General features: G+C 39.1%; 1 protein-coding gene across 1 annotated transcript; it reads right to left on the bottom strand.

Annotated features, from left to right (window-relative positions):
* Positions 1-25,347: 25,347 nt before the first annotated feature.
* On the bottom strand, positions 25,348-77,992 carry RGS5 (regulator of G protein signaling 5). Its single transcript, XM_052637648.1, has 5 exons — positions 77,921-77,992; positions 46,548-46,658; positions 39,865-39,926; positions 30,107-30,273; positions 25,348-25,802 (listed from the first exon to the last, which is right to left on the bottom strand). The coding sequence occupies exons 1-5, from the start codon at positions 77,962-77,964 to the stop codon at positions 25,641-25,643; spliced, it is 546 nt and encodes a 181-aa protein (XP_052493608.1). The 5' UTR covers positions 77,965-77,992; the 3' UTR covers positions 25,348-25,640.
* Between the last annotated feature and the right edge of the window lie 66,187 nt (positions 77,993-144,179).

The following is a 144,179-nucleotide window of genomic DNA, read 5'->3' as shown; positions in this document are numbered from 1 at the left end:
TAGATCTAACTGGTCCATTGTATCATTTAAAGTTTGTGTTTCCTTGCTAATTTTCTGTTTAGCTGGTCTATCCATAGGTGTGAGTGGGGTATTAAGGTCTCCCACTATTATTGTGTTACTGTTAATTTCCCCTTTCATATTTGTTAGCATTTGCCTTAAATATTGTGGTGCTCCTATGTTGGGTGCGTATATACTTATAATTGTTATATCTTCTTCTTGGATTGATCCTTTGATCATTATGTAGTGTCCTTCTTTGTCTCTTTTTACAGCCTATATTTCAAAATTTGTTTTATCTGATATGAGTATTGCCACTCCTGCTTTTCTTTTGGTCTCTATTTGCATGAAATATCTTTTTCTAGCCCTTCACTTTCAGTCTGTATGTGTCCCTTGTTTTGAGGTGGGTCTCTTGTAGACAGCATATATAGGGGTCTTGTTTTTGTATCCATTCAGCCCGTCTTTGTCTTTTGTTTGGGGCTTCAACCCATTTATATTTAAAGTAATTATTGATAAGTATGATCCTGTTGCCATCTACTTTGTTGTTTTGGTTTCGAGTCTAGAGAAGATCCTTTAGCGTTTGTTGGAGAGCTGGTTTGGTGTTGCTGAATTCTCTCAGCTTTTGCTTGCCTGTGAAGCTTTTGATTTCTCCTTCATATTTGAATGAGATCCTTGCTGGGTGCAGTAATCTGGGTTGTAGATTTTTCTCTTTCATCACTTTAAGTGTGTCCTGCCATTCCCTTCTGGCTTGAAGAGTTTCTATTGAAAGATCAGCTGTTATCCTTATGTGAATCCCCTTGTGTGTGATTTGTTGTTTTCCCCTTGCTGCTTTTAACATTTGTTCTTTGTGTTTGATCTTCATTAATTTGATTAATATGTGTCTTAGGGTGTTTTGCCTTGTGTTTATCCTGTTTGGGACTCTCTGGGTTTCTTGGACTGGGGTGATTATTTCCTTCCCCATTTTAGGGAAGTTTTCAACTATTATCTCCTCAAGTATTCTCTCATGGTCTTTCTTTTTGTCTTCTTCTTCTGGAACTCCTATGATTCGAATGTTGGGGCATTCGACATTGTCCCAGAGGTCTCTGAGATTGTCCTCACTTCTTTTAATTCTTTTTTTCTTTTTCCCTTTCTGCTTCATTTATTTCCACCATTCTGTCTTCCGCCTCACTTATCGTATCTTCTGCTTCAGTTATTCTACAGTTGGTTCCCTCTAGAGTGCTTTTGATCTCAGTTATTGCATTATGCATTAATTGACTCTTCTTTTATTTCTTCTAGGTCCTTGTTAAACTTTTCTTGCATCTTCTCAACCCTTGTCTCCAGACTATTTATCTGTAACTCCATTTTGTTTTCAAAATTTTAGATAATTTTTACTATCGTTATTCTGAATTCTTTTTCAGGTAGACTCTATCTCTTCCTCTTTGGTTTGGTTTGGTGGGCTTTTATGTTCCTTTACCTGCTGAATATTTCTCTGCCTTTTCATCTTGTTTAGGTTTCTGTTTTTTCTGTATGCTGTAAGTTTGTGGTTCCTCTTTATTGTGGAGGTTCCTCCCTGTGGGTGGGGTTGGATGAGTGGCTTGTCAAGGTTTCCTGCTTAGGGAAGCTTACATTGGTGTTCTGTGGGTGGAGCTGGATCTGTTCTCTCTGGAGTGCAACGAAATGTCCAGTAGTGAGTTTTGAGGTGTCTGTGGGTTTGGTGTGACTTTTGGCCACCTGTATTTTAATGCTCAGGGTTATGTTCCTAAGTTGTTGCAGAATTAACTTGGTATGTCTTGCTCTGAAACTTGTTGGCTCTTGGGTGGAGCTTGGTTTCAGTGCAGGTATGGAGGTTTTTGGATGAGCTTTTGCCAATTAATGTTCCTTGGAGTCAGGGTTTTTCTGGTGTTCTCAAGTTTTGGAGTTAAGCCTCCTGCTTCTGGCTTTCAGTCTTGTTCTTACAGTAGCCTCAAGACTTCTCCATCCATAAAACACTGATGATAAAACATCTAGGTTAATAGTGTAAAGATTCTCCACAGTGAGGGACACCCAGAGAGGTTCTGAGTTACATGGAGAAGAGAAGAGGGAGGTGGGAGATATAGGTGACCAGGAGGAGAAAGGGGGAATCAAAAGGAGAGAGAGCAATCTAGCCAGTAATCAATCCCCTATTTGCTCTCTACACTCTGGAACACTCAGAGAGGTTTACAGAATTACACAGAGAAGAGAAGAGGGAGGAAGGAGATGGAGGAGACCAGGAGGAGAGGCAGGGGAGTAAAAAAGAGAGAGAGAGATCCAGTAATCAGTTCCCTAAGTGTTCTCCACATCCTGAAACACCCAAAGAGACTCACAGAGTTAAATAGAGAAGAGAAGGAGAAGGGAGGAGATAGAGGTGACCTGGGGAGAAAAGGGGGAGTCAGAAGGGGAGAGAGCAATCAAGCCAGTAATCACACTCCTAAGTAAAAATAGGTACTGAAGATTGGATTCTTAAAGGTACAAAATTGATAACAAATACCAAACAGCAAAGATTAAAAATCTCAAGTAGAGGAAGGCTTTCTTATCTCTCCTTGCTATTCTTTGGAACTCTGCATTCAAATAGGTATATCTTTTCTTTTCTCCTTTGCCTTTCCCATCTTGTCTTTTCATAGCCATTTGTAAGGCCTCCTCAGACAGCCATTTTACTTTTTTGCATTTCTTTTTCTTGGGGATGGTCTTGATCCCTGTCTCCTGTACAATGTCATGAACCTCCATCCATAGTTCATCAGGTACTTTGTCTATCAGATCTAGTCCCTTAAATCACTTCCATTGTATAGTCATTAGGAATTTGACTTAGGTCATACCTGAATGGTCTGAATGGTCTACTTTCTTCAATTTAAGTCTGAATTTGGCAATAAAGAGTTCATGATCTGAGCCACAGTCAGCTCCTGGTCTTGTTTTTGCTGACTGTATAGAGTTTCTCCATCTTTGGCTGCAAAGGATATAATCAATCTGATTTTGGTTTTGGCCATCTGATGATGTCCATGTGTAGAGACTTCTCTGAGGCATGTAATTTCAAGTACTGTGTATCTTCCATTTCCTCTTCTTACAACACCCAATTTTTGTTGATATTCCACACCTCTGTAGAATCTCACTGAATTCTACTCACCTCCAGTTTTATCAACTACAGACTATCACCTATGGGTCCCTGAGTAGTTTACATATTCTCTTTTAAAACATTTTTTTTAAAATTGGAGTGTAATTTCTTTACTGTGTTGTGTTAGTTTCTGCTGTAGAGCAATGTGAATCAGCTATAAATATACATATAACTCCTTCCTCTTGAATGTCCCTCATACCCCCGTCATCCCAAGCTGAGCCGCCTAGTTTCATAAACACAAAGTAGTAATAGGCTATGCGTATTAGGCAACCAGAGGTTACAGAGATTTTCCAAGACAGTTGCCATTTCAAGTATCCTATTCTATTTCCCAAAAGTACACTTGTCAGACTATGTGTTTTGGTTAAGGGGTTAGAAAGTATATTTAGTCCAGCTAAGATGTCCAGCCCAGACAGACCAGGTTTGTATAACCTTGGTAATGTTAACAAATCAGCAGCTGTAGAAATTTTCATTCCTAAGTTTCAGAGGACAAACTGCTGATCCTGAGACATCATGGATCAAGTCACATACTGCCTAAGAAAACTTCTCTGAAAATGATGGCCTAGTAGGATAACCACAAAAATCCTGGTCTGATCCTTATGGACATTTCAGCTTATGAAGCCTTTGACAGAACTCCCAGAAGAGTCTGTGGCTCCCTGCTTCTCTGCACGTTAACATTGTTCTGTATGAGATTATAGCACTTACTGCAGTTGTTTCAGTTCAGTTCTGTTGTGTCCAACTCTTTGCGGCCCCATGGACTGTAACACACCAGGCTTCCCTGTCCATCACCAACTCTCAGAGCTGCATTTTTTTTAATCTACACTTATTTACTCTATGTGCCAGGTCCTATGCTAGTTGCTAAGTCACTTCAGTCGTGTCCGACTCTGTGCAACCCTGTGCGACCCCATAGACGGCAGCCCACCAGGCTCCCCCGTCCCTGGGATTCTCCAGGCAAGAACACTGGAGTGGGTTGCCATTTCCTTCTACAGTGCATGAAAGTGAAAAGTGAAAGGGAAGTCACTCAGTCATGTCCGACTCTTAGCGACCCCATGGACTGCAGCCTACCAGGCTCCTCTCTCCATGGGATTTTCCAGGCAAGAGTACTGGAGTGGGGTGCCATTGCCTTCTCTGCCTATGCTAGTTAGGAATACAAATATGGGTTAAACCTAGCCTCTGCTCTCCTAAGGACCTGGGATCTAGATGGGGGGTATATGCATTGATAGAGTTCCCAAAGGTAGCATGTGACATGATAGTGATCATGAATGTAGAATCCTAGAAGACAGAGCTCCCAGCTTGGTATGGTAGAGCATGGTGGGTGAATTTGATCATATATTCATACCACATGGTCACTATCTTTTATCTTCTACATGAATGAACTCATCAAAGAGGTCTACACTGCACACAACCACATCCATCCTCTTCATTCCTAATGGCTTCTCCCCATCTTTACCCAACTGAGCCATTTTTAAAAGACTCAGCTAGAGGGCCACTTAAGAGTGGTATTCTGACCACACCTTCTACAAAGTAAGATTAACACCCTTTGCTTAATATTTTCTCTCTAAAACATTGATATTGATAATAAAATAATTTTTGATAGGCATTTTGCCCAGCTGTTTCTGTCCATTATCATAATAGTCTCAAGAAATAAACAGGAGATATCTGTTAGCATTCCTGTTTTGCAAATGAGAGAAGAGACTTTGTAACTTGCCCAAGACTTCAGTGTTTCTTATATTCATGTAAACTATGAACTCTATGACTTATTTAATTGTGTAACCCAAGGAATGTAGAATAGGACGATGCCTATGATAAATTATAATCTTAAGAGATGTTTGTGGAAAGAAATTAATGATTGAGTGCTAGACAAAAGTGAAGCTCAATTCACTTTCATAGTAACTTTGTGAGGTGGGTGTGGGGAAATTGACAGGATGGTGCCAGTCATGCTCTCTCACCCCATGTTCTCATGTCCTCTTGCTCCATGTTCTGTAAACAGTGACTTTGCACAATGATGTAACGACTGAGATCATTTGTAGCCCTGTGTATGTGCATGCATCACAAGGTACTCACTTGGCTGCAGACTGCTGTGTGCAGTTCACCTGCATGAGCATCACCGTGAAATCCCTGGCTGCTGCTGCTTTGGGCTATATTGGAGTGACACCATGTTTGTCTTATATGAGGTTATGTTGTGGCTCCATTGTGATTATGTTGTGACTGCTGCTATGGTTGCTGAGTCAGACAGGAGAGATGCTGTGTTATGGCTGCCATGCCAGCCAGGAGAGAATAAATGTGTCTGCAGTTCCTATGGCTCCTTGAGTCTCCTTCCAGTCTCTTAGCTCATGCCTTGCCTACCCTGGGTTCAGGGAACAGTGCAGACAGTGTGAACAGGGAGACAATTGGTCCTGTGAGCAGGATCAGCAATACAGTAGGAAAAGCACATGCCATTATCCCCACTTTACGGTTTAGGGAGATTAAGTAATCTGTTCAAGTCTCACAAGCATAAAAGACCAGACATCCATGTCAGGACTCCTAGCCCAAGACCTGTATCCCACCATTCCTTCATCCTCTTAAAGCAAGCAGATGCCTTTTCATCATGTCTTCACATGTCCAAAAGCAGAGTAAAGTTATACCAACACTAAAAAATCAAGCTGAGTTCCAAGATTCCATTATTTGTGGTCTCCTACCCCCAGAACATTGAACGTTATATTACTTAATCACAAATATTCATCAGTCACTCACTGCTCTCAGTTCTGGGCTGTTAAGAAATAGTCCTGGCTGAAAAGGATTTGCCTGGTGTAGAGCAAATGGCATCTGATCAAAACTCCTTTTGGTCCCTATATCTGTGAGTCTGCTTCTTTTTTGTTATATTTGCTAGTTGTATTTTTTAGATTCTACATATAAATGTGGTAGAGAACCCACTGACCAATGCAGGAGACATGGGCTCAATCCTCAGTCTGGAAGATCCCCTGGAGAAAGAAATGGCAACCCACACCAGTATTGTTGCCTGGAGAAATCCATGGATGGAGGAATCTTGTAGACCACAGTCCATGGGGGTCACAAAAAGCTGGACAGGACTGAGCAACTGAGAATGCAAAGAGCAGGTCCTTCTTGGGACCTGCTATTAATATATTCAGTATTTTACAATGAACCATAATGGAAAAGAAAAAATAAAAACAAAAATTACTCAATTCTCACATGAGACCTATGAATGAAAAAGCAAAGAAATGAAAAGAAATAAAGAGTGATGAAAACCCTTAAAATAACATATAAATGATATCAAACAGTATTTGTCTTTGTTTGACTTATTTCACTTAATGCAAGGTCCTTCAAGTCTGTTCGTTTTGCTGAAAACAGCAAAGTTTCATTGATTTTTATGGCTGAACAGTATTCCATTGTCTATAACAATCTCTATTCCTTCACCTGTTAATAAACACTAAAAATATTGTAAACTGGTGAGTATAACAAAAAAGAAGCAGAGTCACAGATATAGAAAAAAACTAGTTGTCACCAGGGGGGAGAGAGGTAGAGGTAGGGGAAGAGAGGTAGGGGGAGGGGCAATATAAGAATAGAGGATTTAAAAGGTACAAGATATTTGGTGTAAATTAAGCTACAAGGATATATTGTACACCATAGGGAATGTAACAAATATTTTATAATAACTATAATTGGAGTATTTCCTTTAAAAATTGTGAATCACTGTATTGTACACCTGTAATATAATTTTATACATCAACTCCATTTCAGTGTTAAAAAAACTCCTTTTGGGTTCTTCAGTTATTGATAGGTCATTACTAAAGGATGGAAAATAAATTTTTAGAAAATAAAAATAAATTTAGAAAATATATTTTTACCACTTTTAATAGACTTTTAATAAGTAATAATTGATTACTGTTTCCTTAAGTTAGAGAGATCAAACTCTTCAAGCAGGGGTGGAAGAAAATTTTTTACTAGTGAGAAGGCTCAAGCAAATTTTGATGTTCAAGGTCTGTGACTTCATCATTCATGATGATGGGGAAACAGTGGAAACAGTGACAGACTTTATTTTGGGGGGCTCCAAAATCACTGGAGATGGTGACTGCAGCTATGAAATTAAAAGATGCTTACTCCATGGAAGAAAAGTTATGACCAACATAGACAGCATATTAAAAAGCAGAGACATTATTTTGCCAACAAAGGTCCATCTAGTCAAGTTTATGATTTTTCCAGTAGTCATGTACGGATGTGAGAGTTGGACTATAAAGAAAGCTGAGCGCCGAAGAATTCATGCTTTTGAACTGTGGTGTTGGAGAAGACTTGAGAGTCCCTTGGACTCCAAGGAGATCCAACCAGCCCATCCTAAAGGAAATCAGTCCTGACTGTTCATTGGAAGGACTGATGTCGAAGATGAAACTCTAATACTTTGGCCACCTGATGCAAAGAGCTGACTCATTTGAAAATACCCTTGTGCTGGGAAAGATTGAAGGTGCTAGGAGAAGGGGACAACAGAGGGTGAGGTGGTTGGATGGCATCACCAACTCAATGGACATGAGTTTGAGTAAACTCTGGGAGTTGGTGATGGACAGGGAGGCCTGACATGCTGTAGTTCATGGGGTTGCAAAAAGTCAGACACGACGGAGTGACTGAACTGAAGAAGTCAAAGAGAAAATCTAGGCATTCTTCAGGATAAATCAACCTGATTTGAAGTTAAAAGGAGGGAGAAGAAAACTAAAGACGAAAGGAAAAGGGAAACACCAAGCTCGGTATTGACAGCTATCATCTATACCATTGTAGTCCCTTTCTAGCTGTGTGACCACAAACTTATTACTGACTCTCCTTGAGTATTATTAGTTCCTCATAGAAAAGAGTGGAGTAAAAGTTCTGATATCATAAAATCATATCTATATTCACCAACAATATAAGCAAATTAAATTTGAAGTAAGATGAAAGTTGTATTATATTGTATTTTCCAAACTTTTTATTGAAATATAGTTTATTTACAAAGGTATATTAGTTTTAGGTGTATAGCAAAGTGATTTAGTTATATTCTTTTCCCTTATGAGATATTACAAAATATTGAGTATAGTTCTTTGTGCTATACAATAATTCCTGTTGGTGATCTACCTTATACATAGTAGTGTGCAACCTTCTAATTTCTCCTTGCCCACCCCTTTCCCCTTTGGTAACCATAAGTTTGGTTTCTATGTCTATGGGTCTATTTCTGCTTTGTAAGTAAGTTCAATTGTATCATTTTTTAAAAAACTACACATATAAGTTATATCCTGTGATATTTGTCTTTCTCTGTCTGGCTTACTTCACATAGTATGATAATCTCTAGGTCAATTCATGTAGCTGCAAATGTCATTATTTCATTCGTTTCATGGCTGAGTAATATTCCATTGTGTGTGTATATATATATATATATGTACACACACACACACAATGAAATGTGTGTATTAACATATATATCATATTTTCTGTATCCATTCATCTGTTGATGGACATTTAATTTGGAAAAGTGCATGATAGAAATTAAAAAGAAGTAGTAGATTCCTTTGTTGTGCAGAAGCTTTTAATTTTAATTAGATCCCATTTGTTTATTTTTGCTTTTATTTCCAGTATTCTGGGAGGTGGATCATAGAGGATCCTGCTGAGATTTATGTCAGAGAGTGTTTTGCCTATGTTCTCCTCTAGGAGTTTTATAGTTTCTGGTCTTATGTTTAGATCTTTAATTCATTTTGAGTTTATTTTTGTGTGTGGTGTTAGAAAGTGATCTAGTTTCATTCTTTTACAAGTGGTTGACCAGTTTTCCCAGCTCCACTTGTTAAAGAGATTGTCTTTAATCCATTGTATATTCTTGCCTCCTTTGTCGAAGATAAGGTGTCCATAGGTGTGTGGATTTATGTCTAGGCTTTCTATTTTGTTCCATTGATCTATATTTCTGTCTTTGTGCCAGTACCATACTGTCTTGATGACTATGGCTTTGTAGTAGAGCCTGAAGTCAGGCAGGTTGATTCCTCCAGTTCCATTCTTCTTCCTCAAGATTGCTTTGGCTATTTGAGGGTTTTTGTGTTTCCATACAAATCTTGAAATTATTTGTTCTAGCTCTGTGAAAAATACCGCTGGTAGCCTGATAGGGATTGCATTGAATCTGTAGATTGCTTTGGGTAGTATACTCATTTTCACTATATTGATTCTTCTGATCTTTGAATATGGTATATTTCTCCATCTATTAGTGTCCTCTTTGATTTTTTTCATCAGTGTTTTATAATTTTTCTATATATAGGTCTTTAGTTTCTTTAGGTAGGTATATTCCTAAGTATTTTATTTTTTTCGCTGCAATGATGAATGAAATTGTTTCCTTAATTCCTTTTTCTATTTTCTCATTATTAGTGTATAGGAATGCAAGGGATTTCTGTGTGTTGATTTTATATCCTGCAAATTTACTATATTCATTGATTAGCTCTAGTAATTTTCTGGTGGAGTCTTTAGGGTTCTCTATGTAGAGGATCATGTCATCTGCAAACAGTAAGCAAGGTGAAAAGACAGCCTTCAGAATGGGAGAAAATAATAGCAAATGAAGCAACTGACAAGCAACTAATCTCAAAAATATACAAGCAACTTATGCAGCTCAATTCCAGAAAAATAAACGACCCAATCAAAAATGGGCCAAAGAACTAAACAGACATTTCTCCAAAGAAGACATACAGATGGCTAACAAACACGTGAAAAGATGCTCAACATCACTCATTATCAGAGAAATGCAAATCAAGACCACAATGAGGTGCCATTTCACACCAGTCAGAATGGCAGTGATCCAAAAGTCTACAAGCAATAAATGCTGGAGAGGGTGTGGAGAAAAGGGAACCCTCTTACACTGTTGGTAAGAATGCAAAGTAGTACAGCCACTATGGAGAACAGTGTGGAAATTCCTTTAAAAACTGCAAATAGAACTGCCTTATGACCCAGCAATCCCACTGCTGGGCATACACAATGAGGAAACCAAAATTGAAAGAGACACGTGTACCCCAATGTTCATCGCAGCACTGTTTATAATATCCAGGACATGGAAGCAACCTAGATGTCCATCAGCAGATGAATGGATAAGAAAGCTGTGGTACATATACACAATAGAGTATTACTCAGCCATTAAAAAGAATACATTTGAATCAGTTCTAATGATGTGGATGAAACTGAAGCCTATTATACAGAGTGAAGTAAGCCAGAAAGAAAAATACCAATACAGTATACTAACACATATATATGGAATTTAGAAAGATGGTAATGATAACCCTGTATGCGAGACAGCAAAAGAGACACAGATATATAGAACGGACTTTTAGACTCTGTGGGAGAGGGAGAGGGTGGGATGATTTGGGAGAATGGCAGTGAAACATGTATACTATCAGGTAAGAAATGAATCACCAGTCTATATTCGATACAGGATACAGGATGATTTGGGCTGGTGCATGGGGATGATCCAGAGAGATGATATGGGGTGGGGGGTGGGAAGTGGGAGGGGGGTTCAGGATTGGGAACTCATGTACACCCGTGGCTGATTCATGTCAAGGTATGGCAAAATGAATACAGTATTGTAAAGCAAAATAAAGTAAAAATAAAAATTAAAAAAAATAAAGATCCCATATGTCTTGTGGGCAAAAATCTAAAAAACAAACAAACAAACAAACAAAAAACCAAAAGCAATATTGTAACAAATTCAATAAAAACTTTAAAAATTGTCCATATGGAAAAATAATATTAAGGAAAATAAACTGAAAACTCTTCACATCCTAATTAAACAAAATAAAAAGAAGTAGTAGAAAGGAGTCAAAGAAGAGGAAAAAAAGAGCAAGGTTAAAAAAGATAAGAAGAAATTAATCCCAAGAATGAATGATATAATTTGACCTCAAAACAGAATTGCTCACAGCAGAGATAGAGTAGCTACAAAGACTCTAAGGAAAGAGAAATTGGAAGTAGGAAGCTAAGCAATCTCATATGTAGAAATGATTTGAAAAGTTAAAGAATAGATCCAGATGTGAGCAGTGACTAAACACTAAGCAATATAACCCATCACTCAATATCAGCTTTACACAAGCGGTGATAAAAGTATAACATCAGGTATCAGTCTAGAGGTCCAGATTCGGGGAAATTTGACAGATGGCCCAGCTGGCTGAAATCTAAGAACACCTTTTTAAACAAAGGAACCAGGCCGAGGCATTATAAATAAGCCTGACCACAGACTACAGAAAAATATTCACTCCTGTATCCTTCTCTTTTTCTTATCCACTTACATAAACTATGACTTTATTCATGTTAACCTCCAAAGAGGAAGATTGAAAAAGAAAACTTGTATTTTTCGTATGTGTACACATTCACCCATGAATCTTCAATAAAGATCACAAACACATTATTCAAGATTTTCATTCTATTACCAAACCCCAAAATATGCTTTAATGCTGAGTTTGTTAACTGCACCCTATAGAGTGTGGCATAAAAAATGAGCTCCAAAACTAGAACCAGAAGATTCCTACTCTAGGCTCAGCTATGCTGATGCTAACTGTGTGATCTTGCTAAGCCCTTTAGATTTTATGAGCCTCAGATATCTCATATGTAATGTGACCATTTAAATTCTACCTACTTTAACCACTTCACAGAGTTATAATGACAATCAAGTGAAATAAGGTTGAGAAAATCTGTGCAAACTGCCTTTATTACTAGGTCATTGAGTAGAATATTGTACTGAATAGGCTAAAGTATCTCATGTAGATATTTGGTGGACCTGATTAAATTATATTCTAGACTTTCAAGACACAAAGATGCTAAGGAATAAGATATGGCCTCAGCCTTTATTCAGCTCATAGGAATTGGCTGGAAGAAGGGAGCAATGCAGCAGAGATAAGGACATATTATTGTTTTTTCCTCTGGCTATCCTACAGAACTGCTTGCTTTCTCTGCTCATGCCTCTGATGATTGACATTGGTGAGACACAACAAGGAGCCAACTAACCTGAATGAGAACAGGAGAAAAGAGCCTTAGTTTATAGATTTCAAAATCTTTTCATCCATAATATTTTACTTACTCCTCATCACCTCTTTGTGTAAAAGCAGTAGCCCTGCTTTTGCACACAAGAGCCTTAGGGAGTTACTTCTGCTGCCCAAGATGGAATAAATGAAGATCCTAGCCAACAGCTCCACTTTTGTGATTCTAAACCATATATATTGAGCCAACAAGAAAGAAATGATGGTTGTAACTAGAAAAGCCATTTTTTCATTTCTAAAACCTAATATTATCTACACATGATTTTCTGAAATTTGAACTCATAGTTCAAAAAGACATTGATTTAGTTTTTACCCAAATATGCCATCTGTATCTTTAAAACCTCCTGGAGTCTATTGACTATCTTGAGGAGCTAAGATCAGAATAAACACTTTCATCTGGATTTCAGATGCCTTTATCTTCACGATGCAGACACTTGGGAGGTAACCAATGAATAAAACAGAAGGTCCCTCACACAAGGTAAAAATATACACTCTTTTGCTTCTTCTACCTATTTTTGTTCATTCTCAAAAGACTTGGTTGAGAATATTTGTCAAGATAAGAAACATGCAACCCTCAAGTGCCACTAAATGTTTTCAGAGGAATGAAGTGCAGTTTTAAAAGGGTGAGATTAGCCTGCTATTTCAGCATCTCTCTTAAAGTGAAACAGAAATGTAATTAGAGGGAAAAGTCACAACAGCTATCCACCATTAAAAAATCAATAATTACCCATTTCTTTTCTGTTTTTTTTTTTTTTTAACAGTTATCAAATTGTCTGGGATTGTGCAGGAATAAAGAACCTGAGAGATGTCTGACCTGCTTATACTGAAAATGAGCAAAGCCAGAGAGCCAATGCACAGCTGCCTTGAAAGAGATGAGTAGTCGGCCACCTATCTGGACGGGTCTAAGGCGGCAGGTCCCACAGACTTCCTGTCTGTCTTGGTGCCAGCCTCCCCTCCTCTTAGACTTGGTATTTATCACATTGGACACCAAAAGTGATGAGTTGTGGGAGGAATACTGTTTCTGGAGGGCATAATTAAAAGCCAAATCATTTCCTTTCATGGATTGTCTGAAGAATTTGGGGAGAAAGAGATATCAGGAAGTTTTCATGTCCATACTTTTTCAGAAGTTAAAATACCAGACCTTTGCTTTTCCAACACTTGTCAAAGAAGAGAATCTCCTAACTAACTGTTCCACATAATTATCCTATCCAGTGGTTAGGGACATGTCTTTGAAGGGTGTAAAGGAAGTTTCCCAGGGAAGATGGTATCTCTACTCTAATTCTTTAAAAACATGTAGGTGCTAACTAGGTTATACAGAGAGAATCTGAGAAAAGTACTGTCGCATAAGCCTACAGTACATGGGAGTATGGTGAACTGGAGTTCTGCAAGATGTCACCTAAGACTGACTAGTCTAGAGAATTTTGTGTATTAGGCTAAGGATTCAGGATACTCTTCTCTAGGGCAGTGGCAAGCCAAATTTTAGAGTTACAACACATTTTTAAGAGTAAAAGCAATGTGTAAGGCATCCATATGAGAGAGGATGTAATACCATATGGATGTAATACCATTACCTATTAATTTAAAATATTTGAAATGACAAGCTAGGAAACTCAGGTGTGTTTCTAAGTGAACATGTATTTGCTTTTAAAACTTGAGTATTTGAAACAGCTCAGCAGATAAAGAATCCGACTATAATACAAGAGACAGGAAACATGGGTTCAATCCTTGGGTCAGGAAGATTCTCCTAGAAGAGGAAATGACAATCTACTCCAGTATTCTTGCCTGAAAAATCTATAGACAGAGGAGTCTGGTGGACTGCCTTAAGGGTACTGTCATCTGCATTTCTGAGGCTACTGGTATTTCTCTCCCAGCAATCTTGTCTCCAGCTTGTGCTTCATCCAGCCTGGCATTTCACATGATGTGCTCTGCATATAAGTTAAATACGCAGGGTTGTCGGGGTCCAGCCCCCGCAGGATCCAGGGGAACCCAAAGGAAAAACGGTGTTGGCGTCGGCGAATGATTTAGAGAGAGAGAGATAAAGAAAGAATGTTGCAGATAAGAAAATAGAGGAGAGAAAGAGGCTGATGTTCCTTGGTTTATACAGAAAATCAGTAAAGTCTAGAGACAAGAGACTTGCACCATCTACATAAGGCCACAGGTGCCCTCCCAGTCTCCCAAGGGAGTGAAGACGCAGGGCACCTTCCCGTTCAGGTCTTAGAAACCCAGGCAAATAAGTAGACACGGCGGACCCCTGGGAACTAGCCTGAAAGAGAGAGTAAGAGAGAGAAAGGAAAAAAGAGAGACACAGGGTGACCAAGCTTCTTCGGTGAGCGAGGCCCATTACTTTTATTTTCAAAAAGGACTTTTATACCTTAAATTTTACATAGAGGGAAATGAAAGATGCAAGGTCATACAGAGTCAACCCAAACATTCCAGCAGTTTTGCCCTTATCAAAACCAGGATTTTTTCTGCAAACCTTTCCCACAAATGATGTTGTGTACATTATCTTCTGGCCTTGGAGGCCTGTGAACATTTTATGACTCTCTTTTGATAAAGGCTGCTCAACCAGAAAACTTATTTTCCCTCAAAGTGTTTTTCTTTATATTTCTAATCTATGTCAGCCTCAGAAAATGCCAAACAGAGTTAATTTCTCACACAGTAAAGGTGCAGTGAGTTACAAGAAAGAACCAATTAGCTCAAAGATCTGATGTGGTTAATTTCAAGGCCACACTTGTTTTGCTTACATTCCAACTATGTTAACTAATGCACTCCCAGGTGCACAGTGGATAAAGGATATGGGAACTTGGCAGCAAGAATTGGCTCAACAGTGAAATCTTACACCAGCACTATTCTAATAGCTTTTAACTCTTTCAAAGGCTCTATGTTTCAGGCTTCCTGTGCCTCTCACAGTTGGGGGGCTGTAAACAATCACATGCGTAGTTGTAAAAGTCCAAGGAAACCTATCAAGCAAGTCAGAAAGTTATCAGAGGGGTTTGAGCTGAGACACTCCTTTTATATGCAGGAGACTATTAACTGGAGCTCTAAGTTAACCTTTTTCAGAGAAAGTTGGTCAGGGATAGCCCCCTATTAATGTCAGAGGAGTTGGTTAAAGTCATGAAATGATAAGACAGACAGATTCTGGGTTTGGGGTAGATGCTTGAGAAGTTCCAGGGGGCGCCCCATGAGGCCTGATCCCACCTTTGCATGTCAGGCCCCTTCCTCATGACCTTTGCCACGGGTGGGGGGGGTTCCCCATGCTGGCTCCCGGCACAAGGTGACAACATATAGCCTTGATGCACTCCTTTCCCAATTTGGAACCAGTCTGTTGTTCCATGTCCAGTTCTAACTGTTGCTTCTATACTTGCATGCAGATTTCTCAGGAGGCAGGTAAGGTGGTCTGGTATTCCCATCTCTTGAAACAATTTCCACAGTTTGTGGTCCACATAGTCAAAGTCTTTAGCGTAGTCAATGAAGCAGAAGTAGATGTTTTTCTGGGATTCTCTTGCATTTTCTATAATCCAACAGATGTTGGCAATTTGATCTCTGGTTCTTCCCTCTTTTCTAAATTGAACTTAAACATCTGGAAGTTTTCAGTTCACATACTGTAGAAGCCTAATGTGGAGAATTTCGAGCATTACTTTGTTAGTGTGTGAAATGAGTGCAATCATGTGGTAGCTTGAACATTCTTTGGCATTGCTTTTCTTTGGGATTGGAATGAAAACTGACCTTTTCCAGTCCTGTGACCACTGCTGAGTTTTCCAGATTTGCTGGCATATTGAGTACAGCAGTTTTATAGCATCATCTTTTAGGATTTGGAGTACCTCAGCTGTAATTCCATAACCTCCACTAGCTTTGTTCATAGTGATGCTTCCTAAGGCCCACTTGACATCACACTATAGGATGTCTGGCTCTAGGTGAGTGATCACACGATCATGATTATCAGGGTCATGAAGATCTTTTTTGTATAGTTCTTCTGTGTATTCTTGCCATCTTTTGTTAATATCTTCTGCTTCTGTTAGGTTCATACCATTTCTGTCCTTTATTGTGCCCATCTTTGCATGAAATGTTCCCTTGATATCTGTAATTTTCTTGAAGAGTTCTCTAGTCTTTCCCATTCTGTTGTTTCCCTCTATTTCTTTGCATTGATCACTTAGGAAGGCTTTTTTATCTCTCCTTGCTATTCTTTGGAACTCTGCATTCTGATGTTAAAGGAGTAGTTGTTAAGCATGAAGGATATCTTTTTGGGAAAATTACTATAAGGATAATGGAAAGGAGTATAGTGGCTCATATGGTAAAGAATCCACCTGCAATGCAGGAGACCCAGGTTCAGTCCCGGGATTGGGAAGATCCCCTGGAGAAGGGAATGGCTACCACTCCAGTATTCTTGTCTGGAGAATCCCATGGACAGAGGAGCCTGACAGTCTACAGGCCCATAGGGTCACAAGAGTCAGACATGACAGAGCAACTAACATTTTCATTCTTTATACTTTTGAGAAATAGTTTTTCTGGACTAAGCCTACTCTACCATTTCTCTAGTATCTTGCAGTTCTTTGATAGTAACTTTAAGAACACCTATTGTTATAGACATGTGAATAAGGCATAACATGCATATTGTTCCAAAGGAAAAATACCACAGGATGTGAACCAGAGCCTCTGTAAGTAGTATGTTATTATCCAGACACATAACTTTGGACAAGTCTTTTCAGCTTAATGGGCTTCAGTTTTCTCATCTTTAACACGAAGATGGAGAAGAATAATTTCTGAGGACAACAGAGTGGCTTTTAGTGTGTATGACATATGTTACTGGACTGGTTATCCCAGGCAGTTCATCAATCTGACTGACCAGGCAGGTGGATGCCCCCTCTGCTCCCAGACCTTCAAGTGCTTCTGTTCCCAGCCCCCTAGCTGCTGGTATCTCTGCTGAAAAGAAGCTTTGTGGAGAGAGGAGGACTGGACCTTTTTAAATTAATTTATCTTAATTGGAGGATAATTGCCTTACAATATTATGGTGGTTTTTGCCATACATCAACATGAGTTGGCCATAGGTCTACAGGTGTCTTCTCCATCCTGAACGCCCCTCCCATCTTCCTCCAGGTTGTCACAGAGCACCAGCTGTGTGTGTGCTGCATCATACATCAAACTCACACTGGCTATCTACTTTAGATATGGTAATGTATATGTTTCAATGTTACTCTCTCAAATCATTCCATCCTCACCTTCTCCCACTGAGTCTGAAATCTGTTCTTTACATCTGTGTCTCCTTTGCTGCCCTGCACATAGGACTGTTGCCACTATCTTTCTAGATTCCATATCTATACATTAATATATGGTATTTGTCTTCTTCTTTCTGACTTACTTCACTCTGTATAATAGGCACTAGGTTCATCCACCTCATTAGAACTGGCTCAAATGTATTCTTTTTTATGGGAACTGGACTTTCATCCTGAGCATAAGAGAGGATTTGTAATGTCTGTTCCAGTTCTGACACTTTCTGAACCTGGATTTTTCTTGTAACCCTGAAACCATGCCTCATAGACATGACAGAAGCTGATGGATAACGCATTCTTGAGCTTGTCTTGCAGACCAACAGATGCTTGTTAAAATTCCTCTGTGTGAGGTGGGTGAATCTAGAGCCTGTTATACAGAGTGAAGTTAGAAAGAAAAAGACAAATATTGTATACTAATGTTTATATACCAGCTTGCCAAATGGCTCAGCAGGTAAAGAACCTGCCTGACAGTGCAGGAGATACAAAAGAGGCAGATTTGCCCCCTAGGTCAGGAGATCCCTAGAGTAGGAAATGGCATCCCACTCCAGTTTTCTTACCTGGGAAATTCCAAGGACAGAGAAGCCTGGTGGGCTATAGTCCATGGGGTCGAAAAGAGTCCAAAACTCATATATAGAAATCTAGAAAAATAGTACTGATGAATCTACTTGCAGGGAAGGAAAGAAAATGCAGAACAAACTTGTGGACCCTGTGGGGTAAGGAGAGGGTGTGATAAATGGAGAAAGTAGCGTTGACGTATATACACTATCCAGCGTAAAACAGGTAACTGGTGGGAAGTTGCTTTATAACACAGGGAGCCCAGCCTAGTGCTCTGTGATGACCTAGAGGGACGAGATTGGGAGAGGGAAGGGAGACCCAGGAGGGAGAGGATGTATGTATAATGATGACTGATTCACATTGTTGTATGGCAGAAACCAACACAATATTGTAAACCAATCTTCCTCCAATTAAAAAATAAATTTTAAAAAACCTTCAGTTTGTAAACTGCCTTTAAGCTCACCTTAGGTTATTTTTTCCTTCTTTTGCTTCCCATGCACTGTGTCTTTTTTTTTTTTTTTTAAGTTTATTTTTAGCCACACCAAGAAGTATGAGGGAACTTAGTTCCACAACCAGGGATGGAACTCACGCCCAAGCAGAAGGGCCAAGTCTTAACCATTGGACTACCAGGGAGCAGAAGTTCCACCATCCCACCCCAATCACCACGGCCTTTAAATTGTATGCCTTCACAGCTTCATATAGCCTTGGGAATTTGGAGTCAGCTCTTGTCCAGTGCAATTCAGTTAAGGCTGGTTGGGACCACGGACCCTAAAACTGGGCCTGCACAGTTGTCTGATGAATGTCATTTTGACATCAGAGGGCTGGAAAACTCCAGCCTCAGATCATGAGAAGCGCCTCCATCTTGAATATACAGAAGTACATAAATAAGATACGCTGTGCAGAACACTGATTACCTCATCTTTTCCCTAGGTCCAGCCACCTTTCCCCATGCCTAAGATCCCATGCCTGCTTATCCCATAAATATCCCACCTCCCTCCCTTTCAAGGAGATAGAGCTGCAACCTCTTTTCTCATTTCATTGCTTAGTTGCCTTGAGAATAAACTCCTTGGCCACAAACTTTGAAATCCAATGTTTGGCTTGCAGAGTGTTGGATAAAGAGAACTGGTTCTGTAACAATCCCTGTTCTTGTGGTCAGTAGAACTGTGAATGAAGCTCAAGTAGATATTATGGCTTTCACTGCTAACTTAAAAAGTAATAAAAATATATTCAGTTAAAAGAAATAAGTGAATATCAACCTCTGTTCATCTTTATTCATTGAAGCCCCTAGGCTTTAATTCCTCTTTAAGTGTTCATGACGTTTTCAGTGGTACAATCTAAGGTAGGCATCTATTTCTCATAGGTCACAGACAGGTCCTTCCTGTGGCAGACAAGGCACCACTTCTTCAAAATATACTGAAGTCTTCCAAAATCACCTGCAGAAGGTGACTGCCTGTCTCATCCCTGCCTGTCTCACATCTAGGATTCTCTCATGGTGAGAGTACTTTGAAAATGTGACCTCATTAAATATGAGACCTGGCAGCCTGGCCATGAGGGGCTGGCTGCCAAGGATTGAGCTAAGACTGCCTCCTCATAAGCTTGATGTTCTAATACAATTTCAATCTGTGTTTTTAATTGTTTCAATACATTTAAACACTTGAGAAAGTATAAATTGACTGAAAAGTGGAAAAGCTTGGAATTTGAACCAGGAATTTGCTGAATAAGAACTAATTTAAGTGTAGAATGCACTGAGGCATTGGGAAGCCATCTGAAGAGGTAAAGGTGTTTGGAAAGTGGTTTGTGAGCAAAATAATTTTCAAGATACTACTGATTCAGAAAATGTAAAATTAGCAAAAGATTTTGGAGATCACATAGCTTGGAGAATATGGCTCACATCACTAATAGGTGATAGAATGGACTCCCACTAGGGCAGGGGTGAATTTAGCCAATTTTATTCAAATTAGAATCAGCAATCTTAATGTTTTGAGGGGTCACATGTGGTTCCTTTGGTCTAGTGAAATGACAGGTATCTGAGAGGCAATCTGACCTCTAAACTTTATTCTGCCACTGATTCACATACTGACCTGAGACATCACTTATTCTCTATGGGGGAGATTAAAGTATTAGTGATCTTTGCCCTAATAATGCTTCTTGGTGGAAACACTCAGAAAATCATCCAAGATAATGACAATAAAAAAAAGAGAATAGATGGTACTGAAATGATTCAGAATAATAACACCTACATTGAAGCATCTATATTAAATATACCTAGGCTTTATTGGGATTGTTAATGAGAACTTACCAAGCAGGCATTCTCTAACCTCTCATCTCCTCTCTCCCACTCTCCCTTCACATGAATTCTCATCAGTTTCTCTCTATAAACTAATTTTATTTATGCCCCCCTTCTGCATACAAATTTCCCCTTTCACCCAGTTCCAGTCCCACTAGATGTATAATCTGAGCCCATTACCTAAACTCTCTGAGCGCCAAATCTAAGGTCATAGAACTGAGCTGTTTGTAGTGGCTCATGGATTTCAGAACTTTCACAAGTTCAGGAAGAGAAAAGAATAAATATACTTACTATTTCAGGATCCAAATGATATAATGAGCTGAGTCAATGCTAACAGAGAATACTTACATCAATAAGTTGTTGCCATCTGAATCCAGGGGGATGTAATGAACAGTGTATGACTATCAGACATTTCGTTATCTCCCTTTCTGAGTTCTACATGTCAAGCTGTATTACAGTTGATGTTCATTAGGAGAGGGATCTTCCCACCTGTTGTTGTAAGGAGCATAGTGAATAAACAAGCCTATCTTAAGGGAGAGTTTCATATCAAGAATGTTCAGGAGTCAAGAAGGAATCAGAGATTGTTATATAGATACATATTTAATATAGTAAATGTGATTGTGGTTACAGATACATATTTGGTGCTTTATCAAGTAGCGTGAGTTACAGAATACACAACACATTGGATACAAAATTTGAAGATAAACACAGTTGTTCCTAAATGAAAAACATGGGATACATGCTGATGAATGGATTTCCAAACTTTCATTTCTACTCTTTTCTCCAGGCTGGTCTCCTGAAGATGAGTTGCAAGTTGTAACAGTCTTAAAAAAAAAAAAACTCAGTCCCCCAAATTCTAATAACATATGATATGAAAAGAACTTTTGGCAAAAACTATCCAGATTACTTCTCTCCATGGAAAAATTTTCAACATTTCCCATTGTTTTGTTCATGCCTTAGTTATATATGTTTCTAGATAGGGAGTTAAATGCTTTCATTGTATTCATTACTAGATAAATGTGGTTAGACTGAACTATTTTAAATGTATCCTCATGCTGGAGGAGAAGAGAAATGGAGACATAGGTGTGAAAGAGAAAGGAAAATTTTCTCAGGTGAGAAAACAAGAGACTTATCAAACTAGATATAAATGTTGAGTTGAATTTGTAGCTTCTCTACTAGCAGATAAAATTATTGTTAAACTGTGAGGTGAGAATAATATTCCAAAGTTTGGTTATCTGTCCTTTTCCCTTTACTTTCTGCTGTGAGTTTCCATTCAAAGCTATTAATGTCTTAGTTGGCAGACTTGATCTTTTCAGTTACAAGGTGTTGGGAGAAGCCTTTCTTTTAATATCTATTGCTCTGATCTGCCTCATGACCTGTTTGGGTGAAGATATGTTTAACACAAGGAGTAGTTGCTAAATTGCTAAGGAGCCTTGTCCAAAGCAACTATTAAACATACACGTATCTAATAGAATGGAGAGACTGGAAAACCCATAAACCAAGATATAATAAGACCTCATGTCCAGAACCTATAGAGAGTTGTCTGACCCTTGGGTTTGGACATTCAGATATTAGAAACAGTTCTCCATGCTCTGCTTTCTTGCACATGCAAACCCACTGGGGAAAGGATGGCCTCCATGTTTCTTCTTTTATCTAATCAAGACTCCCTAGGATTTTAAAATGGAGTTTCACATCTAGCTTTATTGTTAGTCAAGAAATGCCTTCCTGCAGATCTTGGTGGTGACACCAAAAATTTATTTGATTTTCAATCAAGTGGAGTTGCTCTTAAATGTTTCCTAGTGAATGGACTCACTTTGTAGGTAAGTCTGGGCACTTACTTCTTCACCACTTCTCACTCCTCCTTTCCCCTCTTTCTTTTCTCATGACCCTATTTGTACCAAACTTGCTAAATTACCAGGAAACAAGGAAAATGGCTACTAGAAAGAATGATTTCAGGGGTAAAAATCATTTCCCTGAAATATAAATAGCCTTTGAAATGATTCTCCAATTTTCAAATTTGTGATGGGACAGATAGCTGGAAAAATCCCTGACAAAGAATGTTTATTAGTTTACCAATTGATTTATTATACTTTGTGAAATAATAATAACTCCGCCCTATTGAAAGGGGGTGTAATCAGAGAACAGCAACCAAGCAAAATCGATGGCTCTGTAGAAGGCAAAAATAAAAACAATTTCTTTAACAAATTTTTCTCTTTATGCACTAAAAACTGAAATCTGCTTAAAGCGTAATTTGTACAGTACAGAATGAGTACATGGGTGGTTTTGGGAGTGGGGCACAAAATGTGTTTATAAATTTGCTTCTACTGATTTGAAAGCAAAATTACTGAAACACATCAGTTTTACATTTCAGAAGGGGTGTGTGTGTGTGTGTGTGTGTGTGTGTGTGTGTGTGTGTTGGTGGTGGTTGCTCATATGAACAAGCACTGCTTTAGCAGCTAAACATGGAACACAGCCTCCTAACTTACTCTAGAATAGGTAGTCTTCCTCTTTGTTCTGGTCAAATTTGGATACTCATCTGAGGCTAAGCTCGAACTATATCAAACACAAGCAGAGAGACAGGGCATGGTGATTTCCTGGCCTCCCTAATCTTGGGTTTCTCTCAAGGATGAGAACCATGTACTCCTGTTCCCATTGACCACCTCTCTACATCCCAGATCTACACAGGAATGTGTTACATTTTCTCAAGGGAGGAACACATCAGCGCCAAGGGCTCCTCCACTGAGCTTCATACTTCACTGGGCAATTTACTCAAGGGAGATTGCGGAGGAAGGGGAGGAGGGAAAGGGAGTGATAAACAGACATTACACATTCTTTTCCTGAAAAGATCTCCCTAGTTTTCCCAACTTTCCAAAATTTAAAAGAACGCTATTTTGTTTGTTTTACCATGGAAATTTTTGGTAGCTCAGGTTTTTCTCTTCTGAGTTTAAAAACACTCAAAATATGTCAAAGAACTTTCTAGGGCAATGTTTATATGTTTGCTTTTTCATTTGGGGCTGTGATATTTATACTCCTTTTAATTTTTTACTTAGAAGAGTGTCTAATGTGTGTGTTCATACTGCTTTAAGTTTAAAATCCTGTTTACACATATATTCCATGTCACCAGTTGACTGCAAGGCATTTGTGCCTCTTGTAGCCTTCACAGCTCTGCCCTCCTGGTGCTTATCCTGCTTTTTCTGCCTCCTGTGTTTTCAGCTTATGAAAAGGCGAAGGCCCTTTTTATCCTCCACTGACAAGTCTACCCACTTACATAGGATGTGCAGTCAATTTGTGAATATGGTAAGCTTGAGTGTTTGTAACATCAACCATCTTGGTGAACTTTCTAGTCTCGGTCAATTCTTTGGGTATTTGTAAACATTTGGTTATTTCAAATAATATGAATAAAATATTTGAAATTTTAATGACATGAAAATTTTTCTTAAAAATGTTTTAGCATTCAGAAAAAACAACTCACCTAGATTCTTTGGTTCTTAAATTTTCTAGCTGCTTGAGCAAGTATAGGATTGGTGATTTTATACCCATTTGGGGCAGCATAGACAGATGCTGAGAAAGGTTGTGCTGGGAATTCTTGTTATGAGTTGCTTGTCACTCCTACACAAATAGACATAGTGAGAACTTATCTTTCATGCTCACAATGTTGACCTGGCCTGTCAACCTCTTGACAATGGAGTTTCTTTGGAGTGAGCAATATTGACAAATATGAATGAACTCATACCAGACTAGCAACTGTTGGCACTAGACCCAGTCACTCCAACCCATTTTCAGAGTTTGAAATGGCAAGTATTCAGAAAGGGCACATTAGTCTTTGAAATAACAAAAATAAGAAAAACCCAACAAATGTAGTCAGTGTTTACTCAAAGAATACAGTCATATTGTTGCTTCACTTTCAATATTCTTAGGGAATAACTGAATTAATAGGTTACAGACATGTGAAACTAGGAGTTTGTAAATGAAAGAAAGAAACAAAAGGAGGAAATAGAAGACTAAACAATGTAATCTCCTACTTAAACATTTAAGATGTTTACTAATCCCTTAAAAATCATTTTTTTAGTTAACTCAGTATCCTCACTTGGTTACCCTCGCACACAGTTGGTCTCCTTATTACTAGACTATGTATTGCCTAATCAAATCTACTAAAGATAATAAAAAATGCTAGTAAGACTTATCATAATCAAATACAGCATGCAAAGTTTAAACCTACTAAAAATTGGCTTTGTGTAAGGCATGTTAGGGGTATAAATGTGTGTTTTGACTATAATACAATTCATTACTATGGTGAGCAAAATAAGGAGGGGAATGAGCAGTTGCTAAAAGATCAGATCATTTTGCAAAATGCAGGGTACTGTAAAACTCTATCTCACTCAGAAAGTCTCTGCATTTAGTCAAATTAAGTTTTCTGAAGATAATTTGCTATTTTGAAGATAATCATTATGTGCTTAACAAACTGATGGCACCATAGGACAACTACCCCTTTTAGGTTTGACAAGATTTCTCCATTGTAGTATACAGCCCTCTTGATATTGAGAAGGAAGACCACGGCAATGAACAGCATGTTTATGTTTTTGTTTTACATGATTGGAGTTGGAAATTTTGGAATTTTGCACTCACACAAATTTTAACTAATTTGAAAATGGAAACCTTGGGCCTACTTTTAGAGGCATAGATACATTTATAAAGTAATCCATGTCAATCTCAGGTTACTGATTTAGTACAGAATTTGGTAACTTTATGTGTGGGAAGGTCTGAGGGAATTATAAGAAGCCCCATGGATTGTGTTCAGATTGATTTTATATAAACACAATACATTCTTGGCTGTATCTCTTGTTTATAATCTCTAGTTAACACAAAGATGGTCTCAGAGGAAGACCAATGTTTTGAACAATGTATTTGCTTAAAAACTCAAATAGTGGTTGCCTCATAAAATGCCTACCACATTTTACTAACCAAATTCAGAAAATAATGAGTGGCCTCCCTGGATCAGAATTAAAACAACAAATGAGATCAATTAATCTCACTTGAAATTGGTTTTTCCACATCCATATTCTTTTTTCATCCAAATTTAGATGGCAATCCATTACCAAGTGGAGTCACATTCAATGATATCATATTTCTGCTTTATATTTCCCTAAGTAGAGTTTTTCTGTTGTTCTTACTGAGTTTCATAACAACCTACAAGTGTAGAGCTTAGTTGGGAATGCGAGCAGGAAGGGGACACTGGAAAAGGAAGACATTGGGGCAATAGATAATCTTCCAAAACAATGTGGGCAAAAGAGTAAGCAACCCTCCCTGGGGTTTTCCATCTCAGAATCTTTGAGCAAGCTGCTACAGGAAGATATGTGGGTTGCTGCAAAGTGCAGGGTGATTATGGATGAAATAACTCTCAGGATGATTCTCACAGCCTGATTGCATTGCTACTTGATGAACTGCTGATAAAATTCAGAGCGCACAAAGCGAGGCAGCGAATCCTTCTCCATCAGAGCATGGATTCTTTTCTGGGCCACATCAAAGCTACTTGGGGAAGGCTCCACCAAATTCTTCACTGTGATTTCCTTCGTGAAGTGATCAATATTCACCTGTGAGCCAGAAAACAGGATCACTGAGTCAGCCCAGGTTATGGGATTTGAGGAGGGGTAGGGAGAAAAGTGCTTCTCACATAACACATGAGGGGAAGCGAGGCATAGGAAATTAGAACAGCTTATCACTTCTATTTTATATACAGTAGGGTAAGGCAACTGGTGCTTCAACAAATGCATGACTCAGATTACAATCTAACCAGTATTAGGCACCCAGTGTTAGAAATAAACAACTGATTCAGGCAGACCTCATATAAGCTTCTCAATAACTCTAAAAAATGAGTCTTTCCTTTTCTAAGCAAAAGGCAGATAGATAGGGACTTCAAGATCACAGAGCTAATGAATGTATTTGAAGGCAGAGACTCAGAATTTGAATCTAGGTATCCTGATGCCTAATCCCATAGTCTTCCTACCACAGCATTTGGTTTCACCCCTAATGGGGAGAAAGAAGAGAGAGAAATTCTGATCAGGGATCCAAGACTTTGTGCATGTCTCTAGAAGAATAAGAAAACTTGTTTTTTTTTTCCTGAAACAAACAAAGACACAGTGGTTTTAACACAACATGCATAACAGTAGCAACTGACATTTATTGAGAGCTGAGAACTTTACTTTCACCAGCACTGTGCTGTGAACTCCTTGAAGCTTACAACTCTGAGAGGCAATACTGACATCCACATTTTACAACTGAGGAGCAGAAGAGTTAAAGTGATTTGCCCAAAATCATAAGGGGTAGATAGAAGATTCAAAAGCCCAGCAATGTTCCTTTTACCCGGGAGACTGGAGTGTTGGGAGGCATCATGGCTTATTTGGCCTGAATGCAGGGCCATTCTACACTGTGTCACTCCCAGAGACATCATTCATGTGAGGGTCCATGTGAATGGTCCCCTGGGCTTGTGCAATGTACAGCTTGCCTGGGCTTGCCTGAGTATGATTTGAGAGAAATCATTGTTTATCACGTTGTTATTCCAATGACTCTTGTACCTCAGTGTAAAGAAGAAAGAAACAAAACCCAAATCAACCAATGGTTCTGAACTGAAACATTAGGAAGTGTTTGGGTCTCTCCTGGGCTGCTAAAGTTTCTTGATACTGAGAAAAGCTATTTGTGCTCAAATAATTATGGAGTGTCTTTAGGTCAGAGTCAGGGACAAAGGCATGACTGGGGACAGCCAGGCCAGAACAGACAGAAGTGACTGTGATTGAAGGTCCAGGACGAAGTGAGTTGAGGCTATGACGTGCTTTCCACAGGTGAGAGCAACCTGTGTGTTTTATGCAGGAATGGTGGAAGACTTCACAGACTGCGCTAGAAATGGCCTCAAAGGTGAGGTAGTCAGATGTCTGTCTTCATAGGTGAAGACTCCAAGATCCAAAGAGGTCAATTTACATGCCTACAAACAGCTAGTGAGGAACAGTCTGTTATTCTTCCTGCCACACTAAAGCAGTGCTTCTTCCTTCTCTTAAATATATACTGAACTAGATGAGCAGCCAGACTTACTCAAAACAGTTGAAAAATTTTAAAACTAAAAATTATAAAATTTTGAACAATTATAAAGCTATCTATTAATCCTACTTTTTAAAGAATTGATATGTTTTTTAAAGAAGTGATACATATTTTAACCTCTCTAACACATAAATAGCAAATAACAGCTATTTTTTCTTACTATTTTTAAGTGCATGAGCTCCTCTAATGAATCATTTTGATATATACTCATCTGTACAATACTGAGCAAAGAAAAAAATTTTTATTAAGATATGGACATGACAATTTTTAGTATATAAATTATCTGTTTATCGAACTACACAGGGTAATTTCTCATTTTTAAATCTTACTTCCAATTTTTTATCACTGTATCTCTCCTTCAGTTCCTGATATTAGAGAACTGAAGTGAATATTCAGATAAAGAAAATTTAGATTACTATTTGCCTGGGTAAACTTGTTATACAGGTCATTCTGATACTCATCAAAATGAAATACTAGGCCTTCCCTGGTGGTACAGTGGATAAGAATCCGCCTGCTAATGCAGGAGACACAGGTTCAGTCCCTGGTATGGGAAGATTCTATATGCAGCGGAGCAGCTAAGACCACGCACCACAACAATGGAGCCTGTACTCTAGAGCCTGCAAAGCGCAACTACTGGGCCTGTGCGCTTCAGCTACTGAAGTCTGCGCCAAGAGTGAGTGCTCTACAAGAGAAGCTATCGCAATGCACTGCAAGGAAGAGTAGCCCCTGCTTGTCACAACTAGGGAAAGCCCACACACAGCAACGAAGACCCAGTGCAACCAAAAATAAATGGTAACAAATAAGTAAATAAATAAAAACATGTTTTTAAAAGTGAAATCATCAATTTTTGTCAAAATGCAAGCTAACTTTTAAAACAATAGCTACAATTTATTAAACATCCTCTAGGTATATACACACACACCACACACATACATGAAATTATTACAATAAAAGAGAATTGAGAATTAGAAAGCTTTAGTTAGAAACTTGCCCAAAGTCATACATCAAGAAAGGTCTGGAGTTGGTATACCTGCATCCATTCATCTCACAAACATTCACAGAGTGTTTATTATGTAACAGGAGTGGGATTTACATCCCTCTGATGCTCAAGTCAGAGACTGGAGGCCAAAGCTGTTTTAATTAGAGCCCAAAGGTCCTTATAATGAAGGCTATCATTTGTGTGTTCTAGTAACTCAGCAAGGGTTTTATTTATTTTGAAACTCCATTCTTACTTTCTCATATTTTCATGATACCCATGAGTGTTCTAGTAAGGAACTTTGAGAACAATGTTTTCCTAGAGCTCAGAGCAGCTAGCAATAGCCTGGATGGGTCTCCATTATTTGCATATGTTCAAATCCTAGACTTCTGTGAAGAGGAATGAAGGTGGTAAGAAGACAGGTTGGAAACGGGAAATCAGTCAGTCAGGAAATTGTGTCAAATTTAATACTAACAGTACATTAATGTCCTTGGTAACATCACACATAGAGATTCCATGCTGACAGAACAGGCCAGCTCAAATGGCATCAGAAGTAGGGGAAAGCCAATACATATGCATGGGGTGGGAGACTGAGGAGTAGAAGAGGGGATCTAGGGAGGATTCCAAAATAATTCCCACAGCAAGACTAAACCCAGGTGCATGCTAGGATTCTCACTTTTCCACCTTTACCTGTCGTACTCTATACTCTTTGCTCCTCACCTCCACCTCCTATGTGATGGAGGCGGCTCATGTGTTGGCATTAAGTATATAATCCAATTTGATTATTAGATTATAATAATCCATTCAGATAAAGTTGCCTTTTAAAAAGGATCAGTGATGAGTAATGCATTACCAAAAGAATAAATATCAAATGATAGAACCTCAAGAATCTAGTACACTTGTGAGAGAAAAAAGATATTAGGGTTTCCCTCTCTCAAATCATCTTAAGTTAATTACTGCCTGCCTAGAGGGTTTGCTCAGATCACCTCGGTACCTGACCCCAAATTTTGATGAAATGTTTGATGTCCAGATTGGATTTCAGTGTGCAATGTGAAATCAGGGACCTGACCAAAACATGATGAATGGGTCTTGCTGAGGCCATCCTGAATTCTACAAAAAATCTTTTCAATTCAGTTTCATAAACTGCCCTAAAGCCTCTTCAAAATCAACACACATCTTTAACAGTTACTTAATATTATATTGTCCTCCAACATCTGTAGCATGGTTACCATGTGATCATTTGGTTTTCATGAGTAGAAACCTTGTCCAGATCAGAGAGTAAATGAAAAAGCCCTAGGGGGAGACCAGGGGGTGGCGGAGCGTGGGATGGAAAAGAGAGAATTTTCACCAAAAAAAGAAAAGGAAGGAGGAAAGGGGGAAGGGGAAAAGGTGAAGTGATAGAAACATTCATCAGACATTAATTTGTTCAAATGCTGAGATATGTATTCTCACATCCACTGTTTAATTTCATCCTCACACCAATCCTGCAAAATAGTCATTATCCTCAGTTTCCCAAAGAAAGAAACTAAGTTCAGAGAGACTGAGTACTTCACCCAAGATCATACAACCTGTATTATCCTCATTTGTGATTACATGCTACTGAAGAGAGACCCATACTGCTTAAAAAGTGGTCTAAACAGACTTCAAGTTCACATCTGCTTGATTGTATTGCTTTCCCTTTGCATTCAGTAGGTGTTTAAGAAAGGTGGCCCACTTTCAAATAGGAATAACCTTTAGCTGCAAACTGTATTGCAGATGGAAATCCTTCCTGGGAAGTGGTTAAGCTGACCCCCATTGACCACTCTCACCCACCTTCCAATCAGGACCAACCTCTTTAGGAGCCTCTGCTTGGATGAATTCTTCATAAATTTTCTTTGCCGTCTCAGCCATCTTGACAGGGGACTTGATCTTCTTGTAATCTTCACAGGCCATCCAGAACTCAAGATTCTCCTCACTGAATTCAGACTTCAGGAAACTTTTGAAGCTGGCAAGTCCATCTGGCAAGGAAAAAGGTTCTTTGAGGAAATGTATTCTATCTGTCTATCATCTGTCTATCACTATATCCCATGTTGTAGCCTAGGTTTATTTATAACACATTTCTGTTATTTGTGTGATAACCTGACTAAAGTTAACTCATTTGTTAATCATTACAAACCTAAGAGGCAGAGGCTGCTATATCCTATTTTACAAATGAGGTCAGAGAGATCAAGTAACTTTCTATTAGTTAACCAGCTGGAAAGTGGCAGAGCTGGGATTCAAATACAGACAGTCTACATTTGGGTGATAAAGTTTTAACCATACATAGCATTGAGGGACACTATGAGCACTAATGCCATTCTGGATACTTATCAGTTACCAAAAAGAAAAAAATACACTTAAAACTTGATTTGGTAGTGTAAGTAATATTAATGTTTATTCTCATGTATCAACTACTTAGTTTTTTTCTTTCTAAAGTTGATTTTTGGAGCAAATATGATGTTCCAGGAATTATGGTAAGTAAAATAGACATGCTACCTGCCCCAGTGAAGATTCTGGGGAGGCAGAAAAAAAAATGATGAAACATACACAAAAAATGTATACACAATGAAAGACAGCAATATGAAAGACAGCAAGAGTAACAAAAAGGGTTCTAACCTGATTTTACATTTAAAGAAGGCCTATATGAGAAAGTGAGACAGGAGATCTGAAGGAGGAGTTATAGGGGCCTGACGAACGGGGCCCACAGGTAGAGCAGTTACTACACCCATCAGTGAAACATCAGTCTTTAACACATATTAAATTAAGTGTAAGTATGACTGTTGTGGTTCTGTTTTCAGAGTACTGTTGCTCATGTAGAATATGTTTCAGTTTGTAAATTCAGGTCTCCTGCATTGAGGGCAGATTCTTTACTGTCTGAGCCACCAGGGAAGCCCATATATACATATATACATATATACATATATATATATATATATATATATATGTATATATGTATATATGGGCTTCCCTGGTGGCTCAGACAGTATATATATATATATATATATATATATATAATGCAAGTATGTATATTAGAGATTCTTGGGTCTGATCGTTTTGTTTTCTTTTTCTTTCTTCTAACCTTGTTCTGCAGCTCTAAGCTCCAAAGTGGTAGATAAGTTGAAGGCAAGGTCAGGAATTAGGAAAGCAATGAAGAGGAACAAAGGAAAAATCATTTTATATCTTCAATGTTTTCCTCCTTTTAAAGCTGACATATAGATAGACAGTTAGATATATATATCTAGCTAGATAGAGAGATATAGATAGATAATTGATAGATAGATAGATAGACACTTTTTTAACCCCAATTCTAACAAATCTGTACGTACTGAGAGAATCCATGCATATTTATTATGTAAGATAAGTGGACTTCCAAAGGAAGGAGAGAAAATTTTAGTTCCCCACAGACTATATCAGATTTACAGGCATGCCTGGCCTGACGTTTGCCTCCCAGGCTGAAGGCTGGACTGACTGGAACCTCAAGGTCTACATTTTCTCTAACTTGTTCCTCATCAGAAGGCACCTCTACAATTCATTATTTTACTTGGAGAACATAGTCATGTACTGAATTCATTTCCTTTGACCTAATTTCTATTTCCATTCTTCTTGAATATTTCTCCCTACTTCTTTTTATAGATTCTAATTTTCATTCATTAGTCATTGCCCAGTACATCGATTTCAAACAATATGTACAAAATATCATGATTAAGCCAGAAATATAGCATTGTCATTTTTCAATTTTTCTTCTATACATTTTGTCTTTATATCCCTCACAGTTCCCAGCAATTGAACTCAATTTTAAAGAAACAGGATTGCTAAATTATAATTAACTTGGATTAGGGTAACTGACAATTCTGGATCCAAACAAGAAACTTTGCATTTTAATCCCTTCTCCCTGTACTTAATATAAAAACATTTTTTTAATGGAGCAACACCTAAAAATACATTGGGGAGTGATGGTAGGTATCAAGAACAGTTTTCTCTAATAACCGACCTAGAAGAATTGCTTTAAAACCACTTGATAATGTTCACCAGAATAAGAGCACATGCATTTTCCCTCACTCCTGCCCATATTTCCAGCACTATGTGATTTCATAAGCCTTTCAGGTATGACCTAAATCAAATCCCTTATAATTATACAGTGGAAGTGACAAATAGATTCAAGAGACCAGATCTGATACACAGAGTGCCTGAAAAACTATGGACGAAGGTTCATAACATTGTACAGGAGGCAGTGATCAAGATCATCTCTAAGAAAAAGAAATGCAAAAAGGCAAAATGGTTGTCCAAGGAGGCCTTACAAATAGCTGAGAAAAGACAAGATGGGAAAGGCAAAGAGAAAAGGAAAGATATACCCATCTGAATGCAGAGTTCCAAAGAATAGCAAGGAGAGATAAGAAAGCCTTTCTCAGTGATCTATGTAAAGAAAAGAGGAAAACAATAGAATGGGAAAGACGAGAGATATCCTCAAGAAAATTAGAGATACCAAGGGAACATTTCATGCAAAGATGGGAAAATAAAGGACAGAAAAGGTATGGACCTAACAGAATCAGAAGATATTGAGAAAAGGTGGCAAGAATACACAGAAAACCTCTACAAAAAAGATCTTCATGACCCAAATAACCATGATGGTGTGATAACTCACCTAGGGACAGACATCCTGGAATGTGAAGTCAAGTGGGCCTTAGGAAGCATCACTGTGAACAAAGCTAGCGGAGGTGCTGGATTCTAGTTGAGCTATTTCAAATCCTAAAAGATGATGCTGTGAAAGTGCTTCACTCAATATGCCAGCAAATTTGGAAAACTCAGCAGTGGCCACAGGACTGGAAAAGGTCAGTTTTCATTCCAATACCAAAGAAAGGCAGTGCCAAAGAATGCTCAAACTACCACACAATTGCACTCATCTCACACCCTAGCAAAGTAATGCTCAAAATTCTCCAAGCCAGGCTTCAACAGTACATGAACCATGAACTTCCAGATGTTCAGATTTAGAAAAAGGCAGAGGAACCAGTGATCCAATTGCCAACATCCATTGGATCATCAAAAATGCAAGAGTTTCAGAAATATATCTACTTCTGCTTCATTGACTACACTAAAGCCTTTCACCGCATGGATCACAACACACTGTGGAAAATTCTGAAAGCGATGGGAATATCAGACCACCTGACCTGCCTCTTGAGAAATCTGTATGCAGGTCAAGAAGCAACAGTTAGAACTGGACATGGAACAACAGACTGGTTCCAAATCAGAAAAGGAGTATGTCAAGGCTGTATATTGTCACTTTGCTTATTTAAATTATATGCAGAGCACATCATGAGAAATGTTGGGCTGGATGAAGCCCAAGCTGGAATCAAGATTGCCAAGAGAAATATCAATAACCTCAGATATGCAGATGACACCAACACTATGGCAGAAAGTGAAGAACTAAAGAGCCTCTTGATGAAAGAGAAAGAGGAGAGTGAAAAAGTGGGCTTAAAACTCAACATTCAAAAGCCTGTTCTATACATCTGTGTCTCTTTTGCTGTCTCGCATACAGAGTTATCGTTACCATCTTTCTAAATTCCATATATATGCATTAGTATACTGTATTGGTGTTTTTCTTTCGGGGTTCAGGATGGGGAACTCTTGTATGCCTGTGGCAGATTCATGTTGATGTATTGCAAAACCAATATAATATTGTAAAGTAATTAACCTCCAATTAAAATAAAAAGGAAAAGAAAAGAAAAGAAAAAAACCCTCAACGTTCAGAAAACTAGATCATGGCATCCGGTCACATCACTTCATGGCAAATAGATGGGGAAACAATGGAAATAGTGACAGACTTTATTTTGGGGGCTCCAAAATCACTGCAGATGGTGACTGCAGCCATGAAATTAAAAGACGCTTGCTCCTTGGAAGAAAAGTTATGACCAACATAGACACCATGTTAAAAAGCAGCGAGATTACTTTGCCAGCAAAGGTCCGTCTAGTCAAAGCTATGGTTTTTCCGGTAGTTGTGTATGGATGTGAGAGTTGGACTATAAAGAAAGCTGAGTGCCCAAGAATTGATGGTTTTGAACTGTGGTGTTGGAGAAGACTCTTGAAAGTCCCTTGGACTGCAAAGATATCCAGCCAGTCCATCCTAAAGGAAATCAGTCCTATTCACTGGAAAAACTGATGCTGAAGCTGAAACTCCAATACTTTGCCCACCTGATGCAAAGAACTAACTCATTGGAAAAGACCCTGATGCTGGGAAAGATTAAAGGCAGGACGAGGAGGGGACAACAGAGCAGGAGATGGTTGGATGGCATCACCAACTCGATGGACATGAGTTTGAGTTAGTGATGAACAGGGAAGCCTATTGTGCTGCAGTCTATGGGGTGGCAAAGAGTCACACACAACTGAGCGACTGAACTGAATGAACTGAACTGATATGTTATCATTTAGTGACACAGGAATCAATAGTACATGCTGAAAGAAAAAATAAAGACTGAGTTCTCTGTCATCCTTCAAGTTTTTATTGTTTCTTAAACAAAAGGTGTCAGTTAGTCTCTCAGAGAAGGCAATGGCACCCCACTCCAGTACTCTTGCCTGGAAAATCCCATGGATGGAGGAGCCTGGTGGGCTGCAGTCCATGGGGTCGCTGAGAGTTGGGCATGACTCAGTGACTTCACTTTCACTTTTCACTTTCATGTATTGGAGAAGGAAATGGCAACCCACTCCAGTCTTCTTGCCTGGAGAATCCCAGGGACAGCAGAGCCTGGTGGGCTGCCATCTATGGGGTCGCACAGAGTTGGACACGACTGAAGTGACTTAGCAGCAGCAGCAGCAGCAGCAAGTTAGTCTCTGCTGAAACGAAAAAATTCCCAGGCACTTTCTAGCTGCTAGGAAATAATGATAGGAAAGAAGTCTTATGAGCTCCCATACTGTCAGGTCTAAGACTGCAGAGGAAGCAATAACTTCACAGCACAAGTGTAGGGTAAGTTAGCTCTCATTAGACTTATGTCCCCACAACATAGTGATTCAGGCATTCTGAATCACCCTTTCCACATCTTTGAAAAAGGTAGAGCTAAAACTCTAGTCCTCCAAAACATTGTTATTTATGACCTGAGGATACATTCCAGGATGCTACAGCAATAACATTTACCACATTACCAAAACATCCTAGACAAGGAATGAGCTCAGAAAATAACTTTCCAGTGTATTGAATCCATTTCCTGGATTCACATAAGAGAAGTGATCACTTCCCCCACCCCGCCCCCGCAATGGGATTATTTGCTACTATAACTCTTTCTCCCAGGATTCTGTTGATTATCTGAGTTCAAGGTTGGAATTTCATTTATCTTTGCCCCTCTTTCAAAAGCATCCCACCTCTTAGTGTAAATCTGTGGATCTAATATTTAATAAAGGTTCAAATTGAATAAAATAAGACTCCCTGAGATAAAAATTTCCTCCTATGTCTCAAAACTGAAGAGCACAAACATTAAGGAAAAATAAATTTGCTGATTTTGCTATTACTGCAGTATTTTATTTCATGGGCAAGTTACCTAAACTCTCTCTGTCTCAGTTGCTTTTTCTGAAAAATACAAATTGTTTGCATATCTAAGTGCTAAAATTATTGAAATCATTAGATAACCTAGTATATGCAAAATGTATAGAACAGTGACTGGCACATGATGAATAATAAATGTAAGCTGTTGCTTTTTTATAACTATTGGTTTAAAGAAAGTTGTGACTACCAGTGAGTAAGATGATGATAAAGAACAGCCAGGCAAAAGAAGGGAGAAAATTGGAAATCAAAGAAGAGAAGTAGAGGAGAATGCAAAGACGGAAACAAAAAGAGGAGCCCAGATCCAGGCTATTCCATTCCCCATGCAAGAGTCCAAATCTCAAAGATGTTTCAAGAAAATGTTCTGACCTTTTGGAATTCCTGGGGCAAAGAGTTTCACATAAAAACTGGTGCACTGGGACAACCCAGAGGGATGATACGGGGAGGGAGGGGGAGGGGGATTCAGGATGGGGAACACGTGTATACCTGTGGTGGACTCATGATGATGTATGGCAAAACCAATACAATATTGTAAACTAATTAACCTCCAATTAAATTAAATTTTAAAAAATGAAAATGCTCAGTGGAAAAAAAAATTGTGTGGCTACTGGGTTATGTTTCATTCTTCCTCTGCTCTTAAAAATAGTCACATGGAAGAGTTTAATGTCACTGTCTCATTTTAAACTCCCACATGCAATCTGTTTTTGTATTTAAAAAGCAGTGTATCAGTTATGTGCCCCATGGACCTTCAAAAAGAAAACAGATGGTTCTGTATATAAAACTGAAGACAAAAACATAAGAAATTGGTGTTTTTTCAGAACAGAGTCAAATATACTGGGCAATTAAAAAAGATTTTGAATAGGTTATTAGGTATGACCTATTAGGTTTTAATAGGCTTAATATAATCGGTAAAAAAATAAATAATTATTCTGTATACAACACAGTATTGTAAATCAATTATATATCAATAAAGAATATTTTCTTAAAGAAAAAAGAAATAATCTTATGGAAAAGATTGAGTAGCAGCTTAACGGTCTTATTTTTTTAAAGGTTTGGTACCAATTGATTTCATTTTCACTCAAAAAAATTTTAGTAAAACATGGATTTAAGGAAGGCTTGAGGGACTGTATCAATGATGAGAATCAATATCCTATATTTGCACAAGTGAATGTCAAATGTTCCTCATAAGTCAACAAACGTGACACTCTCTGAGGTTAAATGACTTAATTTATCAAACAAACATGCAAGAAGGAATCATGATGTTTCTAGTGCATGTTTTTCAAATGTATCTTTCTTTATTACCTATTCTGAACCAATCATAGCTAATGTCAGAACCATAATAGTTCTGGTTATAGACCATTAGTTTTTGCAGATTCAAAGAATATCTCATAAGAACTGAGTTGCCAAAATTTGGCTTAGTTATTCACAATGCATGAAAGTTAGTGTGTGGGGAAATATGTCAAAAATTGTTTCTTTTAGGTTGATGTTGTTGGGGTAGAATTACTTGGGCACGCCTATCATTTCACTGGTCCTTCTTTAGAAATAGAGAGAAGCAGAGACAAAGGGGCAAGAGAGATAGTGTCATAGAAGCAGAGATCGACGGGAAAATGGAAAGACAGAAAGGAAGATGGAGACAGAAACACGAGAGAGAGAAATGGAGGCGGGGAGAGAGAAATGGAGGTGGGGAGGGAGAGAGAAATGGAGGCGGGGATGGGGAGGCTGTCCTGCGCGCCCGGGGCACCAGCCCCTGTAGGCTCAGGCTCTTTTCCATTTCTGTGATATCTCTGTATCCATACCAGAAACACCTTTTATTATTTGTGCTGGTTTGAATGGATAAATACCCTTTCAAGGAAAGACTTTTGCCTGGAACAGTTATCAAATGTTTTCCTAATTATTACTTGGGGAAATTGTCCAAATCTTAAAAATATTAATTACTTAAGAAGATAATGATGTGGAACTTAAGATTATACACACACACATATATACTCAAGACACATATATAGTACATATAATTTTAAAATATTATATCTAATTAAATAAAATGTGAATATTACATATATATTTGCACACACATATATATGCATATACATATTTCTCCTTTAAGAAGCAGAAAATATTACTGCAAGAATATTGGATCTCAAGCTCACACCATAGAAATCAACTATTTGCAAGCTGAAAAACTTCAGTCCCAAAATGCTAGGTATTAACACTAAGTGCCTCTGGCTTAATTCATTCTAATAGCTCTCTATCTCCTAAAAGCCTGAAACATAAAAACATGTAGCCCTAAGGATTAGTGTGATTGAAAAGGATTGTGAATGGGCATATAAATTTATATCTTTCTCCTTAATAGCTTTAAAAACATGACTCCAGTTCTTCTAATTTTGTTTATTGATAGTAGCAATAAATACCTGTACCCAGGGTATGCATAATTCATTTGTCAGGTATTGGCCCTAAAACCACAGGTAACACATAAATATTTATGATAAACATAAATATTTTTCTCCTAGTTGACTTTATGAAATTTCTGTGTCCAAGAAGGATAATGAAGTCATTCATTAACCCAGTTATTCAATAAACATTTGTTGAACACTATATGCATCAGGGCTGAGTATTCTGTTTAGCATAAGAAATAAAAAGAAAATCAAGTAACTGAATCACTTTGTAGTACAGCAATAACACAAAATTATAAATCAACTATACTTCAATAAACTTTTTTTAAAAGAAAATCAAAAGTTGATAATATTGAGAAAGTTTCAAATTAATGACTTTGGTGTTCTGCCTCCAGATATTAAATACTGATTCTATCACAGGTAAACAGAAGATGACCTCACCAAAAACAAGACAAAAAATGTTGTTTGTATACATTTCATCATACATTCTTTGCCACCTATTCTATGTCTATGAATCTCGATGGTCCTGTGGGAAATATTTTTTAAATCCTTATTTTCGCAAAGCATGGAACAAAGTTTTTATAGTGAAAATGGAAAAATGTGAGTTAGATAATTTACATAAATACTATTTTTAGGGAGAATGATTCAACATTTTTGCATTACCGTGCACTTCCTGTTGTGAAATTATCCAGATGAAAAAGACTAACTCCTGGCTGTCAATGAGTTTATAATCTGTTATAGGAGGAAGATGCTGTGATCAGAGCATGATGCAGTGAATAACAAGTGGCTGAAAAATGTGCAAACAAACTGCTCTGGAAACTCAGAGGGAGCATCAGTCATTCTGGATGGTCAAGGAAAACTAGGCATTTAGTATTCAGATTGGCTCTAGTGGGAGAGGAGAATTTCAACTAATAGAGATATGAATACAAAATATTCTAGTCAAAGGGATGACACATAGAAATGGAGGGGAGAACAGTTCAGTTTGCCTGCAGACAAGCAATAATAGTTACTATGGAGAATTTTAAGAACTAGAAATTTAAGCTTGATACTGCAGACCTTTGGAGTCAGTAGGGATTTTTGATTGGGAAAAGGCAAATAGTGCTCAGGTGTATTGGTATTAGCTTGGAGAGGAGTTCTTGCTTTCACTTTTGTCATGTCTTGAATGAAGATATAAAAGGCATGCTGCCAGAAGAGGAAAGTAAGGTTTGAGAGGTTAACAGCCTGTGGCTGGTTACAAAAGCAATTAATAGCAATTTGAAATACCACCCAACCCATGCCTCAGAGTTTAGTGATATGTACACTGATACACCCAATCCATATCAAGCCATTATGAGGCCAAGCTGGAAGATGCAGTGTCTATTTTACTAATAAAAAATTTAAGACAAACAGAGGTCAAACTACTAGCTCTGCTCATTCAAGTAAGCAGGACAGATGGGAATACAACTTGTACTCAGGAGCCAGCCAGACAACTCATTTTCACATTGTCCCAAAGTGAGCTAGATAATCATACTCCCTTGACATCCTTCCAAAGTTGAAGAAATATCAAAATTTGAGAAGGCACTGGCAACCTAAAGCTGCCCTATTTTGGGGCTCTTTCCCCTGACCTTTAATAAAATAATTCAAATTTATGGTGGTTCTTTTTTCCCCAAACTTACAATTGTTCTGCAGGAGCTTGTCCAGGGAATCACGCCACTGCAGGGCCTCGTCCAGCGAGGGTCTAAATTAAGCATTAGGAAAGAAAAAGGAGACAGAAAAAGTTGCATTAGAAGAAAGTTAACCACATACGCCAACAATGACTTGGACCTGCTTTTCTTTGAAATATTATAGTTGATGACATGCTCAGAAAAAGAGAGTTACAGTTGTTTTATTCTGATCAAGTGAGTTTGATGAGCTGGGTTTGATTTCCTATATCTATCTTGCACATTTTCATCTTTGTTGAACAATTTGGTGAGGGTTGTCGCTTTTCAAAATCAGAGTGTATTTGTCATGAAGCTGTGTCTTGATATTCTTGGGTGTCCCATGACAGTGTCTCCAATTGTGGTCTTTTCTTTCCAAATGTAACTGAATAAAATCCAGTTTTCCTACTGTGGGTCTTGAACTCATGTTCCCTGCTTCATCAAGGCTAAACTTTAAACACCAATTTTATCCACAGAGAGCACTTTTTTCTGATCATTGCAGGATTTATTCATTTCACACATGCCTTTTCTCCCTGGCTTACAAGGAAATCTGCTTATTAAAGCTAAAGAACTCCCAGTGGGAGATTATATGCTGACAACCAAGATTTTAGAATCCAATAAAAAACAGATAAAACCGAATCTCAAATAATACAAACAAATCATCGGTACAAACTAAAGCATGCATTTAGGAAGAAGTTTGTACTGCATATGTATAACCAGGGACCCATGAGGCTCAGCCTTAGCCTGAGGTCACTCAAAGAGCATTTCTTTCACATTGACAGCCGATTGCCATCTCATTGGGGCTGATGGAAGATGCAAGGTGTGAAGCTGCCTCCTGGTGGGAATAGTACCATACCAGGTCTACACTGAAAAAAATCTGGAATTAAAAAAAAATGTGGGGGGTACTTCTCTGGTGGTCCAGTGGTTAAGACTCTGGGCTTCCAGTGCAGGGAATGCAGTTTGATCCCTAGCCAGGGGATGTGGTTCGATCCCTACTAAGGTCCCATATGCCGCATATCATGGGTAAAATTTTTCTTAAAACCCAGGTGCATTTTCCTGCCCAAACAGAACAGAATCATGTTTTTTTTTTCTTTTTTTTTTAAGATTTACTCTTTCTGGGAAGAAAAGTGGTGAGACTGTGAATCATTTCAGTTCAGTCGTTCAGTCGTGTCTGACTCTTTGCAACCCCATGAACCGCAGCACACCAGGCTTCCCTGTCCATCACCAACTCCCAGAGTCCACCCAAACTCATGTCCATTGAGTTGGTGATGCCATCCAATCATCTCATCCTCTGCTGTCCCTTTCTCCTCCTGCCCACAATCCCTCCCAGCATCAGGGTCCCTTCCAATGAGTCAACTCGTCGCATGAGGTGGCCAAAGTATTGGAGTTTCAGCTTTAGCATCAGTCCTTCCAATGAACACCCAGGTTTGATTTCCTTTAGGATGGACCAGTTGGACCTCCTTGCAATTCAAGGGACTCTCAAGAGTCTTCTCCAACACCACAGTTGAAAAGCATCAATTCTTTGGTGCTCAGCTTTCTTCACAGTCCAACTCTCACATCCATACATGACCACTGGAAAAACCATAGCCTTGACTAGATAGACCTTTGTTGGCAAAGTAATATCTCTGCTTTTGAATATGCTATCTAGGTTGGTCATAAATTTCCTTCCAAGGAGTAAGCGTCTTTTAATTTCCTGACTGAAATCATCATCTGCAGTGATTTTGGAGCCCCCCAAAGAAGTCTGACACTGTTTCCACTGTTTCCTCATCCATTTCCCATGAAGTGATGGGACCAGATGCCATGATCTTCATTTTCTGGATGTTGAGCTTTAAGTCAACTTTTTCACTCTCCACTTTCACTTTCATCAAGAGGCTTTTTAGTTCCTCTTCACTTTCTGCCATAAGGGTGGTGTCATCTGCATATCTGAGGTTATTGATATTTCTCCCGGCAATCTTGATTCCAGCTTATCCTTCATCCAGCCTGGCATTTTGCATGATGTACTCTGCATATAAGTTAAATAAGCCGGGTAACAATATACAGCCTTGACATACTCCTTTTACTATTTGGAACCAATCTGTCGTAAATAAGCCAAAAATGGGAGTAACAAACTTGATTAAGTAATCTTTAGTGGTTTCATTTGCCTGACTAGAAACACAGATGTAATGAATCAAAAACTCAACAAGAATTCCTTGGAAATTTATTTTTAACAAGAAACTACCTTCTCCCTCCCTTTTCCTTTCGGTTAAAGGAAATCAGGGAGGAGAGATGAGAAATGACATGAGGAAGGAATTACAAGCATGCCCCTATATTTTTCTGCCTCATTTTATTTCTAACCAGAAAAGGAGCTATTTTCTACAGGTCAATAACTCCTCTGGACTCTTCTATATTACCTCATACTGAGAATTTCTCCTTTGCATATACTATTTTGTACCTACACTTTTTTTCACATATAGCCTTATCCATCTTAATGTTTTCACTACAGTCAGTTTAGTATTATGCATATGACACCCACCAAGTCTTTATTGATTGCTGACAGAAACAAGAAGACATTAAATAATTGAATAAAAGAAACAGAGCAAAGGGAAGACTGAATTGCCTTCTGATTTTATAAATACCGTTGTAAAATGAAGTCACCTTCCTGTCCTCCATCTCCTCAGGCTAGTGTGGAGGGGCACAGGGAGAAGAAATGGCAAGAGCAGGCGCACCAAACTCAGGCACGTTACCACATCCAATTTGTCTCAAATGGTTTGCTAGAATGAGACTAATGGTCACTATCAGCAGCACATCACAGCCAAGATTAAATTCCTGAAAACGATGTGTGCAGAACTTGCTTGGGGGTAATATCAGTCCAAATTGATTCAAGGACACAGTCAAGCAGAACACATCCCCCACAGCATGAAGCCTAATACTCTGATTACCAGCCTAGGAGGTGCCACAGGTTCATCCTGTCCTGATTCTCAGAATTTTCCATTAAATCTGACTTCTTTGAAACAAGATAGGTGCAGATATAAATGACCAGTAAGTATCCTGGTTTACAAGGTCATTGCTGACCACAGAGAGTGGACATGGAGTTTCTGTCTGTGGATGTGGAGGAGAGGAGGAAACCAGTCCAAATGAAAGGCAAGATAAACATTTATAGAGATGCTTAACTGTTTTATAATAGCCAGTGTAAATGCCACTTGGTCCAGGAAGTGATGATCTCAACTGGAAGAGCTCTCTCTCTACTGAACTCTTATCACGTTTACTTTTTGAATCTCCTACAAGGCAATGATACTCACTGCCTAGATGAGCATACTCCTGCCTAGATGCCATAGCTTGTTAGTCACAGAGAGATTTTTCCATTCTACTTGTCTGATGGTGCATTCCCTGAAGCATTAATCTACCTTGCAATATGCATGTCAGATTAATGTGTAAATTAATAATGATTCAGTTTGCCCAACTTTAGTCTAATTTATGAAAGCTACAAATTACCCAAAAACTTAGACTACAAGTATTTTAGCCCTATGAACCGTGACTATAGCTATAAGCAACTCTGGCACTTCCTTAACCAGAACCATGGGAGAATATTTTATTCTCTCTAAGCACTGATGGTTTTCTGTTTTATTTTCTTCATTAAAAAAAAATCTACATAGTCTCTGGCACATATTTAAACTTGCTTGATAATATTCTCGCTCTTGACAAGAAAAATGAAATCCAGGTATTTATTGGCATTTAAGTGCCTGTTCAGCTCTTCCTTCTTTCCTGCAATATGTCTGCTCACGTCCAGCCTTAAGTTAATAGACATTTATTGAGGTTTCACCCCAGGACCAGCAGTGACCTGAGCACTGTGTATGGGGATACAAATAAACACACCTGCCACTTTTTGATGTCTATTCACAGGTCAGACATTGTGCATCCATCTTTAATCCTCACAACAAAGCTCACTTTGCAGTTTACCAGGCTGGATGGAGTATGTGTAGGACAACCCTTTCTAATTGTTCTTCCCTATGCACAGTCTAGGGACTTTTACATGTACAGGTCATTCTAGAGTTATAAAGTGGTAAAACAATAACAAAAAAGTAGGTAAAAATTAGTGACCTTGACAGAGAGAAAAGGAACATCTAGAATATGAAATAAACTATAAAAATATCTACATCATCTCCTAAGCATTTTGCAATTGATTATTTCATGAGCCATGATATATAAACTATATTTTCATGGTTTCATGACATGTTTATTGTTTATTATGAGGACATATAGTGGAGTCTTAGGGAATGCTCACATATAGAGGGAGGGCAAAAGTGGGACCCCTTAGAGAGTGAAGAGGGCAGGGGGAGAATTTAAAGTTAGAAGTTAAGGAGGAGAGATTTAAGATGGCCAACTGGTGAGCAGAGTCATATCCAGCCCACAAGTCAGGAGTTAGCCCTTAATGATAACAGTTTCAGTGAAGTAGTAAGGTTTAGACCTGATCAAGGGAGTTAAAGAAGAAATGGAAAGCAGTGATTTTCAAAAGGAAGGGATAGGAATAGAAGAGGTGAAGTGCTTGTGGCTGGGGGTGGCAGGGTGCACATTTTTCAGAGTGGAGCATGGGACTTGTTTGTTCTAGTGGAAAACAGTCCAGAGGGGGAAAAAAGCAGTCAAGAGTACTAAAATGGTAACAGAAGCTGGCCTTGGGCAGGAGGGATATAAGCAACTTTTTTTGTATTTTTTCCAATGGTTCAATTTTTTATTTTTCTAATGAGAGGAATGAAATTATGTTTAAAAAAGAGAAAATGCCTTTTTTTTTTTTAAGGGACTGCTTTTTATAAAAGATGAGAGGAGTTAAAAATACCTTCCATCCGGAGAAAGTCTATTTTCTCCTCTGAGATTTATTTTCTTCTCCTTGAGAAGAACGTGGGTAAAAAGAAAAAAATACAGAGAATCTTGAAAGTGAGGAGAACAGAGATCAGTTGAGCTCATGCAGAACACAGTCTTCTCCTGCTAGTTAAAAGACATGGAAATGTGCCAAATATAAGGTAGTGAAAGGGGTTTAGGAGTTTGGCAGAAGATGAGAAAGCGTTGTACTGCTCACTGTTAAAAATGCAATAAGAGACACACAAATATTCTCTAGGGATAAGGATTTTTCCGAAACAATTCAAACTTCTGGAAGAAAAAGGGGGCTGGAAGACAAGAGAAGAAAATAATCCAGTAAACGTCAGCCTCAGGTTTTCTTCCAAAACTGCTTCTCCCTGAATCCCTGTTCAGCCAAATAATTCAAGTATCTATGTAGTATATTAAAGCCGAGAATCAAAGCAGAAAATGTAGCACTATATTTATTTTTTAAAAGTTAATTCCAACAGATCAATAACCTCCACATTGTTTATTTCAAATCAGACTTTTTGATCTTCTGCTATAATGAAATATGGTTCTTATTCTCTCCCAGTGCCTGGTTCCTGCTCTCCACATTAAATTAACTTCCCTTTTTCTAAATGCAGAAAATTCAATTATGCCTCACTTCCGGTTAGGGATCACTTTGAAGTAATAAAAGGAGGAGAGTGGAAATATCCACTTAGATTGATGAAAAAAAATTTAAAAGGAATAACCCATCTCTCTAGCTCTCAACCAATCCAACTACATTAGTGTAAAGGTCATTTGGAGAAAAGATTGGCCAATTTATACAAATGCTAAATTTTAAAAGAAATGGAGGTTCAAAGGCATTCCTCCATTTTTACCACACTTCTGTGATCTCTGCAAAGCTTTTAGGTAGTAGAGTGCAGGGTCTTGAATACATTTAGTTCTTCTTCTCACTTTCCTTTCTTGATTTTAGGGGTATCATTGTTTTAAAGAAAAGATGGAGTGTATTTGTCTAGTCAGTCATCGGCTGTGTAGTTCATGGACCAACAGTAAACATCGTGAATACTGTCAGTAGTGATATTACATTACAGTAATGTCAATGAAATTGTGGATTAGGTTCACTGCCATAACATCTTGAATCTTTGGAATTATAGTTTCCCTCCATGCCTAAATATGTGGGGGTGGTAGGGGAGGACTGCAGAAGTCCTATAGAAATATTAATTTACGGACTAGGGAAGAGCTGTTTGATGTGCTTTAAATAGAAGCATCTGGTCAAGTATTCATTCCTGCACCAAGGAACAGTCTTTATTTCCTCTGTGAGACCTTGAAGGGACAATGAGTTGGAGAAGAAACGATTAGACTTAATTGTCTGTCTTGATGCCAGCCTCTTCTTGAGGGAACTGTTCCCACTTATATCTCCTTGCTGAGGAAGCAGTCTTGGATATTTCCAGAGCAGGTGAGCATCTGGTCATCGTAATTAATTGGATCAAGAATGCTCACCTCATCCAAGGACAGCAAGTGAACAGATATTTTTAACCATACTTTTGTGTCAGAAGTAACTGATGAGGTGACTGGTGTCATTTTATAAGATACGGCCCATCTCTCCAACGATGTCCCAAAACGGGGTCTTATCTTTTTTGTTTAAGCATCCTGCCAGTAAGCAATATTATGCTCCATATACAGGAGAGTGTAAAAAAATTCCTGTTTATCAATACAAACGAACTCTCTGAGGTCTCTTATGTCCCTTGGTGAGTCACGGAAGGGAGTAGTTCTACAGAGGGATGGTTCTCTCCACTTGAAGAATAGCCATTCTCCAGAGGTAGAGAGTGGAATCCATAATCATGACTCACTTCTGGGTCTTGGCTGGCTTCTCCGGCTTCTCATTGTATGGAATGACAAGGTCAATGGCAGATTCCGGCTTCTGGAGGAGAATTCCCAACTTGATCTTAATCTCCTTGGCCCTGAAAAAAGAGATATATGAGGGGAAAAGAACACTGCATGAGCATAGAGATCTACAAAAGAGATTTCTTTCCATGTCAGAGAAACAAAAATAAAGAAAAAACCATTTCACTGTGGTGGTGGAAAGAATACTAAAATAGAAATTGGGATACATAAGTTCTAATAACACTTATCAAGCTCTTAATACATCCCTGGATAATACGTGTTATCTCATTGTAATCTCAATTTTTTCATATGTATTTTTTCACATTATATATAGCAGATACTATAGTAGTCCCACTTTACAGATGAAGAAACTAATGACAGAGAATTCGAATAACTTAAGATAACCCAGCCAGTATGTGATAGAAATGGACCTGACCCCAAGCTGTCTGATTTTAAATTCACAAGTGCAACTAACTGTATTGCCTACCAGTCTTCTGAGGGCTCTGGTTCTAGCTCCGCCACTAATTAGACATGTAACATTTGGAAAAAGGTAATTGTGTTTTTTTTTTTTTTAATTGCCAGACCTCAGTTCCCTCATCTGTAAAATGACAGTTAACCTAGATGTTTCCTTTAATCATTTCCAGCTATAAAGTTAAACTATTCTGCTTTATGATTAATTCTCTATAAAATGTTTTTTTATATGTATTTGATTTTTTGCACCCCTTTGCCCATTGTTCCACAATGGTTCTTGCAGCAGTATCCTCTATGCAGTAAGCTTCAGTAGATGAGTATTAACTATCAATGGACTGACTGTAACAGCATTATACTACTCCCTTCTGTCTTCAATATTTTAGTGAATATATGTGATCAGAAGTCTGGGCACGTCTCCATCCTAGGATACAACTATTTTTATGCCCAGTTTCAGAACTAACTTCCTATTTTCTCAGAAGTCTGAATTCATAAAACACCAAGCGGACCTTAAAAATTAATCCATATGACAAGCCATTGTATATTGAGAGACCCCAAAAGCCTTTCACTGCCACCTTAGCACTTCACTTTTGCTTTTAAGATATGGTTTATCATATTGCAGGACTTCCTGGTGGCTCACTGGTGAAGAATCTGCCTGCTGGTATAGGAAATGCAGACTTGATCCCTGTCTGGGAAGATCCTCTGGAGAAGGAAATGGCAAGCCACTCCAGTATTCTTGTCTGGGAAAATCCTATGGACAAGAGGAGCATGGCAGGCTACAGTACACAAGATTGCAAAAAGATACGCATGACTTAGCGACTGAACAATTATTACATTGCATTGTGGTTACTGACTTATGTGTCTATTTCCCAAGCTGGATATAAGACCTCTTTGCAGGAGGGAATTGAGTCTTAAATGCCTTTTAACTCCTGTGTATAGCATGAAGCTTGGCAGCATAGTCAACTTTCAGAAATATTTGCTAAAGTGAAATAAACATATCTTGATTTTTGTTCCTTACAAATTTGCTAACATTTATCTCCCAGTCAATGCTGATCATAATCAAAGTTCTCAGAGAGCTGTAATGGGATTGTGATGTCATGTTGAGGTCTGATAGAATTGTGTTACTATAAACACACTTTCTTCATTCATTCACATGAAAATGATGCTGAGACAATTAAAAAATATAAAATACATGAGATTAGCAATTATGGACACTAGGGAGAAAAGGAAAAATATTGTGTAACTTTATAAAATCATAGATATTCAATCATATCATAGGTTCCTTTAGCATAGAAAATGTGATTTTGGAATTATTGGTCACTTCCACAATGTCTTTACAAATAGGAAAAAGAGTATGTCATGGCTGTATATTGTCACCCTGCTTATTTAACTTATATGCAGAGTACATCATGAGAAATGTTGGGCTGGAAGAAGCACAAGCTGGAATCAAGATTGCCGGGAGAAATATCAATAACCTCAGATATGCAGATGACACCACCCTTATGGCAGAAAGTGAAGAGGAACTAAAAAGCCTCTTGATGAAAGTGAAATTAGAGAGTGAAAAAGTTGGCTTAAAGCTCAACATTCAGAAAACGAAGATCGTGGCATCTGGTCCCATCACTTCATGAGAAACAGAAGGGGAAACAGTGGAAACAGTGTCAGACTTTATTTGAGGGGGGCTGCAAAATCACTGCAGATGGTGACTGCAGCCATGAAGTTAAAAGACACTTACTCCTTGGAAGGAAAGTTAGGACCAACCTAGATAGCATATTAAAAAGCAGAGACATTACTTTGCCAATAAAGGTCCATCTAGTCAAGCCTATGGTTTTTCCAGTGTCATATATGGATGTGAGAGTTGGACTGTGAAGAAGGCTGAGCGCTGAAGAATTGATGCTTTTGAACTGTGGTGTTGGAGAAGACTCTTGAGAGTCCCTTGGACTGAAAGGAGATCCAGCCCTGGGATTTCTTTGGAAGGAATGATGCTGAAGCTGAAACTCCAGTACCTTGGCCACCTCATGCGAAGAGCTGACTCATTGGAAAAGACTCTGATGCTGGGAGGGATTAGGGGGCAGGAGAAGAGGGGATGACAGAGGATGAGACGGCTGGATGGCATCACGTACTCGATGGACGTGAGTCTGAGTGAACTCCGGGAGTTGGTGATGGACAGGGAGTCCTGGTGTGCTGCGATTCATGGGGTCGCAAAGAGTCGGACATGACTGAGAGACTGAACTGAACTGAACAGGACCCACTGTCTGGCATAAACCAACTCAGATACCACACTATAGCAGATTGAACTCAGCTGTGCACAACACTGTGGCTGAACTGAGAATGTTCTGCTAAGCATCTTATATAAAACATGAGAAGAATAAACATCAGTTTGGTTCCAGACTTTACAAGTTGCCTAAATTATCTAATGTTTAGTTTTTTGCCTAGAAATTGGGAATAATAAAATAGTACATACTCACAGAATTTTGTGATGATTTAATACACTAATGAATGTGAATCACTTAGAGCAGCATTTGGCATGTACTACTGCTTCTTCAAAGTTAGTTCTAACTACACAATCATTCTTTTCCAGCCAAATTCAAGCCATGTTCTCTAGCTTTGAGTACCAAAGTAAAACATTCAAAAATTTCCCACATGTTACTAAGAATTAATACATCCACTTCCTCTCATATTCTACCTCTAGAGACAAGAACTGCCAATTTTATATTTATCTGAAGGAAGAGAACAGTATTTGGCTGTGAAAATGTGGGCTGTGTGTGTGGCTACCCTCTGCTGGCCAGTGTTTAGAACTACAACCAGAAACACTAGGCTCACCTTTTCCACCAAGGCAGGGTAACCTACCTAGACCTTGAAGAGTTCCATCCAGGATACCTCTCCTCCTGGTCCCATATGTCCCTCACTTCCTGATCACAGGAGAAGGCATGAAGCAATTGTTTCACTCGACCCAATAGTTCACTCACCAATATTTAGATAAATATTATCTGTGCTGTGCTTTTTGTGTCTGACTCTCTGCGACCTCGTGGACTATAGCCCAACCAGGCTTCTCTGTCCATGGGGATTCTCCAGGCAAGAATACTGGAGTGGGTTGCCATGTCCTCCTCCAGGGGATCTTCCCAGTCGAACCGAGGTCTCCTGCATTGCAGGCCACTTCGTTACCATCTGAACCACCAGGGAACATTTGTCGTGTTTTGCTTTTTCCTCCCTCTCAACTTCTATTTCTTTTTTCTTTTTTGCACCACTTGCCTTTGTAAAAGGCAAAGAGATATTTCTGTTTGATTGCCTAGTGAAAGAGTAAGTTGGACACGAAGAGGTTATTAGAATAAAGGTGTTGAACATTTTAAAATTTTGTTTATTCATTACTACTTTGCTCCTTGATGGTGTTTACTGTGTCATCAGTATGCAGAAAACAAACACTCAGAGTTTTGCCTTTACCTGCAAGGTGTTAACAGTCCTTCGATGTCTCAAGCTTGTGAACAAGCACAGCAGCTGTTCAAGAAGAGGGCAGGAGAGCACTGCTGGAGAAGCCCAGTGCTCACAAGGAGAAGCCAGGAGGGCTTCTCAGAAAAGGCAAGGGTGGAATAGCAGTCAGCAAGGTGGACAAGAAAAGGCTAGGACTTCCGGGGTAGGAAGAGATTGTTCATATCATTTGAAAGCGTTAGTCGCTCAGTCGTGTTCGACTCTATGTGACCCCATGAACTGTAGCCCTCCAGGCTCCTCTGTCCATGGGATTCTCCAGGCAAGAATACTGGAGTTGGTTGCCATTCCCTTCTCCACGGGATCTTCCTGACCCAGGGGCTGAGCCTGAGTCTCCCACATTGCAGGCTGATTCTTTACCGAGCCACTGGGGAAGTCCATTTTAAGGGATGCGAAAGTGCTTCTGCATTGCCTGAGTGTAAATTAATTGGAGAGAGCAGAAAGCAATATTGATGAAGTCTGTTCACTCTGTCTCCTCTTCCTGATAGAAGGATGGATGAGAGAGGAACCTCTGTATAGTATGCAGCCTTCAGCAAATTTGGTATGAAAGACCGAAAAGAGATAAAATTATTGAAATTTGCCTTCAAAGAGGTAGCATCCTATCTTATAAACCTGTTTCAAATTTTTCTTTGCTAACTCTTTCAGATGCATTTACTCACTTAAAAATACTGTCTATAAATGGTGGTTAAATTCTCCAAGACATCCTACAAAAGCCTTTTAAAACCAGAGTGAATCAGAACTCTTGTATAATTTTATCTATATCATTATTTAAACTTGTCTTTTTGAAAGATAATCTAAAAACCAACTGCCATTTGTAATATTGCCTATAGAAAATCACATTTCACTTCCTCCAAGTAGAGAAACACATGAGAACATAAGATTACTCTTTTCCTCATACTTGCCCTGGGGATGTAAGGGAGAAAGGAAGTGAAGTGCTTCAGAAAATACTTCTTTCCATGGTTCAGTGTAGGTTCAAATGTATGACATTAAAATGTCAGTGTACTTGAGAAGTCCATTTGATTGAATTAGGATTTTGAGAGAATACAGAGAGTGAATAATATTACTGTTTCTCTTATAAAACAATAAAAGTTTAAAAGCTGAACAGTTTGACTGATGCTGAGGTAGAAACCACTTGAAATACCTTACTGCTTTTGGAAGAATAAACAGCGTTACTACATTTGTTTTTCTCCTTAAGATTCCTGGATTACTTTCACTCCACTTTTACCCCTTCCTCCCCACCATAGTGACACGTACAGATATGGGAATGAAACAACAACAACTGGAAAATCAAGCAAAAAATAAAGCTCAAACCTTTCTATTTATTTCTCCCCCTTAAAAACACAAGGCTTCCCTGTGGCTCAGCTGGTCTAGAATCCGCCTGCAGTGCGGGAGACCTGGGTTTGATCCCTGGGTTGGGAAGATCCCCTGGAGAAGGGAAAGGCTACCCACTCCAGTATTTGGCCTGGAGAATTCCATGGACTGGATAGTTCATGGGTTTGCAAAGAGTCAGACATGACTGAGCAACTTTCACTTCACTTTAAAAACAAGCTTGAATGTATCTGACATTCGTTTAATGTTAAAACAACTCCATCCAGAGAAGGAAACTTTCTAATGTGACTTCAACTCAGTCTTTGGCTCTATTTGACTGCCCATCAGGCAGTTTTCCTAGCTCCACTACATTAAGGCTTGTTAACAGGAACCGAGTCATATCTCCTCTCGTCTCACCCCCAACCTTGCTATCCTTTGGTTTTACAAAGAAAAGCTTGTTTTGAAATAAAATCATTGGAAATGCCTGGGTGAAAATTTTAATTAAGTGTTCAGAGGAAGATAATCTTTCCCCTAGATGACTCACATTAGTGATTTCAAACTGAAAAGAGTTTGAATAATTGTATGGTTGTGAAATTTTAAATCCGTCCCTCGTGTGGGTGGGTATGTTTTCAAAAGGCCCTGGGCCACCTCAGTCCTTCAGACTAATTGGTGAATTGAGGGAAAACTGTTACCTTTTAAGGTGAATAAGTGTGGGAAACAGTACAAGCAATCACTAAAACAAAAATATAGCAGAATGTTTAAAAATGCAATTATGTTCAAATAAACTTTGTCAATAACCAACTATATATAAAGCCCTGTGCTGGGTGTTTCGAGGGTTACAAAGACATCTCTTGCCTAAGAGACACGTGGGACAGGTGAGTGTAGGACACGTACGTGTAAACTATTTGCTAGATACTTTTGTAATCATGGATAAAAGTGGAGGGGATATATTAAAAAAAAAAAAAAAGTAGGCCCTAGCCTCAAGGAGCTCCAGTGTGATAACATGAAAACCATAGGCACGTGCTCCAACAGCAGCTCCTACTATACTCTCTAAAGCCCTCTGTATCGTGCATTTGTGGCCTTTGTCAATTTACCTTATATCTCTGCATATTTATTTGAGTACTGTCTGTCCCTCTCCCACTAGAATGTCAGGTCCCAAGAAGAGGGTTAATATCTGTTTTGTTCACAACTTCAGGTTCAGTACTTAGCCCAGAGCCAGGGACTTAACAGGCATGTAATAAGGATTTACTATGCAAACTGATGAATCAGCAAATGAATGAATGAATTGCTAGGTTATAGTAAAACTGCATTTTGGAGTGGGTGGGTGAAATACTGGGATGAAGCACAGAATATATCATCAAGGACTAGGCTGTCTCTGCTTTGGTTAACTGGGGAGAGGTTAGGGTCATTAAATGACTTAAAGGACTCTCACTGAATTCAATTTCTGTCTGAGAAGTTGGAAACAAACAAATGAGAGCTCAAACTGAGTCTGGTCTTCTGTCCCTCACACCGGGTAGAAAAGGCAGGCAGGGTAATTACAGTCATTAACAGTCTGAGTAGAATCCATTATGAGGCCAAAATTTATCAGGTTTTACTTAAACAGAAGTAGCCCCGAGGCACGGACTAGTTCTGGGGTGGGACGTATGTTTTGAAGAGCCAGGGAAGAAGACAGGATGGAAGAAAATCGGGAAGTATAGGACAAGATTTTACAACACATTTCCAAAAGAAGTGTTCTAACTTGTCCCCTGCCAAGGACAATCCATTTTAAAGCCAATCCAACTTAGATCTGTGTTGTTGGCCACAGGAAGGTATACACATCAGAGAAGCACATCTGTTCCTGGCTGCTGCCTGGTAAAGAAACACTACAAACCTTGTTTCTACAGGGGCAAAAAGGACATGACCTTTCTTGGCTCCAAAAAAGAAATGTAATAAATACCCATGAAAGATAAATAAAAGTTCCTAAAGCACTTGTTTTCAATAAGACCACAGCTGGAGAGTACTGGCAACTGGATCGGAAAAGCAGAGGAATAAAGGCGCTCTCTGAGTTCTTGCTGCCGAGATCCAAGTCATGTAGACAGAACCCCAGCAGAGGCTGATGGAGAGAAGGGGGCCCAGGGCACGTGTGTTCACTGTGCTGGACCCACCTAGAGAGATTCATTTGGTTCAAGACTGGACAAGCCTTCTTGTTGGCTGTTCATTGAAAACTTGATATCAGTAGAGTTTGTCTCTCATGAGAGACAAGGGTGATCTTGAAAAACCTCAGAAGAACATAAGGAAACATCACTGGAAAGTCAGGTCAATTCTCAAACTCCACAGGATCCCCCTTAAAATCAAGATTGATTCTCACATACCGGGAAAAGGCCCTCCAGGGTCATTTTGATGGCGAGAGAATGTGTAAATTTGGCATCTACCATTTTCCTGAAATAACCTTCTTCTGCTACTGCTGCTGCTAAGTCACTTCAGTCATGTCCGACTCTGTGCGACCCCATAGACGGCAGCCCACCAGGCTCCCCAGTCCCTGGGATTCTCCAGGCAAGAATGCTGGAGTGGGTTGCCATTTCCTTCTCCAGTTCGTGAAAGTGAAAGTCGCTCAGTTGTGTCCAACTCTTAGTGACCCCATGGACTGCAGCCTTCCAGGCTCCTCTGTCCATGAGATTTTCCAGGCAAAAGTACTGGAGTTGGATGCCATTGGCTTCTCCGAACCTTCTTCTTCTATCTGAACTAAAGAAAATCCACTCATTGCTTATCAGAAAGTGGAAGAGTAATTTACTAATGCATTGAGATACCATGTTAAAGCATGCATTTATTTTTTTTTTACCTGGCATATATTATTAGTATGATACTTTATGGAAAATGACTCTGGGTTACTTAATATGAAATACTCCTTAGTGGTCCAAATGATAGACTGATGAAGAAAATGCTAAAGCATGCACAGTATTATTATTACTCATGCATTAGGATATAACTCCAAAATGACATCTCTGTTTCCAGACACAGTTGAATCATCCCTGGTAGTGCTTTCAAGTTTTCACTTATATTAAATGAATTAAATAGCCGGTACTGTCACACTATAAGATGGCTAAAAGAAAATTGAATTGACAACGTCAGTTGTGCCCAATGGATGCATGGATGCATAGAAGTTACATTTGTCTATTGTGACCTCTCAACATTTAATGTTTTCTGATCTCTTCATTTGGGCTTCCCAAGTGGCTCAAGCGGTAAAGAATCCACCTGCTAATGCAGGGGTCCCAAGACATTGGTTCGATCCTTGGGTGGGGAAGATCCCCTGGAGAAGGAAATAGCAATCCACTCCAGTAATTCTTGCCTTGAAAAATCCCATGGACAGAGGAGCCTGACTGGCTACAGTCCATGGGGTCACAAAGAGTCAGACACAACAGCACATACACGCACACACGCACACAACCTCTTCTTTCAGTAAGTTCTTGTAATAACAGCTACTTTCATTCTTATGTTCAAATAACTGCCCCAGATTAACTCAGCATTAGGGCCCTAGACAGGCAACCTGCAGTAAGACTATGGATCTCATCTACAAGCCGACTGACTTTATTTCATAGATTCACATTGAGATAGAAAAGACTGGCCTTAGTTGAGTCTCCTTTTGCTCACTTATTTATTCAACAAATTAAAAGTATGTTTATTAAATGCTTGCCATGTGCCATAGACTATTACAGGTTTTGAAATTCTTGTGAAACACAAGGATAAGATCTTCTCACAGAGTTTACGTTTCAGCTGGGTGAGACAAACACAAAATCAGGAATCCAAACAGTGAAATGAAAACTTTCAGCTGCTTGTAATTGCTACCGTGTGACACTGTGCAAGCATTACCTTTGACTATTTGCCCTAATCACAGTGGTCAGCAGGCTTGTGAAAAAGACCACGGTCCAGGGGTGGCCGCTATAGGTGCCTTAGCTGTCCTTACAGAGGGCGGGCCCCACCAGATGCCTTGTCAATTACCAGAGCACGTTAGAAGTGAGTTTTCACTCATAGATTTGTTCATTAGAGAATGGGCTCTCTGCAGTCACAATGATAGTCAGTTCATTTGTACTGGTGATACTATAGTGGAAACTCACATCCACCCCATAGAAAGGTTATAAGGATGTAAATAGCTCTTCACACTTAGAGATGGCACCTGTGACTTCATTCCTAAGTCATCCTCTATCCCCTTGATTCAGAGGTTTCTTGTTGACTGATACCAGCTACAAAGGTATTAGAATCCCACCTCAGGGGCTTCTCTGGTAGCTCAGGGGTAAAGAAGCCACCAGCCAATGCGGGAGACACAGGTTCGATCCCTGATCTGGGAAGATCCCATATGCTGAGGAGCAGCTAAGCCCATGTGCTACAAATACTGAGCCCATGCTCTAGAGCCGCGGAGCCCCTGTGCCCCGGCTACTGAAGCCTGCGCATCCATGTGCCACAATAGGAGAAGCCACTGCGATGAGGAACCTCCACGCCACAACTAAAGAAAAGCCTGTGCAGCAATGAGGGCCCAGCTCGGCCAAAAACAAACTTTAAAAATTAAAAAAAAAGAAAGAATCCCAGCTCAGAATTGTATTGTCAGAGTGAAATTTTCCTGCAAGTTATAGTCAGAGCACAAAGAATAAGCCTTTATTAAAAGTACAGAACAAGTTGTATAAATATTTTGCACCAATGTTAACAATTATATGGCTGAGTAAGTATGGAACATTGGGTTTCACTATACATATGCTTTTATAAGCTGGTAGTGAAGCTGTGCTGGAGAAGGCAATGGCACCCCACTCCAGTACTCTTGCCTGGAAAATCCCATGGAAGGAGGAGCCTGGTAGGCTGCAGTCCATGGGGTCGCGAAGAGTCAGACACGACTGAGCGACTTCACTTTCACTTTTCACTTTGATGCACTGGAGGAGGAAATGGCAGCCCACTCCAGTGTCCTTGCCTGGAGAATCCCAGGGATGGGGGAGCCTGGTGGGCTGCCATCTATGGGGTCTCACAGAGTCGGACACGACTGAAGTGACTTAGCAGCAGCAGCAGCAGCAGTGAAGCTGTGCAGAAAGAACTAAGCATCATCCACCACTAACCAGTAATAGCTAGCTACAATTATCTACAAAAAGAACCTAAGAGTGACAGCAATAAGTTGATTTAGGCTAGTTTTCAATAGCCACTTATAATCTATGGCATCGTAGGCAAGTTAAATAATGTCTCTTGGCCTCAGTTACATCATCTGTAAAATGAGGAAAACATTACTACATATGTGCTGTAAAAAGCTTCCATGTGGTGCGTATGAAATGATGCATGCAAAAGTTAGCCCAGTGCCTAGACATAAATGGCATGCAGTGCACGGTAACCATCATTATCATCTTTACTTAAATAACACCCATCTTGTTTTGCCTAGTATTACAGTTTATAGCAGTTACTCTTAACTTCTGGGATATTAGTATTTGATTTCATTAAGCTCATTTTCTCTTCATGGGAGGAGTGAATTATATGCAATAAACACTACTTTCCTGGTGAAATCACAAAGATACTAAAGCGTGAGAACTGGGAAAAATCAGAAGCAATTTCTGGTGACTCTATACTGGGGAAGATAGAAGGAAAGCTCCATGTTGAAAGCCAGGAAGATATTTGGGCTGCAAAGCAATGATGAATACAGAAAGTGAGGCCCTCACTCACTTAGAGGCAGCTGGGGAAAGTCTGTCTTTGCAGGACCTTTGTTTGTTCCCTGTCGGTCAAATGCAGGCTGGGCATGGGAAGATCGATAGAGCCTGGTGATGTGTTGTCTTCCTCCATCACTTGAGGGAGAAGCAGACTCTGTCTCTCCACACCCTTGATATTTCCAGGTGTCACTGGCCTTTCATTCTAATCGCATGATCCCTGAATCTAGGTGCAAGGACTCTAGCTGTGGGCAAGAGTTCCCTGCTCACGATACACAGGCAGAGAACAAGTGGCCTGCAGCAACTCTTAAAAATAACAAAGATAACATATAAAATATTAATGAATTGAGGTGTTAGTTCATGCTTTTTTTTCTATACTGATAGTTTTTCTTCTGACTTTCAAGAAGGGAGGTAGGGATTTGTGCTTTCTTACTTCTGAGGGAATTGTGTTGTAAGGCCAAAAGCAGGTATTGATTGAAGATAATATCTCATTTCTAGCTTTTGTTTTCGAAGACCCTAAACTTGCAGGGGAGATACACTGGCTTGATCCTCAACAGAAATGTTGCTTTTGATGAGTGATAAAGAAAGAGGCAGAGAAACAGAGGGGGAAAGACAGAACCTCTGAGACAAGTTTACAGGACTCTGGTTTAGGGTTCTCTAGCTAATCAACACCCCTACTCTACCCTGCCACACACACACATTTGTGGGACTCCAGGGAAATGCCAGGATCATAGAGAGGGACAGCTATATGGTGCTCGTAATGAGACTTGACCTTTTTAGTCCCGGAGCTCCCGACTTCACTCAAGCCTAATACCCAGACACAAGCAAGGATTCTTGGAATAACTTCAAGGCATTATGATGCTTCAAAAAAGAAAGATATAAATAACAATGTTGTTGTTCAGCCACTAAATTGTGTCTGACTCTTTTCAACCCCATGGACTGTAGCATGCCAGACAGACTCCTCTGTCCTCCACTGTCTCCCAGAGTTTGCTCACGTCCATTGAATCGTGAATAATATCTGCCTTTTGAAAGTTGTTCAAAAGTCATCCTTCTATAAGTGTGATAAAAAACCCTTAAAAAATAAAAAAAACCAGGAAGCATTCAAGAGAACTTACTCACCATATGGTTGATGAAACCATGGAAACTGAACTAAATGTGGCCAACTTTCCATTGCTGAAGAAAATTCACCAAGAAAAGACAAAACCAGCTGTTTTGGATAAGCTCTAAGTCATATGACATCTGGATAGGTCCAGATGATTTCATAAGATACTTTCCAGATCTCGAGTTCTTTATTATAGTCCCAAGCAACATGTTGGATTTTGTTCAATCTTTCCCCTGCCCTTGGCAGAGAAAATACCCAACTCCTAACTGTGGCAAAACTCCCACCTCAGTTATATAACTGAAAGAATTTGCCAAGAAGTAGGATACAGGTCAAAGAGGCTGTTCTGAGAGAGAAAGTGAAGTGAAACTCTTCCCAGGAGAATGGGGCTAATGCCAAAATTAAGCAATTTTTTTCCTAAAAGGCAATAGCCAGTATAACACAGTGGTTAAGGGAATGAAGGTTGAAGTCAAACTGACCAGATTTATCTTACTATGTGCGTGACTTTTGGCAGATTTCTAAACCTTACCTTGCCTTAGTTTTGTCGTTTATAAACTAGAGATAATAATGATACCTACCTCAAAAGTTTTTCATGGTGATGAAATTAGTTATTTTATATGAGATGCTTATAGTATTGCCTAGCACAGACAATGTAATCCATAAATGACAGGGACTAGTATTATTATTATTTACTAACTCCTGTGCTAATGAAGGAACATGTCTAGCTTATTTACACACAAAAATGACAACTGTCAACATATAACAGTAGGAAGGAAACTTAGGAAAGAAATAGTAAACAGTAACATTTGCCATTGACTAAACCCTGTTCTCAACTCTGTCACTAATTTGCTGGGTGAGGTTAAGAAATTTAAGTTCTCTTGTCTTCAGTCAAAAACAAGGAGAGAGGAAGGAAACAAGTTTAGTGATAAAACCTCTAACATCTTCTTTAGCTATTATAAACTAAGACTTTAGGCTTATCATACTCAACATCTTGAGAATATAAATGAGAAAGCCAGGACTTGAGGTGTGAAATGACTTGTGAATGGTATCATGGATTCCTTTTCTCTTCCATCCTTCCCAACATCTCATCAGTTCAGTTCAGTTCAGTCACTCAGTCGTGTCCGACTCTTTGACACCCCACGGACTGCAGCACACCAGGCCTCCCTGTCCATCACCAACTCCCAGAGTTTACTCAAACTCATGTCCACCGAGTCGCTGATGCCATCCAACCATCTGATCCTCTGTCATCCGCTTCTCCTCCTGCCTTCAATCTTTCCCAGCATCAGAGTCTTTTAAATGAGTCAGTTCTTCGCATCAGGTGGCCAAAGTATTGGGGTTTCAGCTTTAGCATCGGTACTTCTAATGCATATTCAGGACTGATTATCCCAACATCCCATGTTTATCTGTAATTAGAATGTTCTCCTCATAATTTATAAACTCTCTGATTCACATTTGACTGTTTGTCTTCTTCATTTCCTATAGCTAATCTGTCACAAATATTGTTCAATTTTCCTAGAAAATTCTTTCACATGTGTCTTTTCTTCTCCATATCTAAATTTGGCACCTTTCTCCAGGCCTGAATTAGGATTCCCACCTCACGATTTCTATCTTTCCATTTGAATGTATCCTACACTCACTACCAGAGTACAAACGATTTTCTCCTTGTTTGTAATGGCTCTCTAGTATTTACGATGGTTCTCAAACTTGCATATGCACCCCAGTCACCAGCATGTCTGGTTAAAACACAGATTTCTCAGACCCATCCCAGAATTTCTCATTCAAGAGGTCTGAAGTGGGGCCAAATATATAAATTCTCTGCTCCCAGGACCACACTTTGGAGTATCTCTGATCAACTGTATCAATTTCAAACATCACTTTCTTGCTTCTAAAGTCCTCCACTTCTAAGTTTCTTTCCCTTGGTTCCCCACAACTACTTGTGTACCTAATCCCAATGGCCAACTCTTTAACCCCCAAGCACACAGTCTCTGCCTTCTTCCACTCATGTGACAATTAAAATTCTTCTAATGCTCTAAGACCAGAACGATCTCATTTTTTAAACCCTGAAACCTCTGTACCTACCCCAGTCTGTAATGATTTATCTCTTCTCTAACATCCAATCACAAAACAGAAGAATATTTGATGCACCTTACAGAGCTTTGAATTTGCTTTTCCCTTATTTTAAAAGTAAAACACTGAGGTTTGTATAAGATCTTATCCTTAGATTTCCAGTAAGTTACGGAGCAAAGGCTAGAATGCTTTTCTTTGGCTGAACTTATGGACAGCATGTTTTCAGCCAATTACTCTAGTTTCTCATGAATGCATATCTAAGAGTTCCATGTATATGTACTCCCAGTGAGATAACAAGCTCATTGAGGGTGGCGACCATTTTTTATTTCCTTGGTCTCCCAAAGCATCTTGAAAATAATTAAGTACTTTAAAGTTGCTTTAACTCCTAGGATGGTGTAAAGGCTAAAAGTACAAGTCTATACTAGTTTGTTTATATTATCTTACTAGCTTGTTTATTATACTAGTTTGTTTATATTATCTTACTAAGTGACTTTGGGCAAGTTACTTAAATTCTAAGCTTCCAATTTTCTACATAAAATTGATAATATATTTGATAATAACAATATAGTTAATATATAGTTGATAATATAGTTGATAGTATAATATAGTTAATATATAGTTGATAATATAGTTGATTAATATATTGATACAATAATATACTGATAATATAGTTCCTACCTCATTTATGTGTATATACATATGTTTATATATGTTGATCATTTGCTCAGTCATGTCCTATTCCTTGCAACCCCATAGACTCCAGCATGCCAGGCTTCCATTTTTCACTATCTCCTAAAGTTTGTTCAAAGTCCTGTCCATTGAGTCAGTGATGCCATCCAACCATGTCATCCTCTGTCACCCCTTCTTCTCCAGCCCTCAATCTTTCCCAAGCATTATGCATATATATATATGTATATAATGGAGCTAAATATGTCAAGGCATTAGAGAGCACTTGTGTGCTAAGTTGCTTCAGTCATGTCTGAGTCTTTGTGACTCTATGGACATGTAGCCCACCAGCCTCCTCTGTCCATGGAATGCCCCAGGCAAGAATACTGGAGTAGGTCGCCATGCCCTCCTCCAGGGGATCTTTCTGACCCTGGGATCAAACCCACATCTCTTATGTCTCCTGCATCAGCAGGAGGGTTCTTTACTACTAGGGCCAACTGGGGAGCCCCTAGGAGAGCTCTTACCACATATTAAATATTCCTTAAATATTGCTTATTACTATTGTTCTACCGTGTTTGTTCTACTATCCTATCAAGCACTTTGCACCTGGTTTTTGGGAAAAAAAATGCTTATTGGATAAATAGACTAGAATAGAATTCAACAAAGGTCCTTTTGATTAACATACAAGATAGGCTCCTTTTCGAAGGTTTCCACCTTGAAATAATGCAACTCATTCTGAAAGCATAGAGAATATACATTTCTGGGCAACAATCCCACAGAGAGACAAAGAAAGCAAATTGGGAGACCTTTGCTGCTGCCTCCCACAGCTGAGAGTTATATTAGAATATCACCAGCCTTGTGCTGCTATTTTAAAATGAAAAAAAAATAATAGCATTGTTTTTCCCAAGCACTGGTTACACCCTACACAAGGATTCCCATGGAAATTGAGAAAATTCCCATGCTTTTATGGCCTGTCTCTGACATAGTCATCATTCAGAGTAGGTTATTAGGGGTAATGAGACAGTGGAGGGGACAAGACAGACAGAGTAGAGGGCTTTTTTCCCCCCTTTGACCTTCAATTCTCTGTCTTATTAGAAATATTGTTGGCAGGATTTCTGGACTTTTTGTAATTCAGTTTGGAAGCCAGATAATAAACAGTGGGAAAATGGTCTTCAAGTTGAGGAAGACAGAAATTTGTGGTTTATTTTGAGTTCCAAAGGTGGAGGGGTCAGAAGCCATTCCCACGAGAGCATCTCTGAACACTGGTGTGACCGTGTCTTTTGAACATCTCCATCTCATTCTGCATTAAATTATAAAGAAGGGCTTTCTGGAATGAAATTTTCTAGCTGCCCATGGACTCTAGTGGTTTTATATCTTACAAAAGCAGGAAACAAAGGTGGCAATAAGGGGTACTGGAAAAGAAGGGAAAGAAAGAGAAGTAAAGTAAAATCTACTTAAAACTTGATGAATATAAACATATAAATGACATCACTTAGTAAAACTATGATTCTCAGAATTAATGTGTCCTCTGGTAATGAATTTATACAATAGACACAAATTCATTAGCTCAGATTATAAGAACACTTGGCCAACATTTGTCTTTGCCAAATTATTATGTGTGCAGCAAAGCAATGACATAACCATGAGGAGTAAGAGGACTGTTACTTGTCTGAAGTATAGAAGTACGTTTCAGACCATTTCTTCTCTCCTTTCCTCAATATATTGTAATAATACCCTATTATTCTCAAGATTTCTATCTTTAAGAATTATCTATTTATTGCTTCACAAATTCATTTATCCATTCACTTATCAGACTCTAATAGAGTAACCACTGTGTGTCAGGCACCATACCAGACAGTATGAAGAATGCTTTACAAAATTATTAAGAGATTGTTCCAGACCTTAAGCAGTTCCCATTTTAGAAAGAAGATGTGTGTACAGTTGCCCCTGGTATCCATGGAAGACTGGTTCCAGGGTCACCCCTACTTCCTATGGATATCAAACTCTGCAAATGCTCGTTTCATATAAAATGGTGTAGTACTCGCATACCTATACACATTCTCCTATATACTTTAAATCATCTCTAGATTACTTATATCACCTAATACAAAGTACATGTCATGTAAATAGTTGTGAATACAATATAAATGCTATGAAAATAGTTTGCCAGCATGCAGTAGATTCAAGTTTTGCTTTTTTAGAGCTTCCTGGATTTTTTTCAAATACTTTTAAAAAATGTTTTGGAGTATAGTTGATTTACAATGTTGGGTTAGTTTCAGCTGTACAGCAAAGTGAATCAGCTATATGTATACATATATCCACCCTTTTTAATATTCTTTTTCCATACAGGCCATCACAAAGTATTGAGTCGGGTTCCCGGTGCTATACAGTAGGTCCTTATTAGTTATCTATTTTATATATATTACCGTGTATGTGTCAATCTCAATCTCCCAATTTATCCCTCACCTTTAACCCCATAGTAACCGTGAGTTTGTTTTCTACATCTGTAACTCTATTTCTGTTTTGTAGATAGGTTCATCTGTACTCTTTTTTAAAAATTCCACATATGAGTGATATCATATGATATTTGTGTTTCTCTGTCTGACTTTCTTTTGATCCCTGATTGGTTGAATCTGTAGAACCTCCAGGGACTATGGGCCAACTATATACATAGCTTTATTTGGATGCAGCTATGACATGGTAGAACGGTCCCATGTTTGAAACTGGCACGCCAGAACTCAGTATATCAGTGTATGGAGTGTATCATCGGACCTTGGGCCAAACATTTAACTCATCTGTGCTTCTTTATTGGCAAAATAGTGATGTTAATGATATCTACCTTGCAGGGTTAGAATAAGAATTAAGTTAGGTCATGTCAAATACCCAGCTAAAGTTGAATCTGAGGAAAGCTGCTTAGGAAGTAATACAAAATACAAGGAAGATGAAAAGCTCTGAGAGTTCAATGGATGGAAAATCAGTTTATCTTTGAGGGAGAAAAGAGAAGGCTTCTCAGAGTGTTGGGGTTTGAGGACATATCATTTAGCTGGACTCCTGTGTGACCAGGGAGGAGATGTTATTGGTTTGGATCCCAAAAGCAGGTGCTGTCTCCCTTTCCTTCTCCCAGGTTCCCCAGAGATCTGTCCCAAAGTTTAATAAGGAAGTCTCCATCTTCATCATATATTTTCTAAAAGTTCCAAAGAAACTTTTGAGGTCCATGGATATATCACAGGGGCATAATCTTGGAAACTTCTTTCCAGTATCCTTAGAGCATGCCCTCATTTTTCTCCCAATGAGCAATGAATTCTGACCTGAGGTACTCATACATCTTGACTTGGTGAATAGGGATTCCTCCAATTGTGTGTTTATTGAGATAGGAGTTACTAAGTTAGAAGTCTATATGTCAACATTTAGTTATCTAAATTTCCTCCCTGGACAAGTTATTCTTCTCTAATCTTGCTCCTTCTCTCTTAGCCCCCAAAGCTCAAACCAGACATAGTGTCCTGTTGGCTTCATTATTACGGTGTAACTCTCTAGGAGTTATTATCTAGGGTCTTTTTTTTCCTCTAGAGTCTTGCATATAGCATTTACAGTTAGTTTTCTTTTTTTGCTGCTGCTGCTGCTAAGTCGCTTCAGTCGTGTCTGACTCTGTGCGACCCCATAGACGGCAGCCCACCAGGCTTCCCCATCCCTGGGATTCTCCAGGGGAGAACACTGGAGTGGGTTGCCATTTTAATCGAGTTAATTTGGTAACTATAAAACTATCAGGAAAGTCAGGATAAGGTGTTCTAACTTGACAGCATCTGAGATTTCCCGAAGGAGAAGACCAGGTAAGACCAGGTGAAGAGGAATAACCTCATTACCTACCCTAGGCAAACATATTCTGCCAGTAGTCCATTTGTTCTATCAACCTCAGAGGTGTCACCTGTGATCCTCCTTCTCTCCTGCTCCCTCTTACCTGCTGTCTCATTTGCTGTCAAAAAAATTTTTTTTGCAGTGTGTCCTTCCATTTGATTCCCTTTTCCATACTTTTTGTTTAACTCTGTAGGGAGATGAAGGTAATTTTTGGATGCAGACTCTTCTGATTTGGCTGCAAGGGTCTCTCAACATAAAAATAACTAAGAGAAATCACACACTTAGAGAAAGCACATGTTCCCCAGGTAGCTAAATGTTTTACTGAATCCATATAATACATAACCCTATTTAGTGTTTATAGCAATCCTGAGGGAAGTATAAATATTGTTTCCATCTTGTACATGACAAAACTGAGTCACAGAGAGATTAAATGATCTGCCCCAAAATCACCCAGTAAATGAGTCAAGCCCATCTCACTTAAGAGCTCAGGAGTTGAAGTGAGATCTTCAACTAAGTGAGATCTTCAATTAAGTGGGCAGATCATTTAATCTCTCTGTGACTCAGAACTCCTGAGCTCTTAATTACTATGCTATATCACCTCTCTTGTGAGTTCAGATGTTGTAATTAGCAGCTATAGGCATAGAAGTTTTTTTAAATTATTTTTTTCTTAAAGATTACAGTTTGTTTCCTAATTAACACCTTTTGAAAGATGATGCCTTGTGTAAAAATAGATATTTTAAAAGTGTAGACACGAAATTCATAAATTAAAGTTCATCAGACAAAATGAAATGGACAGGTAAATCCAGAGACCCTGAAGTATCTGCGACTGTAACTAGCTATGTGGTCTTGGACAAGTCACCAAAGAATTTGGTGACATCACTTCTCATCTCAAGGGGCAGAATCTATGAATCTGAGTCACTCAGCCTTTATTATGTGTGTATACATAACCAAAATTGTGCTAGACACTCAATTCTACAACTGTCACAATTGTTGGTTGTCTTTGCTAACCTTGTCTTTTTCATTCTCTTAAGCTGGCATCTATTTGACAAAATATGTTCCTTAAGTAGCGAGTGAAAGCTACATATTCCTTTCCTTCAGCTGCAGTCCAGCCATCTGCACTCACATTTCAACATAACTGCAAACAAGACCCTGTCTGAACCAGGAAGGGAGACAAAGGTTAAGCTATTCTTAGAAGATCTGGAAGATAAAAACTAGAAGGCAATTGGAAAAAAATAATGTAAGGCTTTTCAAATTGTCAAATTTGAATTTTGAGACAATCCCAAGTTACGGAAAGTGTTTTTCTTCACTGTTGCCAGCTAAAGGAAAAAGTGTAAAATTCAACCTGTGAAGAGAAGAAAAAATCCCCATTGATCTACAATGCATCTATATGAAAAAAAAAAAAAAAATGCTTCCTCCTAGACAATGCAGACACTTTTAAGCTGTCTACATGGATCTCTGATTCAACCAAGCCATCTTTTCTCCAAGTCATAAAAAATTCAGGTGTGTGTATGTGTGCACATGTGCACAAGCATGCATGTGTGTGTTCAAGTGATATACTATTTGGCATTGGGAGATTCAGAAACAAAGTCCAAGACTCTGGAAACTTGTCGTCAGAAAGCACCAACCTTAGACAGTGGGCTCTTCTGGGAAAGTCTGCAAGTCTTGTGATGCACTGTTGACCTTGTCCCAAAGTGCACAGGTCATTCAGTCCCATGCTCCTGTCGATCCAGGTATCTCTTGAAAACTATTACTTAAGTTACCAAATACAACAAAGTACTTTGTTAATGAAACATCTTGATTCTTTCTAAACTTCCTGAATTATAACAGACAAGTGCCTCATCAAGAAACATATGGTCTTCACAAAATTTGTCAAACAGTAGTAGCTTGACAAAACAACTCCACTCAGTTCACTACCAATACTGAGCACTTATGCAGTCTATCACTTCACATTTTTCAAGTATTATATTTTGTCTCTTCTCTTCTTCTGAGTCTAATATGATAGTTCTAACATCTTTCTAGAATGTAGAGTTTAGGATTCCAAGTGGTATTTTATCTAATGGGTTAGGTATTGTTTTAAGAAGTGTCTGGAGAAGCAGTTGGAAAAGAGAAAGGAAAGCATGCAGAATATAGAATAATGGTCTTAGCCTTATTTGCTGTTTATGAAGCCTACTGATTATCAGGTATCTACAACCAGGTATCTATTTCTGCTTTATTGACTATGCCAAAGCCTTTGACTGTGTGGATCACAATAAACTGTGGAAAATTCTTCAAGAGATGGGAATACCAGACCACCTAACCTGCCTCTTGAGAAATCTGTATGCAGGTCAGGAAGCAACAGTTAGAACTGGACATGGAACAACAGACTGGTTCCAAATAGGAAAAGGAGTACATCAAGGCTGTATATTGTCACCCTGCTTATTTAACTTATATACAGAGTACATCATGAGAAACGCTGGTCTGGAAGAAACACAAGCTGGAATCAAGATTGCCAGGAGAAATATCAATAACCTCATATATGCAGACGACACCACCCTTATGGCAGAAAGTGAAGAGGAGCTAAAAAGCCTCTAGATGAAAGTGAAAGAGGAGAGTGAAAAAGCTGGCTTAAAGCTCAACATTCAGAAAATGAAGATCATGGCATCTGGTCCCATCACTTCATGGGAAATAGATGGGGAAACAGCAGAAACAATATCAGACTTGATTTTTTGGGGCTCCAAAATCACTGCAGATGGTGACTGCAGCCATGAAATTAAAATATACTCCTTGGAAGAAAAGTTATGACCAACCTAGATAGTATATTCAAAAGCAGAGACATTACTTTGCCAACTAAGGTCCTTCTAGTCAAGGCTATGGTTTTTCCAGTAGTCATGTATGGATGTGAGAGTTGGACTGTGAAGAAGGCTGAGCACCGAAGAATTGATGCTTTTGAACTGTGGTGTTGGAGAAGACTCTTGAGAGTCCCTTGGACTGCAAGGAGATCCAACCAGTCCATTCTGAAGGAGATCAGCCCTGGGATTTCTTTGGAAGGAATGATGCTAAAGCTGAAGCTCCAGTACTTTGGCCACCTCATGCAAAGAGTTGACTCATTGGAAAAGACTCTGATGCTGGGAGAGGTTGGGGGCAGGAGGAGAAGGGGACGACAGAGGATGAGATGGCTGGATGGCATCACCGACTCGATGGACGTGATTCTGGGTGAACTCCGGGAGATGGTGATGGACAGGGAGGCCTGTTGTGTTGTGATTCATGGGGTCGCAAAGGGTCAGACATGACTGAGGGACTGAACTGAACTGACAACCAAAGCATTAGCTGAATCTTTTCAATCTTGCAATATTTCCTTTTTGAAAGAGAAGGAATGTCCGGCCAAGGTATTTTATCTCAATGTGCCAACTGAATAGTATGTTTTGTAAGGAAACACCTCATCTGGACTTTCCAAGAGAATGATGGTCAGAGTGATTAAGCCTAAAGTCACATGTGCCTTAGCTGTGTTGGTGATGCATGTATGCTATGATTCAGCTGGCCTCATCTACATATTTTCCAAGAAAGGCCCAAATTTCTAGTGCCTGGTCTACAGGCAAGGTATATGTCCTCATTCTAGTCAGAAATTGCAGTCACTCTGCATACATGTGCCTGACCTGGATTCACGCAGTCAGAAGCAATATTCATGCCACTTTGAGAACTGCCTGTACTCCATAATCTACTCAACTGGTAGATGAGAATTGGCTCATTATATGAAAGCCAAGAAACCCCAATTCACCCTTATTGCAGCCTTCCTAGTGGCTCAGACAGTAAAGAATCTGCATGCAATGCAGAAGACCCAGGTTCGATTCCGTGGTTGGGAAGTTCCCCTGGAGAAGAGAATGGCTACCCACACCAGTATTCTTGCCTGGAAAACCCATGGACAGAGAGGAACCTAGTGGACTACAGTCCATGAGTTTGCAAAAAGTCAGACACAACTGAGCAACTAACACTTGACTAACACTGGAACTTCACTTCATGGCAGCCTCAGGATGGAAACTCACTGTTAAGTCAAAGGATGAGTCTCTTTCTGGGCAGCTTTCAGAAGAGCCTGAGTGGGCCACCAACTCCACTCACTGGAGGAACTCGTGACCCAGTGTGAAAGCAGTCAGGAGCACCGCGCACCAAAGGTGAGGTGTGTTTGTGTCTTTATTTCACTTTTGCTCCCCGATCTTGAGGAACTTGTACTCCAGAGATGAGAGAGACCTAAATTAACTGTGAGCAAAATACCCTTGAATGACAAGGATTTGAACTTAGATGTGGATTTTTTTTCAGTAGTGAGTACTACAGTACCACACCATCAGCAGATGGCTGAGTCAGCAAAGAGGCAAAACCATGGATCCAGAGGAGCCAGTGGATTTTTCATTCCAAGGAGGTTGGTGCCCATAACCCTCGAGTGGTTCAGGGGTCAACTGCCCAGGAATTTTAGATTGTTAGAATCCATGGTCTCTGATCCTGATTCACCCTTGAATTGTGTAAGAAACTGAAACCATTTGTTTCTTTCATGGAATTTACCAAAATAAAGAGCAAGTCACTTTTCACTACTTATATATGTTTTTCATAAACTAGGAGCTTATTCTGAATTTGGTACAAATATTTTTTAAGAAACATAGGGTACTGAATTTAGTCCATTGACATCCTAAGTGACTAGAAGAAAAATTCATACTTTTAATTGATGCTTTCAAGCTATAATACATTGAGAAGTTAGTTCCTAGGCCTTTCTGTAAAACCTGAGAAGTGTAGAAAATTAGAATAAAAGTACAATCTTTCTTCAGTATACACAGTGTCCAAATCAAGAACAATGAAGTAGTGGAGTTGGAAGGAGTGCAGAGGACTATATAATTGGATTTCTCAGCCTTTTACAAATACAATAATGAGGAGGAGGAAGGGAGGGATTGATTGATGATGTAGCCTCTGCTATTTAGTAAAACCTAAGGTTACAGCTCAGAATCCCTGGATTCCCCACCCAGTATCATTTCCACATGTTACATAGCCTTTTGTATTTAATTGAAAGCAAAAAGAGAAATAAAAGCAGGAAACCCATTGATCAGGAGAGATTGAAGAGGCTCTGAATCAATCTCAGTGTGTGACCCTGGGGTCTCTGTGGTATTAGTGCCTGGGTGGTCACTTGGGGTTGCTCATTCAGTCTTGAGGGGAGGGTGACTTGTGTGTGAACCTCAGGATTCAACCTCAGTTCAACAGTACCTCAGGGAGGATGGGATAGTTTCCTCACTGTTCAAAAGTAGAATAGAGAAAGGATTTGTGCACCAGCAGACTTCCAGCCCTGGGCGTGGTGTGCAGCACAGAGTAGGAGCTTAGTAAGCATGATTTGATGGAGAAGAGTCAATGGGGAGCCCAGGGAGCAGCTTCCTGCAATTAATAAAGGAATGTGAGAGGTGGGAGAAAGGGCACATGAGACAGACCGCTCAGGTCAGCTTGCTTAAGAACTGTGGATGCCTCACTGCACGCCACTCTATCAAACCACTCCAAACTAAGACAGCTACTGTGTCCCTGGCTTCCAGATGGTGCTAGGGGTCAAGAACCCACCTGCCAATGCAGGAGATATAAGAAATGTGAATTTAATCCCTGGGTCAGGAAGATCCCTGGAGCACCAGGTAGAAGATACTTGTCTCTCAGTTTCTAGGGGTCCTTAAAGGACATTTGCAAGAAGAGCCTTTCTGCAGTTAGAGCCTGGTTAATTGTAGGAAGAACACTAGCCTGAGACTTCCCCAGCAGTCCCATGGTTAAGACTCCATTCGAATCAGTTCTAATGAGATGGATGAAACTGGAGCTGATCATACAGAGTGAAGTAAGCCAGAAAGAAAAACACCAATACAGTATCCATGGGATTTTCCAGGCAAGAGCACTGGAGTGGGTTGCCATTGCCTTCTCCGATACTAACACATATATATGGTACTTAGAAAGGTGGTAATAATGACTCTGTATGTGAGACAGCAAAAGAGACACAGATGTGTAGAGCGGACTTTTGGACTCTGAGGGAGAGGGAGAGGGTGGGATGGTTTGGGAGAATGGCATTGAAACATGTATACTATCATGTAAGAAACGAATCACCAGTCTATGTTCGATGCAGGATACAGCATGCTTGGGGCTGATGCACAGGGATGATCCAGAGAGATGATATGGGGTGGGAGGTGAGAGGGGGGGTTCATGTTTGGGAACTCGTGTACACCCGTGGCGGATTCATGTCAATGTATGGCAAAACTAATACAGTATTGTAAAGTAAAATAAAGTAAAAATAAAAATTTATTTAAAAAAAAAAGGCTCCATTCTTTCAGTGCATGAAATTAATTACTAGCGTTTATCAGTCTAATAATAAAATTTAATAGCAGCCCCCCAAGCTGTGTGACTCTCATTTAGACTCTGAGGGGTCAAACAATCCAACTACCAAAAGATCACTGAAGATATTGGGATACTTACTGAATATGTAAGGATATTAAAGAGTTGTTAATTTGTCAGTATAATCATGGTTTTTAATGTTTTGTTAAGAGTTCTGCAAAGGGATACCTGCTGAAAGAATTACGGGTGAAATGGTAAAAATAGTATGCTATAATGCAAACTCATCATTATTGTTTTTAAAAATGAGATTATGATTTTTTTCTGACTACCCATAAAGAAGGGAGGGCTTCCCTGGTGGCTCAGACCACAAAGAATCTGCCTGCAATGCAGGAAACCAGGGTTTCATCCCTGGGTCAGGAAGATCCCCTGGAGGAGGCCATGACAACCCACTCCAGTATTCTTGACAGGAGAACTCCATGGACAGAGAAGCCTGGCAGCTAAAGTCCATAGGGTCTCAAAGAGTGAACACGACTGAGAGACTAATACACAAACATACACACAAACACACAAAGAGGGAAAGAAGGACGGAGGGAAATTCGATTGTTAATAGTCGTCTGCTTACAAAAACCTAGTTACCTTATATTATTTCATTTATTATTTATAGCATCTCTCCTTAGCAACATAAATATCCTCATTTATGGATAAGGATATGAAGCTCAGAGAGGCTTAGATTTTCAAGTTTATACAACTAAGGAAGTAATAGAGGTGGAGTTACCATGTCCATTTTTTTCACCCCACTACATTGCTGATGTTAAGGCAGGGAATATAGACTGTGAATTTGCATCCTTTCTTATTCTGGGTTTTCTTTAATATCCCTGAAATGTGTAAACTTAGGAGTTATTTTCTCAGTCAAAAACAAACAGGCTTTCATGGTCTTCATCCTCTGGGTGACTCAGCCTTTAAAATAGAGTGCAGGTTTAATGTTATCTAATGAACTTTAAAGGAAGAAAGATATAGGAACCTGTTATCTTCTGGCCTCCAGCCACATTCTGCTTCCTGTTACTAATGATTGATCCTGACTGAACTAAGTAAAGTTTAGTTCCTTTGCATTCTGGCCAGCAGGACAGACAAAAGCTATTAACACTGGCCCCAGAAATATAAACTCTTTCCCTAGATATCATCTATCCCATAACAGTTTTTGCTAAAGAAGGAGAAACAAATTAGATTATCTTTCAGGGATCCTTCCAAATTTAAGATTCTGGAGTCTAAAAGTGTTGTGTATTGGTGTTTCAAAATAGCCCAGGCCAAATGAAAGAAATACTAGGAAGAGGCAACAGTTAGAATACAGATTATAATTCCTTAAAGAAGGTGGGACAGGAACTGCATGAGAAACAACAGTGATACAATTTCATGAGGTTTCCCAGTTGCGAAAAGCTATCATTAGAAGCAAAAAAAAAAAAAGATTCACCTCTTTAACAAGGTTTTTCCTGATGAAATTATAGAAAAGCTTTTTTTCCCCTACTTCCAATCTCATCCACTGCCCCTTAGCAGGAATCCCTCTTTATTTTACAAGATATACTCTTTATCCTATTTCAGCGTAAAAGTCACTGCTATTGTCCTTCTCAATCCTTTTGGAAACAGAGAAATCACCAAGATGACCTGCAAGCAGGTCTGTTTCTACTTGCTATACATTTATTTGTGGATTCTTTTGACAAAATATTTGTTAAGTGCCTACTACTTTCCAAATACAGATTGTCTTTTTAGTAATTGAAGTCTTTAGGCAAAAGAGGGGACAATCTTTTTCATGAACAGATCTTTTCAATCTTCAGATTCGGAGTGGATGGGCACTGGATAAGTCCCAAGGAGACAGTATGAAGGACAAGCTGCGCAGGAGGTTTACTGTGATTGGAAATTCAAAATTGTCTCCTTGCTTGCCGGGGAGAGACAGTACGGATTGCACAAAGATGTTACAACGTCAATCAGGCTCTCTGGACCCTCTCACCCCCTGCCTTTGCACATGGAGACCTGTCCCTTAGCCTGGAATGTCTTCCTTCTCTCTCTTTTTCCTCTCTGAACCTAACCAAACTCCCTGGTCCTTTCAGGCTTAGTTCTTAAACTTTAGGCATCAGTCCCCTGCGACTTCTTACAGTTTTGCACAACTAGCCAAAGCTCTATTAGCTCCCTGCCCACTTCCTCTACTTTTGCGCTTCTTGACACTCAATTCATTTATTTCTCCATAGTTGGAGGAACTCTCAACAGGGAGGAACTCTCAACAGAGTGTTACTGGTTACTTTATTTTTATTCATTTCCCGTGTTATTGTTTTGTCACTAAGTTGTGTCTGACTCTTTTGTGATCTCATGGACTGTAGCCTGCCAGGCTGTTCCATACATGGGATTTCCCAGGCAAGAATACTGGAGTGGCTTGCCATTTCCTTCTCCAAAGGATCTTTCTGAATCAGGATCGAACCCACATCTGCAGTGGCAGACAGATTCTTTAGCCCTGAGCCACTAGAGAAGCCCGGATTTATCTCCTTACCTGAATTGCAATTTCCCAGAGAGATATTTTATCCTTATGTCTATGGCAAGTATGGAGGTTTGAAAAGCAATTCAGAGAAACAGTCAAAATTGTTTAATCAGTAAGAATTGAAACAAAGTTTTTCTTAGGGACACCTCCTCCCTATTTTATTATATACCTTATTCATTTCCTTAAGGTTACAGAATTTCTCTGAAATAGTTGCCAGTAAGTTGCACGACTCTCTATCAGCAACAGCAATCTTTAAATTCACACTTGTCCCAGAGAGCATGATCTCAAACTCTACTATCTCTTTAGGCTTCTTTGATGATCCTGTGTCCTTTCTGACTCATTTATCATTTATTCAAGTTCATTGCTACAGTGTTTCAGTTCATTATGTACTTATCTTTTCTCTATAATTTGCCCAAGGATCTGCTCATGCCTTTGGAAAAAGCTGTATTTACGTAATTCTGTGAACCCAGGAGTCTTGATCCATTCTATTTGTTTCTTCTGTGTAGCTTGAAAACGTTAAGATTGCTTGATTAACCACCTTTCTTCTCTAAATTGTCAACACTTAGACCCACATAAAGAACATGGAGGAAAACTGGATGTTTAGTAAAATGATAAAAAACAAGATGAAGCATGACTTCCCCCATTTACTTTCTATAGCTCCTGAAATTCCCAGCATTGCCACACACTTGAGATGACTAGAAGCACCTGTGTGAACCATGGATTAAACACACTCGTTATTAGCAGCCCCCCAAAATCAGATGTATGTCAGATATGGCACTTTATAAACAGTTCAGGAAAATTCTTAGTCAGTAGTTGCTGTCTTCATTACTCTTTTACTCCTCTTTATATAGTTTAGTAGAGACTGTAGATTTGGTATCAGGAGCAATCAACACCACCAGACAGAAGCAATAATAACCACATTGGTTGCTTTATATGATGGTAATAACTTCTGGGAATCATAATAATGCTTTTCATTTCAGAAGACTTTCATATTTTTCCAAAGAGCAATATTTAAAAATTAAACTTGTTCAGACATTCAGGAGCCTTAAAATAAATGGATGTTTTAAAGAAGCCTAAAATTCATAGTTGAATATCACTGGTAAAAATAAGTCTTTCAACTGATTCATTTCTTTTTCCACTGACTCTCTAATATCCCCACCCATACAACATTAGGTCTCAGTACGACAGAAGGTAAAAGTTGTGGGGTGGCGGTCACTCATTTCTCAAATGTTTATTATAGGTCTTTTTAAATATATAAAAATATCTGAGGCCAACTTTGAGTTTAAATGAGTAATAGTCTTAAAAATCTAAATAAATAGTAGGAGAATAGTTTATACAAATACATCAAAGTTGATTCTGACTTAATGCTTTCCTAAACATTGAGAAAGAACTATTTTCTAAAGCTTCCCTTACATGAAATAAATGTTGCTTTCTTGTAAGTCAGAGTCTCACTGAGTAGATTACTTCTGCCACAGCCATGACTTCAACACAGGGTTGAATTCTTGATGATTTTCACTAATTGACTTCCAAGCTTTCAGAAAGAAATACATTAAGAAAACCTTCCCTTTAATTGCAACTCTCACTAGTCACTGAAACCAGGTGTATCTCACTTTATTTAAATTATAGAACAACTAATCCAATGTTCATTTACGAAGAAAGAAAATAAAATTCCAGGAAAGTGAAATAAACTGCTCATGGACACAAATTAGTTAATGACAAAACTAAGCCTGTTCCTTACTCCCTAACCTTTCCACTATGAGTAGAGCCAAGGAAAGCAGATTTGGAAGGATTTATTCATGTATCATTTTCCCCTTAGAATAAACAATCTTTCCATTAGTATTTTCGAACAGCTCCCCAGCTCCACAATTCCACTTCTCCGAATTACACGTTACAGGTAGCACTTAATTGGAAATATGACTGCAATGGTAACAGATCATGAAAAAAAAATGTAATATGATACCATAATTGCAGGATTCTACCATATACCTTAAAAGTTTCAGGTAATCGATGCAAAAAAAGCTTGCTCCTTGGTTGCCCTGTAATATTCGATGTGAACATTAGTTATATCCTGAAGCATAAGAATTTACTGTGACTTAAAAAAAATTATAAAGTGAATCAATAACAATGTAGGTAGTAAATTAGTGAATCAGATATGAAACAGTTATAGGAATCAATTTAAAATATGTTCAATCCATGTGTCTCAGTAAACATTATGCATATATATAAGAACAAATAGGGAAATATTAGTAACAGTGCCAAACTTTCAATAAAATTTATTGAGTATTCACTAAATGCCAAGCAGTAGATCATAGGATCACACAATGACCAGCAGATCAATGATTTAATCATTCTGAGCAAAGAGTTCATCAATTAATAAGGTAAGATTTATCCATTACAGGAAAGTACATGATTTCAAACAATAAATGGGCTAGAGATATATGTTAAAATTGTGGTAAAAGTCAAATATGCAATCTCAGAGTTGAGAAAATGGAAAAAGAAAGAATTATGCATCATGTCATGTTCTAGGAGGAGTCTTTCACCCAGGTGTTGTGTTTTGGGCTTTCTATAGAGGGAGAGATAGGCTGAGATCAGTAAATGGTATCCAGCAATGAAACCTGTCTCCCTCCCCAGGTTTGGTCCAATAGCCAATATCACCCACCTCACCATTACCATCTCACTACTAATTACTTAAGTTCTATTTCTCTTAAAAAAAAAATATATATATATATATATATATATACACACATACATCTTAAAAAAAATAATAATCTGTGCTTTTGACAGTACAAAGTGAGAGTAGGCTTTATTCCCAGTCACTTTTCAGTATTGTTGGAGACAAATTAATTTGTTAGGATGTTACCTCTTTAAAATCATTTTGAGATTATTTCTAAGGTTGAAGTTGACAAAAAGAAAACCTGAGCTTGTTAGAGATAGAGTATAGATCTGCTGAACAGCACAACCTTCTTAGGCAAACATTGCCACTGCCTTTAGGAATGAAGTTAGGCTGTACAAGGATCATCTTTATTTTCTTTAAACAATGTAGAATCAAACAAAATGCAATCAAATTCATTCTTAAGAAAGGAGAACCCTACTTCTTTGCATCAGGTAGGACTGTTGGGTTAAATTCTCTAACAAGTCAGATGGTTCTTCTCCTTCAGTTTACTTAGTCTAGATACTTAGGATTCCCTCTAGAATATTGTCCAGTCTAAGGATAACCACAGAGCCTCAAAGGTGTTCCTCTGTCTAAAAACAAAAGCACAATGTTAGCTGATAAATAATCTCTATGTCCCAAGGACTGTCTTCTGTCCAGCAGTCTAGCTGCTTCTGATGGTATCCAGCCAGAAGACAAAGAGCAGTGAGAAGTCCTCTCTGCTTCATTGCAAAGCTGAGTGTTCCTCTCTGAGTTCATGTACATTAATAAAGGTTAACATTTAAGCAGTTCTAATATGTGCCAGACAGTGTTCTGAGAGTTTCACACACAGTCATTCATTCAGCCCTCATAACCAGCTAGTGAGATAGACACACAGACCCATTTTGCCAGTAGGGACCCTGAGATACAGAGAGTTCAAATAAGTTCCCCAAGACCACACAAATAGTAAGCAATGGAACCAGGATTGAAACCCAAGCAGTTTGATGTTGGAATCCATGCTCTTAACCATACACTTTTGAATCTGCACAAGCACCTATAAAATAGGAGGAAATCCTTGGAGGAAGTGATGTTCTGGATACAAACGATGTATGCTATATCTCATATTGTATCAGTCTCCTAGCTCAGATCTTTCAAAACTTTGTCATTTAACAGAGGAAACAATTCCCAGTCTACAATCAACCACCTGTTTGGCCACAAACCACAGTGACCCCTGAGTGAAGATTCTCCTTATCTCCATCTCTTAAACCAAAATAACTCATTCTCACCTTTCCAGACATGAGTGGGGCAAGGCTGCAAGTCCTTTGCACATTTTGGCAAGTGGCTTAGCTCCTCAGCTTTGAACACAAGTCCTTATCAGCAGAGCGAGTCTTTGAAAACTTCAAAACCGTCTGAGACTGCCTTTTTCTCCAGGGAATATATAGAGGCTCTCTTCCAGCCCTCTGTCACTCTGTGGACCAATCCAGAGCCTGAGAGGAAATTGCAGGCTGGAGAGCAACAGCGCTTGTGTGGGAGGTGGAGGCTGGAATCTTTCCTCTGCGGCAGGCACTGCCACATTAGGTTTGCAACTGCTCTTATCAGAGCACTTCTGCCAGGGCAGGCATAGGCCCTAAGCTATGCACAGGTTGTTCATGCTTTAACTCATAAATTTGAACCCATCACAGCAAAGAAGTGGTTTTTGTTATGAAGCAGAGTGCTTTGGGCTACTTCAGATGTGTTGAAGTCACAAGATTGTTAGGACTACAAGGGCCCTTGCCGATCATGTAGCCCAACTTTGTTTCACAGTACAGGAAACAGTTTTAGAGAACTCTGGGGGACATATAGTGAATCCCTACGATGTGCCAGGCACTCAGCTGGATGCTGGAAATTCAAGTAAAAAGGTACTCTATGTTCTCAAGATCCCAAACGTTATATAAATATGGTATAAGTGAGTGACAGAGGCAGGCCCAGAATGCTGTGAGCTTTTAAGCACCAGAAAAGAAGATGTTTTTTGGAGGAAATAGCACCTGAGCTGAGGGATGAAAGAGATAAAATACCTTACATAATTCTTTCTACTATATTTTATCCTCCTAATTCTGTAAATGGTTTTCTGACTGTCCTTTTACTTTGATGACTAGGTTAGGTTATTCTCTGGAGCAACACCACCATGGACCCACTCATCCTTGGCTGGGTTTATCATGCTTTCCCCTTCAACATTTTCCTGTTTCCTATCATTCAAGGATTATTTTCACCAAAATTTACCTTGTTTGTGTTTCATCCTGTTAGGATTCAAGGGGCTAATACATTAATAAGTGCATGCCTGCTAAGTTGCTTCAGTTGTGTCTGACTCTTTGCTACCCTGTGGATTGTTGCCTGCCAGGCTCCTCTGTTCATGGCATTTTCCAGGCAAGAATACTGGAGTGGGTTATCATGCCCTCCTCCAGGGGATCTTCTGGACCCAGGGATTGAAACTGTGTCTCTTAAGTCTCCTGCATTTGCAGGCATTTTTTTTTTTTTTTTTTTTACCATTAACGCCACCTGGGAAGCCCTGAATTTATTATTAGTATGTAATGATATTTATTATATCATTAAAGTAATGATAGCTATCATTAGTATGTAAATGCAAATGCCTAAGGGGTTGGCATGAGTCTAAGCTAAAAATAAGCAGCATCATATAATCTGTAAGAAAAGCTCTAAACTTGGAATTAAAGGTGATTCTCATAACATTCCACATTATCTGAAATTGTTTCAAACTGTTTTAACTATTGATCAGGACCTGTAAAGTCCATATAGTATATTATAACCTGGTGCTTTAAAGCAAATAAATAGAATATAATACACAAATATTCAACTGCATTGTGTGAAGAAAATTAGACACTGTTTTCTGAAATTTTTGCTTTAATAAACCATATGTACGTGTCAATAGGATCATTAAACTGTATCTCTGACTATAAATCATGGTCATAAAGGTTTGAAAGCTATTACTCTATACCATATATTTTTTTAGATTTTTAAAATGTGGACCATTTTTTTAAGTCTTTATTGGATTTATTACAATATTGCTTCTTCTTCTTTTTTTTAATGATTTGGTTTGTAGACCAGGGATCCAACCCATACCTCTTGCATTGGAAGGAAAAGTCTTAACTACTGGACCACCAGGGAAGTCCCTACCATACATTTTTAAAAATAGGGAAACCTATTGTAGTCAGTTCTGACTTTGCACAACATCAGGCACATAGACATTTACAAAGATTGCTTGAACTAAATACAGCTGTCCAAGTTCTGCCATTACTGGTCACTCAGACATCAACAAATCAATTAATCTGAGTGACAGAGTATTCAGTGTTCATAGAAATATAAACACTGTTATTGATGACTGAGTCTCATAGTAGGAATATGTGTAAAGCTCGCAGAAGAAACTCCTTAGAGCCAAAGCCTAAATTACTGTTTGATATACAAGTGGCCTTGAGGAGAAAATAATATGAAAAAAAATTAATGTAGAACATTGGAGAGTGATGCTTTGGCTAGAGCTGAAGATCAAAGCAGGTTTCTGACTATCCCAGAAGAGTGATGAGTGGAGTTATTCAAAACTAAAAATTATATCCATCATTGTAAATGATGAACTAGAACACAAAACGAAAAAAAGCAAACTCAAATAGAAGAAAATATTAATTCAGCATATATTTATTTTTAAAACTTCATAAGGAGGGCATGTAAAAGAGTTTGCTCATTGTATTAGGGTTCTGAGGAGATATCTACAAACGTGTTATAAGAAATTGATTCACTTGATTCTGGACATTGAGAAGTTCCAAGATCTGTACTCAGAAAGCTGAAGACCCAGGAGAGCCCAGGTGTGTGCTCCTAGTCCAGAGGCCTGAGAAACAGAAGCAATGGTATAAGTTCCAATCTGAGTCCTAGTCTGAAGGCAGGCGATGATCCATGTTCCAATGAAGACAGGAAGAAAGGATGAAATGTCCCTTCCTCTGCTTTATGTTCTATTCAGGCTATCAATGGATTGGATGAGGCTCACCCACATTGGGGAAGGCAATCAGATTTACTCCATCTTCTGATTCAAATGTTCATCTCATTCAGAAACACCGTCACAGACACACTCAGGATAACATTTGACCAACTATCTGGGATCTTGGTGGTCCAGTCACCTTGACATATAAATAGAGTCATAGATGTAGAAAAAAAAATCTTAGACAGCTATTGGGGATGAGGGGAAAGGGGCGGAGAGGGATAAATTGGAAGACTGGGATTCACACACACACACACATGCACACACACACGTAGTGAAATATATAACTGTGCTATAGAGTAGGTCCTTATTGGCTATCCAATTCTAAATATGGCATATATTCTAAATATGGCAATATGTACCTGTCCATCGGGGACAACAGAGGATGAGATGGCTGGATGGCATCACTGACTCGATGGAGGTGAGTCTGAGTGAACTCTGGGAGTTGGTGATGGACAGGGAGGCCTGGAGTGCTGCGATTCATGGGGTCGCAAAGAGTCGGACAAGACTGAGCGACTGAACTGAACTGAACTGAACCTGTCCACCCCAAACTCCCTAACTATTCCTCCTCCAACTCTCCTCCATAATCATAAATTTGCTCTCTTTGTGACTCTGTTTCTGTTTTATAAATAAGTTCATTTGTATCTTTTTTTTTTTTTTAGATTCCACATACAAAGGATATCATACAATATTTCTTTTTCTCTGTTCGAGTTACTTCATTCAGTATGGCAATATCTAGGTCCATCCATGTTTCAGCAAATGGCTCAGAATTGTGTAACGACCTAAATGGGAAAAGAATTTGAAAAAGAGTAGGTACATGTAAGCTTGCATGCTAAGTCGTTTCAGTCCTGTCCAACTCTTTGTACCCCAAAGGACTGTAGCCCACCAGGCTCCTCTGTGCATGGGATTCTGCAGGCAATAATGCTGGAGTGGGTTGTCATGCCCTCTAATACTCGATCTTCCTGACCCAGAGAACAAACATTCTCTTATGTCTCAAGCATTGGCAGGCAGATTCTTTATCTGTGTTACTTCAGTTCAGTTCAGTTACTCAGTCATGTCCAACTCTGTGAAATCATGGACTGCAGCATGGCAGGCTTCCCTGTCCAACACCAACTCCTGGAGCTTCCTCAAACTCATGTCCATTGAGTCAGTGATGCCGTCCAACCATCTCATCCTCTGTTGTCCCCTTCCCCTCCTGCTTTCTATCTTTCCCAGCATTAGGGTCTTTTCAATGAGTCAGTTCTTCACATCAGGTGGCCAAAGTATTGGAGTTTCAGCTTCAGCATAAGTCCTTCCAATGAATATTCAGGACTGATTTCCTTTAGGATTGACTGGTTGGATCTCCTTGCAGTCCAAGGGACTCTCAAGAGTCTTCTCCAACACCACAGTTCAAAAGCATCAATTCTTTGGCACTCAGCTTTCTTTATAGTCCAGCTCTCACATCGATACATGAGTACTGGAAAAATGATAGCTTTGACTAGATGGCCCTTTGCTGGCAACATATTGTTTCTGCTTTTTAACATGCTGCCTAGGTTGGTCATAGCTTTTCTTTCAAGGAGCAAGCATCTTTTAATTTCATGGCTGCAGTCACCATCTGCAGTGATTTTGGAGCCCCCAAATAAACTCTGACACTGTTTCCATTGTTTCCCCATCTATTTGCCATGAAGTGATGGGGCCAGATGCCATTTTCTTGGTTTTCTGAATGTTGAGCTTTAAGCCAACGTTTTCATTCTCTTCTTTCACTTGCATCAAGAGGCTCTTTAGTTCTTCACATTCTGCCAAAAGGGTGGTGTCATCTGCATATCTGAGGTTATTGATATTTCTCCCAGCAGTCTTGATTCCAGCTTGTGTTTCCTCCAGCCCAGTGTTTCTCATGATGTACTCTGCATATAAGTTAAATAAGCAGGGTGACAATATACAGCTTTGATGTGCTCCTTTCCCGATTTGGAACCAGTCTGTTGTTCCATGTCCAGTTCCAACTGTTGCTTCTTGACCTGTATACAGATTTCTCAAGAGGCAGGTTAGGTGGTCTGGTATTCCCATCTCTTGAAGAATTTTCCACAGTCTGTTGTGGTCCACACAGTCAAAGGCTTTGGCATAGTCAATAAAGCTGAAATAGATGTTTTTCTGGAACTCTCTTGCTTTTTCAATGATCCGGTGGATGTTGGCAGTTTGATCTCTGGTTGCTCTGTCTTTTCTAAAACCAGCTCGAACATCTGGAAGTTCACGGTTCATGTACTGTTGAAGCCTGTCTTGGAGAGTTTTAAGCATTACTTTGCTAGTGTGTAAGATGAGTGCAATTGTGCAGTAGTTTGAGCATTCTTTGGCATTGCCTTTCTTTGGGATTGGAATGAAAACTGACCTTTTCCAGTCCTGTGGCCACTGCTGAGTTTTCCAAATTTGCTGGCATATTGAGTGCAGCACTTTCACAGCATCATCTCTTAGGATTTGAAATAGCTCTGCAGGAATTCCATCACCTCCACTAACCTTGTTCATTGTGATGCTTCCTAAGGCCCACTTGACTTCGCATTCCAAGATGTCTGGCTCACCCGTTCATGCATTCAAGATGTCTCGATTACCTGTGTCACCTGTTGTTTTTCAGTTGCTAAGGTATGTTCAACTCTTTGTTACCCCAATGGACTGCAGCATGCCTGGCTTCCCTGTCCTTCACTATCTCCCAGAGCTTGCTCAAACTCATGTCCATTGAGTAGATGATGCCACCCAATCATCTCATCCCCTGTTGTCCCCTTCTCCTCCATCTCTCAATCCTTCCTAGCATCAGGGTATTTTCCAGTGAGTTGGCTCTTCACATCAGATGATCAAAGTACTGGAGCTTCAGCTTCAGCATCAGACCTTCCAGTGAATATTCAAGGTTGATTTCCTTTAGGATTGATTGGTTTGATCTCCTTGCTGCCCAAGGGACCTTCAAGAATCTTCTCCAGCACCACAATTTGAAATCATCAGTTCTTTGGTGCTCAGACTTCTGACTCTCACAGCCATACATGACTACTGGAAAAACCACACCTTTGACTATATGTATCTCTGTCGGCAAAGTGATGGTCTGTTTTTTGTTATATTGTCTGTGTTTGTCACAGCTTTTCTTCCAAGGAACAAGCATTTTTAATTTCATGTCACCTCTACTCCAATATAAAATAAAAAGTTTTTAAAAAGTTTTAGTAAAAAGTAATTTCATTTACTATAATTTTTATAAGATTTCTTATAAAGAATCCTTGCCTAAATGGTTTGCCTAAATGTCTAAATTTCTAAAAAGAATTTCTTGACTAAATGTTCCTGATGATGCTTGCTAGAAATATATTGGAGTGCTATTAAGGCATTTTTTAATTTCCACAATCAGGTGAATAATACTCTTATTTTTGTTTTATTTTGTAGTGATAATTTAAAAAATAATCTAAATTAAATAGGTAGCTAGTAAGGGCCTACTGTATAGCACAGGATATATCATGATCCACATGGAAAAAGAATCTAAAAAAGAGTGAATATATGCCAACTAAGGCCCTTATAGTCAAAGTTATGGTTTTTCATGTACAGATGAATCATGTACAGATGTAAGAGTTGGACCATAATGAAGTTTGAATGGCAAAGAATTGATGCTTTCAAATTGTGGTACTGGAGAAGACTCTTGACAGTCCCTTGGACTGCAAGGAGATCCAACCAGTCAATCCGAAAGGAAATAAATTCTGAATATTCATTGGAAGGACTGATGCTGAAGCGGAAGCTCCAATACTCCAAGAGCTGACTCACTGGAAAAGATTCTGATGCTGGGGAAGATTGAAGCTAAAAATAGAATGGGGAGGCGGAGGATGAGATGGTTAGAGAGCATCACTGACACAGTGACCATGAAGGTGAGCAAACTCTGGGAGACAGTGGAGGATAGAGGAGCCTGGCACACCACAGTCCATGGGGTTGCCGAGTTTGACATGGCTTAGTGACTGAACAGCAATACATATGTATAACCAATTCACTGTCCTGTATAACAGAAACTAACACAACATTGCAAATCAACTCTTCTCCAATAAAATTTTTTAAAATTAATCTTCACCTTCATGTAAAATAATTTTGTAGTTCTTTTTTTCTTACTTTTTTTTTTTTGCATTTTTTGCCTTTATTTTATTTTTAAAATATAAATTTATTTATTTTAACTGGATGTTAATTACTTTACAATATTGTATTGGTTTTGCCATACATCAACATGAATCTGCCACAGGTATACACGTGTTCCCCATCCTGAACCCCTTCCCACCTCCCTCCTGTACCATCCCTCTGGATCATCTCAGTACACCAGCCCCAAGCATCCAGTATCATGCATCGAACCTGGACACTTTTTCTCTCCTCTCCCTCCTAAACATCTCTCAAAATGATAGTAAATATTTCAAAATTCTGTATGACTATAATGTAGAGAAAGAGAAACTGATCATCACATTCTGAGTGGTCTCAATCTCTTTATCAGCAGAGGAAAGATGTTTAGGAGTGGTAACTATGGAAACAAGGGGAAAAAATAGAAAACACCACAAAAAAAGGTATTCTATCCTTCTGCCTTGCAGGATGCGATAAGAGTTTAGACCTAAATGCTAGATACTATGTGGGACAAGAATTAGCTGTGGAGATGGAAGTAATGAGAATAATAAAAGCTTTCATCAGCTGACAGAGTTTCCTGCCCACATACCTCTCTGCACAGTCTCTCCCCATACACAATTGTTGTGATTCTTTTTTAGTTCATTTTCTTAACTAAACCAGGTATCAGCTTATTTAACTATTATTAAAACACATTTGGGGGCTTCCCAGGTGGCTCAGTGAGTAAGAATCATGGGGTCAAGGCATGGCAACCCATTCCAATATTCTTGCTTGGAAAATCCCATGGACAGAGGAGCCTGACACAGTCCACAGAGTTGCAACGTGTCAGACATGACTGAAGCGACTGAGCATACACAACACACTTATTGAGATGCATTTTACAGCCACTGATGGCACCGCAAGGAGAACGTCCAATGTGGGTACCACTGGGATGTTGGTGGACAGTGAACAGGCATCATCTGCCCACAGATTCATCTCCCTTATTGCTTCCAAGTGCCACCCTCACTCCAGCTAGGAACACAATCTACATGCTTCTTGATTTCTCTCTTTCTGTCTGATAAAGTTTTAAAATTGTGTACAAGTTCAGTTTTCAGTTCCACCATCCTGAAGTATATATGGTCAATAAGCTGTGATATATACTTCCAAGCTTTTTTTTTTTCCTTTAAATTAAGTGGCAACAGATAGAACTGAACTCTTCTAAAAGATGATTCAACTTTTCATTTGTGCCCCATTTTCATGTACACCATCCCTATTCATACTTTGGTTTATCATTTCCTGTCAGATCACATTTTAATACCTTCATACACATTGGATTCATAAAAAGTATGTAGTGACAATTTCTGTTTTGATTTATATATATGGTACAATTTCCCTGGTGGTTCAGCAGTAAAGAATCCACCTGCCAATGCAGGAGACACAGGTTCCCCAGGTTTGAAAGATCCCCTGGAGTAGGAAATGGCAACCCACTCCAGTATTGTTGCCTGGGAAACCCCATAGACAGAAGAACCTGGTGAGCTACAGTCCATGAGGTCGCAAAAAGTCAGACGTGACTTAGCAACTAAACAACAAACACAATACAATCTCCATCTTAATTTCTATTTAAAATTATGCATTCCTTTTATTTTTAGGTTGGAGTGATAACTAACACTTATGCATTATTTTTCTATTAACCAGGGACTTTTAAAAACACTTTCTATACATTTATATATTTAATTCTCACAATAAAACCATGAGGTATGTTATGTAGTTATTATCATTTTAAAAATGAGGGAACACGGATATTTTAAATAATCATTAACTCGTTGAGAGTTAAAAAGCATTGATATTAACACTGCAAGTAAGGAGGCTACACTCTACCTCTAATATGTTTTTTAATTGATGGAGAGGATTTATCATGTCCATATATAATTGTGTTTCTGTATAGACCAACTTGAATATTTAGATCATTCCCAATATTTTACTTCTCACAGAAATACTTCAATTAATGTTTCTATTTATGTGTTCTAGAGCAGTTTATCTACAATGTATTTCACAAAGTGTAATTGTTAGATCATGAAATTTAATACTACAAAATTATAAAGTGGTCAGACTAATGTTTGACTGCATTATTCTCTTATCATTTTCTTCAGTACTCAATATTTGCTAGACTTGAATTTTTACCACTGCCAGGCAAAAAAAAAAAAAAAAAATCATTTTGACATGTACCTTTCTGCTTACTGATTTCAAGCTTCTGTTCATATTTGTATTGGCTGAAGTAGTTATTTTCTTTCTTTAGTTGTGTATTCTATTTTTTAAACAATCTTAGTATTTGGACTTTCAGTATTTATGTGCAAGCATTCTTTATATAAATAATGAAACTATAAATGGAAAAAGGGAGAAGAAAAAGAAATGTAGAATTAGCTTACTGATGGTTGTATAGGTGATCAGTTAAAGACTAATAATATCTGACAAGCCAGATAACACGTTAAATAAGAAACAGGGGATGAAAGGCATTAAGAATCATATAAGAACAAAGGGAACTATGAGGACAAAACTACCAACTCTCCTAAATACCAACATTAAAGAAAAAAAATACAGATTAAAGAGCAAAGAATACACATTTTATAGAGTATAAGAAAGAGTGAAGTGAAGTGAAAGTCGCTTAGTCATGTTTGACACTTTGCGACCCCATGGACTATACAGTTCATGGAATTCTGCAGGCCAGAATAGTGGAATGGAAAGCCCAATAAAAAATAGGACATATTATAGAATACACTTAGTCATAGAATATTGTGATAGAATTGAGGCCAAATGTGTTAATCAAAAATGTGAATCACTTAAAAGAAAAGTTCCCATTAGGTTTATAAGGTAAGACCCAAAACTGTCTATGAGGAACAAACACAAAACAAAGTCATTTAGAAAGGTTACAAATAAAGACATGGACAAGGGGATAATGGACATGTGAGTATGGGAGGTAGTTCTGATATAAGAGAAAGAATTCAAGCCAAAAGTATTAAACAGAGTTCCCTGGTGGTTCAGTGGTTAGGGCTCCACATTCACTGCAGAGGGCCCAGGTTAAGTCCTTGGTCTGGGAACTAAGATCCCCAATTCACATGATGGGGTCCCCCCAAAAAAAGTATTAAACCTGACAAAGATAAATACCTTTTAGGCTCAAAAACTATAATTTTTAATGGAAATTTCTAAATTACAATTTTTTTTACTCCAAATAACACAGCAACCACCTTTCTGATAGACAGAAACACACACACCATCAGACAGTAATACATTACCACGAAAACAAAACACAAAATCACACAAACAAAAGTTAGTTCTTATATATCAAACTTTAAATTATAATGACAGAGAATATCCCTTCTTCTTAAATGCTTGTGGATACTAACACCAAAAAAATCACCAAAGAAAGTTTACAAAGAAAATAAGTTCTACTAAATAGAAAGAAATAATTCAATATTCTGTGATCACATTGAAATAAAATTAGAAGCAACTAACAAAAATAAGAAGGCCCTTCTAGTTTTATATTAAAAACTTCTGAATTAAGACAGGAAATACAAACTGAAATTACAGAATGTCTAAAAAATAATAGTCTGAAAACAGTCATTCTAATTATTATGAGATACATTGGTGGCACTAGTTCTTTACCACCAGCCTGCCATTGGAGGAGATGTAAGAGACACAAGTTTGATCCCTGGGTTGGGAAGATCCCCTGGAGGAGGGCATGGACCCACTCCAGTATTCTTGCCTGAAGAACCCTGTGAACTGGGAAGCCTGGTGGACTACGGTCCATAGGCTCACAGAGTCAGACATGACTGAAGCGACTTAGCACATATACACATTTATAAAGTAGTGATTAGAATATATCACAGCACCAAATTTTTTAATGTTTAAAATAAAAAAGTTAAAACAATTAAATACTCAGCTCAGAAAACTACCAAAGGAACAATCAGTTCAGTTCAGCCGCTCAGTCATGTCAGACTATTTGTGACCCCATGGTCTGCAGCACACCAGGCTTCCCTGTCCATCAGCAACTCCTGGAGTCCACCTAAACCCATGTCCACTGAGTCGCTGATGCCATCCAACCATCTCATCGTCTGTTGTCCCCTTCTCCTCCTGCCTTCAATCTTTCCCAGGACCAGGGTCTTTTCAAATGAGTCAGTTCTTAGCATCAGGTGGCCAAAGTGTTGGAGTTTCACCTTCAGCATCAATCCTTCCAATGAACATTCACGATTGATTTCCCTTAGGATGGACTGGTTGGATCTCATTGCAGTCCAAGGGACTCTCAAGAGTCTTTTCCACAGTTCAAAAGCATCAATTTTTCGGCACTCAGCTTTTTTTATAGCTCACCTCACATCCATACATGACCACTGGAGAAATGATAGCTTTGACTAGATGGCCCTTTGTTGGCAAAGTAATGTCTCTGCTTTTTAACATGCTGTCGAGGTTGGTCATAGCTTTTCTTTCAAGGAGCAAGCATCTTTTAATTTCATGGCTGCAGTCACCATTTGCAGTGATTTTGGAGCTCAAAAAAATAGTCTGTCACTGTTTCCACTGTTTCCTCATCTATTTGCCATGAAGTGATGGGACTTGATGCCATGATCTTAGCTTTCAGAATGTTGAGCTTTAAGCCAACTTTTTCACCCTCCTCTTTCACTTTCATCAAGAGGCTCTTTAGTTCTTCTTCACTTTCTGCCATAAGGGTGGTGTCATCTGCATATCTGAGGTTATTGATATTTCTCCCAGCAATCTTGATTCCAGCTTGTGCTTCCTCCAGGCCAGTGTTTCTCATGATGTACTCTGCATGCAAGTTAAATAAGCAGGGTGACAATATACAGCCTTGATATGCTCCTTTCCCAATTTGGAACCAGTCTGTTGTTCCATGTCCGGTTCTAACTGTTGCTTCCTGACCTGCATACAGATTTCTCAAGAGGCAGGTCAAGTGGTCTGGTATTCCCATCTCTTGAAGAATTTTCCACAGTTTGTTGTGGTCCACACAGTCAAAGGCTTTAGCATAGTCAATAAAGCAGAAGTAGATGTTTTCCTGGAACTCTTTTGCTTTTCTGATGATCCAGTGGATGTTGGCAGTTTGATCTCTGGTTGCTCTGCCTTTTCTAAAACCAGCTTGAACATCTGGAAGATCACGGTTCACGTATTGCTGAAGGCTGGCTTGGAGAATTTTAAGCATTACTTTGCTAGTGTGTAAGATGAGTACAATTGTGCAGTAGTTTGAGCATTCTTTGGCATTGCCTTTCTTCGGGATTGGAATGAAAATTGATCTTTTCCTGTCCTGTGGCCACTGCTGAGTTTTCCAAATTTGCTGGCATATTTAGTGCATCACTTTCACAGTATCATCTTTTAAGATTTGAAATAGCTCTGCTGGAATTCCATCACCTCCGCTAGCCTTGTTCATTGTGATGCTTCCAAAGGCCCACCTGACTTCACATTCCTGGATGTCTGGCTCTAGGTTGGTGAAGAACTATGGACAGAGGTTTGTGACATTGTACAGAAGGCAGGGATCAAGACCACCCCCAAGGAAAAGAAAAGCAAAAAGGCAAAATGGTTGTCTGAGAAGGCCTTACAAATAGCTGTGAATAAAAGAGAAGTGAGAAGTGAAAGGCAAAGGAGAAAAGGAAAAGTATACCCATTTGAATGCAGAGCTCCAAAGAATAGCAAGGAGAGATAAGAAAGCCTTCCTCAGCAATCAATGCAAAGAAATAGAGGAAAGGAAGAGTAAAGGAAGCAAAACACTCAAAAGGAAATAATAAAGATTAAAGTTGAAGAAGAGGTGATGAAAGAAAAATAGTAAATCCAATCTGTAAACAAACTCTCGCTTTTAAAAAAAATGAACAAAAAGGAGAAATAACTAGCAAAATCTTAAACAGGAAAAAGGAAGCAATCAGCACAATTAAAAATTGACAAAAAGGAAAGGACCAATGAAAAAGAAGAAAAAAATTTAATAAGATATTTTTAGACTGCACAAATAAAATCTAGATGAAATGGATAATTTTCAATGGGAACACTGATTATTAAAATGGATCTCATATAAGTTAGAAATCCTAAACAGTCCAATTTCCATTAAAAAAAAGGTGTCATAAGTTTTTAAGTACAAGGTCCAAGTAATTTCAAATAGCAATTCAATTAAATCTTCAAAAACCAGGTAGCCCCTATGCTCTATAAATTGTTCTAGCACATTGTAAATGAAGGAAAACTGTCTAATTCCTTATATGAGGTATGTGACTTCCCCGGTGGCTCAGAGGGTAAAGTGTCTCCCTACAGTGTTGGAGACCTGGGTTCGATCCCTGGGTCAGGAAGATCCTCTGGAGAAGGAAATGGCAACCCACTCCAGTACTCTTGCCTGGAAAATCCCATGGGCAGAGGAGCGTAGTAGGCTACAGTCCATGGGGTCGCAAAGAGTCGGACGCTACTGAGCGACTTCAGTTAATATTAATATCTAAACGTGATAAAGACAAAAAAATTATAGACATGTATCACTCAAAAATATTAGATAAAATACTTACAAACAGAATCAATATGAGAAAATAATATGCTGTATCAAAGTGCAACTTATTCTAGGATGCAAGGTTGGTTCAATATTAGTAAACCTAGTAATATCATATGCCATGTTAATAAATCTGAGTAAAAAAATTCATAATTATCTCCATAGATGCTGAGATGTCTTTTGCAAAATTGGAACACAATAAAAACTGAGTGATAAATGACATTTCCTTACCAAGAATATATGTATATTTACATATTTTATATATTTATATTATGTAAATATATACACATATTTAATAAACACATATTCCCCAAAGTACATTATCAATCTGATTAATTGGAAATTGAGGATTTACTCAATGAGGAAACAATGGGAAATTTTCACTAAAATCACAAATAAAGCAAAAGATGCCCTTCTTAATATTGTACAAATGTATTACATAAAATAATCAAGGGAACTCAGTTGGAGGCATAAAAGTTTTTAAAGAAAAAGTAAAAAGCATCTCTTTGTGGAAGACATGGTTCAAATAAGCTAATATTATTTTTTCAATGTTTAAGTCCTGGCTTTGAACATTTTACTTGAGTTATGTAAGTTTTAACATTAAGAAAAGTTGGGTGAAATGTATATAGGAATACCACCATTTTGTAACTTTTTCATGAGACAGAGTATTTCAAAATTTTTAAAAATAGATTATTATGTATATATTCTAATCTTAATCCATTGTTTTACAAATATGTTTTCCTCTTTTGTAGCTTATCATTTTATTTTGTCTGTAGTATATTTTGATTTTGTCGTTTACTTAATTTTTTCTCTACTTACAAGGTTTTTAGTATTATGTAAAAAGGCTTTCACTACAATAAGCTCATAAAGATAATCTCTTATATTTTTGCTTATTAATTTGATTTTTGTTGTCTACATATTTACTCCCTCATTAGCCTGCACAGAGAACTAACTTTAGTTAGTGGTGACCACCTCTTTTGTTTTGTATTCTATTTTATTACTTTGTTTTTGTATTTTATTGCTTTGCATTTTCTATTTTTTAATGTTTATTTTATTGTGTGTATTTTTAAAATTGGTTTATAATTTAAACACTTGGATAATTCATATTTAATTTTTCTTTTGTTTGAAGCCATAAATTGTTTTCTAAATACTTGCATTATTTTCATTATATGTGTTAGTATATTATTTGTCTAAATATAGTTTTCATTATAGTATCCTTTTAATCCATGATTACTGAAAAATGTGAGTTTTAGTTTTTGTATTTTACTTTCTAGAAGCATAATTTTGAAAGAAAAACTTTCTATTTTGGGCTTGTAATTGAACTCCATTATAGTCAAGATAAATTCCTTATCTGTTTGGAAAAATGTTTATTTTCTTTTCGTTGGGTATAGGCAATACCTCTCAATTTATTGTAATTATTCACTGTATTAATTCTTTGCTCTGTTTACTTATTATGTCTCTCTATCAGTTCCTCGGGGGAGATATTTTAATACTTCCCAGTATGACAAGGATTTTTCAGTTTCTTCTAGTAACTGAGACAGTATTTGCTGTGTATATTATGAAACTATATTTTCAGAAGCCTGAAAAGTCATGATTGCTATACCTTTTGAGTGACTTTAAAAAAAAATCTGTATGTAATATCTGTTAGTGTTTCTTTTAATAAACTTTGCTCCAAAATCTATGTTATATTATATTAACATTTCTATGTCACCTTTGCTTTGGTTAGTAGTTGCCTGTGCTCATAGTTTTTGAGTATTTCTTTTAAATTAAAAAAAAAAAAAACATAACTCTGAGTTTCAAATTCAATAGTCTATGTTCCTTAATAATAGGCAAGTATAGATTTTTTTCTTATTTGTTGTGCTCAACTGTATATTTGGATGCATTTTTGCAATCCTATTTTATATTAACATTTCCTCCCTGTTTTAATCTCCTCTTTGAGATACAATTTCTTTTATTTTTCATTTCTATTATGCTTTACTTATTTAACAGTTGTAGATTCTATTATTTTAATGGTCACCAACAGATTTTTAATATATATATTAAATAAATTTTAACAGTCTAAACGTTACTTAGTATTTCTCTCTTCCCCCTCAAATAAAATTCTTAGCTTCTATACACTATCTCCTTCTTTCATGTTTTTATTTTATTGCTAAGAGAAAACAAAAAATCCACAAAACAGTAGGCTCTTGTTTCCCTTAAAAGTATTTCATTGTCACTATATATGAAAGTTTATTCTCAGGTCATGCTGATTTTTTTGGTCCTTTGCTTTTCATCTCCTATTTTTTTTCTATATAATTCATTTATCTCCTTTTTGTAGTTCTTCCAGCAAGGATCTGTGAGAGTATATGTTGAGAATCCTTGTATTTCTAGGGGAAAAAAAATGTTAGGCTGCTTGTAGAATTTTAGTTCACAATCTTTTGTACTGAGCACTTTGAAGATATTTACTTAAGTGTTCTCCACATTCTATTTGGTGCTGATGCAAATTCTCCTGTCAATGTGCTTACTCTGTTGTGAGCAGTCTCTGAGAGCCTTTAGGATTTTCTTCCATTTCAGTACAAAGGGTGTACTGTAGCTTTATTTTTAATTCTGCTTGATAGCAAAGACTTTTTTTTGTTTTGTTTTGTTTTTATTTAATTATTTATTTTTTATTTTACTTTACAATACTGTATTGGTTTTGCTAGCAAAAGCAAGGACTTTTTAAACTGACATTCCATCTTCAGTTTTAGAAATTCTCAGCCATTCTCTACATATTACTTCTTTTCTCAATAGTCTCTATTCTTTCTTGAAGCTTCCTACAGTGTTGAGCATCACATTCTATCATCCCTTTCTTTACTTCACTTTTATATTCTCCATCACTTTAAATTTATGAGTAACTTTCTGAAGTACTTTCTTAAATTTATCTTCCTAGTTCACTAATTCTGAATTTAGCTGTGATAATTCTACTACTCAATCTTAAAATGAGATATTTTCTTTCTTAAAGTTGTAATGGTCATAAATTTAATTTCTATGATTTCTATTTGATCCATTTCAGCAACTATCTTAGTTCTAGTTTTATAGATACAATGTCCTATTGTATTGCCTTGCAATTTTAAAAACATCTCATTTTAAAGTATTTCAATGGCCTTTCAGGGAAGCAGTATAACATAATGGTTAAGAGCATACCTCCCTGGAGGAGGAAATGGCAACCCATTCCAGTATTCTTGCCTGGAAAATCCCATGAACAGAGGAGCCTGGTGAGCTACAGTTCATGGGGTCACACAGAGTCAGACACGACCAGAGAGTGCACACATTAAAAGCAAATACTGCAGAGAGAGAAGTGAAGTGCAAGTGAAAGTTGCTCAGTCGTGTCTGACACTGTACGACCCCATGGACTGTACAGTCCATGGAATTCTCCAGGCCAGAATACTGAAGTGGGGAGCCTTTTTCCCAAGAGTTTCCTGGTGTTCAGATATTGCATTGTGGTCAGGTTTTTATGTTGTCTGCCAGGTTATGCTAGATGGACTGGTTTTATTTTTCCTTTATTTTTTATGTGTGTCTATTTTTTAAAAATTGGAGTATAATTGCTTTACAATGTTGTGTTGCTTTCTGCTGTACAAGGAAGTGAACCAGCTATATGTATACACAGATGCCCCTGCTCTCAGAACCCCTGTCTTACTCACCTAGGTCAGCATAGGGCACCAAGCTGAGCTCCTGTGCTATATGCCACAGTCCCCTATCTATTTCACACAGGATACTGTGTTTATATCAAACCTCATCTCCCGGTTTAAACTAGGTCTTGTTTTCATTTGCTAAACCTGGAGGATGGAGTGGGGAAATGAACACTTTCGATCTGTATCACATTTATGAAAGATCTACACTAAAACGGCAGTGTTCCTGAGAGCTAAATTTGCTTGTTTCAGGTTTTAGTTTAGCCGATTGACTGAGAAAATAAACTGAAGCTCACCATTTCTGAGAAGTTGTAGGTGCAGAATGTTAAGAAATTTTCTAGTGAATGGGAGTTGAAGGGGTTTCCCAGGTGGCTCAAACAGTGACGAATCTGCCTGCAATGCAGGAGACCTGGATTTGATCCCTGGATCAGAAAGATCCCCTGGAGAAGATAATTGCTACCTACTCCAGTATTCTTCCCTGGAGAATTCCTTGAGCAGAGGAGTCTAGCAGGCTACAGTCAATGGGGTCTCAAAGAATCAGACAGAAATGAGTGACTCACACACACACAGAGGAGTTGAAGATGTTGAAGCAATTAGTAGACTATTCTTTCAAAATGTTGAGGGTGATTGGAAGGGAGATAAATGATATGGTACCCTGAGCAACAATCAGTAAGAATTACTTTTCAAAGTATGATTGAGATATGAGCATGTCTACAAGGTGACTAGTGGACAGGCTGAGGTTTGGAAAGAAAGTAGATCCATCTGAGATTGAATAGAAGGAAAATGGAAGAATGGTATTTCTGAGGATATTGATGGCAAAGGGAACAGAAGGTAGTGAACCTTCTCTGTTAACCCCAATCTATCCACTGAGGAAGAAGCAAAGGCATAGAAGCTATGAAAAGATTCTCACTCACTCTTTCCATTAGGTTCATGGAAGAATTAGAAGCAGAAATGCAGTATTTTGCTAAATTATTAAATATTTTGGTAATTGAATTGTCTTTTAAGGATGACCTCACTGTATCTAAACACAAGATAATTCATATGGAAACCCTAGGAAGCTCTTATTATATATGTTGAATCAGAGGTAGAATGGAGTTGGGTGCAGACTCCACACTTTTTTGCATCTAGAAGACATTAAAAACATAGAGTCCTACTTAGTTTCTAAAGGGAACAGATAGCATAGTTCTGTTAGAGCTGATCTTCTGGTATTAACCTTATGTAGTATTTTTCTTCAAGGTCAGTAGTGGCTGTTAAAAGGTTTGTCCCTTTCCCTGGAGAACAGCATCTTCCCCTGACATATAATTTCTGTTGGAAGAACATTCTGTAAGTCCATGTTCTCACTACAAATATTATCCAACTTAGTAATGAAGGACATTTAAAAAAAGCCTTTCCTGATCCTTCTGAGACAAAACAGACCTAATTCTCTTTCCACGAAATAAAGCATCATCTTCTAGATGGAGCACTAAACTTTCAATCCTTAATCTCTATCTTCTACACAAGTGTGTGTGTTTTGTTTTTTGCCTTTGGTTACCACATCTGGATGAGAGATTTGGATAGATGACTTCTAAGTTCTCTTCCATTTCTAACATGCTAGAGCTCTTTAAGTCTAGACAATTACAACAATCTGTGTCTCATACCCATACTACAGTCAAAGATACTTGAGGCTCAATAGGGAACACACTTTTTCTTTGGGTTCCCCAAAACACATAGGATGGAGTGCTTCTATCACTAAATCTGTTACTGAAAATATAAATGAATTAATTATATAATGATAATACCTCTAAATAGCACAGCTTTGACCAAGGATTGCCTTCGTGAGAATTAGAGAAAGAAAGGCCATTCTGGGTGGACAAAGCACCTAACCACACAGCTTCATTGATGGAGCATGAGTTGAGGCTCATCTGAGCCTCCTTTATTGGTCGTGTGCTCTTATGCAGAATACAACCTCTATGCTGCACTGGGTGGGCCCGCTGCTCCCTACATCATCTTACCTCTCATGAAGCTAGAGGTGCACGTGCCCTCATAACTCCTTTGTAGGCCTGCATGTAACTGAGGGGACAAGTGTCCTGGGGACCATCATGCCACTAACATAAGCATCTAATCCACAACCACAAGGAAATACACAACCTTGTCTGAGTTACTGCTAGGGATCAATATCATCGTGCCTCCTATCCCTCTGTACCTCAAGAACCTCCAGAAATAAAGCCTTGCCCTTCGTCACTATTAACTTCATACTATTCTGAACCAACCCCTTTTTCCCTTACAGTCTCATCACTGGAATTTCCATATCTCTGACTTTATAAACTGGCTATTTTCCTTAAGCTTCTTCTCTTACCATTAACTGTAATTTAACTTCTCAAAATCGAGGATTTTTATTTTTGCTCTTGTAGTTTTGTTTTGTATCTTCATATCCTGTTTCATTTCCTATTTCTGACTTCAGGAACAGGAGGTATGTACATTTTCTCCCTTACCATACATTGTTACTTCAAGATTCATATGCTTATGTGCTCTCACAAAATCATCTGTCCTCTAAGACTCACATCTCCTGCATATAATACATTGCAGATGCTGCAAGTTGCCTATATATTACTCATTCTTTATTTTTTTCTCCAAAGCAGAAAACTGATTTCATATGGAGTATACCCAGATTTTTTTTTAAATAATTTAAAAATTCCCTTGAGGCTAAGATTAGCCAAGTCACATGGTTTTATCTCATGTGGTGAAAACAGAAATCAATGGATAGAATTTGTGGGAACTCACTCGAAAAGGAAGCAGACTCGGCTAGATCTCTACTTTTGTGCCCCTCCTTTCCCTTCTTGCTGACTGTTGTGACAACTTCTCTCTACATGTAGTGGGCATTTCATCCTGATAACCATGAGACAGCAGGCATGAGGGCAATAGTCAGAAGCTAAAAATGGCTTCAAGAGAAAAAAAAATCCTGTTGGTATCAGCTTCAGTTCAATTCAGTTCAGTTTCAGTCGCTCAGTCGTGTCCAACTCTTTGCGACCCCATGAATCGCAGCACGCCAGGCCTCCCTGTCCACCACCAACTCCCGGAGTTCACACAAACTCACGTCCATCGAGTTATCGATGCCATCCAGCCATCTCATCCTCTGTCGTCCCCTTCTCCTCCTGCCCCCAATCCCTCCCAGCATCAGAGTCTTTTCCAACGAGTCAGTTCTTCGCATGAGGTAGCCAAAGTACTGGAGTTTCAGCTTTAGCATCATTTCTTCCAAGGAACACTCAGGGCTGATCTCCTTTAGAATGGACTAGTCGGATCTCCTTGCAGTCCAAGGGACTCTCAAGAGTCTTCTCCAACACCACAGTTCAAAAGGTATCAGCTTAGAGAGCCGATATCCAGACTTCTTGTTATGAAACAAAAAATAGCTCTTCATTTATTTGACCCATGTTTGAAGTTAAATAAACATCCAACTTCTCTGGCTACTCATTCTCTGAGGACTTTGACAGAGGGATCACAGTTTTTCTCTAACATTCTGTTCCTTAATTCTAACCATCGTTCATTGTGGTATCTATCAGTATCCAAGTGGTGGTGGTGGTGGTGGTAGGGGGGCAATCAACATTTACACCTAAAGGTTTTTTAAAACTCATTTCTTATTAGCTGTCTCACTCCACCAAGTACTCACTCAGGATTTTGTCATAAGCCAAAACTGCACTACCGAAAAATCTAAAATCCAAAACTTCTTGTAGAACATTCCTGTTCTACAAGATTAATTGATCAAGCCATCCCATTAAAATAATCTTCTGACTTTGTCAGACCACCAAGCTATTGAACTCTTCACTGTATCACCAACCGTAAAATCCTTCCTCTCTCTACTTCCCTACTTTCCCAGGTAAGACTCCATGAACCTGAAGTGTGACCACTCTTTGCAAATACTCTCAACACTGTTGACTCCTGCTCCCTCCAGTGGACTCACAGGGCGAAACGTACATCAAGTTTTACCATGCACTTCAACATTCTTGGAAAGAATTCACAGATTTTCAAACAACAGAGGTAGGTTCCACACTGAGTTTGTGATCAGCAACTTCAAATAGGTCCTCAACTGTCCCCAGCAGTTCTAGTAGGTTGTTCATTTCCCTACTTGCTGAAATAACTAAAGAATTATCTTATATCTTCTCTTCAAGGTCTTGCAACTTATTTCATTATGGGGGGAGAGGAAGAATGCCAAGACTCCAGAAACTAACACCTTCATATTTCCCTCACCATAAGATGGTATGAAAAAACCCAAATAAACTTTTGGCCAACCCAATTCTTCCTCCTCATTTAAAGCTCCCAGGGACCTTCCTCCTTCAAATAATCCCCCTCCGTCCTCCTCACCATCAGTCTCTCCCTTCCTATTGGTTCCCTCTCCTTTATATAACCAAGCTTCAATCTCTCTCTCATCTTCACAAACCTTAAGTGAAGTGACAGTCGCTTAAACATGTCCAACTCTGGAATCCCATGGACTGTAGCCCACCAGACTTCTCTGTCCATGGCATTCTCCAGGCAAGTGGAGTGGGTTGCCATTCCCTTCTCCAGGGGATCTTCCTGACCGAGGGATGGAACCTGGGTCTCCCACGGTGCAGGCAGATCCTTTACCATCTGAGCCATAGGGGAACCTATCCTTGAGCTCAACTCCTGCCCACAGCTGCCTTTAACTCTCTCCTTCCCTTTTGGGTCAAAGTCCTTTAAAACAATTTTCTCCACAACCAGTCTCCATACTTTTACCTCCTACTCTCTATTCACATGTGTAGTTCTTTTAATATTTTGTCATTGTTTCTTGGAAAACGGGCTTAAATTTTTTTAAGGCAACATAATATAGCAAACACTCATGATCTAGAATCAACAATTGCTAATACTTTTGTCTTTTTTTTTTTTTCCAGAGTATTTCATGTTTTGTTGTTTTAAGTGAATAAACCATCACAGGTAAAGTGGAAATCCCCTTTACTCTCTTCCCTGTGAAAGTGAAGTGAAGTCGCTCAGTCGTGTCCGACTCTTTGCAACCCATGGACTGTAGCCCACCAAGCTCCTCCATCCATGGGATTCTCCAGGCAAGAATACTGGAGTGGGTTGTCATTTCCTTCTCTAGGGGATCTTCCCAACCCAGGGATCGAACCCAGGTCTCCCACATTGCATGCAGATGCTTTAACCTCTGCACCACCAGGGAAGCCCTTACTCTCTTCCCTAGACACTATTTATTTATTACCTAAAAGGTCATTATGATGTATTTAGTTTACACCCAAATTATTTTTTACATATAAATGTATGCGTGCTAAGTCACTTCAGTCCTGTCTGAATCTTTACGACTCCATAGACGATGGCCCACAAGTCTCCCTTGTTCACGGGATTCTCCAGGCAAGAATACTGGAGTGGGTTGTCATGCCCTCCTCCAGGGATCTTCCTGACCCAGGAATCAAACTCACATCTCTTAAGTCTCTTGCATTGGCAGTTGGATTCTTTGCCACTAGCAAAGCCTACTACATATATATATATATATATATATATATATATATATATATATATATATATCTTTTAATTTTATTTTATATACTATAAAAATAAATATATCTATTTATACAAATATATTGGAGAAGGAAATGGCAACCCACTCCAGTATTCTTGCCTGGAGAATCTCACGGACAGAGGAGCTTGGCAGGCTACAGTCCATGGAATCACAAGAGTCAGACACAACTTAGTGACTAAACCACCACCACCACCATACAAATATGCATCCATAAATAATCTAAATCTAGTTTTATGGATTTATTTTAAAGTATACATAAAATGGAATGATTCTGAAACTTTTTTATCAGATTTAGACTTTTGAGGTTTCTCATGTTGATTCATATTTATTTACATCATTCGCTGTAAATATTCCATCATGTGTGTTCCAAAATCACTTATTTGAGAGGCTGCATTGTATGGTAATTAGGATCAGGGGCTCTGGAACTAGGCTGCTTGGATTTATTCCATGCACCTGTCACATCCTAACTGTGTGACTTTAGGCAAGTTACTTTAACTCTCTGACATCAGTCACTCCATCTCTAAGATGTAGGCAGTACACACAGCTGCATTCTTTAATCAGATGAAGGTTAAATGAGTTACCTATGTGAAGTGCCTAGTTCCTCCATGGCTTACAACAAGCATGCAATGCTGGTGTGACTGGAGGAAAGCAGATGGCACTCTCAAATTAGGATAATTGGACAAGGGCTTCTTTATGCAAGGGCTAATTATAGAAGTGTAGGCAGAGAAGGGAAGGGGTTAGGAACAGGACAGTAAGCCACTGGCAGCAGGAGGGCCTGTTAGTACTGTTAGGCTAGAACAAAAATAAATGTATCATTAAGAAACAGATTGTTACAAATGAATTGAATCTGGCTCTGCTCCCTTCTTAGTCTTCTTCCATCTCTATTTCAAGGGAACTGCTAATAGACCTTTGGTTTGTATCCAAACAATATTTTAAAACTTTTATATAGACATATATGCAGATACCTAAACCTGCTCAAAGAAAGAGGTCCCCAGAACCCAGGGTAGAGTTGTGTGATAGAGGTTTCCTTCTAAGAGGAGCAGAGTCTTTCCATTGAGGGACAGAACTTGGACTGCCTTCAAAGGGAGGGAACCACAGGACTATATACTCTGACCTTTCTTGTCTCTTCCATCAGTCTCTTTCCAGGGTTCTATATTGGCCAAACACAACCAGAAGCCAAAGAGAAAGGAAGTCTCTTCTTTAAGGGCCAGTCTTCCAGGGCAGATTGCATTTGGAAAGTGAGTAGAGTAAGCAAATGGCTTACTGGATTTGTCCTTCCTTCCCTTCCTCTTGTTTGTAAGGACGACCTGATACTAGAAGCAGAGCAACCATCATGCAACCTTGAAACAACCAACATGAGAACAGAAGCACAGATAGGAAGTTGAAAAGATGGCAGAGGAATAGGATGGGAAGACCACTTTCTCCCTTACAAATTCCTCAAAAGAACATTTCAACGCTGAGCAAACTCCACAAAACAACTTCTGTAGGCTGGCAGAGGACATCAGGCAACCAGAAAAGCAGACCATTGTCTTCAAAAACAGGTAGGAAAAAATATAAAAGACGAAAAAGGAGACAAAGGAGGTGGGGAGGGAGCTCCATCCCGGGAAGGGAAGCCCCTCCCGGGAAGAGAATTTTAAGAAGAGAGGTTTCCAAACACCAGGAAACACTCTCCCTGCCTAGTCTGTGGCGAAACAAACACAGAGGGCAACATAACAGGAAGGGAAAAATAAATACATAATTAAAACCAACAGATTACAAGCCCAACAGTAACTCCCCCAGCGGAAAAGCAGCACAGATGCCTGCATCCGCCACAAGCTAGTGGGGGCAGGGCAGGGAAGCGCGGGAGGCACGGGCTGCAGTGCTTTGTAAGAATCGGGCAGGAACGCCCCACGCGCAACCAGAATGATCTAACTTGGGCTACCAAACCAGACTGTGGGATAGCTACCACGCGAAAAGCTTGAACATAAGACACCACCAGGACCGAGCACAGAACAAAGGATGGAATGGAAAAAGCCGGCTGCAGACTATCCCCCGCCGGGGACAGGCAGCCAGAGCCGTAAGGACTGGAAAGGGGCAATTGCAGACCCGGAGAGACTTTACTTACCTAACTGCAAGCAGGCTTCTTTGCTAAGACTTCTGGGGGTGCTGGACAGTCACCATCTGCCTCACAAGGGGTGCCAGCGGTCCACCCAGAAAACTGAGCAGCAGCAGCAGAAAAGGCAACAAGTCGCAGCGATCGCGCTCGCCAAACTCCTGAGCTACTCGGACCGGGGAAGGGCACAAAGCGCAGTCCCAGCCGAATCTGTGCCTCTGAGGGCTGCCTGAGCGCCGAACCTGAGCGGCTTAGACCGGGGAAGTGCACGCAGCCTAGGGCCGGCCCCAGATGGTTCCCGGCTGAGCATCGTTGAGCCGGAGCAGGTTGTGCGCCGCGAGAAGGGACAGGTCAAGTGGGGCTGAGACACTGTGTGCACACAACAGTGCTATTTGTTTGCAGCATCCCCCCTCCCCACAGCGCGACTGAACTAGTGAGCCTAAAAAACCAGCAAACAGAAGAAGTTAAACGGAGGGAACCACCTTGGAAGTGATCCCACATGGCCCACAACATCAGAGAAGGGCCAGATATATTTTTACTATTTTAAAAATCAATCCTTTTTTTTCTTTTTTCTAACTTTTTTTAAATTGTTAAGTCTTCTATTTCTCCTCTAATTTTTATTTCTATAACCTACTATTACTATTTTTTTAAAAAAAGACTTTTTTTTTTTTAAGGCAAACACTATATATAGTCTTTGGGTGGTTGTTGGTTTTTTTGTTTGTTTTTTTTTTAATAATTCTTGTTTTTTTCTCTTTTTTTTTTTCCTCTTTTTTTTCTTTTTTTCTTTCTTCCTTTTTCCTTCTGCTTCTTTTCTTTCATATTGTATTTTTGAAAATCCAACCTCTACTCCAGATTTTTAATCTTAGCTCTTAGGTTTGTGTTGTCAATTTTGTACATTTAAAAACCCAAACTTCACTATCCAAGTTTACCTGAGAGCAAGATTACTGGCTTGACCACTCGCTCCTCCTTTGGACTCTCCTTTTTCTCCACCAGGTGGCCTCTGTCTCTTTTCTCCCCCATCTCTTCTCTATCCAACTCTGTGAATCTCTGTGTGTTCCAGACGGTGGAGAACACCTAAGGAACTGGTTACTGGCAGGATTTGTCTCTCTCCTTCTCATTCCTCCCTCTTATCCTCCAGGCCACCACTGTCTACTTCCTCCCTCTCCTCTTCCCCATATAACTCTGTAAATACCTCTGAGCGGTCCAGACTATAGAGTGCACATAAGGAAGTGACTACTGGCTAGCTTGCTCTCTCCTCTTTTGATCTCACTGCATCTCATTCCAGTTACCTCTAACTACCCCCTCCATATTCTCTTCTCCTTGTAACTCAGTAAACCTCTCTGAGTGTCCCTCAATGTGGAGAAACTTTTCATCTTTAACCTAGATGTTTATCATCAGTGATGTATAGATGGAGAAGTCTAGAGGCTACTGTAAAAATAAAACTGAAAACCAGAAGCAGGAGGCTTAAATCCAAAGCCTGAAAACATTAGAGAACTCTTGAATTCAGGGAACATTAAGCAATAGGAGCTCATCAAATGCCTTCATACCTACACCGAAACCAAGCTCCACCCAAGGGCCACAAGTTCCAAAACAAGACATACCATGCAAATTCTCCAGCAACACAGGAACACTCCCCTGAGCTTCAATATACAGGCAGCTCAAAATTATTCCAAAACCTTTGATGTCTCATAACCCATTACTGGTCACTCCACTGCACTCCAGAGAGAAGAAACCCAGCTCCACCCACCAGAACTCCAACACAAGCCTCGCTAACCAGGAAACCTTGACAAGCCACTGATAGAACCCCACCCACAGTGAGGAAGCTCCATAATAAAGAGAACTCCACAAATTACCAGAATATAAAAAGGCCACACTAAATGCAGCAATATAACCAAGATGAAGAGACAGAGGAATACTCAGCATGTAAAGGAACAGGAGAGATGCCCACCAAACCAAACAAAAGAGGAAGAAGTAGGGAATCTACCTGAGAAGGAATTCCAAATATTGATAGTGAAAATGATCCAAAATCTTGAAATCAAAATGGAATCACAGATAAATAGCCTAGAGACAAGGATTGAGAAGATGCAAGAAAGGTTTAACAAGGACCTAGAAGAAATAAAAAAGAGTCAAAATATAATGAATAACGCAATAAATGAGATCAGAAACACTCTGGAGGCAACAAATAGTAGAATAACGGAGGCAGAAGATAGGATTAGTGAAATAGAAGATAGAATGGTAGAAATAAATGAATCAAAGAGGAAACAAGAAAAACGAATTAAAAGAAATGAGGACAATCTCAGAGACCTCCAGGACAATATGAAACACTCCAACATTCAAATTATAGGAGTCCCAGAAGAAGAAGACAGAAAGAAAGATCATGAGAAAATCCTTGAGGAGATAATAGTTGAAAACTTCCCTAAAGTGGGGAAGGAAATAATCACCCAAGTCCAAGAAACACAGAGAGTTCCAAATAGGATAAACGCAAGGCGAAACACCCCAAGACACATATTAATCAAATTAACAAATATCAAACACAAAGAACAAATATTAAAAGCAGCAAGGGAAAAACAACAAATAACACACAAGGGGATTCCCATAAGGATAACAGCTGATCTTTCAATAGAAACTCTTCAGGCCAGGAGGGAATGGCAAGACATACTTAAAGTGATGAAAGACAATAACCTACAGCCCAGATTACTGTACCCAGCAAGGATCGCATTCAAATACGAAGGAGAAATCAACAGCTTTACAGACAAGCAAAAGCTGAGAGAATTCAGCACCACCAAATCAGCTCTCCAACAAATTCTAAAGGATATTCTCTAGACAGGAAACACAAAAAGGGTGTATAAACCCGAACCCAAAACAATAAAGTAAATGGTAATGGGATCATACTTATCAATAATTACCTTAAACGTAAATGGGTTGAACGCCCCAACCAAAAGGCAAAGACTGACCGAATGGATACAAAAACAAGACCCCTCTATATGCTGCTTACAAGAGACCCACCTCAAAACAAGGGACACATACAGACTGAAAGTGAAGGGCTGGAAAAAGATATACCACGCAAATAGAGACCAAAAGAAAGCAGGAGTGGCAATACTCATATCCGATAAAATAGACTTTAAAACAAAGGCTGTGAAAAGAGACAAAGAAGGCCACTACATAATGATCAAAGGATCAATCCAAGAAGAAGATATAACAATTATAAATATATATGCACACAATATAGGAGCACCACAACATGTAAGACAAATGCTAACAAGTATGAAAGGGGAAATCAACAATAACACAATAATAGTGGGAGACTTTAATACCCCACTCACACCTATGGACAGATCAACTAAACAGAAAATTAACAAAGAAATGCAAACTTTAAATGATACATTAGATCAATTAGACCTAATTGATATCTATAGGACATTTCACCCCAAAACAATGAATTTCACCTTTTTTTCAAGTGCTCATGGAACCTTCTCCAGGATAGATCACATCCTGGGCCATAAATCTAAACTTGATAAATTTAAAAAAATCGAAATCATTCCAAGCATCTTTTCTGACCATAATGCATTAAGAATAGATCTCAATTACAGGAGAAAAACTATTAAAAATTCCAACATATGCAGGATGAACAACACACTTCTGAATAACCAAGAAATCACAGAAGAAATCAAAAAAGAAATCAAATATGCATAGAAACTAATGAAAATGAAAACACAACAACCCCAAACCTGTGGGACACTATAAAAGCAGTGCTAAGAGGAAAGTTCATAGCAATACAGGCATACCTCAAGAAACAAGAAAAAAGTCAAATAAATAACCTAACTCTACACCTAAAGCAACTAGAAAAGGAAGAATTGGAGAACCCCAGAGTTAGTAGAAGGAAAGAAATCTTAAAAATTAGGGCACAAATAAATGCAAAAGAAACAAAAGAGACCATAGCAAAAATCAACAAAGCCAAAAGCTGGTTCTTTGAAAGGATAAATAAAATTGACAAACCATTAGCCAGACTCATCAAGAAGCAAAGAGAGAAAAATCAAATCAATAAAATAGAAATGAAAATGGAGAGATCACAACAGACAACACAGAAATACAAAGGATCATAAGAGACTACTATCAGCAGTTATATGCCAATAAAATGGACAACTTGGAAGAAATGGACAAATTCTTAGAAAAGTACAATTTTCCAAAACTGAACCAGGAAGAAATAGAAAATCTTAACAGACCCATCACAAGCACGGAAATTGAAACTGTAATCAGAAGTCTTCCAGCAAACAAAAGCCCAGGTCCAGACAGCTTCACAGCTGAATTCTACCAAAAATTTCGAGAAGAGCTAACACCTATCCTACTCAAACTCTTCCAGAAAATTGCAGAGGAAGGTAAACTTCCAAACTCATTCTATGAGGGCCACCATCACCCTAATACCAAAACCTGACAAAGATGTCACAAAAAAAGAAAACTACAGGCCAATATCACTGATGAACATAGATGCAAAAATCCTCAACAAAATTCTAGCAATCAGAATCCAACAACACATTTAAAAGATCATACACCATGACCAAGTGGGCTTTATCCCAGGGATGCAAGGATTCTTCAATATCCGCAAATCAATCAATGTAATTCACCACATTAACAAAGTGAAAAATAAAAACCATATGATTATCTCAATAGATGCAGAGAAGGCCTTTGACAAAATTCAACATCCATTTATGATAGAAACTCTCCAGAAAGCAGGAATAGAAGGAACATACCTCAACATAATAAAAGCTATATATGACAAACCCACAGCAAACATTATCCTCAATGGTGAAAAATTGAAAGCATTTCCCCTAAAGTCAGGAACAAGACAAGGGTGCCCACTTTCACCACTACTATTCAACATAGTTCTGGAAGTTTTGGCCACAGCAATCAGAGGAGAAGAAGAAATAAAAGGAATCCAAATTGGAAAAGAAGAAGTAAAACTTTCACTGTTTGCAGATGACATGATCCACTACATAGAAAACCCTAAAGACTCCACCAGAAAATTACTAGAGCTCATCAATGAATATAGTAAAGTTGCAGGATATAAAATCAACACACAGAAATCCCTTGCATTCCTATACACTAATAATGAGAAAGTAGAAAAAGAAATTAAGGAAACAATTCCACTCACCATTGCAACGAAAAGAATAAAATACTTAGGAATATATCTACCTAAAGAAACTAAAGACCTATATATAGAAAACTATAAAACACTGATGAAAGAAATCAAAGAGGACACTAATAGAGGGAGAAATATACCATGTTCATGGATTGGAAGAATCAATAGAGTGAAAATGAGTATACTACCCAAAGCAATTTACAAATTCAATCCAATCCCTATCAAGCTACCAGCCATATTTTTCACAGAACTAGAACAAATAATTTCAAGATTTGTATGGAAATACAAAAAACCTCGAATTGCCAAAGCAATCTTGAGAAAGAAGAATGGAACTGGAGGAATCAACTTACCTGACTTCAGGCTCTACTACAAAGCCACAGTCATCAAGACAGTATGGTACTGGCACAAAGACAGACATATAGATCAATGGAACAAAATAGAAAGCCCAGAGATAAATCCACACACATATGGACACCTTATCTTTGACAAAGGAGGCAAGAATATACAATGGAATAAAGACAATCTCTTTAACAAGTGGTTCTGGGAAAACTGGTCAACCACTTGTAAAAGAATGAAACTAGATCACTTTCTAACACCGCACACAAAAATAAACTCAAAATGGATTAAAGATCTAAATGTAAGACCAGAAACTATAAAACTCCTAGAGGAGAACATAGGCAAAACACTCTCCGACATAAACTACAGCAGGATCCTCTATGATCCACCTCCCAGAATTCTGGAAATAAAAGCAAAAATAAACAAATGGGATCTAATTAAAATTAAAAGCTTCTGCACAACAAAGGAAAATATAAGCAAGGTGAAAAGACAGCCTTCTGAATGGGAGGAAATAATAGCAAATGAAGCAACTGACAAACAACTCATCTCAAAAATATACAAGCAACTTATGCAGCTCAATTCCAGATACGGCCCAATCAAAAAGTGGGCCAAAGAACTAAATAGACATTTCTCCAAATAAGACATACGGATGGCTAACAAACACATGAAAAGATGCTCAACATCACTCACTATTAGAGAAATGCAAATCAAAACCACAATGAGGTACCACTTCACACCAGTCAGAATGGCTGCGATCCAAAAGTCTGCAAGCAATAAATGCTGGAGAGGGTGTGGAGAAAAGGGAACCCCCCTACACTGTTGGTGGGAATGCAAACTAATACAGCCACTATGGAGAACAGTGTGGAGATTCCTTAAAAAATTGCAAATAGAACTCCCTTATGACCCAGCAATCCCACTGCTGGGCATACACACCGAGGAAACCAGAATTGAAAGAGACACATGTACCCCAATGTTCATCGCAGCACTGTTTATAATAGCCAGGACATGGAAACAACCTAGATGTCCATCAGCAGATGAATGGATAAGAAAGCTGTGGTACATATACACAATGGAGTATTACTCAGCCGTTAAAAAGAATTCATTTGAATCAGTTCTGATGAGATGGATGAAACTGGAGCCGATTATACAGAGTGAAGTAAGCCAGAAAGAAAAACACCAATACAGTATACTAACACATATATATGGAATTTAGAAAGATGGCAATGACGACCCTGTATGCAAGACAGCAAAAAAGACACAGATGTGTATAGCAGACTTTTGGACTCAGAGGGAGAGGGAGAGGGTGGGATGATTTGGGAGAATGGCATTCTATCATGTATACTATCATGTAAGAATTGAATCGCTAGTCTATGTCTGACGCAGGATACAGCATGCTTGGGGCTGGTGCATGGGGATGACCCAGAGAGATGTTATGGGGAGGGAGGTGGGAGAGGGGTTCATGTTTGGGAACACATGTAAGAATTAAAGATTTTAAAATTTAAAAAAAAAAGAAGAAGAAGAACAGAAGCACAAGCTCAAGATGGTTTAGTGGAAGGGAAAAGAGTCTGTATCACTGTTGACATCACATGGTCATTATATCAATCTGAATAACTACACCAAACTTCCTGCTATTTAAGAAAAACAAAACCCTTAATTAATTAATTAATTAATTAATTGTAGAACTGGGATTTTTATTTCTTTTCTCCAAAATTTAAATTCACATTCTGTTCAACACAGATTTTTTTAAAAATTATTTTGTGCTTTTTAATGATAGTATTTTATTGAGATATAGTTGATTTACAATGTTAATTTCTACTATACAGCAGAGTGATTCAGTGATAACTATATACACATTCTTTTAAAATCTTTAATTTATTTAAGTTACTGTTTGAGATTAAATGGAACAACTACCCTTAACCCTGCTTTCTTGGTGAATCAGTGGTCTCTTGCAGTGCAAGAGACACAGGAGACACCAATTCCATCTCTGGGTCAGCAAAATCCCTTGGAGGAGAGCATAGCAACCCACTCCAGTATTCTTGCCTGGAAAATCCCATTGACAGAGGAGATTGTCTGACTATAGCCCATGGGGTCACAAAGAGTCAGACACAATTTAGCGATTAAAAAATAACACTTACCCTCACCCTCCTGGTGCTGTGCTGTGCTTAGTTGCTCAGACATGTCCGACTCTTTGCAACCTCATGGACAGTAGCCCACCAGGCTCCTCTGTCCATGGGATTCTCCAGGCAAGAATATTGGAGTGGGTTGCCATGACCTCCTCCAGGGAATTTTCCCAACCCAGGGATAGAACTCAGGTCTCCTGCATTGCAGGTGGATTCTTAACTATCTGAGCCACCCAGGAAGCACAAGAATACTGGAGTGGGTAGCCTATCCCTTCTCTAGGGGATCTTCTCAACCCAGGAATCAAGCCCAGGTCTCCTGCGTTGTAGGCAGATTCTTTACCAGCTGAGCTACCATGGAAACCCCACCCTCCTGATATCTCCTTCTTAATCTCAATGCCTTTTAACTCTTGGCTCACAATTTCCTTAACAACACTGTAATTGGTTCTTGTTATCATTCATTATGACCTCAATATTCATGTGACATTTCCAGACAACATTCAGTATTTTTTGAGAAGGGTGGAAAGAGGTTCTGGAGGAAAGGATCTAAGATATCAAGCACTGTCCACCCTTGTACATTCACTCTTGTCCTTAATCTAGGAGAAAAGTTTGTGAGCTGAACACAGGGTACAAAGTCCTATCAGCTGCCATATTATCATGGGAAAAGGTCAGTTCATTATACTCTGACATATAACATAAAATGTTATTTGGCATTTACGTGTTTTTACATTAGAAACCAGTGTATTGCATGAATATGCGCCATTATCACACACCACCTTTGATATACAAGGTAATCTTGGATGAACAGGCAACGCTGTATGGCATGTTACAGTGATAAATAGGGCGTTTTGTAAGACTTTCGGTGACAGTGCCGGCAGAAATGCTGCAGCAATAAAGGTAAACCCATACCAGAATATTGGTCTGTCTCTGTGAATCAAAATGCTGCTCTCTCTCCCTTCTACCAGTTACAGTAAATGACCATTTCAGAGGATCAGTGTTGGCCTCTAACTTTGACAATTTGAATATTTTCTCTCTGGGTTTGGAGAAGATAGTATGCTTCAATGTGCATATTCAAAAATGCCATCTTTACCATCTATATTCATTTGAACTGTAAACCTATTGTAGACACATTTTAAAAAATAAACCTGAGGGATTATGCCATTTGCTTTATCTGATTGAAGAAAGCATAAATAATCTTTGCAAAGGTCTTAGGTTCCCTGCTTTCTACCTGGAGGTTCATCTTTTTCCTTTTTTTTTTTTTTTCCCCCTTTAGCTTATTCATCAGTGGAGCAGTGGATTCAACTCTGCCTAGATTCCTAGGCACGGATCAGTATGGGTACATAAGGGCAAGAGATCTCATATGTGGTCCCCGCCTCCATGTGATAAGCAAGACATGATCTTTTAGTGTATGCCAGCCTTCATCTTTCATCTCTCTTTTTGACCCCAGGCTTGTTTGCAGGGTCTATTGAGTTAGGACATCTCTTGGGGCTGAGGTTTCTTCACATCCTTATTCTACATTTTGTTCTTTTCTCCTTTCTTCTCATCTCTTCTTTCTACTACCCCATCTCCTCTCTCCTTTTTTCCTCCTGTTATATCATATATCCTTCTCTTGATGGGATTCAGGACATGATAGCCCAAAATATGGCTCCTTGGCATACTGAATAAGCTGAAGGTGTTTGAGAAACTGGCAGAAGGAAGTCTCTTTGACTCTCCTTCTCCCTTTCTCCCCTGAAGTAGGTCATAGGACCCTCACATGAAAATTGCCCTGCCTGTTCATGAGGAAAGGAGTCTCCTATTTCTAAGATGGAGGGACACCAATCAGAACCCAAAGGAATGGGCCTTGCAGATTTGTCCCAATTTACAACACTTGGCTCATGCTATTTGACCTATCATATTTCTCCATGCCTTTCCACTCTTCATCAAATCTAACATAAAAATACTCAAGTTTAGTCAATTCTTCAGATCTTCATTTCCTTAGGAAGGATCCCTTGTCACATAAAACATGTATTAAATAAATTTGTAGGTTTTCCCCATTAATCTGTTTTTGTTTAAAATCAGTTCAATTTTCAGACCTAGTCAGAGACTCTAAGAGAGTCAAGGAAAACTTCTTCTTCTACACTAAGTCACTCTTGCCTTTCCTCTTTCTAGCTCCATTTGACCTCATGATAAGATGGTGTTACCCTCATAAATCAAGTCCACAGGATACCTTTCTAGCTTTTCTCTTCCTGTTCTTTACTCTCTAGTGTAATCTGTATGGATAGGAGTTTTAAAAATGCAACTCTTTCTTCTTAAATTACTTTCCCTATATGCCCAGCCAAAGAATGGTAAAATCCAATATTTAAAATGTTCTTAACCAGGTCTTTAACAAAGTTTTTATTGATGAATCAAGAGCTTGTAAAGTTATTAACAGACTAGTACTCCTGGTGTCCTTTCTGCTAATGATTTTGAAAAGGCTGGCAAAGGTAGTAGTATTTGCCAGAGTATTTTTTTGACAACCCTCAGTCTTTTGCTCATAATAGTCCTAAGTCTCCATTCTAATCCCACACAATTTCGACATGAATAAATACCAATAATTTATACCTTGTTGCTGCTGCTGCTGCTAAGTCGCTTCAGTCGTGTCCGACTCTGTGCGACCCCAGAGACGGCAGCCAACAGGCTCCCCCATCCCTGGGATTCTCCAGGCAAGAACACTGGAGTGGGTTGCCATTTCCTTCTCCAACGCATGAAAGTGAAAAGCGAAAGTGAAGTCGCTCATTCGTGTCCAAATGTTCATGTCCCCATGGACTGCAGGCTACCAGGCTCCCCCGTCCATGGGATTTCCCAGGCAAGAGTACTGGAGTGGGGTGCCATTGCCTTCTCTGAATTTATACATTAATAATGGTATAAGTACAGGTTTCTTGTTTCATAGTGTGTATATTTTAAACCCATTCTCTAATTGCTTTCTCAAAGATTTTTGTTGTTGTTGTTGCTAATAGTTCATGCATTAGTGAACAATCAGGAAAATTTCTGGTGATGATATTATAAGAAAATAAAGTAGAGTCACCCATTTCATCACTGATAGATGTCAGGCAAATTCTTCGCTGTCATTACCTGTAGTAAAACAGAAGGGAAAATCTCTCTCTAACAAAACCTCCTCCTGCAGTTCTTCTTCAGCAATACTACCACCTCATATACAATCCACTGCACTCAGAATATACTACAGTTTTGAGGAAACAAATTTGCTTTTACTATAATGTAAGAGCATTTCAAAATCCAAACTGAATATAAGTGAGGTAAATCATATATGTGGATTTACTTGGTTTAGTTCTGTTAGGTCAGTTGGGAACACTGTACTCTCATCAGATGACCCTGAAATCATGCCAGGTGAATCACTGTCCAGAGGTCTCTGTGAAGCTAATCAGTTCTTCAAAGGGCCAGATGCAATTCAGGTAAGAACGAAAAGATAATTCAAGCCATACGGAAGATACACCCTCAGAAAGGCAGGAAGTTTACATCCAATTCAAGGCTGTTCCTGAAATAACTGTGTTCTTCATAAAAAGCTGGACATCACAGTTGGTTAAGGAGTGTAGGCTCTACTGCTGGTTCCTGAATGAAAACTTTAGGATATTTACAGTTCCCATTTCACAAAGTTATTCTGAGGCTTCGTTGTTTTTCAGTCACTCAGTCGTGTCTGACTCTTTGTGACCCCATGGACTGTAGCACGCCAGGCTTCCCTGTCCAACACTATCTCCCAAAGCTTGCTCAGACTCATGTCCACTGAGTTGATGATGCCATCCAACCTTTTCATTGCCCTCTTGTCCTCCTGCCCTCGTTCTTTGCAGCATCAGGATCTTTTCCAATGAGTCTGTTGTTCCCACCAGGTGGCCAAAGTGTTGGAGCTTCAGCTTCAGCATCAGTCCTTCTAATGAATATTCAGGGATGATTTGCTTTAGGATTGACTGATTTGATCTCCTTGCAGTCCATGAGACTAAAAGACTTCTCCAGCACCATGGTTCAAAAGCATCAGTTCTTTGGTGCTCAGCTTCTTTATGAACCAACACTCACATCCACACATGCTGCTGCAGCTGCTAACTCGCTTCAGTTGTGTCCGACTCTGTGCGACCCTGTGGACGGCAGCCCACCAGGCTCTGCTGTCCCTGGGATTCTCCAGGCAAGAACACTGGAGTGGATTGCCATTTCCTTCTCCAATGCATGAAAGTGAAAAGTGAAAGTGAATTCGCTCAGTCGTGTCCGACTCTTAGCAACCCCATGGACTGCAGCCCACCAGGATCCTCTGTCCATGGGATTTTTCAGGCAAGAGTACTGGAGTGGGGTGCCATTGATGTCTTTGCTTCTTAATATGCTCTCTAGGTTCATCACAGCTTTTCTTCCAAGGATCAAGCATCTTTTAATTTCATGGCTGCAGTCACCATCCACAGTGATTTTGGAGTCTAAGAAAATAAAGTCTGTCACTGTTTCTAATGTTTTTCCCATCTATTTGCCACGAAGTGATGGGACCAGATTCCATGATCTTAGTTTTTTGAATGTTGTTTTAAGCCAGCTTTTTCACTCTCCTCTTTCACTTTCATTAAGTGGCTCTTTAATTCCTCTTCACTTTCTGCCATAAGGGGGTGGGGTGTGACATCTACATGTCTGAGGTTATTGATATTTCTCCCAGCAATAGAGAATGATTCCAGCTTGTGTTTCATCCAGGCTGGCATTTCTCATGATGTTCCCTGTATAAAAGTTAAATAAACAAGGTGAAAGTACGCAGCCTTGATGTACTCCTTTACCAATTTTGAAACAGTTCATTGTTCCATGTCCAGTTCTAACTTTTGCTTCTTGACCTGCATACAGATTTCTTAGGAGGCAGGAAAGGTGATCTGGTATTCCCATTTCTTGAGGAATTTTCCACAGCTTGTTGTGATCCACACGGTCAAAGTCTTTGGGGTAGTCAATGAAGCAGAATTAGATGTTTTTCTGGAAAGTCCTTCTTTTTTCTATGATCCAATGGATGTTGGCAATTTGATCTCGGGTTCCTCTGCCTTTTCTAAATCCAGCTTGTACATCTGGAATTTCTCAGCTTACACACTATTGAAGCTTATTTTGAAGGATTTTGAGCATTACTTTGCTAGCATGTGAAATGAGGGCAATTGTGCAGTAGTTTGAACATTGGCATTTCCCTTCTTTGGAACTGGAATGAAAACTGATCTTTTCCAGTCCTGCGGCCACTGTTAAGTTTTCTAAATTTGCTGGCATAGTGAATGAAGCACTTTCACAGCATCATCTTTTAAGATTTGAAGTAGTTCAGCTGAAATTCCATAGTCTCCATCAGCCATGTCCGTAGTAATGTTCCCCAAGGCCCACTTAACTTCACACCCTAGGATGTCTGGCTTTAGGTGAGTGATCACACCATCATGGTTATCAGGGTCATTAAGTCCTTTTGTGTATAGTTCTTCTGTGTAGAATCAATTACAGTAATACAAGTTAAATATAACATCATGCCTGGCACAAAATAATGGCTTCTTAAATGTTAGTGATTGTTATTCACAACTTTGTACAAAAACAGAAGTAAGTGCATTAGTCACCAATAAAACCAAAATATTATAGAAACACCCTGTTTCAATACCTTATAGGCATCTGTACACACTTATACATACACTAAAAATTTTTGGAAATATACAAAGTATTGAACCCTAACAAGCATTTCGCTCTATATTTTCCTCTGTTTCATTTAGCAAGCAATTTAATAAAATGAGAGAATTATTAAGACAGAAATGCCATGCTGTTTACCTTTTTCTGCTTTGGCAGTTCATCCTGTGTTTTGTTTTATTTTTTCCCCAGTTACTTTTTCCACTCCCAATCTCTTACTCCAGATTCTACTAATATATTTTGATTCTCTATATTTTCTGAGAAAATTTCAAGGAATATTTATTTATATGTCTTACATTCTTTGGTGGGTAAAAGCAGTCACAATTTCAGTCCAGTTCAGTCACTCAGTCATGTCCAACTCTTTGCAACCCCGTGGACTGCAGCATACCAGGCCTCTCTGTCCATCACCAACTCCTGGAGCTTGCTTAAACTCATGTCCATTGCGTTGGTGATGCTATCCAACCATGTCATCCTCTGTCATCCCCTTCTCCACCTGCCTTCAATCTTTCCCAGCATCAGGGTCTTTTCCGATGAGTCAATTCTTCACATCAGGTGGCCAAAATATTGAAGCATCAGCTTCAGCATCTGTCCTCTCAATGAATATTCAGGACTGATTTCCTTTAGGATTGACTGGTTGGCTCTTCTTGCAGTCCAAGGGACTCTCAAGAGTCTTCTCCACAGTTCAAAAGCATTAATTCTTTGTCACTCAGCTGTCTTTATAGTCCAACTCTCACATTCATAAATGACCACTGGAAAAACCATAGCTTTGACTAGACAGACCTTTGTTGGCAAAATAATGTCTCTGCTTTTATTATGCTGTCTAGGTTGGTCATAGCTTTTAGTTACAACTTATGATCCAATAAATGCCAATATTGTTATGGAAACAACAGAAAAACAGCATTTATGACAGAGCCAACTAACAAAAAAGAAGATATCTCCTCTTTATCTCCCGAAAAGACCAAGAATACAGTGGTCAAGTGATCTTTTCTCTTTCTTTGTTTCTATAAAGATTTAATGAGTCTTTATTTCATGCCTACTGATTCTCTTAGTTGCCTAAAACTTTATGTGTTAAAAAAATTTGAAAAAAAAAAATTAGGTGACAAAATAAACTTTACTTAACACTTCATGAAGCAGACAGTCTGTGTTCTCAAAAGTCCAGAGAACTCTGAGGCAGGGGAAAAGCGGCACATTTTCCGAGCAAATGAAAAAGAGAAGGATGAAAAAGGAACTGGAAACAAGGAAAACATTTGAAGTAGGTTATTAGGGATTGGTTACCTGAATGGTGTGACTTTCAGGAACATGGAATCTTTACAAGAATATGGAACATTAAATGTCAGGTTTTGGTTTGCTGATGTAATCTCACAGTTTACTGAGAAAAGGCCACTCACTGTTAGGCTGATTAAAGATTTCAACATAAGGCAGAAAATGCTTGCAAAGCAAACAGAAGGCAGAGTTTAAGGTCTGCTTTCCACCAGTGTTTCCCAGAGTTTGTTCAGTGGAGCCCTAGCATGTCAGTGGGCTTCTTCTCAAATAATTTTAAAAGCAGTTACACAATTCTTTACACAGAGATGTCTTAGAGTGTTAGTTGTATTAGAGTGGGAGTCAAGGACAAGTCCAAAAATTCACACGGGGATAGATGGACTGGTTAGATGAAGTACTAGAATTAGAGACAGTGTTTTCAGATGGAACATGGCCCAGGATTGCATACCAGTTCTTGAAACTGACCACTCTACCCATTATCCACTACATGGACATTGCTTGATCTAGAGATGTCTGAGTTCCACATCAAAGACCAACTCCCTGAAGAGTAAAAACAGAACAGACAGAAAATGAAGCTCATTACATCTGCTCTATTATTATTTTTTTAATCTCAAAAATCTATGCAAACAAACAAACAAAAATTAAAACTCTTAAAACTTAGCAATGAGACAACAAACAACCCAATTTAAAAATGGGCTAAAGATCTGAATGGGCTCCTCACCAAAGAGGATATAGATGAGAGATAAATGTAGGTAAAGATCATCCACATCATACAAAGCAGTGAGGCATCACTGCACATTGATTAGAACGGCAAAAATCCAAAACACTGACAATATCAATGCTGGTGAAGCTGCAAAGCAACAAGAATTCTGTTTCATTTCTGGTGGAGATGCAAAAAGATGAAACCACTTTAGGAGACAGTTTGGCAGTTTCTTATAAAACTAGACCTACTCTTAGCACATGATACAGCAATCATGCTGTTACATATCTACCCAGTTAAGTTGAAAACTTCTCTCCACATAAAAACATGAATATTTATATTTATGCAGGTTTATTCATTATTACCTAAACTTAGAGGAACCAAGATGTCCTTTAGTGGGTGAATGGATAAACACATAAACTGTGGTACACACCCAGGCAGCGAAATATTATTCAGTCCTAAACAGAAATCACAAAATGACATGAAGAAATCTCAAATGCACAATACTAAATAAAAGAAGCCAATCTGAAAAGACGACATACTGTATGATTCCAACTATAGGACATATGGGAAAAGGCAGAAATATAGAGACAGGGAAAGGTTTAGTGGTTGCCAGAGGGTTGGGGAGAGAGGGATGTATAGACAGAGCACACAGGAGTTTTAGGGCAGTGAAACTACTTGAGATTATATATATATATGTGTGTGTGTGTGTATATATATATATATATATCTGCCAATATACATTTGTCAAGGGGCTTCTCTGGTGGCCCAGTGGTAAAGAATCCATCTGCCAATGCAGGAGATGTGGGTTCAGTCTCTGGTTTGGGAAGATCCCTTGAAGAAGGAAATGGCAATCCACTCCAGTATTCTTGTCTGGAAAATCCCATGGACAGGGGAGCCTTGTGGGCTCTAACCCATACAAAGAGTCGTTCATTACTTAGCAACTGAGCATGAGCAGGATACACGTGTCAAGACATGGAGAGATGGGGGAACTCTGCTTTTGTCTCAATTTTGCTCCAAACCTAAAACTTCTCTATAAAATCTATATTAATTAAAGAAAATATGTACAGCATTTGGAAAATTGTATTTATCCATCATGTGTTCTATCATAATGAAGTTTACGTGACTACAAAATATTTCACATATTGTGTAAATTTTATTATAGACCACTTCATAGGTAAGCACTCATCTGGAATAGATGTAACTGATAAGATTATTAGAATAAAAATATGTTGATTAAAAAAAACACAAAAGACACTCATCTGTATAAGGCACCCTGCTAGGTAGCATGTAAAAGACTTTAAATACAATCCCTACACCTGAGACTCAAGTTAAAGAACCTTATTTTAAAAAGAAAATTCACTGGTACTTTGTCTTAAAGGAATAAAATGTATAGCCATAGCTTATTCTACTGACATCTCCACTTACTGTCATAAATTATCAAGTGTATAAGGTGAATCCTAAAAATCATTGATTAAACCAAGCTTATGTTTGTCATTTTTTTAACTTAAACAATGTCTGGTTATTCATATTTATACTGATTTTTAGATATTCTTTAATATGAACACTTTGACATGGATTTCAGCTATATTTCTACATTATCACTTGATTTTCAACTTGTTTATGGCATCTTTTTCCAAATATAATTATATGAGTAACAATTTTTAGTCTTCCGATTAAAGTTTCTATCTTGATGCAACGTTGTGTTTTATTTTTTCCTTATATAGCTTCCTTTTTGTAACTTTACTTCATCTGGAATTAATTTTTTGGATGATATTTTTAAATGTTTTCTCCACTATCTCTACTACAGAGCTTTTATTTTTTAAAAAAATATGCATGCACCATTTTTTTCTGTAACATTGACAAGTTGCTGCCTCTTTCAGATGAAAAGATTCAACTATTCAATCCACCTTCCCTGTGGAACAGAACAAAACCATGCATACCTTTACATGTACATCTTTTTAAATGAAGAAACATTGGTTGCTGTAGAATGCCCCCAGGAAGACATCATCATTTGGCATTAATTTCACTGCAGAGAGAAGAAATTTGGGGCCTACACCAGAGTACAATAAATATATTTCCACAAATCTTTCCTATAAATATAATATTAAATTAAATCATTTAAGACTAATATTTGTACATATATATATGTTAATTAGCATTGTGAATCTATAAAATGAGAATACTCTATGAAATATTTCCTAAGCATATATGTTCACTGGACTTTTGTTTCTTCCTTTGTTTTACTGGACATCCCTTGCCTGGAATTAATATAATCCCGTAGAATCATTTTAGAAAATAATACTGGAAGAGGTACAGAGAACCTGGAACCTTAATGACATTGTTCAGCTACTGATGAAAATAATTCTACTATTATTTGAGACTTCTTATGTGCGATTAATTAATTCTTATTGCTTAAAACTGCTTGAATCAGAGCTTATATTATTTACAATGCAAACCAGCATGTAAAAAAGTTGGTACTCAGAGTATGGTGCTGTGAATAACAAAACCTAAAATGCAGAATCAAGTATAAGAAATTGGACATGGAGCAATAAGGAACCGACTACTTATAATGTTGGTTTGTGTTGACCGTTTGTTGTAGATTTGTACAAGATAAAGAAAAGCTGACTCTAAAAAGAGAAGGGGGAAATGTGACTTAAGTACAGTCTGTAGAACAGATGGACAGAGAGTCTGTAATTTCAGTTCTGTTCAGTTCATTTCATTTCAGTCGCTCAGTCATGTTCAACTCTTTGTGACCCCCATGGACTGCAGCACCCCAGGCTTCCCTGTCCATTACCAACTCCCAGAGTTTATTTAAACATGTCCACTGAGTAGGTGATGACATCCAAACATCTCATACTCTGTCGTCCCCTTCTCCTCTCATCTTCAATCTTTCCCAGCATCAGAGTCTTTTCCAATGAGTCAGCTCTTCGCACCAGGTGGCCAGAGTATTGGCGTTTCAGCTTCAACATCAGTCCTTCCAATGAACATCTGGTAATTTGGAACTATGCAAAACTGGTTTGAAAAGCTGAACCTGACCCATGAGCTCTTAAACTGGTCTCCATATAGCTCAGGTGATTTGAGGTTCTGTTAATAAAATTCAGACAGAGTACCTTATACATATGAATGGAGAAAAAGTTACATCTTTATTTCCAGTAACCTGTAACTGAAATTTAGCACCTCCTTTAATTATAAACATAGACCAAGCAAACCAACTCACAGGTAGATCTGTGTGATTCCATTTGTCATCCATAGAATTCACAGATGCTTTCATATCATATTATAATTATTACCGATGTCTCAAAATATTATTTAGTTAACTACTTTGAAAAATCCTAAAAGATGATGCTGTCCAAGTGCCTCACTCAATATGCCAGCAAATTTGGACAACTCTGCAATGGCCATAGCACTGAAAAGGTCAGTTTTCATTCCAATCCCAAAGAAGGACAATGCCAAGGAATGTTCAAACTGCCATACAATTATATTTATTTCACATGCTAGCAAATTAATGCTCAAAATCCATCAAGCTAGGCTCAACAGTACAAGAACTGAGAACTTCCTACAAAGTGCATCGTGTGAAATGCTGGGCTGTATGAATCACAATCCGGAATCAAGATTGCCAGGAGAAATATCAGCAACCTCAGATATGCACATCATACTACCCTAAAGGCAGAAAGCAAAGAACTAAAGAGCCTGTTGATGAAGGTGAAAGGAGAGTGAAAAAGCTGGTTTAAAACTTACCATTCAAAAAACTAAGAACATGGCATCTGGTCCCATCACTTCACGGCAAATAGATGGGGTAAAAATGGAAGCAGTGGTAAGTTTTATTTTCCTGAGCTTCAAAACCACTGTGGATGGTGACTGCAGCCATGAAATTAAAGGATGCCTGCTCCTTGGAATAAAAGCTATGGCAAACCTAGACAGCATATTAAAAAGCAGAGATATCACCTTGCCAGTAAAAGTCCATATATAGTCAAAACCAAGGTTTTTTCCAGCAATCATGTACAGATGTGAAAGTTGGACCAGTTACTCGTCTCAGGAGTGTTGAGTTCAATTTTTCTCCTTTCAATAGTCTTGACCTTTATCACAATATCTTGAATATAGTTTTCTTTCTCTAAATTCTGTCCAGAACAATGTATTTTGGATGATCTGTGACTCTTTTCTATTAGTTCAGTTCGGTCGCTCAGTCATGCCTGACTCTCTTCGACCCCATGTACTGCAGCACGCCAGGCCACCCTGTCCATCACCAACCCCCGGAGATTACCCATTGAGTAGGTGATGCCATCCAACCATTCATCCTCTGCCATCCCCTTCTCCTCCCACCTTCAATCTTTCCCAGCATCAGGATATTTTCCAATGAGTCAGTTTTTTGCATCAGGTGGTCAAAGTATTGGAGTTTCAGCTTCAATATCAGTCCTTCCAATGAACCCCCAGGACTAATCTCCTTTAGGGTGGACTGGTTGGATCTCCTTGCAATCCAAGCAACTCTCAAGAGTCTTCTCCAACACCACAGTTCAAAAGCATCAATTCTTCAGCACTCAGCTTTGTTTATAGTCCAATTCTCACATCCATACATGACTACTGGAAAAACCATAGCTTTGACTAGACAGACCTTTGTTGGCAAAGTAATGTCTCTGCTTTTTATTATGCTGTCTAGGTTGGTCATAACTTTCCTTCCAAGGAGCAAGCATCTTTTAATTTCATGTCTTCAGTCACGATCTGCAGTGATTTTGGAACGTAACTAAAGAAAAATCTCACTCTCAAATCCATAATGGTAGTTGCTTCAGTCAGTTCGTGGTGCAGTAACATAATACCATGGATGAGGTGGCTTAAACAATTATTGTTTCTCATAGTTCTAAAGGTTGAGAATTCAAGATCAAGATGCAGCAAGGTCAGGTTTGAGTAAATGCCTTCTTCAGTTCAGTTCAGTTTAGTCACTCAGTCGTGTCCAGCTCTTTGCGATCCCATGAATCACAGCACGCCAGGCTTCCCTGTCCATCACCAACTCCCAGTGCCCACCCAAACTCATGTGCATTGAGTCGGTGATGCCATCCAGCCATCTGATCCTCTGTCATCCCCTTCTCCTCCTGCCCTCAATCTTTCAGCTCTTATTAGGTTGTTTAGGTTGTTAGGCTGTCTAGGTTGGTCATAACTTTCCTTCCAAGGAGTAAGCGTCTTTTAATTTCTTGGCTACAATTGTAAGGCTTGGAGAACAGCACTCTGAAAAGGACACTCAGGGACAGCCTCTAATGGACTGACAAAGTTGATTACCCAATTGTGTAGTTTTATAATTTTCAGGGAATAGAGCATAAGGCTGTTCTGCACGTAGCCATTCCAGATAAGCATTAAAGCATTCAAGCATAAAATACAGTTCCCACCGCCCAAGCCATAACATAGCTTTGGCGGGACTCTAAAGGGATTCTTATCATGAAACAACAGTCCTTGCTCTCAGAAACAGGTGGTCAGAAGGAAGCCTTCGAGTGCCTCAAGGCCGGGCGGATTGACCCATCGTCATCCGTTCCCAGCCTTGGGCACTCAGTGAATGCTCATAACCCTTTGTTATGCTCGTCCCAGCTTCCAATCTTTGTCATGAGTGGAGCAAATACATTTTCAGTATTTGCTTAAAGCCTTCCAGCTCCTCCACAACAATCACCATCTGCAGTGATTTGGGAGCCCAGAAAAATAAAGTCAGGCACTATTTCTACTGTTTTCCATCTATTTGCCATGAAGTGATGGGACCTGATGCCATGATCTTAGTTTTCTGAATGTTGAGTTTTAAGCCAACTTTTTCATTCTCCTCTTTCACTTTGATCAAGAGGTTTTTAGTTCTTCTTCACTTTCTGCCATAATGGTGGTGTCATCTGCATATCTGAGGTTATTGATATTTCTCCCGGCAATCTTGATTCCAGCTTGTGCTTCTTCCAGCCCAGCGTTTCTCATGATGAACTCTGCATATAAGTTAAATAAGTAGGGTGACAATATACAGCCTTGATGTACTCCTTTTGCTTTTTGGAACCAGTCTGTTGTTCCATGTCCAGTTCTAACTGTTGCTTCCTGACCTGCATACAGGTTTCTCAAGAGGCAGGTCAGGTGGTCTGGTATTCCCATCTCTTTCAGAATTGTCCACAGTTTCTTGTGATCCACACAGTCAAAGGCTTTGGCATAGTCAATAAAGCAGAAATAGATGTTTTTCTGGAACTCTCTTGCTTTTTCACTGATCCAGCGGATGTTGGCAATTTGATCTCTGGTTGCTCTGCCTTTTCTAAATCCAGCTTGAACATCAGGGAGTACACGGTTCACATAGTGCTGAAGCCTGGCTTGGAGAATTTTGAGCATTACTTTACTAGCGTGTGAGATGACTGCAATTATGTGGTAGTCTGAGCATTCTTTTGCATTGCCTTTCTTTGGGATTGAAATGAAAACTGACCTTTTCCAATCCTGTGGTCACTGCTGAGTTTTCCAAATTTGCTGACACATTGAGTGCAGCACTTTCACAGCATCATCTTTCAGGATTTGAAATAGCTCAACTGTAATTCCATCACTTCCACTAGCTTGGTTCGTAGTGATGCTTCCTAAGGCCCACCTGACTTCACATTCCAGGATGTCCGGCTCACCTTCATGATTATCTGGGTCCTGAAGATCTTTTTTGTATAGTTCTTCTGTATATTCTTGCCACCTCTTAATATCTTTTGCTTCTGTTAGGTCCATATCATTTCTGCCCTTTATTGAACCCATCTTTGCATGAAATGTTTCCTTGGTATCTCAAATTTTCCTGAAGAGATCTCTAGTCTTTCTCATTCTATTGTTTTCCTCTATTTCTTTGCATTAATCACTGAAGAAAGCTTTCTCATCTCTCCATGCTATTCTTTGGAACTCTGCATTCAAATGGGTATATCTTTCCTTTTCTCCTTTGCCTTTTGCCTCTGTTCTTTTCCCAGCTATTTGTAAGGCCTCCTCAGACAGGCATTTTGCTTTTTCATTTCTTTTTCTTGGGGATGGTCTTGGTCTCTGTCTCCTGTACAATATCACAAACCTCTGTCCATAGTTCATCAGGCACTCTGTCTATCAGATCTAGTCCCTTAAATCTATTTCTCACTTCCACTGTATAGTCATAAGAGATTTGAGTTAGGTCATACCTGAATGATCTGGTGGTTTTTCCCACTTTCTTCAATTTAATCCTGAATTTGGCAATAAGGAGCTCATGCTCTGAACCACAGTCAGCTCCCAGTCTTGTTTTTGGTGACTGTATAAAGCTTCTCCATCTTTGGCTGCAAAGAATATAATCAATTTGATTTTGGTGTTGACCATCTGGTGATGTCCATGTGGAGAGTCTTCTCTTGTGTTGGAAGAGGGTGTTTGCTAAGACCAGTGTGTTCTCTTGGCAGAACTCTATTCACCTTTGCCTTGCTTCATTCTCCACTCAAAGGCCAAATTTGCCTGTTACTCCAGGTGTTTCTTGACTTCCTAATTTTGCATTCCAGTCCCCTATAATGAAAAGGACATCTTCTTGGAGTGTTAGTTCTAGAAGGTCTTGTAGGTCTTCATAGAACCGTTCAACTTCAGCTTCTTCTGTGTTACTGGTCAGGGCATAGACTTGGATTACCATGATATTAAATGGTTTGCCTTGGAAACAAACAGAGATCATTTTGTTGTTTTTGAGATTGCATCCAAGTATTGCATTTCGGACTATTTTGTTGACCATGATGGCTACTTCATATCTTCTAAGGGATTCCTGCCACAATAGTAGATGTAGTGGTCATCTGAGTTAAATTCACCCATTCCAGTCCATCTTAGTTCACTGAATCCTAGAATGTCGATGGTCACTCTTTCTATCTCCTGTTTGACTACTTCTAATTTGCCTTGATTCATGGACCTAACATTCCAGGTTCCTAAGCAATATTGCTCTTTACAGCAGCGAAACTTGCTTCTATCACCAGTCACATCCACAACTGGGTATTGTTTTTGATTTGGCTCTATCCCTTCATCCTTTCTGGAGTTATTTCTCCACTGATCCAGTAGCATATTGGGCACTTACCAATATGGGGAGTTCATCTTTCAGTTTCCTATCTTTGTGCCTTTTCATACTGTTCTTGGGGTTCTCAAGGTAAGAATACTGAAATGGTTTGCCATTCCCTTCTCCAGTGGACCATATTCTGTCAGACCTCTTCACCATAACTCATCCATCTTGGGTGACTCCACACGGCATGGCTTAGTTTCACTGAATGCCTCCTTACTGTTTTACCTTTTGCGACCTTTTCATTGATCTTCACTTGGCAGAAAGAGTGAAATAGCTCTATTCCTCTTTTTGTAAAGATGATAATATCATGGGGACATGACCTAGTTACCTCCCAAAGGCCCCATCTCCTGAGACTATCACAAAGAAGCATTCCATAGCAACAATTGCTCTTGATATTTATCATCAGCTGAATTAGTTAGACTATACAAGGTACTATGCATTTTCATTTTTTTATATAATTTATCCTGCTTACTTATTATAAATATTCACCAACTTTATAAACAGTTGTTGAATCAACTATATGAAAATTTTCAAAAAATCCAATATGTTGCTTAGTTAAAGACATACAAATCTACTTGGCAAATTGGAGATATGTTAAAACTCAGTTAATTCTCCATCACTGAAATCATTAATAGGACATTAGAATATTAATCACAAGTTCATTTAATGTTCTTTGACTAATATTTATTGAATGTGCCTCTCTTTTTTCAGCAGACATCTCTAAGTTCATTATCTGATAAATAGACATATCATAAATCTGTTCAAATGACTGAATCACTGATGTACCATTATTATCACTTCCAAAATGTTTTGAGCTTTTTGAAATATAAATTACCATACATGCTTTACAAAATACTCCAGGTCACCTTATGACTGTATCAGGACATTTTGACTGTATATTATTTCTGGGGGAAAATTTGTATTAATTATCCTAAAAATTAATTAATGCATCTTGACATATATCTTTAGAAATACTCAAAACTGTTTAATAGAAAAGTTTGTCTTGAAACACCTGTAGTTATTTTCCTAATTAGTAAAAATCTTAAAGGAATTTAGCACTTAATAAGAATATTAGTCATAATATCCTTCCCCCTTTTCCTTCTCACAGCCAAAATGACCAAGTATATTTAAATTACTGACATTTTTGAAAATAAAATAAATGTCTTCATGATATAAGTAAAAGTAACTGTAATGAAAAGACAGTGATGGGGACTTTCCTTGTTGTCCAATGGTTAAGAATCTGTCTGCCAAGGCAGGGGACACAGATTTGATCTCTGGTCCAGGAAGATCCAACATGCCACTCAGCAACTAAGCCTGTGTACCACAACTACTGACCCAGGGCTCTGGAGGCTGCAAGTTGCACCTGCTGAAACCTGTGCACCTAGAGCCTGTGCTCAGCAGCAAGAGAGGAGCCCCCACACACAGCTAGAGAGAAGCCATGCACAGCAATGAAGAGCCAGCACAGACAAAAATAAATTTTAAAAATTAAAAAAAAATTTTTAAGACTGATAAATTGAAAATATACTTGCAACATGTGACAAAAACATTAATTTTGTGAGGAGAAGAATTTATAGGGTTTTAAATAAAGAATACAAGTGAACATTAGACATGAAAAACTTAGCTCTGTTTATAAGAAGATTAAATCTTACACTTGGTTTTATCTAGGAAAATTTGGTGATTCAGGAATAGTAGAAATGGTGGAGATTGTAATAGGGGTGGGGCGGGCACACAGTCAAAATTACAAGACCCTTAGCCCAGGGGTTAGAAGTTATGCTCTGCCATGGGGCAATCTATCAGCAATCCTCTCAAGAGAGTGTGGTGAGAATCGGACAGAGGCCTTCTCCACATGCTATCCAGGCCCTCAGGCCTCAGGGCAGGTGAGTGAGACGGGGGCCCAGGACAGTCTGAGGACTGTGTCCCACAGAGCTCCAGAGCCCTCACCATGGGTTCCCATTGGTCAGGTCCAGGCCTCAAAGTAGCCTTGACCTCTACCCCACCCCTACCTCCATGGCCTGTAGACAGTAACAGTCCGCTTGGGCAGTGGTCCCCAGAGCCCTTGGCAGCTGGAAGATATGACACTGGCTATTAAGTTAAGAGCTTCATCAGCTTCTGTTTCTCCATTCACGTTTCCACACTTGGTACAGCATTGATCAGTTGTCCACCCCCAGGAGATGGCGGGAGGTTAGGGTTGAAGTGAAAGGATCTTACACATTACTTCCAGCTCGCCTCTGTGGTTGGGACCTCTCTCAAAGAGGGTAATTGTTGTGAACTGGGGATTAACCCAATTGATATTTGCTATAAGAGATTCTCTCCAGTTTAAATGAAAAGCCTGAGGTGCCAGGCTGGGTCCCGGGCACCAGGTTCCCTCAGGGATAAAGGTTGGGTGGGGTCTGGGGACCTGACTCTGAGGCTGCTGCCCACTGAGACCTGCCCCCTCAGCCAGGGCTGGGCACTGGCAGAGGACCCAGACTGGATGCTAGAGGGATGTCCTCTGGGCAGGAAAACCAGCCAGCCTGGGACCCCTCCTCTTGGCCTGGGCCTGGACCTCAAAGGTAAAGGGTGATGCCTTGAGACTTGACCCTTTGTCAGAACTGAGAGTAGCATTTGTTTTGGTGGAGGTTTACAGGAACATCATGACCTGATCTCAAGAACAAAGGCTCTGACACCAGAAGTAACCAGGCCACTCTTTCAGCTTTCCTAGAAAAGGGCTTCTCTGAAAGCTTTCAGGGAACTCAGGTTTGTTTGTCTTTTCTCCTTGTGTGGCCCTGAAATAAGGCTTTCTCTGCTCTAGACTCCTGATGTTTTGATATTGTTTGGCCTTACTGTGTGTTAGGAACACAAACTTGTGATCAGTACCAAAATAATATTCTTATCAAGAACAGAATCTCTGTTTATTCTCAGTGGGTTAGCACTGTCCCTCCTCACCCTGAAATGTTCACTATGATCTATGTTTGGGGGGGAAGGCCATTTTCTCTCATCTAAATTATTCCCTTAATCAGAGAGAATGTGTGAGCCTGAGATTCAACTTTGGAAATAAAATGCTTTTTCTGAAAAACCAAACTTGTCCACAGAAGCATAGTTTCTGGATGGTAGCAGTTGGACTCATCCTGTGCAGAGTCCAGTTCACTCTGAAAGTTCTGTGATGTATATTCACCAGGGTAATGTGATAACACACATTCTGCATTTTCTACCAACTGTAACTTGGTGAGTTGAGAGGTTCACATATGGTGTCAAGTGAGAAGGGCTCATCTTCAACCTTGAGAACTTGAAAATGGGCAACCTGAACTGTTGTTCCAAAGGTAGGTTCCTACTGATCCTCTGAAGGGTGTTCCTTCAAATGGGCTGGTTAACATTTATTGCTGTACTTTCCTCATCTTTTTTTTTTTTTTCTTTTCCATCACTCTAATTTATCTACAGGGTTATAAATGTATTTTATAGCTTTGTTTTATTCCTTAAATTATATTTTTGATTCTTCTGTCAGCTGGTTGCCATAAATATGTTCCTAAATTTAGAAAAAATGTACAATTTCCCAGTGCCAGTTTTGTACAGAGTCTACCAGAGAACAGATGGAAAGAACTGAAGCAGGAGAACCATGATGTCTCCCAAAATATGGACATTATAGGAAAAGGGAATTACAGCTCAACTCTTCTAAATGTAGCTGCCCAAATCTACAAGTACTAGCAGTGTAAATCCAGAGACATTTAAAAAGTAAAGAAACTGGGATTTACTGGTGGGATTTCCCTGGGTTGATGTGGACAGGGTCACTGGCTGGCTGTTGCCGGGGAGTTTGGTGAGACGGGGCAGTGCTATTGGGTTAGGATGAACGTTTGGTCACTGAGGGAAGGAGGGTCTGCCTGTTAACCCTTAAGGAGAATCTTGGGCTGTGATCTCCAAGATGTGAGTCTGGAAATGATTTTCCAAAAGAATACGGGGCTCTGTCATCTTCTTCTACAGAGGCTAGAGCATGATGAGGAGTTGATAGAGTCAGAAGTTTAGTGAGAAAACATGAATTCCTGCCCATTCTTAGTTAATGCTTGGTCCAGGCTGTTCAAATCAGTGCTCAGATCAGCTGTGAGACTTTGAGCATCAGAGATTTAATTAAGCCACCAAAGCCCAGCACAGATGGCCACCTCCCCAGTTAATTCACTGCTCAGCCAGATTTGGTCAGTTGAAGGGAAGCTAATTCTTGGTAGAGTCATAATGTGGCCTTTGGTTCTGAGCTCTGAGCCAACTTAGCAGCCAAACAGACCACTGGTCACTCAGCAAGGTGACCTGGGCACTGGGAAGGCTGCTTGTGAGATGGTTGAGCATGTGAAGAGGCTGGAAAGGATGGACAGAATTGGAATCCTATGATCTTTCTGAGGGGCTTTGCTCAGAAGGAAACTGTACTTTGCAACAGGAATTGAAGAGACAAATGGTAGGAGAATTTCAGTTCTTTTTTAGTCTTAGGCATCTTCTCCATAGCATCAGCTCCCATCCAGAAAACCAGAAGGAAGGAAAATTTGAGTGATGGGGGAAGCTCCTGGTTCAGGCTTCAGCACAGGTCTCAGAGGTGCAAGCGTCTCTGTCCTCAGGGAGCAAACTACAATCCTGTCCCAGACTGATCATTCATCATTGTGTGACCCTTGGAAAGTCACTTGATCTCTCGAACTTTCAACACCCTCCACTGTAACAAATGGGTTACAGTCCCCACTTTTTCTCCCCTTCCTCCTCAATAGGGTTGAGTGTCAGAGGAGGTGATAATAGATACTCTCCACGAGCTGTTAAACCTTGTTTCTGTGAAAAAGCTGATGAGTAAGCTTCCCTTCCCACTTATTGGAGCTGTCTAAATGCCCTCTCTGCTTTCAATCACTACTAAAGTCCCACTTTATTCTTTATTCAATCATTCAAAACTGATCACTTACGGAACATTTCTGAAGCCCCAGTGCTTTACTTTTCCATTTACTGATCTATCTATTTATTCGGCTGCACTGGGTCTTAGCTGCGCGGGATCTTCCTTGCCTCATGCAGCTCTTTCGTTGCAGCGCTCTGACTCTCTAGTTGTGGTGCTTGGGCTCAGTAGTTGCAGCATGTGGGCTTAGTTGCTGGACGGCATGTGGGATCTTAGTTCCCTGACCAGAAATCAAACCCCCATCCCCTGCATTGCAAGCCGATTCTTAACCTCTGGACTACCAGGGAAGTTCCTCCTTTATTTTTCTAATACTTTACCTGTATTTAATCATCCTTGGCCTCATAATACTAAAAATAGGCCATATTAACATTTCTCCAACTTACGACAGGGAACTAAGGCAAAGGGGGATCCATATGTCTTTCCTAAGTACGTGCTTCTCCTAAATGGGATTTGAATCCAGTCCATCAGACATGGTCACTATGTCTGCTGAGCTTCTAGGTCTCAATTAAATAGAGATATTTGCCTGTACAAGCAGTCTCTTTGGTATTTTCAGTGCATATCAAACTGCAGATCTTCCTGAGTCCACCTTGTATTCAGGAGGCCCTGATAGGCATCTGGTGAGGAAGGGGACCAGAGGATTGAATTATGGATCAATTATTACTGGTTTCCCTGCGGTCTTCTGCCAGCAAGATGTCAACAGCTCTCTCCATTGTAATGCATTTCCCAGGATACTGTGCTGGGAAGGCAAAAAGAAGAAACATTAAGAACATCAACCACCAGCTGGGTCAAGAGGGCTGGTAGCAGGCCACACAATAGAGTGCACCCTAAAATTGACCCAGTTGAAGGTACTGTGGAAACGTTCTCAGTAAGTTCATTCAAGAATAATTATTGTAGTATGTTCATTGCCTCATATTTAAGAAAAAACTGTAAAATATTAAGCAATGCTCTTCTTTCATTTCATGTGTTCCAATTGAAACTTACTACATCAGTTGGTACTGTTTTAACTATGGAAGGAAAGATACATTTTAAATTCAACATTTGATTCATGTTTAAGTGTGAAGATGGCCTTTAGCTATGGTTTAGGCATTAACTAATTTTTTAACATTAACTGTGATATGTTCTTCTCTGAAACCATGTTTCAAGATTTTTTTCAATTATTAGACTTTATTTAAAACAGGATTACACTGACATAAAAGGTGTACAGACCATTCCTATGTCTTATCACTCCAGTTTTATCTAACATATGTTACTAATATATAACATATGTGTGGTACATTTATTACAATTAGTGAGATAATAGATTTTTAGTAATTAAAAGTCCATAGTTCACCTGAGATTCAAACTTTGTGTTCTTACATTCAATGATATTTTAAATGTGCACAGTATTATTTATCACCATTATGGTACCATACAGAAATCTGTACAGTAATGTTCATAGTGTATTCTTAGAGGTCAAAAGAGAGAAACAACCCAAAAGCCATCATGTGAAGAAAATGAAATATGATATATACACAGAATAGAATACTATTCAGGCATAAAAATGAGTTAAGGATTGAAATATGCACAAAACGGATGGACCAAATAATACAAAAATACATTGTATTTAGTGAAACAGGGCAGACACAGAAAGATAATATTGTATGATTCTACCGGTTTAAGGTACATAAAAGGCAAACCTGTCTGAGGCAAACTCATGGAAACTGAAAGTAGAAATTGCCAAAGAAAGAGAAATTAGAAATTACCAATGTAGAAGTAGAAATTACCAAAGCCAGGAGGCAATAAGGAAGGTGGATTATGACTTAATGGATACAGAGGTTATATTGGATCTGATGAAAAAGATTTAGATATAGATGGTGCTGATAGGTACACATCATTGTGAAAGTTAATGCTACAGAAGTTTTTAATTCTTAAAAATTATGAAAAGAATAAATATAGTGTATATTTGATCACGACACTCAGTCGCTAAATTGTGGCTGACCCTTTGTGAGCCCATGAACTGCAGCATACCAGGCTTCGCTGTCCTTCACTATCTCCCAGAATTTACTCAAATTCATGCCAACTGAGTCAATAATGTCATCCAACCATCTCATCTTCTGTGGCCCCCCATTTCTCCTCCTGCCCTCAATCTTTCCCAGAATCAGGGTCTTTTCCAATTAGTCTGCTCTTCATAGTAGGTGGCCAAAGTATTAGAACTTCAGCATCAGTCCTTCCAATGAATATTCAGGGTTGCTTTCTTTTAGGATTAACTGGTTTGATCTCCTTGCTGTCCAAGGGATCTCAAGAGTCTTCAGCACCATAGTTCAAAGTATCAATTCTTTGGCACTTAGCCTTCTTTAGGGTCCAAGTCTCACATCAATACATTACTACTGAAACTTAGTGTGATTTTTAGTGTTTCCCTTTGTCAGACTAACAGTTCCAAGTTAATCAGGTTCCCCTTAGCTAGAAAGCTAAAGATGTCTCATTTCTGAAACATAGATCTTTTTTGCCTTCCTCCACCCACCAGGAAGGTTGTCCTACAGATCTCAGCCCACACTTGTTAACCACCCACATCCATACACTCCACCCATGTGTCCACATTAACAAGATCTTCCCGATCAGCATCACAGATGTCCTGACAATCCCTCTATGTCCTCCTAGAGCTCCCTGAGGACCAGCTGGAGGTGCTATCCAATTCAAAGTGGAACGTATTCTGCCCATCTTCATGATAAGTGTTCTTATTTATCTGAGACAGAAGTGTTCATTCATGTTTTATTTTTCAGTTGAATTCAGATAAAGGTTCATAATATTCAGGACAGCTGATATATACAGTTTTTAATTGGATGGGTGAATGTTGAATCTTTCTGAGCAGATAACTTATTCAAAAGTTTTAAAAATGACAACATCAATTAGAAACTGGAGTTGGGAGGACATTCCCCAGCAGAAAATTTTCTTTCTTGAAATAAAAGTTTGTAATTGCTGGTCAAAATGGTCTTGAGAGATCTTCCAGGAAAAGCTCCAGCCTTTCCCAGAGGTGTCCTCTTTGTTTTCTTCTGGGGCCATGGACTCAACAACAGTTTGGTTCTCTGAGAAGGAAAAAGAGAATGAAAAACCTGCATGCACAGTACCCAAGATGAGAACACCCTCACTCTTTTTTCTTCTCTAATCTCAGGTGCATGGAAGAGCCAATGGAAAGTGCTCACTTGCAGGGATCATCCCTCTGCTGAGGAGCAATCTAGATGACGAAGGTGGTGCTCCCTGTCTGGCTTTGGTTGGAGAGGTGCCCTGACTTAGGGTCACTACAAGGGGTGAGGTCTGGGAGTGCCGAGCAAGAGACTGATCTCCTGGGCAAGAGCAATGTCTGGGTGCTATGGTCCCTGGAAAAAATTACATCATTTTGATGCTGTGGGTTTGTCTGAATCAAGGCTGGGGGCACATGTGTGAGCCCATGTGATATGATTCTAAAGCTCTGTGTGTGTGTGTGTGTGTGTGGCTCAGGAGATATTTCCCTCTTACACAGCCCAAGTCAACTGTCAACTTTCTAAACATTTATCACCACTGGACACTGGCTATCCATTACCTGATTCTTCCCTCAACTCAGCCATTCCCCAGGTTTGGTTAAAATTCATTTTCCTCATATGGAGATGGTGCACAGACAAATGGCCCAAGCTCCTGACCTCCTAAGTGGGAAAGCCAATCTGGGAACCTGAAGGTGGTCCCAGGGTGGCCGCTCTGGACCACTGACTTGCACTGATCACTCAGCCATGAGAACCTCAGGCATGGAGCAAGGGTGGGGGATCCCTGCATTTATGTCTATGCCTGGGCGTACTAACAGCTCCAGAAGTCCACGTCCTGCCCATCACCATAAGGTAGCCTCAGTGGTCACAGAACCCAGGGCAACTCTAGGTGGATTAACAGTCAACTTTGGCACAGTTATTAGTGTGAAAGGCACCTCAGGACTCACGTCCTTCTAGCCAACTCATACATTCTCTCACTTCATATTCTCCCAGTCAAGGGAATTGTCTGTATCTGGAAAGAACACCCGCAACTACTCATAGCTTAATTCTACTGAAAAAGAAATGAACCAATATTTCTATTTCAGACCAAAAAAAACAAGCTTGCCTTGGAGACACACAAAGTCTCTTCTGTCCTATCACAAGGTGGGTTTACTGGCACATATTCAGTGAAAGCTAGAGGGACAGGGAGTAGCTGTCAGAACACTGGTGAGGCTGCTCAGGAATCAATTGGGGTTTTTTTTTCTTGATGGGGACACGGGGTGGAGTATATGCATGAGAGAGTTATGTGGCCTTGTGTAGACAATGTAAGTCATTGTTGGTGAGAGTGTCATTGCTTAAACAAGGACAAAAGCAGATAAGGATCAGGGAGATATTTCATTGTATTGAGTGACATGACCATAAGCCTTATATTGATTAAACTCTGCAGCACACTCTCAAGGAAATGTGTCAAATAGATCTCACAATGGAACTTGATAAATAGCCTAGTGACCATGACTCTTGTAAATCTCCTGCACAGCTGGGTCAGAGACAGTGCGTATTCACTGCATGGTTTGTCTCCGTAATGAACTGTCCCACTAAATGTATGACTTCTGTGAGTGTGGACAGCCGCTGACTCAGTGGACATGCACACTTCGTTTGGAAAATGAAGACTGGGAAAAAATATTACATGACTGATAATGGCTATTTTGAAAATGTAGTATTGAATTCAGTCCTCTAACAGAGTTTGCTTTTAATCAAGAACAGAGTCTCATAGAAAGACTTAGCTGCAACTGTGGATCCTGGGGAGGCAATCATTGAGGAGAAATCCAGAAGACAGGGGTGATTCAGCAGAAGCTCAAAACAGGCAGGAGGGTCATGTGTCTCTGTCATGGAAAGCTACCATACATTTTGTGTTTCTTTTTTTTTTCCCATTGGTTATGTTCCCATTAGTTAAAACGCTGAGCTGTTTTTAATTTCTTTCCTGTTCCTCTCCTTTGGTCTCTCTCTTTCATCCAGCAAAGAGGATGATTCAGTGGCAGCTCGGTCCATAGCTACTAACTTCTCTCATGCATATACTCTACCCCGTGTCCCCATCAAGAAAAAAAACCCAAGTGATTCCTGAGCAGCCTCTGACAGCTACTCTGTGTCCCATTAGCTTTCACTGAGGATGTGCCAGTAAACCCACCTTGTGATAGGACAGAAGAGACTTCTTGTGTCTCCAAGGCAAGCTTGTTTTTTTTCTGGTCTGAAATAGAAATACTGGTTCATTTTTCTTTCAGTAGAATTAAGCTATGAGTAGTTGAAGGTGTTCTTTCCAGACACAGGCAATTTCCTTGACTGGGAGAATATGAAGTGAGAGTCTTATTACCAAGTCGTGATGCCTCAGTCCACAGGATATTATAATTGCTAGCATCCTTTATACCCTGTAGAGTACAGAGTTCTGAGAGAGGGAACTTTTCCTCAAGGAAAATAATTCTGCAATTTCCAACCCAAATGGACTTGGAAGTTCCATCCTGCAGCAAAGGTCTTGCCTCTCATCCTGAGTGTGTGTGCTCTGATCTTGCTGGGTTCCCTGGACCTTGCCACTGTTCCACATCAGGTTTTTTACTGTCACCAAAAGAACCAAAGACTGTGCATCAATGTGATCTTATCCTCAGTGTCTTCTCTTCCCTATTTGCAGGTGGCCCTTTCAGCACGTGAAAGTGGTATGTATTCTAGAATCATTTACTTGGGATGCTATGTAGATGAGAATGTTGGGGCTTTCTCACTGGTTTTAGTGGCTGTCCACCCTCCCAGAAGTCATACATTAAGTGGGACAGTTCAATATGGAGAGGAACCATGGGGTGAATGTTGCCTGTCTCAGACCCAGCTGTGCAGGAGATTTACAAGAGTCATGGTCACTAGGCTATTTATTAAGTTCCACTCTGAGATCTATGCTACAGAGTTTAATCAATGTAAGGCCAAAGTGATCCCAAATTCCAGCTGGGAATAAGTATAGGGACCCTGGTGATAGAAAGTAATTTACAAGTAGAGCAAAGTGGCCAATTATTGTAGTTCCAGGAAGAAGCTGTATTATGGTTATTATGGTAGATTTGTGTCCATGGAACTGGGCATAAAGAATAGCGTGATTCTTGGTGTACATGAGTCAATTTTTTGTGTTTTGTTTTCCCTGATTTTTGTCACTCTAAACATCACTGTTACTGGTGTCACTTTCCCTAAAAAAATTCCCATCACCATTGCACCATGAATGAGTCAGTTCAGTTGCTCAGTCGTGTCCAACTCTTTGCAACCCCATGAATCGCAGCACGCCAGGCCTCCCTGTCCATCACCAACTCCCGGAGTTCACTCAGACTCACGTCCATCGAGTCAGTGATGCCATCCAGCCATCTCATCATCTGTCGTCCCCTTCTCCTCCTGCCCCCAATCCCTCCCAGCATCAGAGTCTTTTCCAATGAGTCAACTCTTTGCATGAGGTGGCCAAAGTAATGGAGTTTCAGCTTTAGCATCATTCCTTCCAAAGAAATCCCAGGGTTGATCTCCTTCAGAATGGACTGGTTGGATCTCCTTGCAGTCCAAGGGACTCTCAAGAGTCTTCTCCAACATCACAGTTCAAAAGCATCAATTCTTCAGCGCTCAGCCTCCTTCACAGTCCAACTCTCACATCCATACATGACTACTGGAAAATCCATAGCCTTGACTAGAAGGACCTTAGTTGGCAAAGTAATGTCTCTGCTTTTGAATATGCTATCTAGGTTGGTCATAACTTTCCTTCCAAGGAGTAAGCGACTTTTAATTTCATGGCTGCAATCACCATCTGCAGTGATTTTGCAGCCCCCCAAAAATGAAGTCTGACACTGTTTCCATTGTTTCCCCATCTATTTCCCATGAAGTGATGGGACCAGATACCATGATCTTCATTTTCTGAATGTTGAGCTTTAAGCCAACTTTTTCACTCTCCACTTTCAGTTTCATCAAGAGGCTTTTTAGTTCCTCTTCACTTTCTGCCATAAGGGTGGTGTCATCTGCATATCTGAGGTTATTGATATTTCTCCCAGCAATTAGGAAGTCTGTCACTGTTTCCATTTTTTCCCCATCTGTTTCCCATGAAGTAATGGGACCAGATGCCATGATCTTGGTTTTCTGAATGTTGAATTTTAAACCAAATTACCCACTCATCCCTTTCACTTTCATCAAGAGGCTCTTTAGTTCTTCTTCACTTTCTCCCATTAGTGTGGTGTCATCTGCATATCTGAAGTTATTGATATTTCTCCCGGAAATCTTGATTCCAGTTTGTGCTTCATCCAGCCGGCATTTCACATGATGTACTCAGCATATAAGTGAAATAAGCAGGGTGACAACATACAGCCTTGGTGTACTCCATTCCCAATCAGGAACCAGTCTGTTGTTCCATGTCCGGTTCTAACTGTTGCTTCTTGATCTGAATACAGATTTCTCAAGAAGCAAGTCAAGTGGTCTGGTATTCCCATCTCTTGAAGAATTTCTCACAGATTGTTGTGATCCACACAGTCAAAGGGTTTGGCATAGTCAATAAAGCAGAAATAGATATTTTTTTCTGGAACTCTCTCTGTTTTTCAATGATCCAATGGATGTTGGCAATTTTATCTCTGGTTCCTCTGCCTTTTCTAAATCCAGCTTCAACATCAGGAAGTTCACGGTTCACATACTGTTGAATCCTGGCTTGGAGAATTCTGAGCATTACTTTGCTGGTGTGTGAGATGAGTGCAATTTTGCACTAGTCTGGGCATTCTTCGCAATTGCCTTTCTTTGAGATTGAAATGAAAATTGACCTTTTCCAGTCCTGTGGCAAGTGCTGAATTTTCCAAATTTGCTGGCATATTGAATGCGGCACTTTCACAGCATCATCTTTTAGAATTTGAAATAGCTCAACTGGAATTCCACCACCTCCACTAGCTTTGTTCATAGTGATGGTTTCTAAGGCATGCTTAACTTTGCATTGCAGGATGTCTTTCTCTGAGTAAGTGATCATACCATCGTGATTAATTGGGTCATGTCAATTTTTTTTTTTTTTTTGTAAAATTCTTCGTGTATTCTTGTCATCTCTTCTTAATATCTTCTGCTTCTTTTAGGTCCATACTATTTCTGTCCTTTGTGCCCATCTTTGCATGACATGTTCCCTTGGTATCTCTAATTTTCTTGAAGAGACCTCTAGTCTTTTCCATTCTATTGTTTTCCTCTATTTCTTTCCATTGATTACTGAGGAATGCTTTCTTATCTCTCCTTGCTATTCTTTGGAACTCGGCATTCAAATGGGTATATCTTTCCTTTCCTCCTTTGCCTTTCACTTCTCTTTTTCCTCAGCTATTTGTAAGGCCTCTTCAGACAGCCATTTTGCCTTTCTCCATTTCTTTTTCTTGGGGATGGTCTTGATCACTGCCTCCTGTTCAATGTCATGAACCTCCACTCATAGTTCTTCAGGCACCCTATCAGATCTAATCCCTTGAATCTATTTGTCACTTCCACTGTATAATCATAGACATTTAATTTAGGTCATATCTGAATCGTCGACTGATTTTCCCTACTTCATTCAATTTAAATCTGAATATGGCAATAAGGAGTTCATGATCTGAGCCACAGTCAGTTCCCAGTCTTGTTTTGGCTGACTGTATAGAGCTTCTCCATCTTTGGCTGCAAAGAATATAATCAATCTGATTTTGGTATTGACCATCTGGTGATGTCCATGTGTAGAGTTTTCCCTTATGTTGTTGGGAAACGGTGTTTGCTATGATCATTGCATTCTCTTGGCTAAATTCTGTGAGACTTTACTCTCCTTCTTTCTGTACTCCAAGGTCAAATTTGCCTATTACTCCATGTATTTCTTGACTTCCTACTTTTTCATTCCAGTCCCCCGTAATGAAAAGGACATCTTTTGGGGGTGTTAGTTCTAGAAAGTCTTGTACATCTTCACAGAACCGTTCAACTTCAGCCTCTTCAGCATAACTGGTTGGGGCCTAGACTTGGATCACCATGATATAGAATCATTTGCCTTGGAAATGAACAGAGATCGTTCTGTTGTTTTTGAGATTGCATCCAAGTGCTGCATTTTGGACTCTTTTGTTGACTATGATGGCCACTTCATTTCTTCTAAGGGATTCTTGCCCACAGTAGTAGATATAATGGTCATGTGAGTTAAATTCACCCATCCCAGTCCATCTTAGTTCACTGATTCCTAAAATGTTGACATTCACTCTTGTCATCTCCTGTTTGACTATTTCCAATTTGTGTTTTTTCATGGATCTAACAATCCAGGTTCCTATGTAATATTGCTCTTTACAGCATTGGACTTTACTTCCATCACCACTACTGGGTGTTGTTTTTGCTTTGGCTCTGTCTCTTCATTCTTTCTGGAGTTATTTCTTCACTGATCTCCAGAAGTATATTGAGCATCTACCAGAAAAGGTCAGTGTTCATTCCAATCCCAAAGAAAGGCAATGCCAAAGAATGCTCAAACTACTGCACAATTGCACTCATCTCACATGCTAGTATAGTAATGCTCAAAATTCTCCAAGCCAGGCTTCAGCAATACATGAACCGTGAACTTCCTGATGTTCAAGCTGGTTTTAGAAAAGGCAAAGGAACCAGATATCAAATTGCCAACATATGCTGGATCATGGAAAAAGCAAGAGAGTTCCAGAAAAACATCTATTTCTGCTTTATTGACTATGCCAAAGCCTTTGACTGTGTGGATCACAATAAACTGGAAAATTCTGAAAGAGATGGGAATACCAGATCACCTGACCTGCTTCTTGAGAAATCTGTATGCAGGCCAGGAAACAACAGTTAGAACTGGACATGGATCAACAGACTGGTTCCAAACAGGAAAAGGAGTACGTCAAGGCTGTATATTGTCACCCTACTTATTTAACTTATATGCAGAGTACATCATGAGAAACACTGGACTGGAAGAAACAGAAGCTGGAATCAAGATTGCTGGGAGAAATATCAATAACCTCAGATATGCAGATGACACCACCCTTATGGCAGAAAGTGAAGAGGAACTAAAAAGCCTCTTGATGAAACTGAAAGTGGAGAGTGAAAAAGCTGGCTTAAAGCTCAACATTCAGAAAATGAAGATCATGGCATCCGGTCCCATCACTTCATGGGAAATGGATGGGAAACAGTGGAAACAGTGTCAGACTTCATTTTTGGGGGGCTGCAAAATCACTGCAGATGGTGATTGCAGCCATGAAATTAAAAGATGCTTACTGCTTGGAAGGAAAGTTATGACCAACCTAGATAGCATATTCAAAAGCAGAGACATTACTTTGCCAACTAAGGTCCTTCTAGTCAAGGCTATGGATTTTCCAGTAGTCATGTATGGATGTGAGAGTTGGACTGTGAAGAAGGCTGAGTGCTGAAGAATTGATGCTTTTGAACTGTGGTGTTGGAGAAGACTCTTGAGAGTCCCTTGGACTGCAAGGAGATCCAACCAGTCCATTCTGAAGGAGATCAACCCTGGGATTTCTTTGGAAGGAATGATGCTAAAGCTGAAACTCCATTACTTTGGCCACCTCATGCGAAGAGCTGACTCATTGGAGAAGACTTTGATGCTGGGAGGGATTGTAGGCTGGAGGATAAGGGGACGACAGATGATGAGATGGCTGGATGGCATCACTGACTTGATGGACGCAACTCTGAGTGAACTCCGGGAGTTGGTGATGGACAGGGAGGCCTGGCGTGCTACGATTCATGGGGTTGCGGAAAGTCAGACACGACTGAGCGACTGAACTGAACTGAACCGACCTGGGGAGTTCATCTTTCAGTGTCCTATCTTTTTGCCTTTTCATATTGTTCATGGGGTTCTCAAGGCAAGAATACTGAAGTGCTTTGCCATTCCTTTCTCCAGCAGACCACGTTTTGTCTGAGTGTTACTGAACCTTAAATAAAAATGTGACTGAAACTAAAGGAATAAAGTAAAACATCCCATATGAAATAAGAATGGCTTTTATCTTGAAACTTGAGAAAAAAAATTCAATATAATTTAATGGAAGGGAGTTATTTTTGTGGGGTTTCTGGGAAGGAGCAGCCCTAGTTGAAAGATCTCTTATCATCTGAAAGTGTTTGCATGAATAGGAAACACAGATGCCATTAAAATTGCAATGTTTTTTCTAACTTCTACCCACATACACACCCATCTCCCCTTTTTTATTCTATGACTGAGATAAATGAACAACTGAATAGACATAAGAAAGGAAATCTTCCTGTGATCTAGAGGTGGGGGTGTATAGGGAGATATACACGGCACTTAGGTGCTTATCTATTTCCCTCAAATAGCTGCAGTCTTAGACTAAACACACACACACAGAGACACACATGTTCTCTAAAACACTAAGAAGCATAGTTCTCATTGCACTGGAGATACCATACCCCTTTCCAAAATGCTCAAAGAGCTTAAAAATTAGAGTGAAAAACCATTCTATCATGGCACAATACTTTTGCAGAGCCTGCAGTTCTGTCCTTTTGCATGGGTCTCAACTTCTTCTATATCCACCCTGTCCTTCAAATTTAGAACATCGACTTTCTAGTGCCATCCTGCCATTGGAGTGGTGGCACATGGACCCATGGATCTCATATAATGCATCCAATTTATAAACTCAGTTTTTAAAATATCAAAAATTTTTCAAGATGTATAATAGCTCTTCCTAGGGCAAGCTTTCCATTCAATGCTATGCGTCCCACTGAAATCATGTTTTAGCCATGAATGTGCAGCAGTGAGAGTTGGTGGTTTCTGAAGCAATCAGCATCCTTTTGCAAAGCTCTGCCTCAGGCCAAGGCATTACAGAGCCTGAAGTAAGAGTCCTCTAGGGCTTCCCAGGTGGCTCCGTGGTAAAGAATCAGCCTGCAATGCGGGAGATGCAGTTCAATGCCTGGATTGGGAAGATGCCCTAGAGAACGAAAAGGCAACCCTCCCCAGTATTCTTGCCTGGGAAATTCCATGGACAGAAAAAACTGGCGGGCTACAGTCCATGGGGGTGCAAATAAGTTGGACACGACTTAAAGATTAAACAACAAACAGAAGATTCCCAAAGGAGGGAGAAGGGGTGGAAGAGAGATGGGATGTAAATAGGTTAATAGGAGTCTATCAAAGTTACAACTCTAATTCTCAGGGCCTTCTTCTTTCCCAATCAAAATTAGAAATATCAAACAAAAGAACATTTTAAATTACATTATAATGTTGTTACTCTAGTGAATCAGATTGGAGAATTTAATTTCAGGTAGAAATTTTTTGATTGAACACATTTTTTTTCTGACTTTAGTGTTACTTTTGAGCATTTGAAAATTGGTATTTTAATGTTTTATACTGATGTATTATATTATTTTTATGGTTTTTCATTTCATCATCTCTTTTTTTCAGTTTTTCTATTCAGAATTTACATAGAACTAACATAGCTTGTTTATATATAATTATTTTTTAAAATATCTTTTTTATTCCTTAACATAAGCTTTCAGTTCAGTTCAGTTCAGTCACTCAGTTGTGTCCGACTCTTTGCAACCCCATGAATTGCAGCACACCAGGCCTCCCTGTCCATCACCAACTCCCGGAGTTCACTCAGACTCACGGCCATCGAGTCAGTGATGCCATCCAGCCATCTCATCCTCTGTCGTCCCCTTCTCCTCCTGCCCCCAATCCCTCCCAGCATCAGAGTCTTTTCCAATGGGTCAACTCTTTGCATGAGGTGGCCAAAGTAATGGAGTTTCAGCTTTAGTATCATTTCTTCCAAGGAACACTCACGGCTGATCTCCTTCAGAATGGATTGGTTGGATCTCCTTGAAGTCCAAGGGACTCTCAAGCGTCTTCTCCAACACCACAGTTCAAAAGCATCAATTCTTCAGCACTCAGCCTTCTTCACAGTCCAACTCTCACATCCATACATGACCACAGGAAAAACCATAGCCTTGACTAGACGGACCTTAGTCGGCAAAGCAATATCTCTGATTTTGAATATGCTGTCTAGGTTGGTCATAACTTTCCTTCCAAGGAGTAAGCGACTTTTAATTTCATGGCTGCAATCACCATCTGCAGTGATTTTGGAGCCCAAAAAAATCAAGTCTGATACGGTTTCCACTGTTTCCCCATCTATTTCCCATGAAGTGATGGGACCGGAAGCCATGATCTTCGTTTTCTGAATGTTGAGCTTTAAGCCAACATTTTCACTCTCCTCTTTCACTTTCAAGAGGCTTTTTAGTTCCTCCTCACTTCCTGCCATACAGGTGGTGTCATCTGCATATCTGAGGTTATTGATATTTCTCCCAGCAATCTTGATTCCAGCTTCTGTTTCTTCCAGTCCAGTGTTTCTCATGATGAACTCTGCATATAAGTTAAATAAGCAGGGTCACAATATACAGCCTTGATGTACTCCTTTTCCTATTTGGAACCAGTCTGCTGTTCCATGTCCAGTTCTAACTGTTGCTTCCTGACCTGCATACAGATTTCTCAAGAGGCAGGTCAGATGGTCTGGTATTCCCATCTCTTTCAGAATTTTCCACAGTTTATTGTGATCCACACAGTCAAAGGCTTTGGCATAGTCAATAAAGCAGAAATAGATGCATTTCTGGAACTCTCTTGCTTTTTCCATGATCC

Source organism: Budorcas taxicolor, chromosome 3 (genome assembly GCF_023091745.1).
Source record: "Budorcas taxicolor isolate Tak-1 chromosome 3, Takin1.1, whole genome shotgun sequence".
NCBI lineage: Eukaryota > Metazoa > Chordata > Mammalia > Artiodactyla > Bovidae > Budorcas > Budorcas taxicolor.
Note: the sequence above shows the minus strand (reverse complement) of the source record. Positions and strands in the feature narration are given on the sequence as shown.

Excerpts from the sequence above, each read along its gene's own strand:
- RGS5 (XM_052637648.1), bottom strand. The coding sequence starts at position 77,964 with ATGTGCAAAGGACTTGCAGCCTTGCCCCACTCATGTCTGGAAAG. Across the intron at positions 39,927-46,547 it reads AAGCCAGCCAAGACCCAGAA|ACCCTCGCTGGACGAGGCCC; the intron begins GTGAGTCATGAT and ends TGCTTAATTTAG. Across the intron at positions 25,803-30,106 it reads AAGCAGAGGCTCCTAAAGAG|GTGAATATTGATCACTTCAC; the intron begins GTTGGTCCTGAT and ends TCTGGCTCACAG.